Source organism: Argopecten irradians, chromosome 2, assembly GCF_041381155.1.
Source record: "Argopecten irradians isolate NY chromosome 2, Ai_NY, whole genome shotgun sequence".
NCBI classification, from domain to species: Eukaryota; Metazoa; Mollusca; class Bivalvia; order Pectinida; family Pectinidae; genus Argopecten; species Argopecten irradians.
The window spans coordinates 48,790,926-48,935,104 of NC_091135.1; the positions used below are offsets into that span (position 1 = coordinate 48,790,926).

The 144,179-nt window shown below is 35.0% G+C and overlaps 6 protein-coding genes across 13 annotated transcripts; 4 read left to right on the forward strand and 2 right to left on the reverse strand.

Moving 5' to 3' along the window:
* The first annotated feature begins 378 nt into the window (after nucleotides 1-378).
* Nucleotides 379-14,644, forward strand: LOC138315776 (coiled-coil domain-containing protein 102A-like). 2 transcript variants are annotated; one of them, XM_069257032.1, is made up of 9 exons: nucleotides 379-1,341; nucleotides 2,240-2,348; nucleotides 3,444-3,560; nucleotides 4,104-4,313; nucleotides 4,872-5,042; nucleotides 5,692-5,795; nucleotides 6,301-6,348; nucleotides 7,845-11,399; nucleotides 11,735-14,644. In XM_069257032.1, exons 1-8 carry the CDS (start codon nucleotides 608-610, stop codon nucleotides 7,972-7,974), a joined length of 1,623 nt encoding a protein of 540 aa, XP_069113133.1. In that variant the 5' UTR covers nucleotides 379-607; the 3' UTR covers nucleotides 7,975-11,399; nucleotides 11,735-14,644. The 2 variants fall into 2 exon arrangements, with proteins under 2 accessions (XP_069113133.1, XP_069113134.1); XM_069257033.1 differs by lacking the exon at nucleotides 6,301-6,348.
* Nucleotides 14,645-16,122: 1,478 nt separating this feature from the next.
* On the forward strand, nucleotides 16,123-25,673 carry LOC138315777 (docking protein 5-like). 2 transcript variants are annotated; one of them, XM_069257034.1, is made up of 7 exons: nucleotides 16,123-16,258; nucleotides 21,221-21,374; nucleotides 22,953-23,169; nucleotides 23,379-23,456; nucleotides 23,655-23,850; nucleotides 24,465-24,576; nucleotides 24,872-25,673. In XM_069257034.1, the coding sequence occupies exons 2-6, from the start codon at nucleotides 21,279-21,281 to the stop codon at nucleotides 24,568-24,570; spliced, it is 693 nt and encodes a 230-aa protein (XP_069113135.1). In that variant the 5' UTR covers nucleotides 16,123-16,258; nucleotides 21,221-21,278; the 3' UTR covers nucleotides 24,571-24,576; nucleotides 24,872-25,673. The 2 variants fall into 2 exon arrangements, with proteins under 2 accessions (XP_069113135.1, XP_069113136.1); XM_069257035.1 differs by lacking the exon at nucleotides 16,123-16,258 and adding an exon at nucleotides 16,267-16,409.
* A 3,276-nt stretch (nucleotides 25,674-28,949) lies between these two features.
* Nucleotides 28,950-59,984, reverse strand: LOC138315778 (E3 ubiquitin-protein ligase ZNRF2-like). Its single transcript, XM_069257036.1, has 4 exons — nucleotides 59,504-59,984; nucleotides 37,784-37,879; nucleotides 35,352-35,457; nucleotides 28,950-33,768 (listed from the first exon to the last, which is right to left on the reverse strand). Exons 1-4 carry the CDS (start codon nucleotides 59,805-59,807, stop codon nucleotides 33,711-33,713), a joined length of 564 nt encoding a protein of 187 aa, XP_069113137.1. The 5' UTR covers nucleotides 59,808-59,984; the 3' UTR covers nucleotides 28,950-33,710.
* A 1,296-nt stretch (nucleotides 59,985-61,280) lies between these two features.
* On the forward strand, nucleotides 61,281-75,088 carry LOC138315779 (sodium-coupled neutral amino acid transporter 7-like). The gene is made up of 9 exons (XM_069257037.1): nucleotides 61,281-61,534; nucleotides 66,691-66,812; nucleotides 67,040-67,238; nucleotides 68,591-68,732; nucleotides 69,499-69,591; nucleotides 69,901-69,958; nucleotides 70,283-70,542; nucleotides 71,118-71,317; nucleotides 71,880-75,088. Exons 1-9 carry the CDS (start codon nucleotides 61,426-61,428, stop codon nucleotides 72,071-72,073), a joined length of 1,377 nt encoding a protein of 458 aa, XP_069113138.1. The 5' UTR covers nucleotides 61,281-61,425; the 3' UTR covers nucleotides 72,074-75,088.
* Nucleotides 75,089-83,078: 7,990 nt separating this feature from the next.
* On the reverse strand, nucleotides 83,079-93,141 carry LOC138315780 (proline-rich transmembrane protein 1-like). Of its 5 annotated transcripts, none has more exons than XM_069257042.1 (4): nucleotides 93,120-93,141; nucleotides 89,318-89,391; nucleotides 86,954-87,082; nucleotides 83,079-86,279 (listed from the first exon to the last, which is right to left on the reverse strand). In XM_069257042.1, exons 2-4 carry the CDS (start codon nucleotides 89,363-89,365, stop codon nucleotides 86,127-86,129), a joined length of 330 nt encoding a protein of 109 aa, XP_069113143.1. In that variant the 5' UTR covers nucleotides 89,366-89,391; nucleotides 93,120-93,141; the 3' UTR covers nucleotides 83,079-86,126. The 5 variants fall into 5 exon arrangements, with proteins under 5 accessions (XP_069113143.1, XP_069113140.1, XP_069113141.1 ...); XM_069257039.1 differs by lacking the exon at nucleotides 93,120-93,141 and adding an exon at nucleotides 92,474-92,631; XM_069257040.1 differs by lacking the exon at nucleotides 93,120-93,141 and adding an exon at nucleotides 92,463-92,618.
* Nucleotides 93,142-101,671: 8,530 nt separating this feature from the next.
* Nucleotides 101,672-116,473, forward strand: LOC138315781 (apolipoprotein L3-like). 2 transcript variants are annotated; one of them, XM_069257044.1, is made up of 5 exons: nucleotides 101,672-101,869; nucleotides 108,731-109,873; nucleotides 111,242-111,759; nucleotides 114,224-115,009; nucleotides 115,337-116,473. In XM_069257044.1, the coding sequence occupies exons 4-5, from the start codon at nucleotides 114,778-114,780 to the stop codon at nucleotides 116,110-116,112; spliced, it is 1,008 nt and encodes a 335-aa protein (XP_069113145.1). In that variant the 5' UTR covers nucleotides 101,672-101,869; nucleotides 108,731-109,873; nucleotides 111,242-111,759; nucleotides 114,224-114,777; the 3' UTR covers nucleotides 116,113-116,473. Both variants share the same exon structure in this region; 1 of them encodes a protein (XP_069113145.1).
* Nucleotides 116,474-144,179: the final 27,706 nt, after the last annotated feature.

The following is a 144,179-nucleotide window of genomic DNA, read 5'->3' on the forward strand; positions in this document are numbered from 1 at the left end:
TCGGCTAGAACTTCTCTTTAACTTGATTTGTTGAGCTTCTGATTATAGTACCCCATAATCCAGAGATCCAGATCCTGAGTTCGATCCCTGGCAGGGACAGTGTTTATTATGAATCCTGCACTCAATATGTATTGTATATGGGTATAAATCAAGCTGTATTCAAATTATATTTAATTCAACAAGAATACTGTGTAACATGAAATATTCATGGCTACTTATAATTACTTTCATGGTTAAGTTGTTTCCAAGTATTTTGTGTGAAATATTTGTGATAACTATGTGACAATATATTTCCTTCTGCATTTCCTATTTATTGCAGATTGACAAAGTATTTAAATTGAAATAAATTCTTTGAATGTTTATCTAATTTCAGATGTGAATATGAGCAAATATGGAGTGAAAACAATGAGAAAATCAACATCTGTATGGATTATGGAAAGATATGCTTCATTATAACTAAAACACATTATGGTTATGTTGCAAATGTGTCAATTTGATTTTCATAATTGATCTCATAAAATTTCATTGATGTATACATGTATTTGCAAAGAACCTTGATATAAATCCAAGTTTATACATATAAAAGTTTCATAAGACATTTAACACCATGAGCCAAAAGGTAAAGCCAGGTAGCACAAAAGGAGATGTTTCCTATCTCCGAGCTACGGCACCGCCTGCGGGGCCCCCACTTCCCATGTCACCACCACCTATGAGGGATGGAAATGTCACTCCTGTGTCACAAATGTCAAGCATGGAGGAATGGGATGACCGGGATGAATTTCGTATGAGGGAACTTGAAGAAGCGAGAGCTCGAGCATTACAGATGGAAAAGACAATGCGTTGGTGGTCGGACTGTACTGCTAACTGGCGAGAAAAATGGAGCAAGGTTCGTAATGAAAGAAATAAGGCTCGTGAAGAAAACAGACAATTACGTTCAAAATTGGAAGTGTTAGTTAAAGAGTGTACACAGTTAAAACGAGAAAGACAAGAATTTTGTGCAGAATCTATCAAACTGAAAAAGCAACTTGGAATGGAGGTGGATTCATCTGTTTTAGAAAATCCGCGTCCAGAGTTATCTCCTATTAGCGATAAATCTGCACCACTTGCGGACAATTCCAGTGAAGAAGCTAAAGATACACAGGCTCTCTCTCCAACTAGAACTAAATCAAGAGCTGAAGTGAACAATTTAAACATCAATGTTGAACAACAAAAATCGCAATCAAAACCAAAAATGTTTGATGAACTTTCAAATGAATCTGATGGAAGTCTAGCAGAGGAGAAAAAAGCACTTTATGAACTAAAGCTGGACGAGGCACAAAAGACGTTACTTGGTGAACGAGAGTAAGTAAATAATTGACAGTGATAGTACCATACATAGTACTACTTGTATTGATGCAGTGCTGATAACAACATACTGTAAGTGTGACATTGTCACTCTCTATGTCAAAAATACCAGAGTACCAGAGTCCAAGTATACATGTATTATAGCATTTTTAGCACTATATGAATAAGTAAGAATGAATAATATACATAATAATATAATTATAAATGTATGATAAAAAATTCACAAATGTTGTTACGGTATTATGACAATACATAACACAATTTTCTGTGTTGCTGGTCATGCAACTTTAATTCAGTGACAAAAAGGTAAACTTTGCTTTAAGGATAAAGATGCATAGTAAATCCTTATCACATGTACAAAAGCCATGTTGATAACAAAACCTTATAACTTGTTATATACCTTGTTATAAGTATGTTATGTTCATAAGTGTTAACTGTGTAGTATATAGGGCAGGGCTCGAATTTCACTATTTTACTTGCTTTTTGCAAGTAGATATACCAGAATAGCAAGTGAAAAGAATAAACACTTGCAAGTAGTTTTTATCGTGGACAACTGTAATAATAACTTTATGATTGTGAAAAAAAATTTTTAACGGAAAATATGGTGACACAGTTGTTATATTGTTGATATACCTATATACCATTATCATGCAAAAATAAATGATTTTGTATATAACAAAACTGTAATGTGAATACGGATATTTAGTTATAAGTAAAAACATTTTTTAGCAAGTAACAAATTTAAGGCACTTGCTATTTTTAGCAAGTGACAAAAAATGTAAAGAAAAAATATAAAATAGAAGTGAATTTAGTCTTCATTTGTCAGTTTAAATCCTTACTCTATTTTTTCCTTTTTTTCTACATGGTTTATGATATTGTTTTACTTTATTTACAGTGAAAAAACAATGTTGATGAAATCCATTGAAAAACTACAATTAGATCTGAACTCAATGAAATCAAAGTATGAAGATTTGAAGCATTCCAAACAGGACTTACTTGTACAGGTTTGTATATAGCTATGTTAAAGTGATTCTCTTATAATCATTACGAAAAAGTAAAAATGAGACATTAAGGAAATCAAAGACTAATTATATATACCTCTTTTATACTATCATAAAACATAGACAGCAGAAGTTTTCCTCAGCTCAGTCCCAACACTTATTATCTCCCTTGTTTGAAACTTAGAATTTGAGACTTTGTGAAGATAATATTAGACTTAGCTAGCTGCCAAGATTCACTTATGAACCATATCATTTAAACCTCCAGAAAAGACAAGTTGATTTTAATGTAAATAAATATAATAACAAGATAAAAATTAATACAATGTATGGAGACGATATATGATACTCTAAAACAGTAGGGAGTGACACAAACATACACACTATGTCGCCTGTGACTTAAGACAACGGACACTTATATGATATACTAAAATTGTATACACTTGTATATATATATATATATATACCGACTAAGAATGGTGAATACATGTATAACAATGTCCATGTGATGGTTTCCATATACATAAAAAAAACACAACTATAAAACAGTTTTTTCTCCCTAGCGCTTTCTCGGCTCATGCCGGTCTTCAGGGGTTTGAATTCTTTTATTTGTAAAACATGACGTCATAGTACAATGACGTCATAGTAAGATTACGTCATGACATGGTACATAAAGATATTGTGAATGGTTCTGGAAGAAAATAACAAAAACATGAGGACGAAATAAAAACTAATATGAAGTTCCTTTGTCCCGTTCTGAATTTAGCACAGGTTTCCTTATGAATGGTGAATACATGTATAACATACTCATTACGATGGCAGTGTGGTTCAGAACGTGGTGTGGCCATACGTCTTGTGGAAGTATATATGTAGACCACGGTGCATACAAATTACAACATCATGCAATTTCAATGCAAACCTTTCAACATTATATTCTTTTTAGTAAAAATAAACAAATCGTAAATTTATGTGAGGGGTCTTATTTGCATGTAAGGTTGTCATCATTTTCTCTGAATTGGAGGATGTTAGCCCATTCATGTAAAACTTTGGAAGAACTATGAAATACAATTTATATTTATACTGTTATTGATGTTTTAACAGCTGAACAAAATAAAAGATGACCATAAGGAGGAGGTCAGTAGGATCACCATGGAGATGGAGGAGGAGTCCAGTAACCGGTCAACCATGGACAAACGTTTAGGGGAACTACGGAGAGAGGTAGGTACTCAACCCTGATATTCAACCATGGACAAACGTTTAGGGGAACTACGGAGAGAGGTAGGTACTCAACCCTGATATTCAACCATGGACAAACGTTTAGGGGAACTACGGAGAGAGGTAGGTACTCAACCCTGATATTCAACCATGGACAAACGTTTAGGGGAACTACGGAGAGAGGTAGGTACTCAACCCTGATATTCAACCATGGACAAACAGTTATGAGGAGAAGTATGTACTCGACATTGATGGTCTGTCAAAAGCATGTATATTGAATAGTAAATTTTCTATATATTATATGTATTGGATGTCAGCTCGAGGACTTGGATTAACATCTGAATTCCCAATGTAAACTTTTATGTTGATCAATGTAACAGATAAAAATGTGATGAATTGGGTTTCACATTTCTATCAAAGTTTATTTAAATATGAAGATAAAGTTTTCTAGATTTGAAAACAAGATAAGACACTACATTAATTTGCTCTCTGAACATTTTGTACACTAGAACTCTATTAAGATTTAATGCATTGAAAATATTTCAGTTGGAGAGACTCCAGCGAGAGAATGCCGACGAGTGGGGTAAGCGGGAGAGATTAGAGACAGAAAAGTATGGTCTAGAAAGAGAAAACAAAAAGATTCGGATCCAGATAGAAGATCTTGAGGATCAGTTACAGAGGAAGACTCAACAAACTTCGGTCGTGGTGGACTCTGACATGAGAACACTCCAAAATGATCTGTCCGAGAAAAATAAGGTTAGATTTAAAACCAACACAAAGATATTCTTTTGATAAAGGGCCCTTATTCCTTTTTATTGTCCTAAAACTGAACATATTAAATGTCTGCTATAAAATATAGCATCCTTAATACTCCAGGAGTTACTATCACTGTTATATAATGGTAGTGATAGTAACCCCTGGAATATTGAAGACAAAGAACAGGAGCTACAGTGGTAATGCCAAAGAGTATTTGGTAATAGATCTCGGGTATGTATCCAAGTTGCATCAATCAATATTTACTTGGGATAGCATTCTATTCCACTGTGGTTGATTCCTTAGCTAAGATAATTTGCCCTTCAACTAATTTTATATGAAAAGCTTCAATGTTTTTAGTGAAGTTGCCATCAGCAATTACAAAATTATATTTCAAGATAAAAGGACATTGATGTAGCTTTAGTTTTTACTCTTTCCAATATTAAGCTTCCAAAGTTTTGTGTACTCAGACTTATAGAGGGTTTGAATCGGTTAAAACTAACTGGTATACTGTCGGTTACAGATTTTGCAAATGTTGTAAAATTTGATTTATTGCTTTAGGAGTTGAATGATCTGCGTCACATCCATGGGAAGTTGAAGAAGACCTTTCAGGAGAAGCTGACAGAACTAGACCATACAAAGCGACGTGGGGAGCAGTACGAGATAGAAGTCAAGAAACTGAGAGGGAGAATCGAGGAACTAAAGAAGGATCTTGCCAATGCAGAAGATGAGGTATGTAAAGACATAACTTGACAGGTCTCCTATCAAATTCGTTTCATATTTTATGTTTCCTAAATGATTTATATACAATTCTGAAAAAATTATTTCTGAAGAATGCTCAGTTAATAATGACACACAAAATGAAGACTAAAACAAAGTAAAGCAGAGTTGTAACATTATAAATACCTTAAAATAGAAAATTTTAATAGGTTCCATAAAAATAACAAAATTAAATTAAAAGGCATTCTTTTCCCCTAAAACTACATAATTCATAGGAAATGCAGTTTGTGAAACCTGTGTGTGTGTTTATACAAGTGAAATAAAATTTTACTTGTGTATATGGTATTTGAAATATTTCTGATATAAGGTGTTCTTAACTAATTTAAAGTATTAGCAGTATCAGACTTGGAATTTTCTGTGGAGATCTTTTGAAAGATATTGGGTAAATATATATGGAGCTGCTAATGGTGTAATTTAATGTGATGTAAATGTGTAGTTGAACCTTTCCATCTCTGATTTGTGTTACTTGCACGGAGACAGGGACATACATAGAGATGTTTCTAGTTGTTAAAAGCTTCAAATGGAGAAGTTTCAGACACAAATAAAATAAAATACTGAATTAAATGGAATATTTCTGATGGTGTTTGATGTGTTGATACAGGTGGATACCCAGGCTAATATGGTCCGTAAACTACAGAGGACAAACGATGAACTACAGGAGGAGATGGAAAATCTACAGGTCCAACTGGATCACACACAAAGCAGGTTAGTCGGGGAACTCGACAATAGAGTTCACACACAACATGTTACAAATATGTTGAGGTAATTGTATTTATTCTCAAGGCTTCAAAGTCATTTTTTCTCTTCATTATGATAATAATTATGTAGATAACTTTGTTTCAGTTTCTTTCCATTGAAAAAGCTATTTGTGTGTAATATGACAGACATTTTCAATAATCTTGGGGCAACCATTTAGGTGAAATAAATCTTGACTTTCCAATTCCAGTCTTTTAAACATTTTTTAAATAGTGTTAATTGATAAATTTTGGGTATTTTCTAAAAATTCAAATTATTCACTAAATATTTCTTCTTTTGTGATCTCATAACCTAAATGGTTCTTTTTAAGTTAATCTGCGAGAGAAGTACCAACATTCTCAATTTTGTTTATATTTAATTATTGAAAAAATTAATGATTATTGTTATGGAGAATTGAGTAAGTTAATAGAATCTGTACATTAGACTAAAACATTTTTTTCGTGGGTATCTGCAGATTGAAACACACCACACAAAACTTGAGTATAGACCAGTCGGTCCTCAGGTAATACCAGTAGTATATTTGTGTGTTTCTGGTGTATTAACTCTCACTCTTTGTTGTTGTAAGTTTGATAACTAGAGCTATGGATGATAATAACATTAACAACACTTACTAATTATATGTTGGTGTTACTGACCTTGAATTCTCTATCTAACCTTCTGCAGGCATGGACTTCAGTGGATAACCTTGGTTTTGGTTATTATTGATGTCTTTTGGGGAAATAATGCTGAAACCCCTGAATATGAAATTTTGTGGAAGTTTTTTGGGGGGAGGGAAAACTAGTATTTATATGTTAAAACTTAACATCATTTTTTTTTAAAGTTTGTTCTGTTGTCTTCAAGTTTCACTTTAGAAGCAGAGTATTCATATCTTACAAACATTTCTAGAAAAAAAAATTAGAATCGCAGTCGCCAAGTGGCTAAGATATTTAGATAACCATTTGTATTACCACAAACCTTTCACCTCTTGGTTGCAAGTTTGAATCCCATGTTGGACTGTTGCCAGGTACTGACTGGTGGTGGGTGGTTTTTCTCCAGGTACCATGGCTTTCTTCCACCTGTAACATCCTTACTGTTACTAGGACATTAAACAAACCAAACCAATCTAGGTGTGATATTGAAATCAAACTTTTAACTTTTTCTCATTTTAGGATTGAAAATTGGATTAAAATTTGAATATTTTTCATTCTATTTTGCTTGGTTACAAGTTATTGAATCTGTTGTTGATTAACATACTTTGGAATGCATTAGAAAATCTTCATGTATAGTTGAAGCCTGATTCCTTATTAGTATTGTTAAAAATTAATGTATTAAGCATTGAATGCAGCAAAACTTTGTGAGACCATTCAGAGATTTTGTCTCTTACCTGCATGCTGGAGATTCCCATTGAATGTCAGAATGTACAATATGTCTATTATCCCTACCTTAAATAATAAATAGAGATAAAGTGTATGAAGTAAAAGATGTATGTTAATTTGCTAAAATTGATAATGGTGTTTTAACACTGGATAACATGAAGTTTCATAAATTAAGAGAAAAAGGAACAAACACACCCATGTTAAATCTCATGAAATAGAAGAAAGTTCTAGATCTCTGATCATGGAATAAATTTTAAATAAATGGCTAAAGCAGACACACAAAAAAGGGGGTGGATATGATTTGTAGAAAGTTAATTTAAGGATAAAAAAACATTGGTTTGGAAAAAATATTAAGATTTTGTATGGTATTAGAATTGGTGACAAAGGTACATGTATTGTGGATAACTTAAATAAATGTTGTGTTATGATTGATGAAGTTTTTATAATGTCATTTTATAATAGGAGAAGGTTTTAAGGAGTACATATATCCTGTTGAATATGTTACATGTTCAATTTAGCACAACTTCACTGTGCTTTTAGCAATATAGAAGTGATGAATTGAAAGTACACATAGAATTCTGAACTTTTATGTTGACACCATGTAACTGTGAACTCATTGTTATGTGCTTTGTGACTGTTGTAGACTTAAAAGGTCCAGTCAGTCAGCCTTATCACAGAGAGCAGCCAGTCTACGCTCATTTGACCCTAATGACCAGGATGACCCCTATGATAGTGACCTTGACCCTGACGATGACCTTGGTGATGAGCCTTAATTTTGTCTGCTGACCTTGTGCCATCTCACCTGGAGGATCCTCATCAATTGTACCTGCAATATTTATTTGTTGAACAATTTTTAAGTGTGATTGAGACAACTTTAGAAGTTGTCCCTGGCTGTATTTATCAAATGATACTTGCATATCTTCAGTGAAACTAGTGGCGTAGCCAAATTTGATTCACAGGGTCTTGACACAGATTCACCACCTCACATGTGCATTGTATTCTGGTCTTACTCTATGATCTGTGTGATGTTATTCATCTGTATTGACATTTTCATTTGCAATACCACACCTTTGCCAAATTTGAATGTACTGTGTAAAGATATTTTCTCTCTATGCTGTATTAAGTTGTATCTTACTGCATATATCATATTTTTAGGTCATCTGACCCGAAGGGTCAGGATGACCTATAGTCATCATGTTTCGTCCGTCGTCGTCCGCCGTGCGCCGTGCGCCGTGCGCCCGCCGTCCGCCGTGCGCCGTGCGTTAACTTTTCACATTTTGAACTTCTTCTCAAGTTCTACCAGTGCGATTAGGCTGAAACTTGCGTGAAATGATCCTGACATGGTCCCGACAAAGTGTTGTTATTTTTCGGGTCGATCCGAAATCCAAGATGGCCGCCACAGCCGCCATCTTGAAAACACATTTTGAACTTCTTCTCAAGTTCTACCGGTGCGATTTGGCTGAAACTTGCATGAAATGATCCTGACATGGTCCCAACAAAGTGTTGTTATTTTTCGGGTCGATCCGAAATCCAAGATGGCCGCCACAGCCGCCATCTTGAAAACACATTTTGAACTTCTTCTCAAGTTCTACCGGTGCGATTTGGCTGAAACTTGCATGAAATGATCCTGACATGGTCCCGACAAAGTGTTGTTATTTTTCGGGTCGATCCGAAATCCAAGATGGCCGCCACAGCCGCCATCTTGAAAACACATTTTGAACTTCTTCTCAAGTTCTACCGGTGCGATTTGGCTGAAACTTGCATGAAATGATCCTGACATGGTCCCGACAAAGTGTTGTTATTTTTCGGGTTGATCCAAAATCCAAGATGGCCGCCACAGCCGCCATCTTGAAAACACATTTTGAACTTCTTCTCAAGTTCTACTGGTGCGATTTGGCTGAAACTTGAGTGAAATGATCCTGACATGGTCCCGACAAAGTGTTGTTATTTTTCGGGTTGATCCAAAATCCAAGATGGCCGCCACAGCCGCCATCTTGAAAACACATTTTGAACTTCTTCTCAAGTTCTGCCGGTGCGATTTGGCTGAAACTTGCATGAAATGATCCTGATATGGTCCAGACAAAGTATTGTTACATCTAGATCTGGTTGATCCCAAATCGAAGATGACTACCATGACACTATATATATCTAATTAATTTCCTATATGTTAAGGCCCTTGGGCCTCTTGTTTGAAATAAAATTTGTTGAAAGAAATTGAAAATGATCCTGACATGGTCCTGACAAAGGGACACCATATATAATTAATTTTACTATGGCCAAGGTAGTCAGATGACCGTTAAGGCCCTTTGGGCCTCTTGTTTTTTAATTCAGTGCACGCCAAAAACCATGATGAGCAATTCAGGTGTCTGTCCAGGTTTATGTTGTTTAAAAGATATCTAATATTTCTGAATTACATAATCATTCATAGTTGTAGCACCATCCCTGATAACCATATATTGAGATCACACACTCACTTTACTGTAATTACAACTGTAGGAGTATCTATCACTAATACACTTAGTCCATGACTGTGAGTTATTATGGCAGTAGATACAGGCTGTAGGTTGGTAGCATGTCTACCCTCCTCCACCCACCCACCATACAAACTTTACTCTAAAGACACCAGGCTGCACTGAGTAACTTAGTATCATATTAGTAATGATAGACTAAGCAATTCCCTGTACTGTATATGGAAAGATCATTTTAATCTGGAGAAGTCAGATATTTTATAGCATATTCCTCAAAATTCTATGTGAGATTAAGGCATTAGTTTAATTTTAATTTAAGCTATTATTGCAGCATTATATTTAGTTGTTTGTTAATGTGTAAGATAAAATTGTTAATTAATATCAACTATGTAGGGTATTCTATATATAGCAAAATGTCAATATTTATGTAAGAAGTTTTATGTTCAGTTATAAGATCTATTTTGATGAAATGTCAATTAATTATCAGGTATGTACAGTCTTTTAAGTGATTTTTATAACAAAATAATTCAGTTATTACAATACATTGTACTTGCAGTTATTTAATATCAAATGTAAGCAAGCTTCCTATAAATAGAGTTGGACTGGATCACCAGGTTGCCCAAGATCAGATGGCTAGTGTCTGGAGGTCTAAGGTTCAAACCCTGGTCTCCTGTCCTATTGCATAGATAAAAAGAAGTGTTTGTATTGACACAGCATGTTCCTTTGTGGAAATATTATAAATATAATGAAACAACATGGTAGGAATAAACACATTACTTTACAGCTTTATGGATTAACTTGATATCTTAGTATCATATAATGGAATTGTAACACTTCTCACAATATATGGTATGAAGACATAGAAAGTGTCTCTATTTCCTGAAAAAAAAACCCAATAAAATGTGCAATAAATCAGAACTTACACTCAGGAAATAATACTATGATATCACTTTAAATTGCTGACCATGCTTATTCATCTAGATTCCTCCTTTCATTACGTTGGAGCCCTACTTTCATCAATATTCTGTTGTAATTTTACATCCATTGGGATGTTGGCATCATGTTATCCTTGGTAAAAGCTGCACATATGATAGACTAAATAACCATTGTACCCCTAATGGAACCCCTGAAGTCGCGGTGTAGTCAGTCAGTTTTCTTGCCTATGGTCTAACACAGATTTAACACAGATTATCTCCGTATAGAGCCAGTCAAATGTATGTAATGTACAAAGAAATGTATTGCAATGCTTAAAATAGTACCAAAACATATATCATTAAAGTTGTCTTGAGAAAATGTTTTAAAATGACAACTGATCATTAGATTCCTGGTAAGTATTGTTGTTTTTGAGAAATCATAAACTATCGAATTGATACACATTCCATGTTTTGAAGTGGTTATTACATTTAAATACCTTGCTTTGCCATTTTGTTTTCATCAATATTCGGTGTTAATGTTTGACCATACTCATTTTTGACAACCATTCATGTCATATGGAGATATACTGAAAACTTCCTCCTAACATTTAACATGCATTCATTATCATAATTCTGGGTTATCTACTCTTGAGATACAGTTATCTGCTCCAGAGATGTGGTGTTGTCTGTTCTTGTTTTGCAGAGTTATTTACTCTTGATTTTAGAGTTATCTGCCATTGTAATGCAGTTATCTGCTCTTGTGGTGCAGGGACCTGGGGGTTATCTGCTAAAAATGCTTCAGCCTTAGATTTATAGGTACAGCAGAAATGTGTAGATGAGTGCACAGGGGGCCAACTCAATGAAAATGGATGTTGTCATACATTTTTTTGTATTTGGAGGATGGACTGATGAGTATATATGACAGTCATGTGATTTTTTTTAAAAAAATACGAGATTTGAAAAAATTATTAAAAATATCGGGATATTTACTATAAAATCTCTGTTTTATAGTAAATATCCAAATGGTTTTAATAATTTTTCAAATCTCGTATTTTTTGAAAAAAAATTACATGACTGTCATATATACTCATCAGTCCATCCTCCAAATACAAAAAAAATGTATGACAACATCCATTTTCATTGATTTATAGGTACAGCAGAAATGTGTAGATGAGTGGATATAAATTACAATTTTATCATATTTTGTATATTCATTTCTCATTTGCTGTAAGTCCTGTGACTATATCTTCATTAGAATGAGCAAATACATAAAGAATAGAGTTCTTGAGATTCTTGTGAAATTTTATAAAGTTAGTAATTAAGCTAATCAGCCTTTGAACAACCAGACCCTGATATAGACCTGGTAATATACAATGTACATTCAATATGTTTAGATTTCCACTGGCATTTGCAGAATTCAGAGTGGAATGAAATGAAGTAAAATTTTAATCAGATGGTATTCACCATACTTTTAGATGTTCATGTTTTAATTGTATAGGACTGACTTGATTTCTAGCCATCCTTTAAATTGTTTCGCTGTCTAATGATAAAAAATAAAACAATGAAAAATGTCTATATTTAAACCAGTCCGTGACACATATGCATATCAAGATTACATTACTGTACGATGATTTAGTTATATGTGTTGAATACTCACCTTTATTACAGGTACATGTTGTGGTTGCTTTGCTGCTGGACAGTAAATTGAATTGGTTGTCAATGGTTTCTTATATTCATACCACTATACCATAACAGAATAAATGTTTATAGATTTTTCAATGAAATTAATTTTAGACATTTATCTAATACATGAATATGACTCCTGTTGTCATTTTGGTACAATTTACATTAGTTGCGACGATGTAGCTCTAGATGACTGACAGAAGATTTGATTCTAACAGATGCTCACTGTCTGGAACAGAATGAAGGCAGGGTAGGATTATTCATTCTTGATTGACTGAAGCCTTTTTTTCCAAAGCTTTTTTCTGGAGCTTAGATAAATGATTCTGCATTGACACTTTTTTCCCATAGAACTGGCTCATTATTCTTTAATATGCATAAAATTTTTGAAATCCTTCTAATCGACTTAAAGTTACCCATGGAGAGTAATACAACAGTGAAAGTTGTGTAGCATTAGAATGTGCATTTATACTGGAAGAACAACTTATTATAGTTAACTTGTGAATCATAATGTTGTACATTGTATAAGGCATATCAAAGCTGTCATTTTAATTTGTGTTTATCCCAGGGAATTGTCTGATTTTGTTTCATGTGAGGCTAGATACATGTAATATTTGTTTTACATTATAGTTGTACATGTTATTAAGAATATTGATATACAAAATTAATGTACTATTAGCCATGTTTAACCTTGTTTTAAGTAATGTATTTTGTAACACATAAACTTTTTAAGATTTCATGTAGTGAATTTGACGTATTTCAAAAATATGTATGTTTATGTTTTGTATTTTTTTTCTTTTTTTTAAAAATAAGGATAGTTGTGATTATGTTTTATCTGTGTCAGTATATGGCAAGGAATTGTTCAGCTTCAGTGACAGTGTATTTTGGCTGTCATGATACCTTGTGACATAAGTTGTGAATGTAGGTAGACATAGGGGGAGGGGCCTGGAGATTACTACTAACTATTTACTTTATATTCACTCGCCATTTCTACTATGTAAACTAACCAAGGCAAACTGGTGTATATTGGGGTATAATTGACACCCAAAACATGACCATTATGACGTCACTAATGTTGAAATGGTAACGTTAACTGATCAACGTCAAAATGGCTGTTCCTACTTGTGTATTAAATCGTTGTTGATTAACGATTTTTAAGCTCTAACTTAAACAATGCTAATGCATAGATCCCCAAAATGATTTACATTATGAGAATTAAACCATCTTCCTCTGGAATCTTTGGTCTATATAGATGCCAGAGCTTTGCAGACAATTGTCTCATAATGTGCTAACACGTATTATGAAGATTGTCTGCAAAACTCTGGCATCTATATAGACCATAGATTCCATAAGACAGTTTAATGCTTAATTAAAATCGGGTATGATATTTCATACAGAAACACCTCAGTCTGTAGTGGGTTTAAACTAATTATCTCAAGTGCCAATGAATTCTGCCTACTGCTTATTAACAACAACGTTTGACCTAGATGTGGTCAGTCACATTGGCCGAGTTGATAATTAAGGTTTATGTTGTGACCACTAACTCTCCACCTCGGGGTCATCAATTTGATACCCCTGTGGGACACTGTAGGTTGGTGTTTGTCCTCGGGATCTTTTGATCTCCTCTGTCTCCTAAACCTGGCATATCTATGACATATAATGGCATTAAGTTTTACATAATATACAGTTGCAGAACAATGACTGGATCATTGTTGATATTTATATACACCATACAGTGTTAAACTGTGTAAAAGTTCTGTAAAAACAAGTTCCGTTTTTGAAGAAAAAAATGGACCGAGGTCTATTGAAATTGGAATAAACTAAGTGCTGATATAATTGTAGAGATTTGACCCTATATATATAACACTTCTAGTTGTCTCCTAAACCTTAATGGGAAATGTTCATTAGATCCAATTTTATGGTTAAGATTGAATCACCATGTATCTTTTTGGAGATTTTTTATTTACAATGTAAGGCAGTGTAATAATAATAGAGCCCTGTATGTTTGTCGGGAATACCCATGGCTCTGTACTGAAGAGTGGAGAAATTACCAGGGTATATGTACTTTCATTTCATTATACATGTATCATGTTTAGCCTACCAGTTGTCTCAATTAGATTCTGGAATATTTTATCACAGGAGCTGTGAAGATTTTCTTTATATTATATATAATTCACTGCTAAATATACCTGATATATTATGTCCATTATATATTGTGACTAGCACCTGTGTAATACACTACAAGTGACAGTATGAGGTGTTCAGCAGGGTTTTTGTTCACACTTTATATCATACTTATACTAGATTTTGTTGCGATATACTTAGCCTGGATCTGACAGTTCAAAACTATTACAATAAAAAAAATCAGAAAGAAAATCATCTATTTTTTGTTTTTGCTTTTCTGTTTCAAATTTTCAATTTCTCACTTATATATGAGATAACTCAATGACTTATAGCTGCACATATGCATTACTGTCAAAACGGTCAAAAAGAATGTAACAGGTCTCTGAAATGATATAGCTTATTTGATCCATAAAACAAAATGACATGTCCTTCACCGGAACAATAGTGGGCCTATGGGTTTCTTTGTTGATGAGCAGTCATTAAGCCAAGTTCATCTATTTGACCTCAATGACCTTTAATAACGATGAAATCATATGACCAATGTTGTAGTTCTCTATCACAGCAAGCCACTGTGCAAGCATAATGATTTTGACTTTCTTGGTTCTATTTGACCCCTATGACCTTGGATGCATGGAAATTGGTATTTTGATTATTGAGAAGAAGCAAACCTATTTAATCCCCTATGACATTGGATGCATGAAAATCAAGGTCAATAATTGGTAATTTGATTATTGAGAAGAAGCAAACCTATTTGACCCCTATGATCTTGAATGCATGAAAATCAAGGTCAATAATAGGTATATTAATTATTGAGAAGCAAACCTATTTGACCCTTATGTCAATGTCAATAACTGTTTTCTTGACCCGTATGAACTTGAATAAAATCAAGGTAAATATATATAATTGTTAGCATGTTTATTTTACGAAAGAGCAAACCTATTTGACCCCACGATCTTGGATGAAGATCAAGGTAAATAATTTCAACAAATTATAAAATGGTTAGTAATCGAATTAGGTTTTGGCAGTGAGCAAAGGTCAAAATATTTCTTTTAATGAAATATTCTATCAATCACAAACGGACCCCATCTCTTGTCGTTTTTAAAAACGCTACGATTGGAGACGAACAAAATTCGTGAGCTCCATGTATAAACTCGCATGAAAAAAACAACAACAAAAAACAAAAACAAATTCGCTATCAGAAAGCTCTACAACAGCTGTATCTGATACAAAGTATCTAGCCATGTATGTAATTCAGAGTTCTGGCCGCATTATCACCGTCTTTACGAATTTATGTTCGAAATATGGTTGGTTTTGCGAAATCTGATAACCCTCTTTGCAAAACATACACGACCAAGTTTTTGTCTTTATAGAATCTCGATAGAATGATATCAAATCCGGCCACCAAAATCTAGTTCTAATGAAAATAAATTATATGGAAATATTTAGATAGGATTGAGATTCGCAAGCTACATTGCTATCTAAGTCCATGAAAAAGCAAACGAACTTTTGTGTATACAGTATTGATGAAACGCGTGCAAATTTTCTTTAGCTTGCCAAATAACGAAAATATCAAAGGAAATTGGTACTAAATCAAAAAACGCATATTCCAGTTATTCGGTACATATTTATTATTTCAAGTGAAGGTCCCAAGTCCCTGTGCTGAGACCCCCGCCCCCCATGACAGTGAGTCGGGCGTTACATATAGGTGTATAAATACAGAATACTGAAACGGACTATAGTTTGTTACCTGTATATTTTGACACAGTAATTACTAACCAGGTGTTACGGGATCCTAAACAGACATGATGGGATATAATACGGGGGATAGCCAGGATTACCTACCGTAAGATCTACATCAAGTTTAATCACAGGTGAGTGTTTATGAATCACTTTGATTGAAGTATTTGCTAGCATTGGACAGGTGTAAAGAAGAGGCGATACATTTGTTTTTATGGCTATATATAGTTTATATTAGCTTAGAAAGCTAACTGAACGCAGTATGACCCTGAGGATATATGCAAGGTAAGTCGTACAGGTAAAAAGGAAACCGGTTAACTTTAATAACATGCAGGATAGATATCGTCCCACTTATCGCCTCTACACGAGGTACGCAGTAATTAATTTAGTAGCATCTCCCACACTGTTTACTTTGTTTCGTTAAATAAGCAGGTACTGATATGCATTTTGGTGCTGAATCATTAAAGGTATCAGTTGAAGTATTGACTTAGTCTTTTAATGACGAGGATATATAGATTACGTAAGGAATGTTGTGTGATCTTGGCCTGTTAAACTTCAGGTGGGCCTTAAGTAGCATGGATCGGATGGAATAGTTCAAGTCATGTAATGTCATCTAATATACATATGTATAATAACGTCGACATGTTTGTGATAAACTAGAAATTCAGCATTTTATGATGTAATCAACAACAACTGTTTGCTCCTATAATTTACGTGTAAACAATCGCCATTATATTCTCTAGGATAAGTGTACATGTATAGTAGGATGAGATAATTATCTCAGATTGGATATAAATGATTGATTGATTGGTGTATATATCTTTGGATTAGATTTGATGATACTGTGCACATTTCTGATCAGATTGTAGATGAAAGTAAATTGAGTCAATTGATTCTATTGGTAACCAATTAAATTATGGATTATTTTGTATTATTAGGTTATCTTATCTACCATTTATTGTGCACCAAGGACATCCTGTGGAACACACCCTATTGGTCAGACTTACCTACTTGTTTAATCTGACAACCTGTGGAACACACCCTATTGGTCAGACTTACCTACTTGTCTTATCTGACACCCTGTGGAACACACCCTATTGGTCAGACTTACCTACTTGTCACATCCTGTGGAACACACCCTATTGGTCAGACTTACCTACTTGTCTAATCTGACATCCTGTGGAACACCACCTATTGGTCTAACTTACCTACTTGTCTAATCTGACACCCTGTGGAACACACCCTATTGGTCAGACTTACCTACTTGTCTAATCTGACATCCTGTGGAACACGCCCTATTGGTCAGACTTACCTACTTGTCACATCCTGTGGAACACCCCCTATTGGTCAGACTTACCTACTTGTCACATCCTGTGGAACACCCCCTATTGGTCAGACTTACCTACTTGTCACATCCTGTGGAACACCCCCTATTGGTCAGACTTACCTACTTGTCACATCCTGTGGAACACCCCCTATTGGTCAGACTTACCTACTTGTCACATCCTGTGGAACACCCCCTATTGGTCAGACTTACCTACTTGTCACATCCTGTGGAACACCCCCTATTGGTCAGACTTACCTACTTGTCACATCCTGTGGAACACCCCCTATTGGTCAGACTTACCTACTTGTCACATCCTGTGGAACACCCCCTATTGGTCAGACTTACCTACTTGTCACATCCTGTGGAACACCCCCTATTGGTCAGACTTACCTACTTGTCACATCCTGTGGAACACCCCCTATTGGTCAGACTTACCTACTTGTCACATCCTGTGGAACACCCCCTATTGGTCAGACTTACCTACTTGTCACACCCTGTGGAACACCACCTATTGGTCAGACTTACCTACTTGTCTAATCTGACAACCTGTGGAACACACCCTATTGGTCAGACTTACCTACTTGTCTTATCTGACACCCTGTGGAACACCACCTATTGGTCTAACTTACCTACTTGTCTTATCTGACACCCTGTGGAACACACCCTATTGGTCAGACTTACCTACTTGTCACATCCTGTGGAACACCCCCTATCGGTCAGACTTCCCTACTTGTCCAATCTGACTCTCCCTATGGAACACCACCTATTGGTCTAACTTACCTACTTGTTTAATCTGACACCCTGTGGAACACACCCTATTGGTCAGACTTACCTACTTGTCTAATCTGACATCCTGTGGAACACCACCTATTGGTCTAACTTACCTACTTGTCTAATCTGACACCCTGTGGAACACCACCTATTGGTCTAACTTACCTACTTGTCTTATCTGACACCCTGTGGAACACACCCTATTGGTCAGACTTACCTACTTGTCACATCCTGTGGAACACCCCCTATCGGTCAGACTTACCTACTTGTCACATCCTGTGGAACACCCCCTATCGGTCAGACTTCCCTACTTGTCCAATCTGACTCTCCCTATGGAACACATCCTTTTGGTCATATTACCTACTTATCTCATCTGATACCCCATGGAACACCCCCTATTGGTCAGACTTACCTACTTGTCTAATCTGACATCCTGTGGAACACGCCCTATTGGTCAAACTTACCTACTTGTCTAATCTGACATCCTGTGGAACACGCCCTATTGGTCAAACTTACCTACTTGTCTAATCTGACACCCTGTGGAACACACCCTATTGGTCAGACTTACCTACATGTCTAATCTGACACCCTATGGAACACTCCCTATTGGTCAAACTTACCTACATGTCTAATCTGACACCGTGGAACACGCCCTATTGGTCAAACTTACCTACTTGTCTAATCTGACAGCCTGTGGAACATGCCCTATTGGTCAGACTTACCTACTTGTCACATCCTGTGGAACACCCCTATTGGTCAGGTTTACTTACATGTCTAATCTGACACCCTGTGGAACATGCCCTATTGGTCAGACTTACCTACTTGTCTAATCTGACACCCTGTAGAACATGCCCTATTGGTCAGACTAAGCTACTTGTCACATCCTGTGGAACACTTACCTAAAACTTACCTACTTGTCTAATCTGACATCCTGTGGAACACGCCCTATTGGTCACACTTACCTACTTGTCTAATCTGACACCCTGTGGAACACACCCTATTGGTCAGATTTACCTACTTGTCTAATCTGACATCCTGTGGAACATGCCCTATTGGTCAGACTTACTTGTAAATGGGATGGAGCATCAACACCAAGGGTTCCGTACAAAGCTTTTGTACGGAACCCTTGGTGTTGATGCTCCATCCCATTTCCAGTTGCTATTCACTATCGTCTATGGGGCGCTGTTGAATACTTTTAGTATCCACCTCCGATTCCTCCACCGAATCTTTGCCGACCAGCACCCTCAGGACGTTGGATACCTCCGCCACCCCCTTTATTTACATTACTTGTCTAATATGACACCCTGTGGAACACGCTCTATTGGTCAGGCTTACCTACTTGTCCTATCTAATTTTGTATTAAAAGAGATAACTCAGTTATCAATTAAAATTGAAAATCAGTCTAATGATATTGATTATAACCTGTCTAATAGACTCTTGGTGAAGAGTTAATTAAAAATTAATTGAATCATTTATCTCCCATTTGATAACTTATTATTTTCTTCAATTGATATAAAATATATAAGGTATTTAGTATGATATTTAATGTAGTAGATTTGTTAGTGATTAGAATTGAAATCAGTCCATTACATGTACACTGTGTCAAATACATGGCATCCAAGTAAAAGTGAATGGATATTTTTTCTGGAGAAAAACGAAAAAAGACAAGTGAAATATCAATTAAGTTTGAATTAAGATTAAATACAGTCACAAAATATAATTGGAACATGATGTTACATCATGTGTTGATGGATGTTCATTGTTGATTACTGACCTGCTTGTCAGAATGTTAATTGAGGTATATAGATTTATGATATGTATGAGGTAATACATTACATACCGGCTTTGGTATTGATAAAAAAAAAACCAGTTATTATAAAACATGATATTGAGGAGCAGGTGTTTTATATGTTAATTTGATCCTTACCTGACGAGTAATTGAGACAAATGACGATGATATGCTATTGACGATAACCATCAAAACAGCTGGTGCTCCAATCACTTGTATTTATATGTAATTAGACACAAAGGAGCATTTCTACCTGAGGATTATAACCTTACAGTTTGTATGCTGTATAAGAAAATCTTACTTTAATTTTGGTTAGCTGTACATTAAAAAATAAAAGAAGAAAAAAAAATAAAACATGCTCATGTGATGATCCCGGAAAAGATCGTACCTTGATGTCTTCATTCACATTTATCTAATTATATATGCAGTCACAATTTAAAGGAGGGTGATGGTATTGGATCTGGTGTATTGGATTGATGCCTGGGGATGATTAAGGATAGAATTAATGTGATGTGACAAAAGTCAGTTAATGTATATATACAATGTGTAAGCCTGTATATGTATTAGAACGGTTTGTGTTCTTTAGCTTCACCTTGATTTATGTCCACTAACAGAAGTTCATGGTATTTGTATATTGTATAAAAGCAAGGAGCATTTTTACTTCAAATGATGCAGTTATAAAACATTCAGTTTTATTATTGCATATCAGATTCTTTTGATTTATATCTGAATTGTTGGTAAGTGATGATTTTTTTTATTAAGATTGAATGTGCAGATGTATGATGTTAAAGCCAATGACATTGCCATGTAGAATCATGACACAGTGAGATTTTGTGTGGAGATCTTGATTACCTCTAGCTTTTATGATCTGATATTGTTCATAAATTTAGTCTTGAAGTAGTTTTTGGCCTTGTTATAAAGCATTAAGATATATCCTGTTATGTCTTTTTTATGATTTATTACCTTAACATCTTTGACATTGGGATATGGATGGTTCTTTCTGCTTGTTCAACATATTTAAAAAAAAAGAAGAAGAACAAATCATTGCCCTTAGTTGAATTATTCCATCGTTTTTAATGATTTTGGATTTTGACCAAACTTTTGAAACTTATCATCTTTGTTTTCATAATACATGAATTTTTATGGTTGAACTCAGCAAATAATTAATATAGTTTAGATTTAAAAGTTAATTTGTGATATTATTTACAGATCATCCAGGGAATAAAGGTCAGATTAAAAGTCAACATTGAGAAGAATCAAAATACACATGGCTGATTCAAACAACACTGCCAGTGAGGGAGCGACCTCCAAAGCTGTAATTAAGCAAGGCTATGTTGATACAAAAAGCACAAAAATGTTTGGGGTAAGAGAATAAGTTGAGAAACACTTTTCATTACAATTCTTCAACTAAGTTGCTTTACCTTCTAGTTATGTATGTCATTTTTTGTTAACCTGTCACCTTGATACCCATCTAATTAAAAGGATGTTTTTTCTTGACACTCATCCTCATATGATCTTGGTTGTTTGTCCTTGACACCCATCAACATATGACCTTGGTTGTATGTCCTAGACCCCCATCCTTATATGTCCTCGGTTGTTTGTCCTTCACACCCATCAACTTATGACCTTGGTTGTTTGTCCTCGACATCCATCAACTTATGACCTTGGTTGTTTGTCCTCGACATCCATCCTCATATGACCTTGGGTGTTTGTCCTTGACACCCATCAACATATGACATTGGTTGTTTGTCCTTGACACCCATCCTCATATGACCTTGGTTGTTTGTCCTTGACACCCATCCTCATATGACCTTGGGTGTTTGTCCTTGACATCCATCAACTTATGACCTTGGTTGTTTGTCCTCGACATCCATCCTCATATGACCTTGGGTGTTTGTCCTTGACACCCATCAACATATGACCTTGGTTGTTTGTCCTTGACACCCATCCTCATATGACCTTGGTTGTTTGTCCTTGACACCCATCCTCATATGACCTTGGTTGTTTGTCCGCGACATCCATCCTTATATGTCCTCGGTTGTTTGTCCTCGACATCCATCAACATATGACCTTGGTTGTTTGTCCTTGACCCCATCCTTATATGTCCTCGGTTGTTTGTCCTTGACACTCATCATCATATGACCCTGGTTGTTTGTCCTTGACACCCATCAAAATATGACCTTGGTTGTTTGTCCTTGACACCCATCAACATATGACCTTGGCTGTTTGTCCTTGACACCCATCCTCATATGACCTTGGTTGTTTGTCCTTGACCACCATCCTCATATGACCTTGGTTGTTTGTCCTTGACCCCCATCCTTATATGTCCTCAGTTGTTTGTCCTTGACACCCATCAACATATGACCTTGGTTGTTTGTCCTTGACCCCATCAACATATGACCTTGGTTGTTTGTCCTTGACCCCATCCTTATATGTCCTCGGTTGTTTGTCCTTGACACTCATCATCATATGACCCTGGTTGTTTGTCCTTGACACCCATCAAAATATGACCTTGGTTGTTTGTCCTTGACACCCATCAACATATGACCTTGGCTGTTTGTCCTTGACACCCATCCTCATATGACCTTGGTTGTTTGTCCTTGACACCCATCAACATATGACCTTGGTTGTTTGTCCTTGACACCCATCCTCATATGACCTTGGTTGTTTGTCCTTGACACCCATCAACATATGACCCTGGTTGTTTGTCCTCGACATCCATCAACATATGACCTTGGTTGTTTGTCCCTGACACCCATCCTCATATGACCTTGGTTGGTTTTTTTTTGACACCCATCCTCATATGACTTTGGTTGTTTGTCCTTGACACCAAACCTCATATGACCTTGGTTGGTTTCCTTGACACTCCTCCTTGTGATCTTGGATGTTTGGGGATTTATGTCTTGTATACATTTCTAGCTAACTCCTTTTTAATTTTCAGTCCAAGAAGAGGCGTTGGATGGCGCTATTCAAGGCCTCTAGTAAGGGTCCCACTCGCCTTATAAAGTATGACAGTGCCTGGAAGGCTAACAACGATGAACCTTTGTCTGTCACTAACCTCAGTGAAATCAACAACATTGTACGAATGGGAGATGGAGCGTTTGGGATAGTGTTACAGATGAATGATCACACATCTAAACAGTTCATATGTGAAACAGGTAAAATAAAGTTTTTGTACCAGTAACTTATAGGTACATGTATTAAACTTTTGATGTAAAAGAATCAATCCAAATTCTTCTTATCTAATTTCTATAAACACTTTTAGACATTTGTCCTCCAAAGAGAGAAAAGAGATGGTTGTAATGCTTTAATTCTATACACATCAATTGATTTCAATTTGATGATGACTTTTATGTTTTGCATACAGATGAGGATGCCAAAGAGTGGCTGCATCTCTTACAAAACCTGCATAGATCTGCACATCGTAGAGATTCAATGCCAGCAGGTAAATCAGACTTTATACACATTTATAATCACTACAGACAATGGATACCATGTCATTCTCAAGTCCACTACGTGTATATTGCTTGATAAACTGCTACAGAAAACATTTCTTTTAAATCTTGCTTGGTTTAATCTGGGGTCCAAGGTTCCAATGTAGATCAGTCTTAAATTGTTCATGTGTTACAATTACTAATTATAGGATTGTTCCGGACCTTTCTGATGCCTAGTTCCTCACTGAACTTTCAAGGTGAATGTATTATGGACATTTCTGCGTCCAGTGTGACTTTGTTTGAAGACGAGAGAAAGTCATCCAAAATAGCTGTGTGGCCAATCAATCACATACGGAGATATGGATACAACAAGAAAAACCAGAGACTCTTTATAGAGGCGGGCAGGTAAGACCATAACGATTTATAACTTGTTATGAAGTTTTGGTTTAAATAATTTTGTTTTATATCAAATGAAAGTTATTTATGGATAACAAGTGTCAGGTTTAGGAAATTATCAGGATAAAAACCAGAGTATTAGAGGAAAAAACTGAACTACTGACAGTCAGTAGGTTTTTAATCACAACCTAGCTAGAGATGGATAGCTAGTATTAATTTATGAGGATAGCACATTTATCTAACCAAAGAATTTGTAAACCTGGTGCCAAATGACTGGATTTGTAAAAGTCACTCATCAATGTCTATTTCTATTATCAAGGTCACTCATCAATGTCTATTTCTATTATCAAGGTCACTCATCAATGTCTATTTCTATTATCAAGTTCACTCATCAATGTCTATTTCTATTATCAAGGTCACTCATCAATGTCTATTTCTATTATCAAGGTCACTCATCAATGTCTATATATTTCTATTATCAAGTAATTTTATCAATAGACCTCTTTTTATATGATGATTTTCAAAGGACAACTCATGATCAGATGCAGTGTTCAAATGGTACACATTTAGTATACATGTTTAAAGACAATGATAAACATAACAGAACATTTTGTATTTTGTAGTCGATGTGAAACAGGGGAGGGAATCTATTTGTTTACGTCAACAGATGGTCAGATGATCCACGACTATCTTCATAAACAAGCCTTAGCCTACGGAGAAAACACATGATGACTAGTAAGCATTATACTATACAGACATGCTCAGTTGTACAATGATGGCTAGTAAGCATTATAATAAAGAGACATGCTCAGTTGTACATTATTTACTGTACAGTGATGAACCAGTTTTAAATAATAAATGACTAATAACTGATTGACATAATAGCCATAAGCACTATTATAAAAGTTAAAATCAATTGTGATCAAGTGAATTTTAAGAAGAGTACATGAAGAATTGTGATAATGTGGAAGACTGTTCATTTTTGAGTTATCCCCCTTGATATTGGTACATTTGTATTTCTCTTTGACAGATTGATGTTTCCAACTTTTTAAGATAAGTGCCATAAAAATTCATCAAGATGAAACTTCATGAACCGCAAACATTATACACTGCTTTAAAGTTTATAAAGTGATGGACTCAATGATGAATTCTATGAAATGCCTCAAATAACCTGGAATTTCCCCTAAGAAAATTGTCCTCATACCAAATGGCAAGCAAGACCTTATGAAGGATGAACATCTGGGCTGTCACCTGTTTGCTTGGTGTCATTAAGGTCCAGAAGAAAATCTGACTTCCAGTATAGGTAGAAACAAAATTTGCCTTAAAACAATTATCATTTGGAATCGAATATGAATTGTTTTTTATCAATTTAATTGTGTGAATGAACATTATCACGTATTAGGTGATGCCCTGATGTGATTACATATCCTACGTCTGAGGCTTCAGGGCATGTTTAGCCAGAGAAATCATTCCCTTTCTTATCAAAAGTCCCTTTTAGTCTTAAAATCACTGGGAGTTTTGGAACAATATAGATCATGGATCTATTGCTAATTGATAATTTTATTATAAACCAGGGCACTGTCATGGTCACTAATGCTTCAGTTTCTTAATTTGAAAATACTAAAGATATATCACTTGAAATGGCTTTCTGCTACCTGGTGATTACTAAAAGTATATAGTATAAAAGTTTTATATGTATATGGTGTCTGTGTGATTGTCAGTGCTAATGTCATATTACCTACAAAGAGAATGTACTGTAGTGGATTAAGAGAAATGATCCTTGGAGAATTGAAATGAGATTTAAGTCAGGCAGTTACCTCTCCTGGTTCTATCCGCAATACTTTTACCGTGATTTTTACTTCCTGTTGACAAGGTAACAAAACTTTCTTTTGTATGCGTTTTTACTTTCCTGGTTCTATAAATAAGTAGAATTGCAGAAGTTTATCTGTATGAATTAATTTCTGAATTATTTTCATTGAGAGAAATTTCCATTCATGAATGTTTGAACTTGTTTTGATTACACTAACAGATATTGTGAAAGTTAATAGCTGCAAAAGGAAGTTGTTGTTTTTAGTGCTCACACAGCCCATTAAAGTGTTCTACTAATTTACAATTTCACAAATCAATTACTATTTTCTTTACTAAGTGCAATTTATCCATGTATAGATCTATTTTAATTAGAGCGATGTTTATAAGTAGTCAAAATAAAGTAAATTTATACTCATAAGGATCAAGGTAAAAGTGTTCTTAATTATATTCCTTGTTTTCAAATATTACCCATACATGTAATATTGCAATTGAGTATAAAGTTTGGTCTGGACCAGCAAAACACTTTGAATTAAACAGGGTCATTACAATGGTATGGATTAACAGTAACGAGATTCAAACATACAATGTATATTTACAGTGTTCAAAATATTCTGTGTTCACTTTATCTTCAAGCTGGTGATGACTGACAACATGATACAAGTACAATACTAGTATTTTTGTATTTATATTCTGATGAGATTATGTTTTCCATTAAGTAGTAAATTTATTTTAGAATGAAATATTGTATGACATTTAATTACTAAAACAATGTGAGAAGAGTCTTAATAATCTTGATGCCTCTTGATCAGTTTGTACATTTTTAAGACAAATTTTACTTAAATATCTTTATCAATACTCAAATATTTTAATTTGCAAATGTACTCAGTTAATATGTAAACTCTTTAAAATAAACCATTTTTGATGATTGTACTTTCAATTGCATCATGGTTATATCGTCACTTATAACTTTTAGAATAGCATCATATTTATTATACTGGTGGTAAAGCATGATAATTTGAATTTCATTTAATTAATGCAAATACATATTAACACAAAAATTATTTACTATCAAAATTTATTTTGAAATACTTTACATTTACACCGTGTAGATTTGTGGAGTCCTACATATTGTGAGATGGTTCTTAATTTTACAAGAATGATAGATTACTAGACTAAGGAAAGGTATAGGAATTTACATGTAATATATCATGAGGGGTGGGGTGGGAGTGTAGTGATGCACTGTACGTCCTGTCCCATCCTATTTCGTCCCATATGGAAATAGGTGTATCTTAGTGACATTTTCTACTTTATTTTGTACATACTGTATAATCAAGAGAATTTGATGGATTCCCCTTAGAATAACGAACAAAACAAATTCTCTGTGAAATACCGTATTCAACCCAAAAAGCGCCCATGTCCCTATAAGCGATCCTCCCCCTTTTTTTTGAGGCCTCAATTTCAATTGCCAATTCAAAAATAAGGACCAAAATTGTATAAAACGGTATAGATTTGCAATAATGTCGACTTATTAGCACCTTTTCATTTTTATCAATTTCTTTTTTCTTCCAGCCAGGGGTTATGATTTTATTCTGCAATATGTAAATACTATTGAAATAATCCAACCAGTATAATATATACACATATCTGTATGAGATTTTACTGCAATATTTGTATGTTTTACTTGAAATGTAAAGTTTTAGCATGTATCCCGACACAATATGCAATCTTGATAATGCTTTATAGCACATGAAATAGCTAGATGTTATGATCAAAGGTGCACCATAGAGACAGTATAAATGATCAGTATATACATGTATAAACATGTAAAATATGTATTACAACTTTTTATTCAGAGAGACCAGCTTTTCTTTTTTACATACCGTATTCATCCCATCAAACATCCCTGTCCTTCAAAACAAACCTCTGCCTTGTGTTCTGATTTCCAACATAACACACTGACACACATTCTTGTTCCTCTCTTAGGATGCATATTTTTTAATTTAAACTTTTTATCATAAAGCAATTTTCTTAAAAAAATTAAAACAAAGTTGTATGTGTTCTCTCTTTTAAGTCTTCGTTTTTAGCTTGGTCTCAAGTATTGAAAAGAATTTTTAATGCAATGCATGTACATTTTTTCGTGTATACAAAGAAACTACTGTATTCAATGTTAGCAATAGTGTTCTGTTTTATAGAACAATGGACCAATAAAAGTTTCAGTAAAAGGCATTGCTAGGTCAAATCTCTGGTCACCCGACATCTTGTTTATTACAAGTTCTGGTTGACTTTTTTAGCATAATGAACTCCTGTGATACTTATGTGTAATTCATTTAAACAAATATTTTAGCCCATCACTTGAGTTAGTATAAACAGTATTTCGATTCGCCTTAAACACTTCAGTAATGCTATTTTTAATAAATCTGTTAATAACATTGCTTGTGTCTTATTTTGTTTCTGTTGATGCAAATGTAATATTGGTTATATTTATAGCAGATTACAAAAATATATAAATTATGGGTATATACATACATATATTAATTCATCACAAAATCCGTGTGATATCTAGTGATTTTGCCCGTGTAACATTTTTGTGTATGTCACTAGTGTAATATAACCTGGAGCGATCTTCATTGGTGGAAATTCATTGTGACATCAGACAGAAACAATGAAATGACATCAGGAACAATGATGTGACATCAGGATTATGAGGACGATGGGATAAAATGGCAGTCTCCGCTGAATTTCCAGAGTACATTTTGACATAAAATCCTTTGCAATATAGGTATTTGTATTTATGTGATAAAAAGTATCTTAAATTTGTATTCATTTTATATAAGATTTTATGAAACACATCTCGCCAAGGCTCGCAAATATAAAAACTTCTTAGACTCGTTATATAAAATCTCATATGAAATGAACACTCATGTAAGATCCTATATATCCATTATAACTATTACCAAATGGGCAATACAGTAGAATGTCTTGTCCTTAAGTATGGTCATGACAACACCACATTATCCAGAACACTAATATCAAAACCAACCAATGCCATGATGGATAAAATAACACTTACTAGATGTCAAACCTTGTTAACTCAGGATGACTATGGAAACAGTTTACAGTTATCCATAGATTTGAGCTACATTTTTTTTTTTTTTGATTTGGTACTTGAACACTATGTGATTGAGGTCAAATGCTACAAATCAAACAGAGCTAGTATTTGAATTATACAAGTTTGGGTTAACAAGATTCAACTGTATTTCAATCATTATAACCATAGGGGAAAAAGTCAAATACTCAGCTTTGATAAATTTTACTCTTCACAATTTTATTACGCAATATTTTTACATTGTACAGTTTCGTCTATTGCTTGTTTTTACATCTGAAAACTATACATGTACATGTTGGTACAGCTGATAGCTAGACTAGTTAAGTTTAGGAAGCATGTACTGTAGGGCAGTACACTATGACAATTATTATTGGAAACAAGCAACAACAAAAAAAAGATAAGCAACCAGTACTAAGCGCCTTAACAGTTTTATAAAAGCCTAGCCTATTTAGGTATGCTTATTTGGTTATCTTCTACAGCAATATCTGGTAATAATTACTTCCTTCTTATCATATTCCATTGGCTATTCTGAATTTGCACATTAAAGAGTTATCTGCCTTTGTGTGTAGGTATTAATTGTGATGTCATTTATTTGCAAGCATAATACCATATTTTTGAGAAAAAACTAATAACATGTGGTTCGTTCACACAACAATGACATCACAATCAAAACCTTTCCGCAAGGGAGATAACTCTGTAATGTCTAGACGGAACATTAACATTGGAGAACACTTCACTGCGTAAGTTTTGAATATACAACAGGAGAATGTGATATATAGGACCTGTATCAACCAGAATACATGGATAAAAGATATTGTTCTTTCATGATTTTAATGCAAATCTGCTTTCAGAAATTTCAAGTCCTGAAAGAACAATATTGCCAACATATAAGCCACTTAATTTTGTGCTGGAATAAATGTTCGTGATGTATTGTAATTCACATTATAAAATGACTTCTTGCTAAAATATAGGAGAAAGGAGTGATTTATAATAAAGTATAGAATGAGATGTACACAATTTCATGATACACATGGGTCTGCATTCTAGAGGAAGCATAAATGTATAAAATATGATGCTATAAAAGTGTATTTCACAAATAAGAAATACTGGAATTATTGTATGGATATCTCTACAATATCGGAACACACATAATCAACAAGGTTATGTATTGTTAAACAGGCACGATGTTGTACATCTAAAACTTACAGTAACAGGCCAAATTTATCTTAAAGAAACGATATTTATAATTATCAAAATACGGAAAGAAGACAATCAAGCCTTATGTTATATTAACAAATGGTTTTTTAAAATATATTAAGGATTCCTTTTTTTTTCACTCTTGCCTTCTTTATTTCAGGTTTGTTTTCTAATTATGAAAATGTTATTCCGATATTACAAAGATACACAAATATGTTAAGCTTGTTCCCAACATAGGGCTACTATTGTCTGGAATGCTAATATTAAAGCAAGTTTAATAAAAGAGATCGGAACCTCACGAAAGAAGAGTGTTAAGAAATGTGTAACAATTCTAACAAAAATACAATGCAGAGATAATCCAAGCACTTTCTCTTTAAATTTCAGAAGTCTTAAGAAAACAATATTTCTTTTTTTTTTCTGCCAAAAAATTAAAATCTGTTAATAGTGACTTTCAGTAATCATGAAATTCTACAAAGCAATAGTTTCAGAAAAAAAACCCCACTCCTTAACATGTATTTATATATAAATTAAAAAGATATATTATCTAGGTATTGTACACAACACATGTAATAGTTTTGATTGTATATATTAAAACAAACACAAAGTCACTGTACCTGATAATCTGTTTTTACGCTTTTGCAAAAATATACATGATGAAGTTATGACGAGAAACAATATGATATTATAAGGTTACTCAGACCTCTGTAATATCTGAAGCTTTGTCTAACAAAACAACAAGGTGAACAATTTACAGTAAAACATGATCAATCTTACAACAAGTGGATTCTGATTTTTATAACTAGTGGATTCTGATTTCACATAATCACCTTAGAACAAGTCCTTTCAAACAGCCAATTTCGTCTGCAGCAGATTTGTTAAATCTTTTAACAATGTAAATCGGCAATATAAAATTAAACTAATGATAGTTGGAAATGCTGTAAATACTGAATCATGATTCAGATCTCCATACTGAACATCACTTAAAAAAAAACATGGCTGCAGAAGAACGTACCATATTTATTTCTATATTAGATTCCAAGGATATGATCAGTCAGAGTTCATGGTATGGTTTAAAATATCGTTGGGTCAGGTGCACTGACTTGTGTAACTAGGCAACCAGACTGTTTATAGCAGTCGCTAGTGAGACTACCCTGTCCATATATATAGCACTGTTTTGGATTAGGCCATGAGTTATTTCCTTTCTTTACTACATTGGTCAACAACTGGTGCAGCGTTAACAACAGTTAAACTACCTATGGTAGTCAATCAATGGGAGATATTAGCAAACTTTTATGTTCTAATGAAAAAATAAAAATTATTATAAATACATTCATGGAGTAGACGACAAACCAACATCTGATGTGTTTTGTACACGACTTACAAAACAAAAAGACACACAGATGGAATTTGTGTAAAAAGCACTTTGAATAAATTCACCATTATTGGCACAAGGTGTGATAACAGAGGCGTCTTGATTTTTCATCAAATGAGTACGAAGTTTTACAACACATAAATAAACCTAGATTTCGTTTTATAATTTTCCAGGCACAGTAATACTCATATTTGAAATATGTTTATTTTATATATGAAATGATAGGTATAAAGTATGAACTCCATGGTATTTATCAAAATAAACATGGAAATTCTGTCATTCAAGTTAACTTACTGATACATGACTTTTTCTCAGAATTGCAATAATTTCTTGAAAATTTGCTACAATCAATATGAATAATATGGACTTTTACCAAAGCTCCACTTCACAGACAGTGTCTGACAGGAAAGACGCTACAGTAAATTTCTTACAGCCATGGTAAAAAATATAATGAGAGACATAAATGTATGTGCAACATCGTCAATCATTCTAAAATTTATTGTTGCCATAGTTACACTATACACATTTATAATCTGTCTTTTGTTTTAGAATTGCACTCCCGACTTGTTAAAGATTCAAACAATAATCTCTCAAGCAATTATGATTAATTCAGCATCTTAAATTAAGGTATAATGATGTAATATTAGCTCTAACGATTTGCAGACACGCGTTGTTTTAATAATCCTATGTGATAACCCTACCAGACGATATTGTAGAGACATACACAACTGACAATTTAAATCAACGCTATTCATTAATTTCCATCTATAACAATCTTCCTTAATATCTATTGTAATTTCATGTTGACATAAGGACACAGCCCTCTTACCAAGTTGCTGTACCTTTAGATTTCATAATTTTTATGGGTTTTTTAGAAAATGACCTAGAGTTGTATCCTTTTTTGTCGTATCCAAATTGAATTTCAAAAAATTTTTCAGGCACAGAGGCATACTTTTGTAGTTTTGTGGATATAATTCATCAATAAGATAAATAAATCCTATGGAATTAAATATAGAATAACAACTAATAAGTGAACTAACTAGAGTCAGTTTTGAATGCTGCATGAAATATGATGATGTGATTAATATTTCTGAAAATTTACCAATTTTGAAAGCTTAATTGTCTGATAACATCTTTCTGTTTCTCTTGTATAATTCCTCTTCACTATAGATGTAAATGTACAAGGACACAATGTCAAGTAAAGAAAACCTTTCTCGTTTTCAGATATAAACTTAACATTCTGATTAAAAGTATAAAAAATGTCAGATTTCATGCAGATTTCCTTTTGATAAAAAAAAGGTAAAATGTACACTTTACACATCAAACTTTATAAAATCAATAAAACTTTAAAATCAACACCAAGAGAAATCTTATTTTACATGTTCAGAACTACACCGTAGTCATCCACAGCTTGAGTTATCTCCCTTTAGTCTTCCTCCATAGAAATGTGATGGCCAACTTCTGGCTTATCCGCAGACTGACTCACTTCATCAACTGACTAGAAAGGCCACCTTATCAACAAAAAGCCTAAATGTTTTCAATTTAAGTTTTCTTGTCAGAATCTGCAAAATACAGACAGAAAAGCTTCAAGTTATATTCCTGTTGAAATTTCTATTTAAATGTAGTCTTTGTCTATGTGAATAATTAAATATACATTGTAATAAGACTCTGAGAAGCTGAGAGAACGGTCACAGCCATGATTATATTTTGTGAACAAAATGTCTGTCATTTTCCTGATGTTCACATATTTTTTTGGTGCAGATATGGTGTTGGTGGGAATCAACACACAGCACTGGCATCAAGGAGCGCTAAGTTAGGAGTCCTGTGACACGAAACACTGTAATGAAGAATGGTTGAGCAGTGATCTTTTTGCTGGAAACTTAACACTCAAGAAATCTCTGGTCACAACCATTTCCCTTTCCATGTGAGAATCCAAAGTTTCACAGAGTAATCTCCCTTACATGTTCTGGGCACAGCTCCATAACCAAAATTCCCAGTATTATGATTTTCTGTTTTTACCAAAAAATAAAAACAGTGCAAATGAAAAGTGCTTGTAATTGATCCTGAGAAGAAAGTCAAATTGGATGAGCTCACCACAACAATGAAGCGTTCAGTACATGAAGTTTAATATATGACTATGACGATACATATTGGAGATGCTATGCACTACTTGGACATGGTCAACATTTTTTATCCTCAGTCAACAAGAACAGGTTCAATTTTCTACCTCACAGTAAAATGCACCGCAACTTTGTGCATCAGTTCAGACTAAAAAAAAATATACAAAAACATAAATTATGTGTTTCTATAGTCCATTGAAAGCCCAATAAAATAACCATATGATGAAAGTATGATATATATGTACTATCCCCCCACCCCCCCAAGTTACTCGGCTGGGTGCTCTGGACAAGATCTGTTCTTCTCAAACCATTTATCGATGCATCTGGAAAACAAGGATAAAAAATGTTGAAATATGATAAAATCTTAATGATATGAATAATATGAGTAATATGAAGGCAATGGGCTGATGAAACAATCTACCTGGTAGTCTCACGAAAATGAAGAGCTCTCTGAATTTAATTGTTTGTTTTATTCAGTCTGATTATCTTTCATTTCCTTATTCTATGTTATTCTGTATTTGCATATTACGGAGTAATCTATCCTTGCGGGTAGGTATTGATTGTGACCTCATGTGTTTACGTGCGTAACATCGTAATTTTCAGAAAAACGGTGTCAAATGCGCTCACAAAATGATGACGTAACCAACGATACCTACCCGCAAGGGGGCTAACTTTGTAATATACAAAGACGGAATACCATTTTCCAAATCTTTTTTGTTTTGTTCTGGGTACTTTTGAAGCCAATATTCAAAGTAATGTTGCTTCTTTGGTAAATCTGCTTCAAAAATGTCTTCACAACATACAGACACCTTCATAATTGGTGTTATGCAAAATACTATTTTTAAAGTGTTGATTTAATTTGTCAATCAGAAAATTAACCTCAACATGATCATGACCCTCTATATGATAAAATAAAATCCTTAAAGATGCTCCACCACCGACAGAGCATAAACGATATTCATTATTTGAACAATAATTGTTGTTTGATTGTGTATATATATGCCTAATTAACAAAAAAATAACATAAAATAATTTATTTCACCTTTGTTGCATGCGCAATCAGTACTAAGAAATAGTGCCACAGAATTTTTTCGGGATGCAATTAATTATTTTTCATATTATATGTATATACTAAATTGTCTGCTCCTGTTTTTGATAGTGAAAAAATACCATTTGTCAGCGGTGGAGCATCTTTAACTACAGGAAGATATCATATGGACTTGAATATGGTGTTTTAATGAAAATTCATTATACATGTGTAGATTCCTGATGTAACTTGATTGGAAACAGAACTCATTTTTTCTGTCCATCTTTCTGATATTCTGATACAAGGTTATGGAGTGCTAAATTATGCATTGACGATGAATTCTCTGTCTGCTGATTGTGATATTGTGCTAGCTATTAGGAGTAGGGTGACATGGCCTGTGTTTGACATTAATATCAGCTTATTGATGATTGGAAGCCTGGTAACTTCCAGCTCCAGGACAATTCTAGACTCCAATTTCCCCTTGGCAAATAAAGAGTGGCATGACTTTTAAATGACATCTCTGGTTGGCTATTAAGTAAAAGATATCATAATGTTGGTTTAAACTAGATTGTTTCATGATCATGGAGCCAGGTACACCTTTCAGTAATATCATCTGTTGATCAGAGTAAACTTTACAAATTCAACATTATGTTATAGTAATCATCTATTCTTCATAAATGACAATAGGGCCTTCAATGCTTGATTTGTTTGTTTGTTAATAAATTAATGTCCTATTAACAGCTAGGGTCATGTAAGGACGACCTCTCATGTATGTGGTGTGTTGCGTGTATGAAGTGTGTGGTGCATGTTTTTCCCCTCCCCCCTTCTTGGTGAATATGATATGTACTAGTACATTGGTAGTACATGTATTATACTAACCCTTTATGGTATATACATAGACATGGTAGCCGAGCAATAGTGTCCCCCTGCTCCAGATCGTCCAGACATATCACACATTCACCTTTATCTTCTGTCAACACATCCTCTGAAAATAAGAATATCGCCTATCATAGACAAGATCAATACAAAGTCATTCATATTGATGTAAATTCATACTATATAATCATGTATGAAAACATAAATGACCCCAATTCACAGCAATCAATAGTGTTTTTAGATCAATAACATAATAGTAACAGCTAGTGTATTGTGATCATAAATAATTTGTCTCCCTCTGATCATCAAAGTAAAATATATGCATGCCTGGGTTGTATAGAGCAAATTACACACTTATCGATGAATAATGTTTATTTCTAATATGAACAAGTATTTTAAAAGTAAAAGCACACAAAGAACCAAATTCTTTTCTGGAAATCTTTTTTAAACATTTAATGATATTGAAAATATTGACACATGTTCCCTGATATCTGATTTCAGGTAAGGTTGAATACATTGACTGCTTTTAAATTCAAATAGTTTTTTTTGTACCTGAAGATATGATATGTAGATACGTAAGCATATATAAACATGAAACACTCTCAGTACTATATATAGCAAATCAAGTTAATGTCAAAAACCAGAAATTTACATAAGGCAAACTCGTCACCTGCCTCTCAAATGTTGATATTAAAACTAGGGGGAGATAATCATGTCTTAGAAATCTAACAAGGTGTCTAGATCTGTATATGTACAGATCTACTTAAAACGACACATAAGTATGTACCTGTCTTATTTTAATTGTTTCCAAAAGCTATTGGAACCCCATTGCAATGACATGTACCTATGATACAGATAAATATGAATATAATAGCTAACTGGTCTGCCTTTATTCTAGGCTATGTAGTAGAAGGCTATGACATGTCAACGCCAGTTAACAGACCACAGAGAAAAGCATCCCATCTGATTATGCGTGACTAATTTGAGTAACTGTTAATGACTGTACAATGTCTGTACAGCAGCTCCAGGCAGCCCACACCCACCCACATCCTGTGTACAGATATAAGCAGCCAGAGCAGGTGTGATGTCAGCAGGTGTGACTTCCCAGCCACCGTACCAGACAGGTAGACCTGACCTAGATTCTCCTCACACAGGTAGTGATGCTGTGCCTTCATCAGTATACAAACAGTTAACAGAGCTAATTCCTTTAGGACTTAATTTTGGTTTTGGGTAACTATTCTATAATTGAATGAGTACCGGGGTTAAATATTTTTACTTCACAACATGCTCAGTAAATATATATATATATATAGTCTTACACAAACACAAAATTATAGGGGATTGGGTAATACACTTTCTGCATAAGTGGAGGAGCAATTGTTCTTTTTTTTTCAATTCACAATGGCACTTGATTATGGTCTTATAACAGGGAACGTTTTGGCGAGACCAACAGTAACATTAAAGATGCTCCACAGCCGACAAATAGTATTTTTTCACTATCAAAAACAGGGGCAGACGATTAAGTATTTTTCTTCAGTTACAAAAACTACTTACTTTACACCATTACTATTATTGAATAGTTTGAGCTTCTAATTCTACGTCAAGTTAAAAATATGAAAAAGAATCAATTGCATTCCGAAAAAATTCCGACGCACTATATTCTATATGGAATGAAGTACTGACTGTGCATGCACAAAAGGCAAAACAAAAATATATCATTTTTTGTGTTAATTAGACATACATACACACGATTGATCACCAATTATTGTTCAAATAATGAATATCATTTATGCTCTGTCGGCGGTGGAGCATCTTTAAATAGGTTCTTAATAAATCAATTTACCTTATAAGTACTTTTTCCTTTATTTTTTCTTTTGATGAATTTTCCTAATCAATTTTCATGACAAACCTTTACAGGTTAACCTGTATAACAGTATGTATTATTGATACTAATCCTAGCTAGACTTAGCTAGGAAGTGCACTGAATCAATCACTATTACCACTATAGAAGTAGTTCTGTCTAGTTAGCCCTATCAAAGTATACACACCATACATATTTTATTGTTCTATCACTGAGTGGGACATGGCAGACAAAGGCACAAACAATCACCTCTAGGTGCGTCTTAGTTAGCATGCTGACTACATATTGATCAAGCTAGTATAAACAACAATTTTCGTACAATTCATTGACATGTATTCATGTAAACAGATATTCTTTTTTTAAATAGCCAACTTTATACCAGGAATAATAAATTATAATATGGCTAAATATTAACCTGGATTTCAATCAGGAATACAAACTTTTGTATGCTATACGATATATATATATATACTGCAGTCAAATGAAAATAGACCAATTCCAAACACGAAAATAAAGATTTCTGAGAACTCTGAAGAAATTACTATAGGTATAATTACTGCTAATGTATACAAACCATTGTAACTAATGCGAGGCTTCGTGAGGCAAAGGACAAGGTGACATTCTATGTCGTCAGGTGGTATAAACTTGGAACATACTGGGCATTTGATTCCTGGAAATAAACAACAGAACTGTTATGATCTATAATCAGTAGGTACAAACTTGGAACATGACGAGTATATTTGTACATGCATACTAGATTATGTAAATTCCTGATTTATAAAACTTTATGTAATTAATACAACCCTCATCGAAGATTACTAACAACCATTAATAACAAGCCATATACCGTATATACCTTGAGTATTCAGATAATCGAACTGCGTCATTTATTTACTATATCATGTGTTGTACTTTTATAAATAATGACTTCTGACATTTTTACCATAAAACGTTATTTACATAGTTTATATGCATGTACATTGTACCTTCTACGCACGTTTTCCTTTCATGTATTGGTAAATTATACAGACTTTATATCTATCCTCCACTCCTTTTTTTTTGTGTACTCAAACTTCTAAGGAATACTATTGGCCATGGTAATTATGGGGAGATAACTGGATCAAGGGGAGATAACTGGATCTGACAGGGCAGAAGCTGTGATCATGTGAGTATGTAATGTTCTTACTGCTAGGGGATCAACAAATTACTTTTCTTACAGTACCATACATAAAACTCCCCTTTAATCAGACAGCTGATCCAATCTAGTCAAACAAAGCTTGGATGCAGTAGAAGTATTCTGTAATAAGATGCTTCACAGTAAATCATTATGTAAATGTTGCTGATTCAAAGACAGCCGTTAAGTATGGTACAAGAAAAGTGGCTGTATTGTTTACAATCTAATCACCAAGAGCAGTGATCATTACAGGTTTCCTTACCATTATCAACCTGGGCTATAAATATGTAGGCTATATTTAAACTCATTGTTAATGAACTTACAGGCCTTCAAATAGCTTTCTCAGGCATCAGATAGGCTGAATGAAACAACAGACTTTATGTTGGAGTCTGATGATACCTGAAGCAAACACTTTTTTTCTGTGTGGCCTAGAGAACTTTGTATTGATTTTAACATGTGCTGACTCACACACTTTCTGTGTAGGTACTAGAATTAACATTTCGTACATGTGCTGACTCACACACTTTCTGTGTTGGTACTAGAATTAACATTTCGTACATGTGCTGACTCACACACTTTCTGTGTTGGTACTAGAATTAACATTTCATACATGTTCTGACTCACACACTTTCTGTGTAGGTACTAGAATTAACATTTCGTACATGTGCTGACTCACACACTTTCTGTGTTGGTACTAGAATTAACATTTTGTACATGTGCTGACTCACACACTTTCTGTGTAGGTACTAGAATTAACATTTCGTACATGTGCTGACTCACACACTTTCTGTGTAGGTACTAGAATTAACATTTCGTACATGTGCTGACTCACACACTTTCTGTGTTGGTACTAGAATTAACATTTTGTACAAGTGCTGACTCACACACTTTCTGTGTAGGTACTAGAATTAACATTTCGTACATGTGCTGACTCACACACTTTCTGTGTAGGTACTAGAATTAACATTTAGTACAAGTGCTGACTCACACACTTTCTGTGTTGGTACTAGAATTAACATTTCGTACATGTGCTGACTCACACACTTTCTGTGTTGGTACTAGAATTAACATTTTGTACAAGTGCTGACTCACACACTTTCTGTGTAGGTACTAGAATTAACATTTCGTACAAGTGCTGACTCACACACTTTCTGTGTAGGTACTAGAATTAACATTTCGTACATGTGCTGACTCACACACTTTCTGTGTTGGTACTAGAATTAACATTTCGTACATGTGCTGACTCACACACTTTCTGTGTTGGTACTAGAATTATCATTTTGTACAAGTGCTGACTCACACACTTTCTGTGTAGGTACTAGAATGAACATTTCGTACAAGTGCTGACTCACACACTTTCTGTGTTGGTACTAGAATTAACATTTCGTACATGTGCTGACTCACACACTTTCTGTGTTGGTACTAGAATTAACATTTCGTACATGTGCTGACTCACACACTTTCTGTGTAGGTACTAGAATTAACATTTCGTACATGTGCTGACTCACACACTTTCTGTGTAGGTACTAGAATTAACATTTAGTACAAGTGCTGACTCACACACTTTCTGTGTTGGTACTAGAATTAACATTTCGTACATGTGCTGACTCACACACTTTCTGTGTAGGTACTAGAATTAACATTTCGTACATGTGCTGACTCACACACTTTTCTGTGTAGGTACTAGAATTAACATTTCGTACAAGTGCTGACTCACACACTTTCTGTGTAGGTACTTTTTTAAAATAAATTTACATTTTTAATTTCAGGCAAAATTTAATAGAACCAATGGTCTGCTTTGGCTTGATGTTTTTCTGCATCCTTTCAACTTTTCCATACATATTTGGATATTCTCATGGTGGAATAGTCAGAGTTTCAGTGGAAAAACTGCCAACCTATGTATACACCCATGGGCACTATCTCTCAGCTCTGCAGGCAAACAAAATTGTCCAAGGCCATATGTCATCTAAAGGTTTCATTTTGGCCTGAATTCCACTACCCAGGGGTACCACCTGTGGGGCTCTGGTATTATTAACCATCAGTTTCTACTTTGGCCACAAAGCCCTTTAAAGATTTTATGATTTGGTTTGTTTAGTTTTACGTCCTATTAACAGCCAGGGTCATGTAAGGACGTGCCAGGTTTGTTGGTGGAGGAAAGCCGGAGTACCCGGAGAAAAACCACCGGCCAGCGGTCAGTACCTGGCAACTGCCCCACATGGGATTCGAACCCGCATCCCAAAGGTGGAGGGCTTGTGGAAATATGTCGGGACATCTTAACCACTCGGCCACCGCGGCCCCATTTAAAGATTTTATGAACCAACACAGCAAAATACCAAGGTTACATTTCTGATTTTCAACATGGCTAATATTGTATGTAAAGGTGAGACAGTACATTAGATGGGTAAAAATGGAATCCAAGTCAGGGGTCAAAATGTAGGTCACTTGGCTGCTTATAAAACACTGACAACAAAGGAGTAGATATGATAGGACCAGTATTTGGCCTTAATTTTTCAGGCTGAAAGAAATAACTCTGATCCCCATCAATTTCATATCAATAAATACTCTCATACTTGCCATTCATCAAAACACAATTTTCTATAACCATGTACACGATGTGTCCCACCTATGATGTCATCAAATTGATGATTTTCCTCTTCTCGCCAGATTTTGATAGAAATTCATCATCTTTAGGTTAGAAAAGGCTTGAAATGGATTTGGCCGCCACCTTGGAGCAACTTTACATTTTGCATGGATATGCGTAAATACACGATACACAACGTGTGAAAATCTCTTTCTGCTCCATGAAGGCGGCCACATTCATTTTTAGAGAAAACCACTCAAAAAGTATGATTTTTCAAGGATTTTTGTGAAAAATGGCGGGAAACTGCATGTTGATGACGTCATAGTGAACAGCTGTTATATGGCAAAATATGTTGTTCTTTACTGGAGAATTAATTTTGAGGCCATATTCGAGTCATAACGTACCTTCTCCTTTCTTTATCATTGAATAATTTCATAAAAGATGTAGATCTCGGAGTTAATGGCACATGTATTTCCCCAATGTACCAGGTATTTTAATTGGTCAAAATAATCCACCAAAAACCAACCAGCAAAACTGAAAGACGATATATATTCCAAGATACTCTTCATGTAACATATCAAATAGCATATTTTCGTAACAAAAGAACAATCGATTTTTAATCAGAAGCTTTAAATACATGTACATACTAAAATGCACTCCTATTTATGACTAGCTGCCAAATGCCAATCAATTATAACTGACTTCTTCGTTCCCTCGATGATACTGTACTTGAATAACCTTTTATTGGCGCCTCCTTTGTGTAAAAATTGTCACAAAAGCTGGCTTAGTCTGATGTTTCGGTTTAGGCCTTCTGGCCATATAGCTAGTGGGCAAAGTTTGTGATTACTTGAACAGATTAGAAAATCCGATAGTGCATGATTATGTAACTTGTGCATCAATTGAAAAAGTTAAAAAAAATTATAATTTTTTTTATAACAGTCTGTCATTTATTGCTACTGAAGAAGTGGAATTTTCCGGTATTCCTTTGTAATTCAGCTAGTGAAAAATGATAAAATTGACTACTCGAATAGCTGCTCATTTTCACAAGTAAATAAACTATTTGATGTGGACAATTTGGGATACATGCGAGTTAATTTTAAAGCTGAGCTTTAAGTGTAACACCTCCAAGGTATATACAAATTTGTACAATTTTACAGTATGTATAATGTACTCACTCCATAATCATTTGTTCAAGTAATTTTGAAATTTGGATGATGATATTTTCTTAGCAGAATGAATGTTTAAATCAACTTACATTACAAGAGGCCCAGAGGGCCTGTATCGCTCACCTGGTTTTTTTTTAGTAATTATCACAAAGACTGACAATCATTAGAAAAATTAGCAAAATTGACTCCCAAAGTTTAATTTTGAATCACAACCTTAAAATGATGCTATTGATACCATACAAATATGCTATCCAATACATAGGTTCAGAGACAAAGTAATATATATGAAAATAGTAGCCTAATTGACCTTTTGACCCCGCATCTACTGCCGTCTAAGGCCCCGGGGATCAGCCCTATCATTTGTACAATTTCATATTCCAACCCTGTAAGGATGCTACCATTGCATTATGAGTTCTCTTCCATGCTTAGGTGCAGAGAAGAAGTCGTTTATATGGAAATAGCTAAATTGACCCCTTTTGACCCCACCCTTCAGGCCCCCGGGGGGTCAGCCCCTTCATTTGCAAAATTTTGAATCCAAACCCTTTAAGGATGTAACCATTGCATTATGAGCGTAATCCCATGTTAAGTTGCAGAGAAGAAGTCATTAATATGGAAATTGACCACTTTTGACCACGCCCCTCAGGCCCCCCGGGGGGTCAGTCCTATCATTTGCACAATTTGGAATACCCACCCTATAAGGATGCTACCATTGCATTATGGGTGCTATCCCATGCTTAGTTGCAGACAAGAAGTCATTTATATGGAAAAAGCCAAATTGACCCTTTTGACCCCGCCCCTCAGGCCCCCCGGGGGTCAGCCCCATCATTTGTACAATTTTGAATCCCCACCCTATAACGATACTACCATTGCATTATGAGTGCTATCTCATGCTTGGTTTCAGAGAAGAAGTCGTTTATATGGAAATAGCCAAATTGACCCCTTTTGACCCCGCCCCTCAGGCCCCCCGGGGGTCAGCCCTATCATTTGTACAATTTTTAATCCCCACCCTATAACGATACTACCATTGCATTATGAGTGCTATCTCATGCTTGGTTTCAGAGAAGAAGTCGTTTATATGGAAATAGCCAAATTGACCCCTTTTGACCCCGCCCCTCAGGCCCCCGGGGGGTCAGCCCCATCATTTGTACAATTTTGAATCCCCACCCTATAAGGATGCTACCATTGCATTATGGGTGCTATCCCATGTTTGGTTTCAGAGAAGAAGTCGTTTATATGGAAATAGCCAAATTGACCCCTTTTGACCCCGCCCCTCAGGCCCCCGGGGGGTCAGCCCCTTTTTTTTTACAATTTTGAATCCCCACCCTATAAGGATGCTACCATTGCATTATGGGTGCTATCCCATGCTTGGTTTCAGAGAAGAAGTCGTTTATATGGAAATAGCCAAATTGACCCCTTTTGACCCCGCCCCTCAGGCCCCCGGGGGGTCAGCCCCATCATTTGTACAATTTTGAATCCCCACCCTATAAGGATGCTACCATTGCATTATGGGTGCTATCCCATGCTTGGTTTCAGAGAAGAAGTTGTTTATATGGAAATAGCCAAATTGACCCCTTTTGGCCCCGCCCCTCAGGCCCCTGGGGGGTCTGCCCCATCATTTGTACAATTTTGAATCCCCACCCTATAAGGATGCTACCATTGCATTATGGGTGCTATCCCATGCTTGGTTTCAGAGAAGAAGTTGTTTATATGGAAATAGTCAAATTGACCCCTTTTGGCCCCGCCCCTCAGCCCCCTGGGGGGTCAGCCCCATCATTTGTACAATTTTGAATCCCCACCCTATAAAGATGCTACCATTGCATTATGGGTGCTATCCCATGCTTGGTTTCAGAGAAGAAGTCGTTTATATGGAAATAGTCAAATTGACCCTTTTTGGCCCCGCCCCTCAGCCCCCTGGGGGGTCAGCCTCATCATTTGTACAATTTTTAGTTAGTAGCCCATAAGGATGCTACCAGTCAAATTTTGTTGAAATCCGACCAGCGGTTATGGAGAAGAAGTCGATTGTTGACGGACGACGGACGACGGACGACGGACGCCGGACGCCGGACGCCGGACGACGGACGACGGACGCCGGACGCTGCGGTATCCCATAAGCTCACCTCGGTCCTTCGGACCAGGTGAGCTAATAATGTATGCCTAGTCACAGATTTTTTCAGACAAAACTCCTGAAGTGCTTTGAAATACAAACAAAGGACATTGTGCCTGATAATCTTGAACGTCTACATAGACTATTGCACGTTAGCTGAGATCAGGTCCCGTATTCATGAAACTCTAGAAGTAGCTGATCATTTAGTACCAGTTTATCAACTCGAACTTAATGTATGATTCATGACTGTAATGCATGATGACACTACAGATTTAGGTACACCATTAGACATCATGAACTGCAAATCATTCATGAGAGACAGCACCCTTCGATATTGCTGCATATTTTTTTCTTTTTTTTTTTACGTAGGACGGCTAGAATCCCCTGCATATGTGACATGGGATTCTGTATGTGATATTGTTAGACTGTAGTAATTTTGAAATTACATGGTCTGAAGATGACAGCTAGAATCCTGCTGATGCCAACTTCAAACATTCTTATAAACTCTGGTCATTCAGAAAGACATAAGAATTTAATATTATGAGTGTATGACTACATTAATATGTTAAAAAATAATTAAATTATTAAAAACATTACTTATTTTCACATTTATTCTAAAACAAGTTATACAATGTATACATATGATTTGAATGACCTAATGTACCAATCACAAGTAGTGCTTGTTCCTCAAATGTAGGAGAAGACCAGAAAAAATTACTGTGAATTGGCATGTGACAAAACTCCAAGATTAAACACTTAAACCTCCCCCCTCCCTCATATGCTGATTTGAAAAACAAAAATACTTGGAAGAAATAACAACTTTAAAGCAATGAAGAGGAAACTGTTTGTTGTTTACCTGTATTTCTTTTCCACATTCTGAATTTGAAGATAACAGCTTCATTTGAACATCAACAAAACTTTCGTCATTTTTATTTTGGAATTTTTATGAACTTAGATGGGCTTTAAAATGATGTTAATTGCAAACATCTACTATATATATATTGCTAGACATTAAATATTTTAAAGGCGATCCACTGTTTAATGGTGAATTAAAATTGCTATCATAAGTCTTAGTGCAATTAGTTACATGTATAGGCCAGATGAAGATCATATCCAATATGCATCTCAACAAATATCTGTAACAACTGACAGTAATTACAGCAAACATCTATAGAACTACGAAGTGATTGCTGTAGAAGACCATGTCATTTTTTAAACAAGAGGCCCAGAGGGCCTGTATCGCTCACCTGGTTTGTAATGCCAAATAATGTTCTGAATACAGGTTCATTGTTTCTTTTCTGAAGGAATTTGAATATTTACCTCTAAATTCCTATTGGGCCCCCCCCTCCTGCCCCGGGGGGGGCAAGAGCCAAAGTTCTGTTCCCCTTTCCTCAAGGATGTTTGTGGCCAAATTTGGTTACAATCCATACAGAACTCTAGGACAAGTAGTAATTTATAGGATTAACCTCTATTTCCCCTATTGGGCCCCGCCCCTCCTGCCCCCAGGGGGTCAGAGCCAAAATTTATACAAGTTCTGTTCCCCTTCCCCCCAAAGATATTTGTGGCCAAATTTGGTTACATTCCATGCAGAACGCTAGGACAAGTAGCAATTTATAGGATTTACCTCTATTTCCTCTATTGGGCCCCGCCCCTCCTGCCCCGGGTAGTCAGAGCCAAAATGTATACAAGTTCTGTTCCCCTTTCCCAAAGAATGTTTGTGGCCAAATTTGGTTACAATCCATGCAGAACTCTATGACAAGTAGCGGTTTAAAAGATTTACCTCTATTTCCCCTATTGGGCCCCGCCTCTCCTGCCCTCGGGGGGTCAGAGCCAAAATTTATACAAGTTCTGTTCCCCTTCCCTCAAGGATGTTTATGGCTAAATTTGGTTACATTCCATGCAGAACTCTAAGACAAGTAGCGATTTATAGGATTTACCTCTATTTCCCCTATTGGGCCCCACCCCTCCTGCCCCCGGGTAGTCAGAGCCAAAATTTATACAAGTTCTGTTCCCCTTTCCCCAAGAATGTTTGTGGCCAAATTTGGTTACAATCCATGCAGAACTCTATGACTAGTAGCGATTTAAAGAAAATGTTGACAGACAGATGGCCGGACGGACGACGGACGCCGCGCCATGACATAAGCTCACCAGCTCTTTGGGCCAGGTGAGCTAAAAATGTAATTTCTACAAATCTACCTATAATGTGAATCAGGGCTGATATTTCTCAAAGAGAGCGTTATTGTATGCGTTTCTCCAAACTGTACACAGAACAAAACAATAACAGTGTCTAACTGATACTAATGGCAGCACGCCACCTGCAACATTTTTTTTTTCTCTTCTTTTTTTAAATCTACAATTAAGTCATATGTCAAAATAAAGGTCACAGTGACCTAATTATGGAACCTGACATATTCTTTTGATTCACACTGTCAGATAATCCTTGACTCACAAACAAGAACACCATGTGATCATGAATGTTAAGACATATAGTCATTTTAATTAGGAGATGGGATAATTATGTGACTTTACAATCTAGCAGTCATATTACTCAGTGACAAACACATCTAATTAAATTAAGTGGTATTATGAATGAAATAATTTGCTTTGTATTTTCACACCCATAAGTTATCAACTGCAAATGTGATTATTAAGGTCTACCTAATTTTGGTACTGAAAGCAGCAGTTCCCTGAGAAAACAATTGACCTATATTTAGCCATTATCTAGCTGCCCAATTATATAATATATATGGCTATACTAGTGTTATATAGTCACACATTCACCACTTCACCAAGTCTTTTGTGAAATAAACAAATACTTTCATAGTAAATAGGCTTAGGTTCAAAGTTTCATTTAAAATTTCTGTGTGATTATTTCTTTCTCATATTACATCTTGCGTCATGCAGCTTGCTTACACTTTAAGCTGGAAATCCCTTACTCAGGTACCGCCCAAACTGTAACCTATCGATAGTTAATTTCTATAAGATCTAACCTCTACACACTAAATGTACCAAGTCAAAGTCTTTACCTTGCCACCAGAGTCACATTTCTAGGTAGTTTATACACATAACTAGACTTATATGTCATACATGGGATACCTACAGTATCTATATATATGTCTACTTTTTTCAGCCTTTTAAAAACTTTATCCAATATATATATCTCACAACGCAATGAACAGAATTACAAGCAATATTCTTTACTCTAACAGGCTATTATTGGAAGGAAAAATACTTATCTTCTATAACAAGAGATCCCAGAGGGATCTTGGCGCCCACCAAAGAATGATCTATATCTGACAAAGGAAAGATGGATCTTTTCTCTACTTTTTAAACTTTTTCAAACATGCTACATATAAAATTTGAGACAGATCGCTTCAGTATACCTTTTGAGAAATAGCGGTAACAAACTTCAACTATCAAAATCCAAGATGACTCCTTGGCGGCCATCTTGTTGATCAATCGGTCCCAAATCACTTTATGCACAACTAGGGCCCTAGGGGAACCTACATGTGAAATTTGAGAAAGATCCATTTAATACTTTCTGAGAAATAGCGATAACAAACTTTGAATAACAAAATCCAAGATGGCTGCCTGGCGGCCATCTTGTTAACCGATCGGTCCCAAAATGCAATATGCACAACTAAGTCCCTAGGGGAACCTACATATGAAATTTGAGACAGATACCTTCAGTACTATCTGAGAAATAGCCATAACAAACTTTAACTATCGAAATCCAAGATGGCGGCCTGGCGGCCATCTTGTTCACCGATTGGTCCAAAAATGCAATATGCACAACAAGGGCCCTAGGGGAACCTACATATTAAATTTGAGAAAGATCCCTTCAGCACTTTTTGAGAAATGGGGATATCAAACCTTAACTATCAAAATCCAAGATGGCCGCCTGGCGGCCATCTTATTTTTCCGATCAGCCGCAAAATCTGTATGGCACAACTTGGGACCAAGGGTAACCTCCATGTGAAGTTTGAACAAAATCCCTTCAGTAGTTCTCAAGAAATATTGATAACAAACTTCAACTGCCAAAATCAAAGATGGCTGCCTGGCGGCCATCTTGTTTTTCCGATCAGCCTCAAAATCTGAATGGCACAACTAGGGACCAAGGGTAACCTCCATGTGAAGTTTGAACAAAATTCCTTCAGTAGTTCTCAAGAAATATCGGTAACAAACTTCAACTGCCAAAATCAAAGATGGCTGCCTGGCGGCCATCTTCTTTTTCTGATCAGCCGCAAAATCTATATGGCACAACTTGGGACCAAGGGTAACCTCCATTTGAAGTTTGAACAAAATCCCTTCAGTAGTTCTCAAGAAATATTGATAACAAACTTCAACTGCCAAAATCAAAGATGGCTGCCTGGCGGCCATCTTGTTTTTCTGATCAGCCTCAAAATCTGAATGGCACAACTAGGGACCAAGGGTAACCTCCATGTGAAGTTTGAACAAAATTCCTTCAGTAGTTCTCAAGAAATATCGATAACAAACTTCAACTGCCAAAATCAAAGATGGCTGCCTGGCGGCCATCTTGTTTTTCAGATCAGGCTCAAAATCTATATGGCACAAATATGGACCAAGGGGACCTTCCATGTGAAGTTTGAACAAAATTCCTTCAGTAGTTCTCAAGAAATAGTGATAACAAGCATTGCTTACGGACGGACGACGGACCACGGATGCAGGGCGATTTGAATAGCCCACCATCTGATGATGGTGGACTAAAAAGTGGCTACCTTACCTGAAGTCTTTGGTAAAAATTATCTCCCCTTAGAAAGTATGAAACTGGTATATTATGTAATAAAATATGTCAATTTGATTTCATGATTAATTATCGATAGACTAACAGTCTGAAACTGAGACTACAAAATGACTTCTCCTTTGGGATGCAGTTGCTATAAGTGTGTCTGATATTCTACTTTCCATGTCGACCAATCAACTGATCTTGACACAACACACGCACAGTGCTTGCTAAAGATTTGGTGCCTCTCTACGTTTTATTTCAGGAACTCTGGATACCTGGCATCTTTTACTTCAATCCTCAACAATAATTCTTCAAAATTTTAGAAAAATTTTGCACAATATTGAATAATGATAATTTAGGTTTTTGACAAATTCTTGAACATATCATTTCTGTGAAATAAATGCTTACTTGCCCATGGACAGTAACAAAAGAAGTGCAGGATGAACAAGAATAAATCAGAAGAAATACATCTTTCGGTTACAATGTTTTTTTTTATGTATATGGTCTCATAAAATAACTCTTCAAAAATGGTTAATACAGTATCTGTAATAAACTGGGGACAGGAAATATATTGAAGATTTTCATAAACATTCCTTGTGCACACAGGTTTGTTTATGAAGTTAGCTGAAGCCCTAAGGACATCTATCAGATACTAATTCAAACACTTTGGCCATGGAAGAAGCTTCTTCGGCAGCATTGCTGATATACAGTATAGACTGCCACATGAATTTCTGGCATGTCCATCAAACTGTATACAGCTTTTAAAGTCGGTCACCATGCCATTACTTAGACTGTAAGTAGGAGTAAAGGAATCTCCTCTCTACTACAGGCCAGCAACAGCTTGCTGAATGATAACCAGGGCCTTGGTAGAGACAATTAAACCCCATTTCACTGGAGATGCTGCAGTATCCAGGGTATTTTAGTACATGTCAGGACTGCAATAAATTGAATGAAGCTGTGATAACTAGATCAATGGACCGGTAGATTGATTTTATAGGTTAATACTCAGGTTAGGAGTGTATCAGATTGTCTGCAACAATGACAACAGTCGTTTGTTGGGTTGTACCACTAGTACTGTATACTAGTTCTATTAGAACTAGTTCTGTTGTCATCTTGTAAACAGAAATGGTCAATTTGAGGCTGAGACAGTGTCTCCTTTTGCCTATGAGCTTAAGCTAGAGGGTTTCATCGTATCTGTATGGTAATGTGTAGAAGCTGGTGGCTACCTCTCTACACAAACAAACAAAGCATCATGTGATCTAGCTGTTGCACTCTCCTCCAAATATCCTTGTACATGCTCACACTTATGTAAGTGCAGATCCATAAAAGGACATATTTTTAGCATAGACTCTAGCTGTAAGCAATGTTATTCTTACGAAAAATTTCAACTGCTTTGGAAAATATGGGACTAAGGCTCATGTCCTTTCTCAATAACCATGCTAACTTTTGTTTGCAATCATAGACCTGATCATTATTGTTTTCTGTTGCCAACACCACCAAAACTCTATTTACATTGACAGTAAAAATTTAGATGTACTTCTAAGGAAGTCTCTAAGGAAATGAGTGTATTTTCAGTAAGCTGAGGAAATAAGATAAGTCTGTGGTGACAGCAGATTACAGTAATACAGCGTTAACATTCCGGGGAAACTCTTCACATATGTAACACAGGAAACACCAAAGTTTTTTTCTTCTTCTTTATAAATGTAGATATGGCCTTGGTTAGGTTATTATTACCTAGGTAACAGTGAAAAATAATTTCTTTAAATGGTAACCTAACACAACTACATTCTACCCAACATATACCTAGTATTATGGTATTGTTTTGTTTGGACAGCTCATTTCAAGTGACAGCTAGCTGCCATGGACATTAGTACATTTTAAGCTAGTATTATACCTAAATACTCTCAACACTTCCGTCCTATATCTGGGTCAATTTGATATAGCAATCTGTGACCTCCTATTTCGTACCACATTTCGAGACCAAAACATACACATATATATATACATACCCAGTACAGATTTAGAAAGAAATGTTCAAAAGGGCAACATGATGTAACATTAAATATCTTCCATCATAAAAAACTACCATTTCATCAAGAAATTCATTGACATGTCATACATAAAAGCATTTAGAACACAATTAAAGGTCTGTTAATTATAACATGTGGTATAATTTGGTTTTATTTCAATGGCTTTTTACAAACCATTATAAATTAACCATTCTAGGTAAGTTACCTCCCTTTGTAGTTTGTATTTTTGTTTTTGCTTTGTTCCAGCAACGGTACAACATTTAAATATGGTAAAACAGTTGAGTTATTAATATAACTTAATTTTTATCACTTCAAATATTTGGATAAGCACTGATGTTTTACACGGTCCCATATTGGTTTTTAGATACAAATGTGAACAGGGTTACTGTACCGGTATGTATATTTGGAACCATCGATTCACATTAAAGATTTCTCACAAGAATGCAGAAGTGTTGCATTAAATCCTGCTTAGTGATGTAGAATGGTCATGAATAATTCATTAATCAATAACAAATTAATTAGTAGCTGTGCAGTTAAATTAATGTTGAGGCAGGGAGAAAGATACAAATTCTGTAGCTACCTATTATAAACACACAAGTCAGTCACACATTCTGTACCACAGTGATGCTTTGCTATATAAGTGAACATACAATATGTATAGACTAAGCTTATTTTAGCACCAAATGGATTATTTTAAGAGCATGTCTCCTCCCTATCTGATGGTTATTACAGTTATATTTAGTCCTATACAGACGGGGGTCTTCAGACATTCCTCAGTTTAGCACTTTAGTGCATTTCTTCTTTACATATAGTTTGAAGTGTTCCCATCATCTGCTCATAAAACATGGGTTTTTTTCTTGTGTAAGTTGATCAACAAACTCCGCTATTATGGGAAGCAGAGTAATGAATGTACCTATATACATCTAATTCTGGAGTGGGAATTCGAATAGCAGTGGGACTTGGACAGGCAGTGAATTGTAAAGCACCAATGACAGCTGAGCTTTAAACCTTCAGCAGGGGGAATAAGAACAGGAAAGTGAACTGCTGTAATTTCCACCCAATTAAAGTACCCAAGGGACTCCAGCTTTAAAACACGGAAAATGGGAGGAGCCTCTTTTAATACACTAGCTATAGTATTAGCATTATCATTCATACTTACTGTATTCAAATTTCAGTTTACATTATTCCAAATAGAAGAAGCACTGTTAAACTAGTCAATTTCTGTGTATTAGACCTCTTTAAAAATGAACTAAAATGAAATATCATTTCAAATATATGAATTTATGTATATATATAAAAAAAATCAAAAACATAAATTTCGACACACTGACACATATTTGACGTCACATGTGGCATGATTTCCAGTCACCGCTCATATTGTAGCGTTCTGCCGAACATCATGGTTACATTTTGGTAGATCCGGCCTTTGGTTCCCACTTGCCGAAGGGTTAATTGCACTCCATTGTGGTGCTAAATATTTGTCTACTTTTATTGTCCCGTATTACTATTTGTATCATATGTGATCGTGTTCGTTTTGTGTGCCTTTCATTGATAAATGAGCAGATCGCCTCGAAAATTTGACAATTTTTTGTGTACACACGGTTGGAATTACTTCTTTGTCCCATAAAAAAGAATTCATGAAAGACTTGCATTGACTTGCTTCTATTTCCAATATATATACATGTACAGAAATCAAGGAGAAAAAGGAGTAGTAATGTTTAGAGGATCCTGCAGGAAGATGGAAATGTCAAATGATGCAATTACTATATGTCTGTATGTTAACGATATATGTTACATATGTTTTTCTCCCATTTTTCCTTATCAATTAAATCTATAAATACTTGATAATGGACCAATATTTTGGAGGGTGTAATATTGATACGGAGAGGTTTAACAAAAGGGCCAAAGAAAATAAAGATACACATGTAATATTATAAGAAGATGTTTAAGACTTTGCATATAGCAGCAGAGAAATACAGACCTGACTTGTCATTCGCCCAACACAAGCATTTTATCCTTATTGCAGTTTACGCTACAACTTTTAAAAATCAATACTAGAAAACGTAAGGCTGTTATTTTCTGAAAATAAGTGATACAAAAGTGAATCACGGTGTGTAAAATATGGTCCCTGTCAATTCATTAGTCAATGATCTACCACACTGATAGGGTCTCTACACCCGTCTAATGGTACAAAATCATTTATCTCAATTATTACTAATTCAATTCGCTACGTGTTAAAAAGAATGAAATCCTACAGGCTAGTATCACTTATAACAACTACAGATCCTAATTAGGATTAAAATAAGAAAACACACAATTTAGTATTGATTGAGACATCAGAGATTCATGTACAATATATGTGTATTTTAAAGTAGAACATGCACATGTTCTCACTTTATTTTCACAGATTTTGGACAGAATGTTTGATTTATCATGGCTTTTCAATGTTTTAAAAAAGATTATTGTGATACATTTTTTACCTGACACATGCGTACAAATATGATACTTACTACTTTAGTGATAAGTCCATACACAAATGGTAAATAAAAGCTTATATGAAGTATATGATCTGCATTTGATCAAATCCACAGCAATTTACATGTAAAAGTTTAGTGATTCTAACAGCACACTTTTCTAGCCACTAGGTAACTGTCACTAGATCAAAATCTATTTCTACACAGGAAATCCCCGAATACAACACTCAGACAGATATCAAAGGAACAACTACCATTCTCTATAAATTCCATTGTAACTGTCATTTAAACAAGTGATGTGACAAACTATGTAGATGACTATATGTTACAACAACTGACCAACTGATTGAAAAACTAATGAGTTATTGGCCATTTTAAAACCCTGTGTAAAGTGAGCTGGTTACCATGGTAATAAAAATTTGCCAAAAGAAACCTTCAGCCATGTACACTGCACATTCTGTACACATGCCTCAATTTTAGCATTGCTGTTAAGTTTCATCGACATTTACCCAATAGTTTAGGAAGATGTCTGGACAATTCTGTGTATTTACCTGGTTACCACATGTACTGCATGCACATCTACATGTGGTCAATAACAATGCTGTGAAGTTCCATTGAAATTGACCCGAGTTCTGAAATTTGTTTTTCAAAAGATTAAATGTAAGAAAGCTATCCAAAATAGTGAGATATATTCATTGAAGACATTTAATATTCATGCAAGAAGTATATTCATACTTGTGTACTAGCTCTGGATATTTGCTAAGTTTATATTGAAAATACTAATTTACCATAATTCTTATCAGAATTATTATTTATTCAGTATTTGCATATTACAGAGTTATCTGCCCGTTCAGGTAGGTATTGATAATGTTAAGTCCCATGTTGTAACTTTATGAGTGCATGCATACATGTATTGTGTAATGACATATTTTTGCTTTCAAAGTAATAGAACTGTATGTACCAGCTGTATGATGTGGGTTGATCACAGTTTGATTCTGATTTTTTTCTGACGACTTATAATGATATTGATTAATTTTGTCAGTTTGAAAAAAAACAATCTGTTTGGGTGTCATTAAATATTATCAATGTCCTATACCTACAGATAAAGGTCATTTAAATTTGATATTTAATTATTTTCAAAAGTACAGTTATATATACGTGAACTTATAACAGAAGATGGATTAAGATATTAACTAATTCATTTTGTTAAATGCTGATTCCATTTCGTAAGTTTTCAGCAGATTTTAATATGTACACTAGTAGCAGTAATGGTTACAACATATAGTAAAGAATTATAAGAGAATCTGAAATACTATAAAGACAACGGTATACGTAGCATACAAAAAACTATCATACATGAAATATTGAGGCATGTATTTCTGTGTCATATTAAGTCACACATGCTATCTCCATACCAACAAAACCTGATGATAAACAGAGTTGTCTTAATACAAGAGGCCCAAGGGCTTTAACGGTCATCTGACTATCTTGGCAATAGCTGTATAGGAAAATAATTAGATATGGTGTCATGGTAGCCATCTTCAATCTGGGATCAACCAGAGATATAACAACACTTTGACAAGATCATATCAGCCGCATTTCATGTTTCAAGTTTCAGTTAAATTGCACTGGTAGAACTTGAGAAGAAGTTCAAAATGTGTTTTCAAGATGGCATCTGTGGCAGCCATCTTGGATTTTGGATCGACATAAAATATAACAACACTTGGTCGGGACCATGTCAGGATCATTTCATGCAGGTTTCAGCTTAATCACACTGGTAGAACTTGAGAAGTTCAAAATTCAAGATTTTGGAATATTTGACTCTCGTGACCTTGAAAGTAGGTCAAGGTCATTCATTTCCACAACTTTGATAGCCCTTTATCTCAGCATGCTACTGACTAAATATGAATACCCTGGACCTTTCGGCTAATTAAAAGGTGTAGTTAAAAGATTTTAGCTTCATTGACCCCTGTGACCTTGAAAGAAGTTCAAGGTCATTCATTTTTATAATTATGGTAACCCTATGGCATGCCACCAGCAAAATATGAGTATCCTGGACTTTTGGGTTAGTTAACAAAAATCGTTCAAAGAATTTAGCCTATTTGACCCCTGTGACCTTGAAAGAACGTCAAGGTCATTAATTTTCACAACTTTTGTAGCCCTTCATCCCAGCATGCTACAGGCCAAATATGAGTACCCTCAACCTTTTGGTTAGTTAGAAGAAGTCGTTCAAAGATTTTAGCCTATTTGACCCCTATGACCTTGAAAGGAGGTCAAGGTCATTCATTTTCACAACTTTTGTAGCCCTTCATCCCAGCATGCTATAGGCCAAATATGAGTACCCTCAACCTTTTGGTTAGTTAGAAGAAGTCGTTCAAAGATTTTAGCCTATTTGACCCCCGGTGACCTTGACAATACGTCAAGGTCATTAAGTTTCACAACTTTTGTAGCCCTTCATCCAAGCATGCTACAGGCCAAATATGAGTACCCTGGACCTTTTGGTTAGTTAGAAGAAGTCGTTCAAAGATTTTAGCCTATTTGACCCCTGTGACCTTGAAAGTAGGTCAAGGTCATTTATTTTCACAACTTTGGTAGCCCTTCATCCCAGCATGCTACAGGCCAAATATGAGTACCCTGGACCTTTCGGTTAGTTAGAAGAAGTCGTTCAAAGATTTTAGCCTATTTGACCCCCGGTGACCTTGACAGTAGGTCAAGGTCATTAATTTTCACAACTTTTGTAGCCCTTCATCCCAGCATGCTACAGGCCAAATATGAGTACCCTGGACCTTTTGGTTAGTTAGAAGAAGTCGTTCAAAGATTTTAGCCTATTTGACCCCTGTGACCTTGAAAGTAGGTCAAGGTCATTTATTTTCACAACTTTGGTAGCCCTTCATCCCAGTATGCTACAGGCCAAATATGAGTACTTTGGGCCTTACGGTTATTGAGAAGAAGTTGTTTGAATGAAAAGTTTACGCACGGCGCACGGCGGACGGCGGACGGCGGACGACGACGGACGGTGCATGATGACTATAGGTCATCCTGACCCTTTGGGTCAGATGACCTAAAAATGTCAGATGGGGAATGGATTTTATCTGATAAATGGATTTCCTGGAAAAAAACAACATTTCCTTGTTTAAGTTTCTCTTTCTACACATTATTCAATTTATTGAATTACATATCATTGGTATATGAATAATCTACTGAACAATATTCTCTGCACACTATCTGAAATGTTAGCATGTCAAAACCAAAGGAAGATAAACCAAAACAAAATATATGCTATACTAAAGCTATTTTTTTTTAATTTGAAGTACACACACTCAGATAAAAATGATCAGCAATATGCTAATGGTTATAGCTATATATATTGTTCTGATACCTTTAAAACCAGTATTAAAAACTAATATTTTTATTTTTGCATACCGTATATGACTACAGGACAACATTTTGCACTCCCACATATGTGTATAAGTTTGTAGACTCTGATATTGTATACAAGTATAAAAAGGTCAAAATCAATAACAAAGCAACATGCACATGTACATATAATGAGGTCAAGTAAAATTTATGAAAGTTAAAAACTAATCTGTCCATGTGTATAGTGATGGGTGAATGGTTTGATTCTCCCTCACTATAATATACTTCTCATTTGGTATGGAACTGTGGTGGCCAAGTGGTTCAATAGTTAAGATGTCACAACATATTATCACAAGCCCTCAAGCCACCTCTAAGTTGGGAGTTAGAATTCCGTGTGACACATCATTTACCAGCCACTTAAGGCTGGTCTACAGTTTATCACCACATACTCTGGCTTTCCCCCTATAAACTTGCCAGGTCCTGATCAAATGATTTCGACTATTAACAGAACATTTTACACTAATCTAACCAAACCCAAGCATTTGAGAAACGGAATGGTCTGAGCTATTGCTTTGGTCAAAATTTTATGAAATGCTTCCAAATCAACAAAAATGTTTATAGTTATAAATTTCATGAAATGATGGCCAAGTATAAGTAATCCTACCAGTTAAGGAATAACCATCAAGTCACAAAATGTGTATACAATCTACATGGATCAGACAGTTATCAGTACTAAGAGAAACAAATGATTATCACAAAATCTCCAAAAACAATTAAACAGGTCAGCAGATAAGGGTTTTCATCAATCAAAATAAGTTGAATATTGATCACAATATTAATTCCACCGTCTTCAAATCTACAGGATGAACCCGCCCACCCAGAGATACACAGGTCGTTATCCTGGTGCCGGACCAGGACATCCACTGATCAATGAATTGGACACGGCCTTCCACTCATCATTGGGATGGTCCATTTAGGTTAATGGGGATGTCAGTATTAATTGAGTCTGCACATGTCAATCAATTGTAATGAACTCAATTATCTCGCTCATAATTTGTTTGTCTATTTATCAAGTTCCAACGACAATGCACAGAGAATGACCCCAAGAGTTTGACTTTTTCATTTATCGCATCATCTGATATAATCATTATCTCTTCATTGTGTTCATATTGTTCATGCCAATTAATTCAGGATATTGTATATTCAACCAAAGTTAAAGCTACAGTAGGGCTGAATCAGTATGCCGTTATATACCAGTACAAACCGGTTTCAGCAGTGTACCAATTCTTTAAAATATGTAAACATGCTGTTTATAGTTGTCTAAACGACTCAATTAACCTGTCATAATATAAATTCTAGTCAAAATATTTTATAATATTATGAAATATCATTCAAGAAAAAACAGTTCATCTGAATTGAAAGGAAGTGTCAAACATCTGTGTCACCTAGATGTAACGGAAATGTGTTTTCATAACAAAGATTTACAAACTGACAATGTGGTAATGTGACAAATTGACAATAACATCAACAGGAAAAACCAAAAGCTTAAGGTTTTAATTGCAAGTTATAAGATTTTTCATAAAAAACTCTAATTTTCAATGTTCAAAATATATCAATGGTCAATTAAATTTTCAAAAACAGCTCCAGCTGTCATCTGTGTATTTGTCAACATGTATAATATATTTATGTATTGTTTCAGCTCTTTCAATACATATGTACCTATAAGGCCTAATCTGTAACAGTGATTACCTATGTTGACAGATAACTTGACACCATTCCTGGTAAATGATAAAGCATTTGTGGGATAAGGAATTTTCTGAGGATTCAATATCAGATCCTGATCATCCAGATACAGGAAAATGTCTGTGGACCACTGTAAAGCACTGAACTGCAGTCAGTTTATAATCATGGGAGGGTGAATGCCAACTGGACAACGGCAAATTTAATACCAGACCTCAGGATGATATCTGAACACATGCAAGCTTCTGGGGCCTCTATATGCAGCTCATTTTGTGTTCTAATCTTTCCCGGTGGGGGGAACAATAGTCAAATTAGTATATTTTCAGGGTTTTTTCAGTGTTTGTCAAGATAGGCGAATGAATTATATAAATTAAGAAACGTACTTTTTCAAAATTATATAAATACAGATCTTTTAGTTTAAGTATCAACCAATATGACTATTAATTAGTTTACAATCACGATAAATATTATCTATGTGTTTCGCAATAAACATTTAATGAAACCATACTGCTTCATCTGTTCAGTCATACATTGTTCTTATATAAACGCATTATACAGTGAAAGCAAGGATTGTATGTTAAATATTTATTATGCTCCCATGCAATGATTTCTAGCTTTATACCAATAATATACACACGGTAGGGAGAATACCGACTTGTGAACATCCAAAGACTCGGGTATTAAATATGTATAGTATAGCGTTCCATCAGTTGATCGGGTCAGGTGAAAAAGTATATCATGTGTTGTGTTAGGCCAAGTGTATGTACACAAACACAACACGTGACAGGAAACACCACTGTATATTGTATAAACACGTTCGTATGGAAACGTACGATTGTGTAATGACACCAGAGTCATTCATTCGATTCGTCACCGTGTATATAAATGTTTACATTGTCTATGTTTTCATTAACGACTTACCGTGAAGTGCAAATAAATGAAGGGGTAATGAATGAGGGACGGTTCGCCCCGCAAACGTAGGACCTTCTTCTGGTGAGCTAGAATCGGAATCGGGAGAGCCAGCTCCCCGTGTGTTACCGTTAGAACTAGGAATTGTCATTGTCCCTGGGCCCGGCCCGAAACTCCCTAGACTCCGGGCCCTCAAACGTGCACTTGCAGAAGAGGTTGCACCTAATGTCATTTCTGCACCTGTACCACTCGTGCCTGGTGCACTTCCCGAGAATGTCCGCACGCGAGGCGCACTCGTGCTCTGTTTTCCGCCCATTGTCACAACTAAGGATACTTTAAATGCTTATCCTTGAGTTTCAGTATGGATCGAGTTCGGTTCTCCATGTATTTATCAAGAAACCACCTTTGTTTGAAGGGTTAGCCATTGTGAACATTGCCCTCCGCCATGTTAGTCTTCCTTGTTTTGCGTCATGGCACCAACACAAATCGTGACGTATTCATCATGTGATTAACACAATAACATTAACAGGCCAAACTAAACGATAAATGATTATGGGTCACGTATAAGAAATAAGTTTGAATGATAAAAAAATCAATACCAGATATTCTGTCTTAACAAAAACCCCAATATTTTTACGTAGTCCTACATTTTTTTTTCAAACACTACTGTAGATCTAGACCGAAGCTTAATTAATAATTAAGTGGTCAAATCCGCTCAGTTACATTTTTAGTTTGTGTTCGGGGAGCTCTTCGGGTTTTACTGAAACAAGTCCTGATTTGTTCCTTCATTGTTATACCTAAAGTTGTATTTTTACAAGGACGTATATGAAAATGATAAGTCACACTGTGTTTTGGGGAAGTACAATGCAGGAGTTCTTGTGTTTGTGTACTGACCGTGACGTTGGGCGACGATTTTCCTTTGATATCCGCCGGCGCAGCCTTTGATGTAGCTTGCGGGTGCGAGGGTTACCGTCTTACTTTCTGAGGGGGACCGTAATTTCATTAGCTGTCGTGTTTTTTAACGAAAATTTATTTATAAGACATAACTGCTCTAAATATCAAACGTTGTGAAATTTAATAAACTTTATATTGGTGTTTCGTTTGACTCGATAAGACAAATATTGTTGAGAAAAATGGTTTTTATTCCCGGTTCATATGTGTCTCGCGTGGTGTTTAGTAATATAAAGAGACAGTCACGAATCCTTCTCACTTTTGGGGCCGCGGTGGCCGAGTGGTTAAGATGTCTCGACATATTACCACAAGCCCTCCACCTCTGGGATGCGGGTTCGAATCCCATGTGGGGCAGTTGCCAGGTACTGACCGCTGGTCGGTGGTTTTTCTCCGGGTACTCCGGCTTTCCTCCACCAACAAACCTGGCACGTCCTTACATGACCCTGGGTGTTAATAGGACGTAAAAATAAACAAACCAAAACCTTCTCACTTATAAATCCTTGATTTTTACAACAAAACATCGTCTTTTTTAGTTTTGGAAGGCTTATTATTTTCATTTCACGAGTAAGTTGTTGATTTTTTTTTTCTTTTAATACAGACAGCTCCGATCATTCTTTATTATACATAAAGTTTTTACACAAAATCTGGTCTTTTCTTGATTTGGAAGGTATTTTGGCGTCTCATCACTTTATATGTTTCTGGTTTTATTAGGAATCGACGCAAAAGAAATGGTGTAAGGGAGGGTACTCTAGCAATCTTCATTTTTTATGACAAGAGTTGTCGTTCGTTTAAGTAACTAGTTTTATGGATTGTTTTGGACTTCTTTTAATCACGTGATCTAAAAATGTCGGATTCTGTTTACAACTTGACGCACAGCTGATCGCAAAGGATACAACTGTTTATGCATATCATGAGCCGTTGTCTGGCACAATTGCATACTGTAAAGTGATCTTAAAATTTGATCACGACATTTAAAAGTCAAAATGATGAGATCAGTTCAAAATCCGGACTATATTAGAAGTGACGAATATGAAGGGGAGGATGTCGGATTGTTATCTGGAGAACAGAAAGGCACAAAAAGGATGCCTTCGGGTATGTGCATCGATATATAGTGCTACATGGGAATAGGCTTACATAAACACGTGGTTGTTGGTCGACAAAACATGGACACATTGAGTCAATCCATGTGGTCAATCAGAGATCTATCCAAATCTGGTTCGATACATTACAATACAGTGTGCTAAGCTTATACGTGCGTGTAGTATATATGGTTTTTTTTAAGTGGATTAGTTTGCGTTGCTATTGTTTTTGATACATTTTTACTCTTCCCTCATAAGAAAAGTAAGGACTCAATTCTTGTGTAAAATAAATGAAAGCACAAGCTATGTACGGTTTATAAGCTTTTGGCCCCCAAATCCATAAAAAAATAAACCTGTTATTTATATATAATTAGTGACTAAATTGATGAATATATTATCAGATATCGAGTTCATCTTTGATAGAAAGTTATAATAGTTATGTATCAATGTAGTTGTAGTTGCTATGGTAACCATCCTAAATATGCAAAAATTATGAAAATGTAGAAATTGAGTCAAATTTAGCAGTTTTTAGCTATATTTTTCATCTAGAAATCATATAGCGTATCATAAAAGAAATTTTATATTTCTCCTAAAGAAGTATCTGAGGTGCCTACATATTCTGATGAAATATTAAGTTTGTTAAAGATTGCGCTCTAATTTGTTTCAAATTAGACAAAAACTATTAAAAAATAGGCAATAAAAGGGGACACTTATTAATGAACCAAAATGCAAGTTGTAGATGAAAAATATCAGCAATATCTCTCTTTCTGTACTCATGACACATTAATCTGTTACAGTAAACATACATGCCTTCAGAGATTTAAATATCATTGGGATAAGTAACTAGGGATGTTCTCGCGATATCACGTACCCACCTATTGTTATCGTAAACGGATGAACAGTTACCGCGAGACCAAGCCGTGCGTCTGCGCACTAATAGCTAGAGGCGAGTTATCATAGTGTTAGCCCATGAAGCTGTGTACGGCATTTTACTACTATATATGACTATACGACTATATACAAACCACTAAACATCGAAAAGTATCTCATAGCTTTTTTTACTGTTGCATTAGAGACGCTAATCTCATGCATGTATATTTAACCATTTATGTAAATATTACCATATATCTATATAAGCCAAAAATGGCTTTCCAATGATGTTGGACTGATGAGATACTGATGAGATATTTCTGTGTTGTTTTTTATGAAAAATTGTAAAATTAAAACCTATGCATTGAAAATTCTGTAAGCAATGATCAAAATGTTGGTAAATTTTGGTGAATAATGACATATTATAAAAGCTTTTCTTGATTCGTTAGAATGAAAAGTACGACACATATAAATTTAATGAGTTTAACCCTGGAAATTCAATTTTGCTTTAGTAAAAAAAATTGCTTGGTAAAGCAAGATATTTAAATGAATTATATTCAAATTTCTGGTAAAGCGGAATATTTACATTTCACTTAGATTTCACTTTTATTTCAACATGGTTCTATGCATTATAAATAAAACTGTTTGGGAAAATTAAGATTAGAAAAATATTATCTAATTTACAAACTTACTGCATAGCCTTCGAGACTCAAACACAGGTAAATAGACCCCCGTCGAGTTAAGTGAGGCGATGACCTGGGGCGGTGGCCAGGTGTTCTGACCGACGGTTCACCTGATGACAGTAAGACACCTGTGATTATAGCAGTTGCAAATCACTTTCCTAATTAGATATCAAATTATGCTATCTATCACAGCTCGATCGGCACTGTATCTCTTCGCCATGATATATTGGGTACCTTCGATAATTTGTTAACACTTGTACTTGAGCTTTAAAAGTTTCCATATGTACAAACTCAATCAATAGAAAATTATATTTGAAAACTAAATAAATGGAAATCAGTCAATTATTGAAATCAGAGTATGTGGGTTTAATTGTGCTATCTTTCACGACCCTATCTGAACAGTATCGTCGCCATTATAAATTTAGGGTAACTTCGATGATTTGTGTACAGATTTACCACCAAAAATTCAAAAGGTTCAATATGTTCAAATTTAATCAATTTAATATTTTATCATGTAAAATTTACCAAGCAACAAATATTTGAAATTTTAATGGAAATCAGTCAATTATTGAATTCAGAGTATGTGGGTTTAATTGTGCTATCTTTCACGACCCTATCGGAACGGTATCGTCGCCAATATAAATTTAGGGTAGCTTCGATGATTTGTGTACAGTTTTACCTCCGAAAATTCAAAAGGTTCAATATGTTCAAATTATATCAATTTAATATATTAACATTTAAAATTTACCAAGCAACAAATATTGGAAAACTAAATGGAAATCGGTCAATTATTGAAATCAGAGTATGTGGGTTTTATTATATTAATATTTCACGGGGCGATCCATTGTATCGATCGAGGAAGTAATCATGCCGGGATGAGGACATTCACAGTTAGCATTACGTTTATTTAGTGTAACACCTCTACAATTATGAAAAATGTGATGGATTGTTCAAATAAATTACATTTTCAATAAAGAGCAAACTTTATGCTATTTGGTTTATTTTATGTTCATCACCTGAATTATAGCCTAGATCGCTTCATCGGACGAAGCGTAGTTTCAATATGGCGTCGTTAGACTGTACTCTACTGTAGACACGCGATGCACTCTGGGATAGCTTCCGCTGCGGGCGTCGTTAAGTAAGGCTATGAGGTACCTTCTTTTCCCTACTATTTAAATCTCTGATGCCTTTTAACCTATGAGACTGCATTATTATGTCATGATTTATATGTAAAAGACTCAAGTTCATTTAATAAAGGATACATTGCTAATGTTAGAGGCATCACATGTTGTAAAACATAATTAAATCCATGGGTTGGGGGTGTTTATATAACTTCAATTCCTTCTGCAGAAAAGGGATCGAGGGATGCTTAATTATACAGGGAAGGGCACTAATTTCGACAAATATGGTAGGTCATCAATGGCCACCTTTAATTGGTGTGGTTGTTTTTAATATAAACTTTGGGTGATGATTGATTACGGTATAGGCATCATCATCTGACATTATCATCATCATCTGTGTTGAAACAAAAAAAAGATTACCTGGGTATTGATTTTTAAGTCTATATTTTAAGTATGTAATATCAGCCATACATGCATGCATATAATATACATACAATATGGAAATGCATACAGAGCCAACATTTTCTCCTCTTCATATATTTATGTATATAGATTACCAAAATACACTTGAGTGTAGCTAGCTAACTAATAAATAAGTAACATTTACACCCTAGTTTAGCTATGAGTGCACTATATATTCAAACTTGTAGTACGTAATGTCTAATCTATACTACAGGTAAACAAGTGGTGCACTATATACATCCATGCAGTCAGGTATATAACCACTACAACCCCTACACAGGTGTAGTGGACAGTATATGTTCAACTGGACACCTGTGTTAGATATGTATATACCTGTAATTTTTACCTATTATTAGACATACCTTGTCTTACTTATAATAACAGTTGCTTTTCAGTCTTACAAATACAATGTAGCAAAATTGTCTGACTTTATTGGGAGATATGATATAATGTAATCTACACATTCTAGCCTGTATCCACTAATCTGCATATCTTATATATGTATCACATATTGTATAACTTTAGGCACACAGGTCTGTTGTCATAGCCACTAGCTATAGGCTAATTTCTACCTCAAACCCCACCCCCACCATAGGTAACACCTTACCTGAGATGATCAGGCAGGTGTCACAACACTAAACAAGGTGTATACTGGTTACCTATATCTTCCTCACTAACCACAGGGGTCCATTTATAGCATCCAATTCAGTTGATTTCATGCTGTGACAGCCTTGATCTGTACCAGTATAACCCAATAGTGTAGTCTATCATAGAAAAAGAAAGAAGAATTGTTGAATTTGTCAGAGAATGATCAGGGTAAAATATACCAGGGTAAAATTGAATTACTATAGAAGAAAATGACTATTGTCCCTGGAGTGTAGCTTGATCTGAAAGCTTCACCTCTCTATGTAACTGAGTTTGGTGCCATGTAGGTATATATAGATAGGTATGTACAGATATATCACAGGATTCACAACGCAAAAAATAAGTTGTACTAGTCTAATGTACATTTATAATATTGTTTTCTTTAAATTGTGGACCAGTTATCCATGTCATGACATACCATTCTGACCTTAAAGGCCCACTACCTTTCTGAAATGGCTTTTAATTTTTAAAATGGGAATGTAAAACGAGATAGATTATTTTGTAGAGTTGCAGAAGTTGTTAACTTACTGTTAATACTACACATATCATCACCTTCTGAACAATTTTATTAAAATAAATAAAATGTTAATTTTCATAATACGGGTCATCTTATGATTCCCACTGTCGTCCTAAATACCGCGCAGTAGTTGGACTATCACTGCACCAGAAGGCAAAACAGCGAATTGATTCGATCTCCACTGTTATCATATGTATTATGCAGGAAATCTTGCATATGTTTGGTGTTGTAACCGCATCTTACAATGTAGACCAATGGTATATATTTTCTAATGTTATTTACATGTTTAAGCAACCTTTATGTTTTGCCCCGGAAAGGTAGTGAGCCTTAAATTTACCGTATTTAAAGTAACCATCCATCAGATAATTATACATATAAAGATAATCAATTGATAGGTAATGTTGAGTACGGTTTGTAATGACAATCAATGTTTATATAGTAGTTGATATATATATATCTGTCCTGTAAATTGACCTACAGTATAGATACTGATACATTGACTTTTTGTACACAGATAATAATGATTTATATAATTCATTTCATGATGATCAAACTTCATAGGAATACAATTTTCACACCTTAGTCAGTGGCCTGAATAACCTACGTACCAGTCATTCCACTTCCAATATAAATTTTAAAAAATATCATTATAAGTAGATTGTGTCATTAAGGTTCTTTTATACATTGTATGTTGTCATTACAAGAACCAAATTAAAACATCCAAGGGAGACAACTTGTTCAATTGTGGGTTTTTTTGTGTACCGGTAGATGTTTTGTCCCCAAAAAGTAATATAAATTGTGCTGTTGATTTTAAATTATTGGGCAGTTATAATTAGTTATAGCATTAAGTATAATTTGTTTATTTGTACAGGTTCAACATGGTACGCGTCAGTGTTTTTGGTGGTCAATGCAGCCCTGGGCGCTGGTTTACTCAATTTCCCCGACGCCTATCACAAAGCTGGTGGTGTAATGGTGGCGGTAATCATACAGGCCGTAAGTCTGTCTTACCATATATAGTAGATGGCACTATATAATAATTAATGTGATGGAATATGAAATGCTGCTTATAAATACCATGATTTGGGCTATATGCTCATGATCAATCTATAAATAAAATTACCTTACTGAAGGAGTTTGGTGGTTAAACATACATATATAGTATAAAATCTTTGGTGTTTGTGGTAGTATAGCACTTCTGATGATCTTTGATTGTGTTACAGATATTTTTGGTGTTTGTGGTGGTAGCGCTGATGATCCTGGCCTATTGTTCAGACATCAACATGACGTGTAACTATCAAGACGTGGTACTATCCGTGTGTGGTAAAAATGCCCAGCGTTTCTGTGCCTTTACCATAATGACGTATTGTTTTGGAACCTGTATCACATTCCTCATTATAATAGGCGACCAATGGGAAGAAGGTAAAGTAACTATATATAATGTTCACCACAAACTATTTAATGATGATGGTCCGCCATCATTACATTAAACATTCATGTGTCATTATACGCCTGTTAATTTTCACTTAAATATTCAATTAAATATAACCAAAACATAAAAATGAGACTTAAGTGGATAGAAAACTTACATTCTGGCTACAGATCGAGGTACATCTATATTTCACAAATTAAATTTTCATGACCATAATATTATGACCTGGGAAATTGTAGAAATATGATTCCTACGAAAAGTAACTGTCAGTATGGTATTTATCTTAAAATAAGTCATAGCATCCGATGTCTCATTGGAAATGGCATGACTTATTGTAGTGTTTGGGTTTTTTTTTGGCATTTTTTATGGATGATTTGTTAAGAATTGACTCATTTTAGAATCTTGTTTACTTGAAGTCACATAATGATTTGAAGTATTTGTCCTTATACTGAATATTCAATGGCCAATTGAGTACTGAGATACTTCAAAAACTTTAACAATACTGCATAAATATTATCCCTTCACTGATACTGGAAATACTGCAGTTGTACAAACCTCAAACACAGGTTACATAATCAAAATCAGTAGGCTTGTTTTTGCTTGTAGTTATCCAGTTTTATCAAAAGGACGTTAGAATACCTGGGTATCTGTGATGTTTGTTTAACACTTTGATATTTACCTGGTAGAATACCTGGGTATCTGTGATGTATGTTTTAACACTTTGATATTTACCTGGTAGAATACCTGGGTATCTGTGATGTATGTTTTAACACTTTGATATTTACCTGGTAGAATACCTGGGTATCTGTGATGTTTGTTTTAACACTTTGATATTTACCTGGTAGAATACCTGGGTATCTGTGATGTATGTTTTAACACTTTGATATTTACCTGGTAGAATACCTGGGTATCTGTGATGTATGTTTTAACACTTTGATATTTACCTGGTAGAATACCTGGGTATCTGTGATGTATGTTTTAACACTTTGATATTTACCTGGTAGAATACCTGGGTATCTGTGATGTTTGTTTTAACACTTTGATATTTACCTGGTAGAATACCTGGGTATCTGTGATGTATGTTTTAACACTTTGATATTTACCTGGTAGAATACTGGGTATCTGTGATGTTTGTTTTAACACTTTGATATTTACCTGGTAGAATTCTTGGTATCTGTGATTTTAAAACTAGAATACCTGGGTATCTGTGATTTTAACACTTTGATGTTTACCTGGTAGAATACCTGGGTATCTGTGATGTTTGTTTTAACACTTTGATATTTACCTGGTAGAATACCTGGGTATCTGTGATGTATGTTTTAACACTTTGATGTTTACCTAGTGTTCCTGTTCACGGTGAGACACATATACTGTGATGACCATCCCTGGTATATGAACAGGATCTCTACCATCTGTTTATCCTCGCTGATACTCATCCTTCCTCTCTGTTTTCCTCGGCGAATAGACTTCCTGAAATACCCAAGGTAAGTACTTGTATAAGGCTGGAAATCAGCCTATAAAATACTGCAACTATATCAGGAAATTGGCTGCAATGTGAATGATACAGTATAAGGGGAGGTAATCCAATTGAAATTCAGATGAGAATTTCTGTAAATACCCAAATTGGAATCTTAGCTAACTAATAATGGATGGATATAAACTTAGCTCTGGTAAGTATCTACATTTGCTAAATATCAATGAGTAAGATACAATATATAACTTTGAAATGTGTTTCTGATTTACTTTGAAAGCTTAAGTATGATATTGTAAATGCAAAACATTCTTAAGAAGAGAAAATGATTAAAGACTATAAACAAATCATATGGGTTGGTAAGGAGTATACATGTTTTGATGGTGGGAGAAAGCTGCATTTTAAAGCCAAAAAAAGTTACTTTTATTATGACATATAAGACCAATAATATAAAGAGAATCTAGGGCATGGCTAGAGCAGGAACTGCTGGTGCTATGGCTTTCCTCATCAACAAATCACATGGTAAAATAAATCAGCTTACTTATAATTAGTGGACACACAAGTAAAAGATATATGCAGAAATATCAAAGGAAAGAATCTTTTGAAGTTGCTACAAAAATTGTCTTAAAATTAAATTGCTGCTTTCGATGTTGATGATCACAAGGATTAAATTACGTGTGTGTATAATGTGCCTGCAAAAGACACCAGTATTCCACTTTAGTTTGTCTTAATATTGAATTTGAGCAGTGACAGTGAAATATGCCACTTTAATTTTCCAGTGCCCTCGGTGTAGTTGGAATTCTCTATGTAGTTGGGTTGGTGACAGCCAAATATGTCACTCCTCATCAAGCTCCTGATCATATCACCACAGAGTAAGTATTATACCTGTTAATATCATATCTCTTTATATCATAATCTGGTTAATAACATGTTTGTCTAAAATGTCACATTTCATTCTCAACACTTCAATTCATGTGTGTGTGTTTTAATATTTTAGAGGTATAAATTAATGATTTCATGTAAAGAAAAAGTCTGGTAAATATTGAAATAATAACATGATGAATATTCATTGTAAATACAATTGAGAATACAACAGAATGAAATTTACATCAGTTACTCTTGTCAGGGATATTTTGAATAATACGTGTCTTGATCTGTCATTATCTGTCTTGTTTTGACAGGCCACGGCAGTGGATGGACCTGTTCTTAGTTGTACCAACAATTTGTTTTGCGTATCAGGTAATATTTGCTTCAATTTCAGCTATTTCCAAATATCTTATTGACAATTTCTGCTGTTAATTAGGAAAAGCAATAACTGTCATTTGGCAAAAGAAGATATACCAACTTATATTTATCACATTTGTTGCCCTGGATGGAAGGGTTTATGAGGGGGGGCCTTATGATATTACAATGGTAAGTACTGTACCGAAATGGCTAGCCCAGAAGTACACTCCCTTGAGATTGGAAAAATGATGTGTTGAGGAAAGCTCAATACTAGTGGTTAATTGTTTGTGAATGATTATATCATTATTATTTTATGTCATACTTCTTTTCCCCTTTCAGTGCCATGTAAGTGTTATCCCTATCTACTCGTGTATGGAGAAGAGAGGGATGAAGGAGTTTGGTAAGACTATTGGTTGTGCCATAGCTCTGTGTGTCCTTACCTACACAGTCGTGGCTGCCTTTGGGTACCTGACATTTGGGGACGCTATCACTACCGATATATTACTGTCTTATGACCCCGACCCATCGGTACTTGTCGCAGTCATCCTTATCGCTGTCAAAACCTACACCACATATCCCATACTGCTCTTCTGTGGCAGGTGAGTTTTGTATCAGAGTGAATCAGGGGTGGAAATATAATAACAATGGTCTTGTTATTGATACCATCAGTGAACAGACTATTGTTATAATAATTGTTTTATTGAAACAATTTTCCAAAGGTAAGAAATTAATTAATGAAGTCATGTCTTTCTCTAAACATAATCATAAGTTTATTTTTATATCACCTTATATATAAGTAAATCACTTGCCTCATTGGAGAAATATTATCAATTTTTGAGAAAGTAATGAACCATTTTTTTGAACATGGCGATGATATAGACCAATCAATACCTGCTCCTGGGGGTACTCTAGGTAAACACACTTCCAAAGTACAGGGGTTTTGAGATCATAAAACGACGTGGGTAAAGTACAATTTACCGTCGATTAGTCCCACTATCCAGTGATTATGACGTCATCATTTTATATGATTTTGTGACGTCATGATCTCCGAAGGTGGGATTAATCGACAGTAAATCGTACTTTACCCATGTCTTTTTGGGATCTCGAAACCCCCATATTGATTTACCATTGCTATAATTGTGTTGATGGTAAATGTGTGTCTGTTTGTGAACAGGGCAGCCTTAGATTGTCTGTGGGTGGATATTCGTCGTATGACACCTGAACGAATCGAGGAGACAGAGCGACCACGAAGGATCTTTGTCACCCTGATATGGTTCTTAGCTACGCTAGCCATGGCTATATTTATACCTAACATCGGAGTAGTCATTCAGATCCTCGGTGCTTTTGCTGCTATATTTATCTTTGTTTTCCCAGGTAAGATTTCCCTCCCCTTAATTTCAAATGTTACTGTTTTTACAGAAATGAATATAGAATGAACATGAAATTTTAATGGGAATTACGTAAATACAGAAACTAACACATGGCGAAAATTTTTGTTCATTTGACAAAGGACATTTCAACACGAAAATTTCCACTGCACGTTAAGTTTTGTGAATGTATAAACTATATAATATTACCTAAAGAAACAAAGATCACTGAATGTTTGGTACACCTTTAGCAAACTTCATAAGGTTTGTGATCAGAGAATTCTTGATTTTGTTCAGATCAAATTACCGTTTATAAAAATTGTAATACTGTATTGTCTGCATCTTAACTTTAAATTTTACTGATGAGTATAAATAGAGTATAAGTACATTGTATGTGACAATTTTATACTAAAATAATAAATGATACAAATTACCATTAAAATACTATACATGTATAACTCTACTTAATATGCATATTAACCGTAAATTTTACCACGTACATGTAGTATAAATAAGAATATATTTTTCATATAACAGTTACATTGTAGTTGTTTTATTATATCCTACAGGTATGTGTATGGTAAAAGCTGTACAGATGAAGGCAGATGGTGTCTGGACTAGAAAACTACAGGCTATGATGCTGTTTGCCTGTGTGTTTATCGTGATTGGAGCGTTTATATTTGGTTTAACTCTAACACAGTCTATACTGAGTGATTCGGGTGGCGTTAAGGCTGACAAGTCTAAGTACACGTGCAAACACTAACCACGATATTAATACACCACTGTAATATAGCATTGTTATGTATGTATAAGTAAGAGAAGGCGATGTTAAGGTTATATTTGTAAAGAATAATTTAAATTCAACTTCAGAAGTAAAGTTGTAGTCTCCTTCTAATGTTGATTTTGGCCCTATGTAGAAAATCTGTCAATTTGAATCATCTTCTGAAGTATTGACTGTATGATTCTGTGAGTGTTCAGGCTGGGCTCATATTAGGATTGTGTGTTTGTCTTGGAGTTTTCGCAAACATTTCCAGGTAAAAGTCGTTACAAAATTTGTTAAAATGAGTCCCAATTCATACAGCAATCAATTGCAATGTAACAACAATACTCAGGTTTAGATGCATTGTTTTATTATCCTATCAATGGGATATTATGTGAGAGAGAATGGATTTTATGACTCAGTTGTTTATGTCATAGATTATTTTTATGAATATTTTTACAAACCAAAATGACGATGCATTAATATTGTATATTATCATCAAGTTTTCAGAAATACTGTTAAAGTTATGTATCACTCTATTGCACAATATCATTGTCAATTAGCTCCCTTGCTTCCACAAATCTTCTTTTAGATTTTTTTTTTAAAAAGTATATCAAATTTATTTTAAACAACTTTGTTTTCTTGTAAATGTTCAAAGGTGAAGCACAAACTGACCTTCTAACCTCTATATGATTTTGTTATTATAAGAATTCTGTTTACTTGATGGTGCAGTTTTTTGACAGTTCAGCATTGTATCAAATACATGTTAGCAGTCAGTGTTGTGATACATTGTTATATTAAGTGTATTATTTGATATATTTTTAAAAAGTTGATTATTGTTTTTTTGGTCAGTTTCTGGAATAATTCCCATATCTTTTAACCTGAATTGTGTGTACTGAGTATATTACACTGTCTTTTTGCTTTAAACAGATTTTATTTTATTTTTTCATTTGAAAAATTATAATAAATGTAGTTTTACAAAACAACAAATTTATGTTGCTATTTGGGATTGGTAAACTATTTTATGATAAAAAAAATTATGATTTTAATTTGAACAGCCTGTTTAATTTGCTTTTAATAACCATTAATTAAGAAATTAAATGACTATTTTAAACTGTAAGCCCTTTTCAGTAGTGTTAAATTCACTTCTGTCTACTGGGTTATAATTGGTTTTATTACATTCCAGATTTTATTTGAAACTTTGTTTGTTGCTTTTATGCTGACCACATTTATGTTCATTTTCATGTAAATCTTTTTGTTTGTGTGTATTTCTGTATTTTGTTTAATGATTATTATTGATATTATACCTTTTACTTTCAAAAGGATTCCATTGGGGCACTCTGTTCTACTGTAACTTAACTTTCAATACACAATAGTGTATAATAATTCATCTGATTAAAATGCAAAATTAATTGTCACTGTGTCAATATACCGTACATGTCTACATTATATATAATTATGTACATTATATTTTTAATTGACCTTTGCAAGTACAGAAGTTATATATGATTGTAGGTATGCAGTTTTACCATATTGATATTTACATGTATGTAAATGTAAAAAAAGGATAATTGATTTATTTTCACTTTTGATGGAATAGGGCATTGTCTTATCAAATTTTAGTTAATAACATACATATTAATACAGAATCATCTACCGTTAATTACACTTTTTTGTGTATTAATTAAATAATTGTGATAGCAGCATTAACACCTGTTTATAGACACAACCAGCACCATGAGATTAATCCTTGCCATAAACATGTATGGACAATACCAAATTTTACATAAAACTGTCTTTGTAACTGGTTGTGTTTTATATGTGCTTACAGAAGTGACACTATAAACTTCTGCTTTACCGACATACTATAAACTTCTGCTTTACCATGAATTTACTTTTTATTATAAGGACATTTGAGTGCTTAGTGATACTAAATGCTAAAAGTGTTGTTTTGTTGAGGGATTTAATCTGAAACTCCAAATAAGGAAAAAATAGAATCACAAAACTATCAAAAGCTCATAAATAAATGATTTGGACATTTTCAATAAAAACTAAAAATGAAGTCTAAATGTCGTTGATCAAATATTAAAATTAGAAAGTATTGAACCTGAATTTTGATAAATAGTTGGACTATTGAGTGGCTACTAAGTTACAAGATGGCATGTTTGTTCTCATCAATAATTCTATGAATTATGTATCGTTAATATTTAAAAAAAAATTGTGCAATATTCTTTTTCAACTAGTTAATATTCATGTTTGTCAAAATTGAAATATGTCTGAGTTTGCCATTATAGCAAACACTGCAAATTTATTTTGAAATTCATATTCATCATTATTTGTTATAGTCATTGATTCATTTAATTAGCTCACCTGGCCCGAAGGGCCGGTGAGCTTATGTCATGGCGCGGCGTCCGTCGTCCGTCGTCCGTCCGTCCGTCTGTCCGTCAACATTTCCTTTAAATCGCTACTAGTCATAGAGTTCTGCATGGATATTAACCAAATTTTGCCACAAACATCCTTGGGAGAAGGGGAACAGAACTTGTATAAATTTTGGCTCTGACCCCCCCGGGGGTAGGAGGGGCGGGGCCCAATAGGGGAAATAGAGGTAAATCCTTTAAATCGCTACTTGTCATAGAGTTCGGAATGGATTGTAACTAAATTTTGCCACAAACATCCTTGGGGGAAGGGGAACAGAACTTGTATAAATTTTGGCTCTGACCCCCCGGGGGCAGGAGGGGCGGGGCCCAAGAGGGGAAATAGAGGTAAATCCTTTAAATCGCTACTTATCATAGAGTTCTACATGGATTGTAACCAAATTTGGCCACAAACATCCTTGGGGGAAGGGGAACAGAACTTGTATAAATTTTGGCTCTGACCCCCCCCGGGGGCAGGAGGGGTGGGGCCCAATAGGGGAAATAGAGGTAAATCCTTTAAATCGCTACTTGTCATAGAGTTCTACATGGATTGTAACCAAATTTGGCCAGAAACATCCTTGGGGGAAGGGGAACAGAACCTGTATAAATTTTGGCTCTGGCCCCCGGGGGCTGGAGGGTGGGGCCCAATAGGGGAAATAGAGGTAAATCCTTTAATTCGCTACTAGTCATAGAGTTCTGCATGGAATGTAACCAAATTTGGCCAGAAATATCCTTGGGAGAATAAGAACTGAGTTTTGTATAAATTTTGGCTCTGGTCCCCGGGGCAGGAGGGGCGGGGCCCAATAGGGGAATTATAGGTAAATTCTATAAATTGCTACTTAATTGTCCTAGAGTTTTGTATGGATTGTAACTAAATTTGGCCACAAACATCCTTCGGGGTAGGAGAACAGAACTTGTATAAATTTTGGCTCTGACCCTCAGGGGGCAGGAGGGGCGGGGCCCAATAGGGGAAATAGAGGTAAATTCTATCAATCGCTACTTCTCATAGAGTTCTGCATGGATTGTAACCAAATTTGGCCACAAACATCCTTTGTGGAAGGGGAACAGAACTTGTATAAAATTTGGCTCTGACCCCCAGGGGGCAGGAGGGGTGGGGCCCAATAGGGGATTTAGAGGTTAATATTAAAATTCCTTCAGAAAAGAAACAATGAACCTGTATTCAGAAAATTATTTGGCATTACAAACCAGGTGAGCGATACAGGCCCTCTGGGCCTCTTGTTATTTACAAGTATTTTGTTCATCTTAAAAGCTTCTGTCTTTATTTTAGTGTTTTAGGGATATTTCCTTGACTGTATGCATCTATTGTGAAAAATGTCCTCTTGCAGCAGTAATTAAAGCAACAAAATATGTCCTTGTAAAGAAGAATTTCTTCTATGATAGCTACATATTCGAGTTGACCATTAGAGACCCTAGGTTTTGTCCCTTGTATAAAGACAGTGATCAGTGAAGCATGTGCTCTGTCACTATGTAATTAATGATTCCAAAACAAACTCTTTTTAGTGGATCTTTTCACTAAAACAGCATTGTTTAGAATGGTACAGGGGTGTATGTTACTAGGTTTATTTTGAGAAAATTACAGCATTTACCTAGATATTATTTTATCATTATAATGTCTTAATCTTGGAATTAAATACACATATGATGTATTAACTTTTAAAATTTGGTGTAAATGGATTCTGAATTCATTCTATATAGTGCATACTTGAATGAGATTATTTATTTTCTTTTTGTCATGTAACTTTTGTGTTCATGGTCATTGCAATGTTTGAAGATGTGCTTATAACGTGTATTACCTTGAACAGGGTTTTTACCATTATAGTGTATTCTGGCTACCATGATTTAGATTTCTCTGTCTCTTGTTTGTTTTAGTTTTACAGCCCATCAACAGCTTGTTTAGGGCCAAATTATTAACTTTATATTAAAGTAATGTTTAAGATAATATTGAAACCATTGAAATAAAAATAGGTGGTGTCCAAGGACATTTGAAACATTGTAAGTGACAAACAATATTCTTCAGTTAAAGTTCAGAATTTTCAGCCAAATTTAAAGAACATGAAAAAATATATCAGAATAAAATTTTGTATATGTAAAAAAAACTTTATAGATATTTCTATAACATTCTAATTAGGAATGACTTTATAATCAATCCACCATGTCAGTCAATTAGTAGGTACAAGTGATGTGCAAAATAAATTGGAATTGTGGTATTTGGATCAAGTCTATGTAATAGTGTATATTATGTATATGAGTAAAAGATTATTTGTTGACACTTCCTAATCAATTCCTTTAGTGGTGTGACCATAGGCCAGTGTTATGACAGTATGCTTGTCTGTGTCCTCTGAATTCATGCGAGTAATAATGACACACACATACTAGGTTTTGTTTGACATAACCACCTGGAATGTCTGAAAATAGCTGACTTCATGAATTCTTTATTGTTGTAGTCCTTTTATTAAGGATTGAAATGAGTCTACAGTTAGCTTGTTACAGTTTGTTTTGTTTTGTTTGATGTAGGAGTCTTGTAGTTGTGTTTGCTTGCTGTCTTGTTAATGATAATGTGGGGAAGGGGACGGTCTAGAGTCAGCCCCTTTGTTAATGCCATGAGTGAGATTTTATTATTTGCTTGTTGTCATTTGCTATCAGGAAGGAAAAAATGCTTATTTATATTTATGTTTGATAGATGTCTGATTAAAATTCAGGCATTATTTAATATTGAGCATTAATTAATGATAAATTGTTATTTATGTTAGAACTATATGGAAATTATAGTCATTATCTATGCAATGGTTTTATTAGAACCTCTTATTATAACTACTTGTATGTATATTTATTGTGTTCATAATCATTTACTCGTATATACATTCAATTGTCAGTGATATTAACTCATTGAAATCCCACCTTATGGAATTTATCCTGTGACATGACAATTAAAACTTGCAGAACAAAAGGTGGACATTATCTGTCATACAGATAAACTTACAAAATAAAGTTCTCCTCTCCCCAAGAATTTAGGTATTTCACACTGTCAGACTGCTGTTTTAAGTAAACATGCTTTGGTTTCTATTTTGTAGTGACAGTGTCCTGCTGATTAAGTTTGGATTCCCCCCTTAATCCATGTCTACGTAAATATTATGTTATGGTACGTAGAAGTCATAGTGTATTGAATTATAAGGTAGATACCACTGTGGCCAAGTTAAGTTGTGTAATAGTCTGTCACTGGCCCTAGAGCCCTTATACATGCCTTTGGGGCCAGACTAGGATTTATGCCAAGTAGATTAGCTATGGGTTGGTGGGTGTTCTTTAACACTAGCTTTCCTCCAACAAAACCTGGATCGTCCAAAATCACACCAAATATTTTGTCTTTATGGATTCGAAGTATTTTTATTTTTTCACTAAACATTTATTTGAATCATAAGTGATTGCAGAAATTTAATATTTGGAAATATTATTCTATAAATGCAAAAATGATATGTAAAACCTTCTTTTATTATCGTATTCAACCCAATAAGCGCCCAGGGCATTAAAAAAAATGAAAAATTATTGCAAATCCATACATTTTGTGTAGTTTTGGTCTTTATTCATGTCTGGGCAATTAAAATCGAGGCCTCAAAAATGGGGAGGGGTGCTTATAGGGACATGGGTGTCTATTGGGTCGAATCCGGTAATAAGATTTTAAATGAACTGTACTATTAATTAAACTCAATTCATTAATCAAACCTCCTGCCTACACATTTAGTATTAATGTCAAATACAGATGAACTCTCTCAAACACACTGTACGTCATTGTCTCATTCACCAAACATTTGTGATATATGGTGGTATTAAGAAATGCCACATGAGAGAGACAAATGATAGTTTCCCAGAAATAAACATATTTTTTCATTATCTTAGTGGTTTTGTTTTGACTTAAATGTTTCATGATTAAGACAATCCACGCTTTATAAGTAAACTTAGACGAAGGCTTCATTATAGGAATTAATACATGTTTTGGTACTAATAGGAAATTACTTTTTTGGGGTAGAAGAACATCTATATAGTCGATACTATGTGCCTGACAATAGTCCCACATACCATGTAGATACTGTATCTATAATGTGAATAGTCCCACGTACCATGTAGATACTGTATCTACAATGTGAACAGCCCCACGTACAATATAGATACTGTATCTACAATGTGGACAGTCCCATGCACAATATAGATACGGTATCTACAATGTGAACAGTCCCACGTACAATATAGATACTGTATCTACAACGTGGACAGTCCCACGTACCATGTAGAAACTGTATCTACAATGTGAACAGTCCCACGTACAATATAGATACTGTATCTACATTCAGTCCCACGTACAATATAGATACTGTATCTACAATGTGGACAGTCCCACGCACAATATAGATACGGTATCTACAAGTGAACAGTCCCACGCACAATATAGATACTGTATCTACAATGTGAACAGTCCCACGTACAATATAGATGCTGTATCTACAATAGTCCCACGTACAATATAGATACTGTATCTAAAATGTAAACAGTCCCACGTACAATGTAGACACTGTATCTACAATGTGAACAGCCCCACGTACCATGTAGATACTGTATCTACAATATGGACAGTCCCACATACAATGTAGAAACTGTATCTTAAATGTGAACAGTCCCGATACTGTATCTACAATGTTAAGAGTCCCACGTAAAATATAGATACTGTATCTACAATGTGAACAGTCCCACGTACAATAGTCACTGTATCTACAATGTGAACAGTCCCGCGTACAATATAGACACTGTTTCTACAATGTGAACAGCCCCACGTACCATGTAGATACTGTATCTACAATGTGAACAGTCCCACGTACAATGTAGTCACTGTATCTACAATGTGAACAGCCCCACGTACCATGTAGATACTGTATCTACAATGTGAACAGTCCCACGTACAATGTAGTCACTGTTTCTACAATGTGAACAGCCCCACGTACAATATAGATACTGTATCTACAATGTAAACAGTCCCACGTACAATGTAGACACTGTATCTACAATGTGAACAGCCCCACGTACAATGTAGACACTGTATCTACAATATGGACAGTCCCACATACAATGTAGACACTGTATCTAAAATGTGAACAGTCCCGATACTGTATCTACAATGTGAACAGTCCCACGTAAAATATAGATACTGTATCTACAATGTGAACAGTCCCACGTACAATAGTCACTGTATCTACAATGTGAACAGTCCCGCGTACAATATAGACACTGTTTCTACAATGTGAACAGTCCCGCGTACAATATAGACACTGTATCTACAATGTGAACAGTCCAACGTAAAATATAGATACTGTATCTACAATGTGAACAGTCCCACGTACAATAGTCACTGTATCTACAATGTGAACAGTCCCGCGTACAATATAGACACTGTTTCTACAATGTGAACAGTCCCGCGTACAATATAGACACTGTTTCTACAATGTGAACAGCCCCACGTACCATGTAGATACTGTATCTACAATGTGAACAGTCCCACGTACAATGTAGTCACTGTATCTACAATGTGAACAGCCCCACGTACCATGTAGATACTGTATCTACAATGTGAACAGTCCCACGTACAATGTAGTCACTGTATCTACAATGTGAACAGCCCCACGTACCATGTAGATACTGTATCTACAGTGTGAACAGTCCCACGTACAATGTAGTCACTGTTTCTACAATGTGAACAGTCCCGCGTACAATATAGACACTGTTTCTACAATGTGAACAGCCCCACGTTCCATGTAGATACTGTATCTACAATGTGAAAAGTCCCACGTACAATGTAGTCACTGTATCTACAATATGGACAGTCCCACGTACAATGTAGATACTGTACCTACAATGTGGACAGTCCCACGTACAATATAGATACTGTATCTACAATGTGAACAGTCCCACATACAATGTAGACACTGTATCTAAAATGTGAACAGTCCCACGTACAATGTAGACACTGTTTCTACAATGTGAACAGTCCCACGTACAATGTAGATTCTGTAACTACAATGTGAACAGTCAAAAAGCCTTTTGAAGTAACATCAATGGAGCAAACTGCTCATCAGTTGGCACACACAGAGCCATCGATTTGGTTGTGATATATTCCTTGGGTGGATATAACGACAGTGATAGTAACTCCTGTAATATCGAGGATGAGCAGTACAAAGACCTTAGAAAGTGAAATTACAAAGCAATTTGGAAAAAAAATCATCATTTTTTCTCTCTAAGAAAAGTGGATAACATTTGAAAAGGTTTTATACACAGGAAATACCAATACTTTATTGTGGTACTTAAACACTGTCGTTTTTACACGAATATACTACAGTTTAACGTTTAAACACGGAACACATTGCATGCATGGCTTTTGCTGTTTTAAAATAGGACGTTTAGCCCAACTAATTAACTAACCAACCGTTTTATTGTTCTTGTTCAATTACCTTCAAATAGAGCTTTTGTGATCGTAAAAAGTGTCTGAATTCGCACCCCCGATATCCCAGGGGTTACTAACACTGTCGTAATATCCGCCCCGGGAATATATGTCGTGACAAAAATGAAATCTCTGTGCAGATGAGACAGATAGATTAGTCTTTTGAAGTACACCAAAAGAATCTGAGAACGGACATTGGTTGACTGTATGGCTTTGAAGTTTGATGTCGTTCTCTCTACATCATCATCAAAGGGAGACTCTATAGGTCTGTGATTGGTCAGTTTTTGTCTCCTTAACTGCATTCAGCTTTGCTATAACATATTCCAGGGACGGATATTACAACAGTTAACCCCGGAATATCGATGATGCTGAATGTGTGATATTATCTTCCTTCATAGCTTTCTACTTCCTAATCTTCCTGACGTAAGCTTGACACCCCTTCACTTATGGCTCCGAGATGTAAGGAAGGCTTCGGGCTCTGTCCACTGGCCAGGACACTCCAGTCATAGAGTTATAGAGCTGGACTACTGATTTGCCGTTGTGAGTAGACGATATCGTCGCTGGTTGTGTTATTCGGTATCTTTGGCAGCATACTTTAAAGCTTCTGTGAAATTGTAATATAAAATAAACAAGTATAACACTATTATTAAAAGAAGACTAACTTCACACTCACACCCAACACACAACGCATACAAGGTAAGGGAGACCCTTCCTAAACGAGTGTAGCTGTTAAAAGGACAATTGACAAAGAGACCAATTGCCAATTAAAAAAAACCATAACAACTAATTGTTTTATTCACTCTTTATTATTCGATATTAGTCTTGTCTTCTTATGTAACATTCTCATGTAAGTAAGAAAATATGGAAATAATTATTTTAGTTTCTAAAAAAATCAAACTTTAATTGTAAGCAGCTAAAGTACATGATATGATTTTTTTTCAAGGCAGACATTTATGCGAGATACCAACACTTATTCCAGCAGTATCATTTTTGGTAAATTAAAAAAAAAAGAACACAACTGCAGTTAAATTTACAAATATATGTCGACAAATGTTTGGTTGAACATCAGTCGTTCATCAAAGTCTACTTCTTATCATCGTTACACCTTAATAGAGTGGTATTCAAACATGATGAACAAAGTAGGTTTTATCCACAGAGGCATGTAACAACGTCAAGAAAAGGGAATTGTATATACACGTTATAGCCTTGTTATTGTATCTTTAAACAGTGTGTATTTATTATGATATAGCAACCATCCTCAAAACTATGTTGCATGTCCCTGCGGGAAAGCACCAAATAAATAAATAAATATATAAAGTATACGGTAATTCAAAACATTCACTATGCCTATCCACCACCACGGTGCTATGAAAACAATGAAATATTAAATGATCATAATGAAGGCTGAAATTACGTTATGATTCAAATTGATAATCTCTGTGCAGATGAGACAGATAGATTAGTCTTTTGAAGTACACCAAAAGAATCTGAGAACGGACATTGGTTGACTGTATGGCTTTGAAGTTTGATGTCGTTCTCTCTCTACATCATCATCAAAGGGAGACTCTATAGGTCTGTGATTGGTCAGTTTTTGTCTCCTTAACTGCATTCAAGCTTTGCTATAACATATTCCAGGGACGGATATTACAACAGTTAACCCCGGAATATCGATGATGCTGAATGTGTGATATTATCTTCCTTCATAGCTTTCTACTTCCTAATCTTCCTGACGTAAGCTTGACACCCCTTCACTTATGGCTCCGAGATGTAAGGAAGGCTTCGGGCTCTGTCCACTGGCCAGGACACTCCAGTCATAGAGTTATAGAGCTGGACTACTGATTTGCCGTTGTGAGTAGACGATATCGTCGCTGGTTGTGTTATTCGGTATCTTTGGCAGCATACTTTAAAGCTTCTGTGAAATTGTAATATAAAATAAACAAGTATAACACTATTATTAAAAGAAGACTAACTTCACACTCACACCCAACACACAACGCATACAAGGTAAGGGAGACCCTTCCTAAACGAGTGTAGCTGTTAAAAGGACAATTGACAAAGAGACCAATTGCCAATTAAAAAAAACCATAACAACTAATTGTTTTATTCACTCTTTATTATTCGATATTAGTCTTGTCTTCTTATGTAACATTCTCATGTAAGTAAGAAAATATGGAAATAATTATTTTAGTTTCTAAAAAAATCAAACTTTAATTGTAAGCAGCTAAAGTACATGATATGATTTTTTTCAAGGCAGACATTTATGCGAGATACCAACACTTATTCCAGCAGTATCATTTTTGGTAAATTAAAAAAAAAGAACACAACTGCAGTTAAATTTACAAATATATGTCGACAAATGTTTGGTTGAACATCAGTCGTTCATCAAAGTCTACTTCTTATCATCGTTACACCTTAATAGAGTGGTATTCAAACATGATGAACAAAGTAGGTTTTATCCACAGAGGCATGCAACAACGTCAAGAAAAGGGAATTGTATATACACGTTATAGCCTTGTTATTGTATCTTTAAACAGTGTGTATTTATTATGATATAGCAACCATCCTCAAAACTATGTTGCATGTCCCTGCGGGAAAGCACCAAATAAATAAATAAATATATAAAGTATACGGTAATTCAAAACATTCACTATGCCTATCCACCACCACGGTGCTATGAAAACAATGAATATTAAATGATCATAATGAAGGCTGAATTACGTTATGATTCAAATTGGAGCCCAATTGGTCGAAATACAAAACTCATTCCCACTACTGAAACTTCCTTACGATAAAGCAAAACAATAGCTACAGAGAAAACATTTATCAATAAAAACAGTCATCACAACATTTCAAACCGATAGCACATATAATCATTCGTGGTCATAGAGATCATGACATCCTTTCATACAATATACCATAATTACATTAGACCACACAATGGGACTGTTTTAAATACAAGACTAGCATCGAGTTGTGTGGGTAAATATTGGTATTATACGTAGAAAACTTGTTGTAGGTTGTTCGTTAGGAACAAGGAAAGAAAACAATATTTATGTTAATATTTTTTTTCATTAGGTAAAACGTTCTCGGTACTCCATATCACGGTTATATGCACGTAGAATATGGCTGTGATCGCGAAAATATGATTTGCAAAATATTTAGAAATGGTCGAATGATATGAGCCATGAAATTCATATCGCGAAAATTGAATTGTCTCGTTTTAGCTAAAACCGCGAAGAGTTTGACCAGTGTAAATAACCGCCTATTCGCAATCTATTTATGTATTTTTGACCCCGTAAATAACAGGCGATTCGCTATCTAGTTATGTATTTTTGACCCCGTAAATAACAGGCCGCTATCTACTTATGCATTTTTGACCCCGTAAATAACAGGCTATTCGCTATCTATTTATGTATTTTTGCTTGGGACATATATAAGGTAAACAGCGTGTTGTTATGTTGTATTGATATCAGGAGGAACGAAGTGTACGAATGATCCAAGTCATTTGACGATGATAAAGACCATGGAAAAGACACAATAACGACACAACTTCGAGATTCATTAACTATAGTATTTCAGCAGATCAGGTTAGTAGTTTTCTTATCAGCACATCTTGTTAAGCCATTGACTGACTAGCATAAAGACAACATGTATGATTTTATGGATTTTATTAATACAATGGGCTTAAACGGAATGAAGCAAAGAAAAAAAAACCTTTTCAATCAGATCATATCGGGTTCCTTTCATGCTTTCAACTGAAGTTCAAAATGTGTTTTCAAGATGGCGGATGTGGTGCCATCTTAGAATACGGATCAACAAAAAAATAACAACACTTTCTCGGGACCATGTCAGTATCATTTCATGCAAGTTTGAGCTAAATCGCACTGGTAGAACTTAAGAATAAGTTCAAAATGTGTTTTTAAAATGACGGATGTGGCGGCCATCTTGGATTTCGGATCAACCCGAGAAATAACAACATTTTGTCGGGACCATGTTAGGATCATTTCATGCAAGTTTCAGCTTAATCGCATTGGTAGAACGTGAGAAGAAGTTAAAAATGTGAAAAGCAAAATCACGGCGCATTGCGGATGACGACTGTCGAAACATGCTATGACTATAGTCATCATGACCCTTCAAGTCAGATGACATTAAACTGCACTGAACATATGTGGGACTAAATTACAATAGTTCTGCTCTCAACATTACGATCAATGAGGTATTAATGGCTAAGATCAACATAACCTTCTCTTAGTAAAGCCAAATGGCTGGTAATTATAAGTGAATATGGAAAACAGATTGTCTAGCAGGAAGACATGGAAATCGCCTGACAAAAACAGCTAACAACAAAAAAACACTGCTGCAACATATAAATTAACGACATGTAAAATTGTGTTTCAGCAGTATTATACTCTCAGTTTGGAAAAAAGTACATATTATACATAACATGTCAGATTCACACAGTTCATAGCAATCACTTTGGCAAAGGATTTAATGGCATCACAACATACGCTTTTTGGATAAAAATAATTTATATGCTTGTTATAACTTAATAACATAAGCGGTATACTGGTGGTTTGATGTCACCACTGGAAACATGTGATCTTTTACATAAAAGCCGATATCATATGAACAATATGGAAATCTCTCAGGTTCAGGATTCGGAAACGTTTTGGTGTGCAAGACTTTGTAGATGTCATCTGCATATGTCTTGTTATTGCTGAATTCCAGGTAAAATACGTCATTGTTTATGACATTTGCCAGTTTCATCAACGTTCATTTACCCAGGAAATTTCTTGAATTAAACCCTCCTTAAGAAGAATTTAATGAAACGGAACCCGCCTTAATGTTGCAAAGGTATCCTATGGACACCTTTAAGTTAAATTATTTCCTTAAGGTAAGGCAAGCTGATGAAAATGGCCCCTGATGAAGATAACTTAAATGACACCATTTGACTTCAATAACAACTTCCAAAAAAGCAAAGCATCATCGTTAATGCGTTACGTCATGTGTCCGATTAGACGGTATTCCAGAAAATGTCGACGTCGTTGCTCTGTGGCGTTGTAACCGGGTATAAACACGATCTGGCGATATCACTTCAGATTGTCACCATAGTCGAGATTCCATAATAAGCAGCTGACATTCGCTAACTGTTTTTAGTTGACATGTAAATAATCCCAAGTAGTCCACCGAACCAAAGTAGACCTCCAATTATGACTGTGATCTGTATGAGAAGTCTCGTCCTGTCAGACGCCGCTATGGCCGTCACGTGGTCACCGATTGCCACGGACCTCGTCACCTGGGGACACAATGATCACTCACTGATAACTGCATTGGAAATCAGTGATATCATTAACAAGGGTACCATTATTCAAGAACTTGACTTTATTTTGCTTAAGGCTAGAAATGGCTTTATTTGTGTTTACACATTATCATTAATGTAAATATTTTTAGTTTGTGATATTTAATGAGCTGTTAACGTAGTTTTTTTAAATTGTTACTATATAATACAGTATACTAGATATTTTCCTAACACTATCATTTATACACAGTGAACGTATATTTCCCATCACTTTTATACAGTTTTTGAGTTCTTCTTTACATCAAGCAAGATTGTTAAAATTACACTATTTCTTCATTACTGCACATACTTTGAACATGGTATGTAATTTTCAATTATTAGTAACGAGATAAAATGGTGACGTGAGAAGCACTTAAAATACAGTTGATATCTATTATATATTAAGTAAATAATGAAATGTTATTACATTCTTTAATGAAAGTTTATTAAGCCGATCAGTATTACCAATAGAGGTGAGTGGTCTTACATATCCTATAGTATCAAGTTATACTCATATCATCATCACTTCTGCAATGTATCGCTTTATAAATAAATTGTAAAACTATTCAATTGTTCAGTACGTATCAAACGGTAACGCTAAATGATAACATCTTGTTATTTACTTTCACTACCTTTCGTGAAGACTGTATGCTCAATATTCCAATGGGGAAGAAACAGAGGATGGTGGCGAGTATAGCCCCGACCCGGTAATGTCGAGGCGGCTGTCGAAGGTAGGCAACATTTGGAGCCAAAGCTGGAGTCTGTAAGCACAAACAAATGATGAAGCATGTGGTCAACTCTGGAGGAAATATAAACATTCTAAACATGGACTGAATAACCATTGGAAGAATCACTTCAGGAATCAGGAAATTACTACAATCTACCTAACCCAGGACAACTACATAATGTATCAATATATATCCTATACTCCTTAAAAGTCCTATAAACCAGTATTTTTTATATGCAATCACACGTTATTATCTTTTAATCCTAATATTACTACACATCTTAACAAAGTGATAGGCTTACTATTGATGTTGGACTGGTGAGATAATTTGTAAATATGATTTACTTTTTATCAATGGTTCTAAATTAGTATTCCATATGTTCAGTTAATAAATTCGATAAAATGAACATTATTAATAGACTACAAACATGCGCTACCTATTGTCATATACAATGTTGGCGTATGCTTTGAAAGGGTTATAAAAAGTAGTGTTTATTTCTTAATAATAATGAAATACTTTTGCAACGATTTGATAAATTCATGTGAAGAGTAAAATATTTCCAAAGCTTGAAAAAATATATCTAAACACAGAAATAGCAATGTCATTTTGAAAATTTGAATATCAAAATTAAAAGAACGCCGAATACTTGTATTTCAACAATTATTTGGATGAATTGTTGAGTTTTCGAAAAGGCTATCAAACGGTAAATAAGAACAAAATGTCTTGTGCTGCTTGGAAAAAAAAGCGTTAAAGATGCTAATCATTTATATATATATTATATGGTAATGAATTAAACCACTTGATAAAAATGTCAATTCCCACCTTACTATCAATAGCTATATATCTGTCCAGCATGTTGTAAAATCAAGTCTGTGATGGTTGCACGCCACGTTATAAAGGAACCATGAGGAGTTCTAAAATTCATCTGAATATCGAGCGACAGAAAACTATTAACTAAAGTTTGTACTAAATTCATTTACAGTTCTTTAATATACCCCATCGATGATACCACACTTATGACGAAGTAAAAGAAAACAAGATAGTATCTACATAGAAAATGGGATTAAGAGCATAATATGATATATATACACAGCGCTGGAAGCCAATGAATGAATCGCCGTTTCTAGGATAAAGCTAAGTTATGCGTGACGCCAGGCATTGTTCAGCATTTTGTCTGTGACTTACACATAACAATTCAGAATAGATAAAAGCAATGGCAATAAATAATAATATAATCTTCAGTGATTCAGATTGGGGCTAAATTTAGTCCATTTTGCCAGTACTCTATCAAAATGTCCTAATATTTTTGAAAATCATTAATATTTCCAATAGAGAATGTCCTAACAACATATTGTAAAAAACCAAAAATGTCCTAAGATTCTTGCTTGTATCAAGCATTTTCATTGACTTAAACATTATGTAATCAGCCATTAGTAAAATTACGTCCCCGTTTATAACGTCGAATTATATTGGTGGATAGGGCAACGTAATAATTTCTAATAGAAAAGAGTCCACCAACAAAAGTCGAATTACAGGCAAAACGATACAACTATCAGGAATTTTACAGAGATATGGAGATGAGTGTACTCTCATTATAAACAGTGTCGAGGTTTATTTATATCTTCATAACAAAAATATATTAACGTTAATTAAACAAAAATGGGACGGTTATAGGTTTTGTGGACAACAAAAAGATATATGGAGATGAGTGTACTCTCATCATAAACAGCGTCGAGGTTTATTTATATCTTCATAACAAAAATATATTAACGTTAATTAAACAAAAATGGGACGGTTATAGGTTTTGTGGACAACAAAAAGATGAATTTAAAATCAAACACTCAACACTTTAATATCAAACATACATACATGTATATACATATTAACAAACAAAGAAATGAAAGAATATAAAGTGTTAAATATTGGCAATGGAACACAATTAAAGAATATCAAAATAATCCTATATTAAAGAAAATTATATTGCATTATAAAATCCAACTTGATATTAACTACAATATTCAGTTATTACTAATTAAGTGAGCATATTTCATAATCTGCGAGTAAATTCCTGTGAAGATGCACAATTTGATTTTTGTATTTCACGTTTCATTTTGATCATTTTGATGTACCAAAAATATACAACATGACTTTATGATATTCCGGCCTATTGAAGAAATATAAAACATCAACAATAACACTACTGCTGTAACCACTGTTTTCATTCAATGCTAATACACTAAAGTATAAATTGAAAACGGAAATACTTACAGTGTACCTGATTGGCCGTCTCTCGTCGTCAGAATCAGAGCCCGCCATTACATATATTCATCTCACAGTATCATCTAAACAAAGAAACAACTGCACTTAAATTACGAAAGTGTCAACAACATTGTATGAAATCATCAGGCTTATACATTAATTGTATGAAGTGAGTGATATATTATTTCATTTCAGAAATATTTTATAAACAATACAAACATACATAAATACAGAGTATATAATTATATACAATATTTTGTCAAAATAATAAGACAAAAGGCATAATGCCTATGCTATTCTTCTTCTAAGTGATATATTATCAAATGTCATACATAGAAGTGTTAAATTAGAATGAAGTAACGTTGTTCATAGCATGTAGGTTGAAAATAAACCCACCTTGAAACAGTACTGGATACGTGTGTATTTATATCAGTATTATCTTTAACGTGACTGATAGTTTGATTCAAGGAAGGTATCCACAGGGCACATGACAAAATATTTATATATATTCTATAGCTATTACGCGATATGCTTTGTGACCAATCAACATTATTTTATACACGATAACAATCATTTTCATGATGTAATTGTTCACAGAGGAAGCAGAAAACTTCAAAGAGAGAATGTCTATAGGATAATCTTGATAGTACCGCCTTATATCTCAATAACATTTCTTGAAATGAAGGGAAACAAAACCCCAGCAAAAATTAACTTAATGTTAAATGTTAAGGTCAATTTATTCCGTGTTATGAGTACGATGCATGTCTACAGATTAATATTGCTATCTTCTAATGTCTTTGACAGAATGTATTGAGTAGAATGACAGAAGCTAGAATACAAATACCATTGTTCGACAGTCTCCTAACACATCTTACAAGGATAGAGCCATTCTTAAATGACATTAAGTGTTGAATGGATTTGAAGAAGACTAAAGCTTTGGTAGGAGATTTTTTGTTATTACTGGGATATTTACTGTTTTAGCATTACTGCAGTGATCACTTTTTAAGTTCATGTCCTTAATTAAGATACCTCTAAGCCTGATGACTTTATTCAATGACTTTGGAGTAATACGTAATCTTCGAAGATGTCATGTGACCAAAATGAAGGATGATTCTGTCTAACGTCCAGTTACACCCTGTCGTAAAACTCAGTAAACACGTAAATATAGACTTAAAGTCTACGTTTACGTCTATGACCTTTAGTAAAACTCGCCCCTGACATCAGCGAAGATTAAGGCATGTGTCAATTCCCGATCGAATACATGTATGATATAAAACATACATATGTTAATTATGATTACCAGTCAAATAATCTATATATTTAATAAAGTGACCTTCAATCACATTACCTATACTATTAAATAGTTCTACATTGCAGCCGAAAGTGTTAAATGTATTTCATAGTTCAATACACGTAAATATCATAGACATAAATTGGGAGGGGGAGTAAATAAAAAAAATAAACCACTTGAGAAATTGAATTTAAAATACATAATTCATTTGATAATAATGATCGATATTGACCAAAATTCACAAAGAATTGGATATCCAAAATCTAGCAACTACCAGAAATATCAAACTTATAACATTGTGCATCATATTTGCATTGTTCTTTCTCGACATGCCATCTATAAATAATTTTGTAGTCTCTGTTATAAAAATACATATACATTTAACTAGAAATATATATACGAGACAAATGTATACATTGGTCATTCTGAAATATACAATTATGTATACATCTAGTGATTTAAACACTTGTTATATGTTATGTTCGAACGGTATATTTTACTGTAAACCAAGTATTTATATGTGTAAACAAATATGACATTATACATCAATTAAATGATGGTCCATCGCTAACTTACCTGTGATCTTACTTTTGACACCTGACGTGAGCTAATCAACGAAGCGTGACAGGTCACTAAACACCTTTCTTACGTAATCTGGTTATTAGCCCCCTCATTAGTCTCGATTGACCACGCGCAGCACGACATTGGCTATTGGCTATTCGGAAGTACAGTTCTGATTTTGTCTGTACTTGATATCTGTAACTTGGATTAGACATAGACATCTTCATTCTTTTTTTTTCGTCTGACTCGTGCATGATTTATTTTTTCAATTAAAGACACTAATAAATGAAATTGAGCGAAATATCAACAAGTCGTCGGATGTACTGTATTATATGAAAAATGGATCGATTTCAGATATAACGCAATTAGTAGATGCATTTACATATATGCAAAAAATTCTGCTTAGAATCATAACTTAATTCGTACGGGTAGGTTATATGAAAAAGTCAGAAATTTGTAAAGCGGGTTTGACCAGTACAACGACCCGAGTCGGGTTTTGGATAACATAGTCAAGAATCCTTTACATAATATTCATGTATATGTGGTTCAAAACACCGTAGATTTACAACGTACGTGGATTATTAATTTATTATACACACTATATTGTGTATAATTGTGCAGAAATCGCGCAGAAATGTTCATTTATCTACGACAGGTACATCAATATATGCATGGTATAAAGCGTATTCCAAACTCATATCTGTGATTGAGGATAATATTAAATAGGTATCGGACATGTACACATGTATTTGTATCTGTAAAGATCGATATTTACAAACAGATAGTTTATATTAGATGGCAGACGCAGAAAATCGCCACTCTATCGTATGCGAGTAGAGTAGGTCCCGTTGTCCTCGTGACGTCACAGGTCAGGGGTCCCGAATCGGGGTCAATGGCTTGGGGCTTCAGGTGTGTTCTAGAGAAAAGCGGCATTATCTCTAATACCGTATTCGCTATGAAACTCGTACTTTCTCCATTCTAAATTTTATAAAATGACACATTTATCAAGCCTTATATACCAAACCATTCCGTGTACACTTTAAGGTGAAGGCACACTATAATCCCAGTGTTACAGGTTATCAAGCGTGACAGGTCAATAACAAGACCACTACCGGGTTAGGCTGTCATTCTCCGTTTAAAAGTAATATATATAACTTACCACATGTATTCTCCGAATATACATCCACTATATATATATAATCTTGTATTTCTTTGTACACAAACCCGCTTATCATCGTTTGGATATATGTTACATACAGATATCATGCATACAGTTGACCTGACCTATTTTCTGCAGTTTACCTGATCCATACCATTATCTAATGAAGTGTCCGATGTTGACGTAATGTGTACAAGAGTTTCAGAGGTGAATCACTGGTTTAATACTGAACTACAGCCTATCACATGTCCTGTATTTCGTTCCTGGTCATAAGACCACTCTCCGTAATCTAGATCGATTTGTAAGTTAAAAATAATCTATAGTCTGTTTCAAATTTCTACGCAACTGATCGATTATGATATTTCTTCTAAATAAAGATGATTTTATTTTCGTTATTCGTTATTTATATATATTTTTTCCAGATATTAATTTGCTAGAAGTTTAAAAGATATTACACGATAAAACTATGAATCAGGAAATAACATAGATAAAATATTATTAGGACGTAATAAACATCATCAGTGACATAGGGATAAAGCATGCGTTTTTTTTTATACAAGCATGTAATTTCATGAAATTTGGCATGCGAGTAGTGTAAACTACCAAAACAATATTTAAACCGGGAGCCATAGCAAAATGCTCCAACTGTCGTTTCTTTCAAAGATGGTCGTCATTTTCGCAGGTAAAACTTAACAAAGTAATGAAATAGCATGCTCAATAAAAACATGAAACTTGGCATGTTAGTAGCCAAGACTACCAAGATGATATCAAAAGCGGGAACCATTAAAAAAATAACCTACTTTCGGTAATTCCAAGATGACCGCCATTTTCGTAGGTAAAACTAAATAAAGTAATGAAATAACATACATGTTCATTTCAATAAAAGCATGAAACTTGGCATGTTTGTAGCTAAGACTACCAAAAAATATAAATAATAAAGCGGGGACTATTGAAAAATGTACATGTATCTACTTCCGGTAATTCAAAGATAGCCGCCGATTGAATGGGCGAAACTATGAGAAGTAATGAAAAATACACTGAACGTTTTCTTTAACGCATTAAACTTGGCATTTTATTAGCCAAGATTACCAAATTAATATTGAAATCGGGAGCCATTGCAAAATGTGCCTACTTCCGATTAGTTCAAGATGACTGCCTTATTAATAGTTGAACAGTACAGTAGTCATTACAAAACGCATATGACTTGTATAAGACGGTATTTTCATAAGAATTATATGTATAGTTTTTATAAGAGGCACGACTACGGCGGCGTATTAGGGCCACTAAATAATTCTATTTATCCGCCGTACACAACGGACAGATTCAAGCCTGTTTCCGTAATTCGTTTTAATATTACTTCAAAGAAAAAGCGATGGTTGTTCAAGCGTTCTTGCTACACGACTATCCTGCAAGATGGCGTAAATTGCTTATGAAACTAAATGCATTTAATGCCACTTTATATTTATTATGATAAATCATTGGAAATTATTAAATAGCTGATAACTTGCTGGAAATCCGCCAAAATATAACAGTCATTCGGTTTTTCAGAATAGATATACCATGAATGCTTGTTATCTACTAAAATCGCGATAGATACAAACCCTGCGTGACCACGATTTATCAGGAAGATGGCGCCGAAATCCCGGACATATTCAGATTTCGGACTGAAGAAGGCCCTATAGTGGCTGAATATATATTCCATAGAAATGATTTTGATTTTACTTTGAATTTATTTTGGCCTTTTATTTCGGATTATTAATATACTAGCTTTATACCGTTTTTCCTCATTATGATATTCAGGTCTGTTTCCGTCATTCGTTTTCATATTACTTTAACAGACAATGCTTGTAACACACCGAACATTCGTCTGATTCAAGCGTTCTTTCGCATGGCTATCCTGCAAGATGGCGTGATTTGCATACGATTCTAACTGCTACGCCTCAAGCGGCGTAGCAATAATATTTGATGAAATATGGCTGAAGGTACCGACGGAGCTCGTCCCAAACGTACGGGAGCGGGAGTAAGACTAAAAGGGTATATCAACGCCCTTCAAATTGAAGAAGAGTCCCGCGAAAGTGACACGGAAGACGTTTTCCACGAATCTTTGACGATGTTAGAGCATGGAGCCATGCCGAGGAGTGATGGCGACCACGTGGACGATCATGAAAAGCTACAACAACTGCAGAGCGAACTGAAAAGGATAAAAATTGACAGAGAAAATAAATAGGATATGAAGACAAATTAATGAGGAAAAGGAAAAAAATACGAACTGAACTTGCAAAAGATTACGTGAAACCAGACAATTCTAGGGATCACGGTCAAGGTCAAGAGAGTGGAGCCGTTTCCAGTGTCGGTGAGTTGATATCGAACAATTTGGACAAATTCAATAACAACGAACAGCGAAAATGTTTAAAAATCGTAGACCATATCTGGCAGGACCCCATTCCCCAATATGATACTGTGGATCCAGGCAAAAATATGGAGGTGAGAATAGGTAAAACTCATACTTTTGAAAAAATGACACTAGAACAATGGGGGATCGCGAACATCCAAATCATGAATGCTTTCACAAAATCAGTCGAGCTTCCCAATTCTGCGCCATATTTAAAGTATACAGCATTTTTCGGCTCGCGTCCAAGTATGTTTGGTTTTCCGTGCTCCTTTACGATAAGGAATATCGAGAACAACACGCCAGGGAGCATTTTGAGTGGGGACATACTGACAAGATCTGCGAGAATTCAACCGAGTTCAAGGGAGCATTTTGAGTGGGGACATACTGACAAGATCTGCGAGAATTCAACCGAGTTCATAAATCCTCCAATGCCACGCCTAGGGCTTTTCAAGGGGCTGGCATTCAAACCCCGTTTCACAACAGTGTACAGGATTGACGAATGAAGGGTTCCTTCCTGCCTACCGGGAAGGAAATCTGTCGTAGCTTCAACAGTAACATGTGTACGCGACCGACATGTAAAATGGAACATAATGGTGCCATTTATCTTTCCAGTGTTCATTCGGCCGTTTTAGGTTGACATGTCGGCCGTTGGAGAGTTCGGAAGGCTATCTCACAAACTGCCACGATTGTTATAGAAAGATCATTTAATGCTTACTTAATATTCACAGAACATGATATCCAGACTGTTTGTCACGTAATATAGACAGTGCATTGCATATAAATGGGTATGTTGACAATAGAATAGTTTTACAATAGGCAACATAATACAGGACAATAAATAACAACAAAAAAAAACCCAAGTATTTATGATCATCTTGAAGTACATGCAAGTAAAATAATGAAAATGATATGACTTTTGACCATATGAAGATAAAGAATTTCATTTTATTTATTTTGTATAAAGTATAATATTCTTCCTATGTTCTATTTAAAAATGGTCGTATAAATGAATTATCATACTTATTGAACGGACCTCTTTTAGAGGCTTTTTAACCTACCTGCACATTACTTCCTGTATTTTTCTATCCTGTAGGGATAACGTCATCCTATAGTAATACTAGTATGATAGTGTATCTGTGCCTTATCTGATTCACAGTTGTTATTCTGCAAAATTATAGCAAAATGTGTCATGATCTACACATCCTGTACATCATACAAGAAGGGCTTTTTGGTCTTCACTGGAAGGTTAGTTCTTTTGATCAAATATTTGACAAGCTAGTAAAGTAGATTGGAACCCGAACGCAGATCTAATAGGAATTCACGTTGTTTATTCGTTCTTTTTACAGGCAATGGACATCTGATTACTATTCCGGCACGTGCACGTACATGTATTATATAATGACAGCCGCCTGGCTTTCGACAGAGGACAATGTGTTAACCAGATAATATCATGTGAACTTTATACAACCAGAGATCTTATGATTGGTTAATTATTCCTTAAATGACCAATAGCCGATTACCTGAATCAACTCAATCCTATCTGCGCAATCGGCACAATAGAATAAAAGTATTGACAATTTACTCTTTAACAAAGAACCAATGACAACATTACAAATTTACTGTTAGCTTAACCAATGATTACAATACACATGCCCACATACTCCCTTGCTAAAATGCGATTCGATTCCCACAACGCATACAAAAGACACATACTCCAGTAGAAGTAAAATAATTCATGAAAAACAATCAATAGGAATACAACTATACATAACCAACTTAATGTTACAAATGAAGCAAAAGATGAAATAGATGGAAAAAAAGAAACAATTTTCAAAACTGTAAGATGAGATTTAATATCATAACACAATTGTTTTAAAATTATTTTTCCATAAGATACAACACAATAATCAGTCTCTAAATTGTCCGTATGGCAGTATAGCACAAGAACCTGGCTCCGATTTCTCGAAACAAAAGTACAGACTTAAGTCAAAACTTAAGTTTTTCTCCTTATGTAACTTATGTTGATCAAATTTTGACTTAAGTTTGTTTCGAGAAATCGGGGCCTGCTGACATATCAAGCTACAGCAACATCGCGTTTTCCCGCGTTTGCCTTCCTTGACCGATAGCGAGTCACCGAGTAATCCTCTTCAGCTTCAGAATCTGTGTCATCCAAAGAAGTAATTTCCACGAGCTTAAGCTCAGAGCGATTTACAGTTCTCGCATCCTCACTACCATTGGCATCTCCATCAGGACGGATAGTATATACCCCTAAATCCGGAAACGGACGAGCAATCACTGCATGAATCAAACGACCCTACTTGTCCTGAATTTTGTCCCTGCCTCGAGCACTGCGGTTGCGAACATTGACTTTGCCACCTATGTTCAACACAGAACTTGTTCTGATCTTCTTGCTTCCTCCATCATGAATACGCTACCTGACCTTTTTGAAGATGACGAAGCCGTTCCCCTTCTTTTTTTCAAAGCACTCCACAGCCTGTCATGGGGTTCCAGAACTCAACGATTAACACTGACATACTGATCTAAACTATGTACACCGAACATTGCATCCATTGGAAGATTCAGTTCCCTGCCAAATAGCAAATAGTAACGGGAATAACTCGTTGACGAATGTGGTGTAACGTTATATGCAAAAACTAATTCACGTATATGATCTTGCCGACGCCTCTTCTTTGCATTGGTCATTACCTTCCGGGTGATATGCTTTGGCCTGACTCTTCTTAATCCCATACATTACATACAAATGCTTCCAGATTTCCGACACAAACATTTCCCTTGATCTGAATGGATTTGTTTGCGAACTCCGTATTACTCACTAACGAGTACCTTAGCGATCGTGCTTGCCGTTTTATCCTTTATAGGAATAGCAATCGTCCACTTGGTAAAACATATGTCAATACCAAAACGTTCTCGTAACCTTGTGTGGCTCCGACACAGTGGAGTCAATAGCAATGACCTTCAATGGTTCAGTTGCAGAGAAATGCTCCATAGGAACATGAACCTTTGAAGTTGGTAATTTAGATACAGCATACCTATGACACTTCTTACATTAAGTATTCTTAAACATCTTAGGCCAAAAACATCTATGTCTCACCTGAGTTCTGTCGATACCCTGATGACCACTACTCTCCAGTACCGTATTACACAGACACTCTGGTTACACCGACTGTCTCAGTTCTCCAACTACTGGGTCAACCACAATCCTAAATATCAACCCATATGTGTCCTTGACACGCTTCATCATTGCAACCTTCTTGAATGTAGTGTCACTTTTCTGCAATGCAAATAATTACAATACGCATACCCACACTAGAAACAGTGGATTTGTACGCAAATTCTCAAATCTTGCATCCAGACAATCAGTGAAGTGCTGGACTATTCTCATCCTCTCAGACTGTAGATCAGTTTCATCCTATTGAGCAAAGTGTGATTTTTATACTGATCACTTTCAAGTGCACCAATACATGCCTGTTGGTAAATTACCGGATTACTCTTGAGGTGCTTAAAGGTAATAGCGATGTTCTGTAATTTGGTCACTGCACTTTAGGTATTGATGTCTTTCTTTTGAAAGAGCAGGTCGAGCAACTGTTAAGCAAATCCTTCATGAAGTGGTGGTACCGCATCAGCTTATAATGTCTCAACAAAATGATAATCCTTTTGCCTTGGCCAGATCCTCTCCTTTGTTGTTGGTGTCCTCTGCATAGTTCCCTATGTGGACCATGATGATTCTTTAATCCATGAATAGCTTTGTAATGGCTCGCAGCTTGTGGTCAATCCATTGGGATTCACTCAGTTTGTCTGGCTTCACGGACTGTTCGTCCATGATGTCGGCAAAATAACCCCGCGATCTGTTTTACAAATTCCTTACCCGCCTTGTCATTGATGTGATGTAAGTATCTGCCATTGAAAGGTCTTTCTCGTTTTTGGAGCTGGCGTATTTTAGGAAAACCATTAAATTGTTGCTTGTTTGTGGCCACATAGAATGCAATAAAAACAATTTGTTCATTTTGCCTTATAATTCCGTATTCATATTTAGTGGAATGCCTGCATTGGGTTAGGCATGCCAAACAACGTTTTACTGGCTGCTGATTAACGACTCGGACAAGCTTTGTGAGACGCTGACTCCTTATTGTACTTCACAACTTCCTTCTTTACTACACTTCTTCCAGTCACAAACTGGAGGGGTTGTTAAATCATTAATTACATTAATTAAGTTAAATATGAAGACGCGAAATCGTATGCTAGACTAGTGTAACATAACTTAAGGGTCTGACACCTCTGGAAAATGATACTTCGATAATTACTAATGATACCGAGAAAGCTAATGCTTTTAATGACTTCTTCTGTCTCAACGCTTCGGTTGACGATTCGAATGCTATTCTTCCCCGTCTACCAATAAAGAACATTACTTATTGAGACAGATATAAAAATATTCTAGACTAATCCTGGTCCTAGTGTCCGATCTTTGGTCCTGATCTCATTAATCCAAGACTCATTAAGAAAGCCGCTGACATTCTTAATTATCCTCTGCAGACTATCTTTAACATTTCTCTGAATTGCTCCATTTTCCCTACTGTCTGGAAAGAAGCCAATGTCACACGTGCACCTGTCTTCAAAAAAGGTAATCCTTCCTCTCTTAAAAACTATAGACCAATATCACTAATATCTCTCGTAGGAAAGGTTATGGGAAATGTATATATAAGTATATACAAATACATTGTTGATAACTCTTTCTTATCGCCTTCTCAGTCAGGATTTAGGGCTGGTGACTCAACCACAAACCAACTATCACTCATGATATATGTTCAGCGCTGGATAAAGTTAAGGTAATTAGACTAGTCTTTTGTGATATCAGTAAGTCCTTCGACAGAGTATGACACTCGGGACTAGTTTTTTAATTAAGGCAATTAGGTATTGGGGTAATTTATTATCGTGGTTCAGAAGCTATTTAAGTAATAGGAGGCAGAGAGTTGTCATAAATAGTAAGGCCTCTGATTGGAAGGATATCAAGGCTGGTGTCCCCCAGGGGTCAATATTGGGGGCCCTTGTTGTTTTAATTTATATTAATGATATAGTCAATGGTATTAATGATAAACATTTTGCTGATGATATTCGCTATATGCCATGGTTGATACTCCACATGGCTGTGTAGATTTACTAAATAATAATTTAAAGAATATTTATGTCTGTTAAAAAAAACCATGGCTAGTTAATATTAATCTGAAAAAATATAATCCCTTTTAATTATCCTCCCATATCCATGAACGACGTTCCTATAAATGAAGTTAAATCACACAAACATAGGTATATTCTTCTCTGAGGATTGAACTTGGTCTGCCCAAATTGATTATATGATCAAAAAGTTAAAGTTAAATTCAGCATTGACAGGAAATTGCTCCAAACACTTTTTTCTTTTATAAGACCATTACTTGAGTATGCAGATATTGTCTGGGAAAACTTAACAAATCATCAGTGTCAATTACTAGAAAACATTTAATTGGAAGCTGCTAGAATAATTACCGGGGTACTAAACTTATAATTACTTATCATGAATATCTCTACAGGGAAACTGGGTGGGATAGCTTGAAATTTCGACGCAACATGATACAAATTGTACAGATAATTTTTTACCCATCAGATTAACTTCCTCCGCATAGGAAAGACACACACCAATATAACCTATATGACGTCTTATGTAAAACTACTTTATTTCAAAACTCCTTTCCGCCGTCTTCTATTGCCCTGTGGAATTCTCTCCCATCATTAAGTAATTTGAAAAAACAAATATCTACACAGAAATTCTAGAACAGTCCCTCTCTATTATCATTACGGTAGGCATCCTGATCAGATCCACCATGTTAGGTTTGAAAATTTAATACATTTATTTAACCCTAATCGTGTAGAAAGTCCTCTCTGTTCCTTTGGTCAGGCAAACGAGACCACTGAACACCATGTTCTGCATTGCTCCAATTATAGAGATATCAGACACATCATATTTTCTAATCTGCTTCCTGGATACACCCTTGATATTTTACGGAGATCCTAATTTGTCCATTGCTGACCATATAAACTCATATCCCGTTGTTCATAATTTTAACCAGACAGATGAGTGTCCGACTAACCGATATTTGACAATTTCTCGATGTTTTATTATGATACATTATGAACTATATATACCAAAAATAAATATAGTTTATCTGTCAATCGAGACTAATGACAGCGGTTATTTTACAAACACATTTTCTCCGAAATTGAATCATCAGGCCAATCCAGTTACTTACCTTGATTATATATTGACAGACAAGTTTAATACCTATGGATGTGAATGGACAGTGTGGAGTGTTGTGACGATCATTTTCAGCCTTGGGAAACTACGGTGTTACGATGATCTCATCATTGTCATATAAATATATATATATATATAAATAACATCCACATTTTGTTCACGAGCAGTGCTTTTATCAATTCGTTATGTAATTAAAGTGTTACATTTTGCATCTCATAAGGCACACGCTAAAAAAATTCAAGCCCTGTAACTGAATTACAACGCCCTACCTACCGCTAGCTACATAAATTTACCTCCCTCAGTCCATATGGTTTTAACAAAAAAAATATAGGAGTCGTCAGTACAAGTTATGAGCAACGGTAATCTTATGTTTTATCAAAAGGCTGATAAGACGTTAAATACGTTTACATTTAATCATAAATTCATCCTTCCTAACAAACAATTTAATTGAAACAAACAATGGCCGAATTCGAGAGTCACCTATAATAATCATCATCGACATGTAGATCACCAGTGAATTAATTGGCATCGCTAATTACATGTATGTTGTTCGGCCCTACATACGTGAAAAGTAACATAAAGCATACAATTTAACCATATTTTATTAGGTTGACAAGAGCCACTGGACTTCATATGAGCACACGTGACTATTTAAAAGCATGGCAGCGATTGGTTGTTGCGTAATCGCATATTTAAATTCACCCTCGGTCCCAGGTATACGTTGCACTATATCGCTTACTTACCCCCAGACCATAGGCATATTCATAAATGACACACCACTGAACATCGGTATCAATACCTGTGTGTAAGCAATAGTGCGGCTTACACCTGGGACCGAAGATGTGCTGGTATATGTAAGTATTATAAACAATTACCTGGCACAGAGTTTTGAAAAATTTCTTTTGTGTTATATTTCTTGATTAAGGGAGTTAAAGATTTCTGAAATCTAAAACATCGCATGGAATCTTTTATGCAATTTTAATTTTAACATTTCAACTTTTTATATCGCCAAATAGCTCATTCTTTTACTTCAAAAAGGCTTAATTGTCTTAATATGCCATAACATGAAGTATTTACCAGGTTATTGTGCTCCCATTGTATAACTGTTTTAAATATGGCGTCGGCAGATTTTTACCTATCTTATAGCGGTCCCTATTGAACTTTGAACGGGGTGTTTCACAACAATATGTACATTGAACATACAGCAGATTGACTAATCTCTGGTGCATAGGATGGTATTTAGCGGTATTGAGCCATCATTAAAAATGTGCATGCAGTACTTTATCAATAATATTCTTCCAAACGTGATATCAAAATTCCTCCACAGCAAAGTTTTGTTCACTACATAATATATATCCTTTATACCTTGTCGACATAAGCAAAGATTCCTATTGATACCTAGCTTCTTCGATTTGTAACTACTAGAAATGGGAATAATTTATAACTGCCATTTCCATGTCAGGGTAAAAAGGATTTGATGTGTATGCTACCAAAACAGTCAGGATGACCTATAGTTATCATGTTTCGTCCGTCGTCGTCCGCCGTTCGCCATGCGTAAACTTTTCACATTTTCTCAAGTTCTTCAGGTGCAATATGCAATAATTTCCGGGTCAATCCGCAACATCCGCCATCTTGAAAACACATTTTGAGTTTCTTCTCAAGTTCTACCGGTTTGGCTGAAACTTACCTACATGGTCCCGACAAAGTGTTGTTATTTTTCGGGTCGTGCCGAAATTCAAGATGGCCTCCAGAGCCGCCATCTTGGAAACACATTTTTAACATTTGAGCGATTTGGCTGAAACTTGCATGAAATGATCCTGACATGGCACTGACCAAATGTTGTTATTTTTTCGGGTCGATCCGATATCCAAGATGGCCACCACAGTCGCCTTCACATTTTAACTTCTTCTAAAGTACTATCTGTGCATAGTAGTTCAATACATGCATGAAATGATCATTATATGGTCCCGGCAAAGTGTTGTTATTTTTCTGGTCGATTCGAAATCCAAGATGGTCGCCACAGCAGCAATCTTGAAAACACATTTTTAAGTTCTTCGAGTGCGATTTGGCTGAGACTTGCATGAAATGACCTTGATATGATCTTTTGACAAAGTGTTGTAATATTTCTGGCTGATCCTAAATCGAAGATGGCTACCATGACACCATATCTAATTAATTTCATATAAGACTATTGTACTTTGGGAGTCAAAGCCTCTTTTTCAGATATTGCGAAGGTAGTCAGATGACAGTCAAAGCCCTTGGGCTTCTTGTTTATAACATCGAATCTGGTCAAGCAAACGCTCCTTGTATTTGCTATAGACACTAGTAAACACAACGACTTAGTTATTTGGTGGCAGAAATCTGTTTAGAGCCCTGAGGACTTTGTATATTGAAATGTAGTTATTTGCACATATTTTGCCAAAATTTACAAGCTACACAACCATTCGCGAGTTATTTTCAAGTACATTTGTACACACAAGACGTTATTATCACAAATTGTTCCTTTTTTTTGAAAAGAAAAAAAATAAACTTAAAAATGAAAATGAATTAAAATAAATTTGTTTTTGCTTAATAAACACTTGGAGGATACATTCCTAAACACATACATTTTTTTTCAATTTTATAATATAAATAATGCCGTTATCTGCGCCATCTGTGAGAAAAATATTCCGGCCTTTTACCATATCATAATTCAAATTAATCAACAAAACAAAAATAAAAGTTTGGGTAAGCTATATTTCTGATAAAATAATGGCCCATCAAATACTTCTATAAAACATGCCTCAAAAATGATAAATTCTATCAATTGTATCCTACCATCACATAAAGTATTGGTGGTATTATTTTTTGATATTATGAAATGACGCAACAATTAGAAATAACACTTAAGGGAGGCTCTTATGGACATGTTGATATAGTCTTCAATTGAAAGGGAAATAGTCCACATATGCAATCAGAGTTGTGGCTAAGTTACATTTCAATTGAAAATTTTAATCAAAATCAGCTAAATCATATCAGTACGAGTAGTGATCCACATTATAACAGCCGTACCTGCATAATCTTGTTCCCTGAGGAGTATCATTCTGTGCAAGCCATCTTAAAAACATTTTGAACTTCTCTTTATGTTCTACCAGTAAGATTTGACTGAAACTTGCCCGAAATGATCTTGATTTGGTCCTGTCCAAGTGTTATTATTTTTGGGGTTGTTCCCAAATTCAAGAGATGGCCACCATGATACCATTTCTAATTAGTTTCCTATACGACTATTGCGAATGTTGTCAGATGAACGTTAAGGTCCTTGGGCCTCTCGTTTCAAATATTCACTTCTTTTCTGAGTATCTGCATCCTTTCTTTGGCGGTACCGTGTGGTATTTAGCGGCACTTAATGCAATATCGAATCTGAAATAGAAGAAAACTCCTATGTAAAATTTCAATGTGTTTAAAAAAACTAAACTGAGGAGGAGATCAATGTGCAGAATAAAAAGAGTTTATGCTTAACCATAGAAAGGTTTTACTGAAAAAAAACCCACCGAAATGAATGTCCTTGCTGTTACTTCTTTGTATAGTATTTTGGTCTGTTCTCATAAAACCTGCAAGTAATAATAATTTAAACATTTTGCAAAAACACCTTATCAACTTGTATTTGAATACTAAGTTTTTCATCGAAAAAAAGTATTAAAGAAAACGGGCATCAATGTTCCGTGCTGTTACAAAAAACATATTTCTCCTGTTACCACCAGGCTTGAAATATCAATATATTGCTTATTATCAGCAATCCTCATGAAATAAAGGTACTTTCAACAACACTGACATCAAATTAGAAATTAAAGCCACAAACAAACAAATATGATGTTAGGTAATTTACTGTTTTGTAAATGGAGAGGGGGGGGAGAGTATTATAGTAAAATATTGTAATGTACGAGCATTATTTTCTTTGTAGATCCAGTCTGCAAAGTCGACCATAATTTTTGTGTATGAAAAAATATTGGATCTTCTCTTGGTTTTAAAACTCTCGTGTTACGTCGAGATTGTCGCGACGATGTTCGGAAGAGTTCGGAATGATTCAACAACATTAAACAACATTAAGTTGTGCTTAGCTGCCTTTCATGCATTCTCCATCTTGTCACATAAGCAACAAAATAGATTTGTGTGAAATGGCCAACGGATGGTAACATTTAATATTACATAAAAGATACAATAGGCAAACAAAAAATGATATTTTTTCTCTTTACTAATTGCTTACATTTTCTCGGTACTAGTAGAACTACTAGTAGAATTTCATAAAACAAATTATATATTTATGCCATTGCAATACAGGTTTCATAAGGAAAAAAGAACCTAGAAAGATAAAAATAATCCTTCTTGTTACTGTTCTGTCATGTGAATTTTTTGATAGTTACAGCACAGAAGGTGACAGAAAAGAAGATTTCTTATTTATCTATCTAGGATTAATCCTTTAATCTCTACATGTGATGGAAATTTCATTTGCTATCTCAAAACAATTTTAAAGAACCTTAAAATCAAAACTTGACATTTAAAAAAGAATTTTAATGGATATTGTAAAAAGTAGATAACATCACAGGACTGAAAACTGTACTAAAGAGGTTTCGTTACCTTTGATGTCGTCAGATTTAATTTTCAGATTGAGCTCACCTCACAACTTTTAAATGTGGATAACAGGAAATGATGCTTAATCAAATTATTATGGATAAATTTACTGAACTTGAATCACGGTAACAGCACATAATCAAAAACATAGCTCTGACCCCCGGGAGCAGGAGGGGCGGGGCCTAATAGGGGTAATAGAGGTAAATCCTATAAATCGCTACTTGTCCTAGAGTTCTGCATGGATTGAAACCAAATTTGGCCACAAACATCCTTGCGGGAAGGGAAAAAGAGTTTGTATAAATTTTGGCTCTAACCCCCCCGGGACAGGAGGGGCAGGGCCCAATAGTGGAAATAGAGGTAAATCTTATAAATCGCTACTGGTCCTAGATTTCTGCATGGATTGTAACCAAATTTGGCCAGAAACATTCTTGGGGAAAGGGGAACGGAACTTGTATAAATTTTGGCTCTGACCCCCCGGGGCAGGAGGGATGGGGCCCAATAATGGCAATAGAGGTAAATCCTAAAAATTGCTACTTTTCCTAGAGTTCTGCATGGATTAAAACCAAATTTGGCCACAAACATCCTTGCGGGAAGGGGAAAAGAGTTTGTATAAAATTTGGCTCTGACCCTCCGGGGGCAGGAGGAGCAGGGCCCAATATGGGAAATAGCGGTAAATCCTGTAAATCGTTACTAGTCATAATAGTTCTGCATGGATTGTAACCATATTTAGCCCAGAAACATCCTTAGGGTTAACAGAATTTTCATAAATTTTGGCTTTGATTGACCCCCTGGAGCAGCAAGAGTGGAGCCCAATAGGGGAATCAGAGGTAAATATTCAAATTCCTTTAGAAAAAGAAACAATGGACTTTTCAGAACATAACTTGGCATTAAAAACCAGGTGAGCGATACAGACCCTCTGGGCCTCTTGTTTATAGACGTAAATTTGGTAACTATTCCATCTTCGATTCGGGATCAACTCGAAACGTAACAACAATTTGTCGAAACCATATCAGGATCATTTCAGGCAAGTTTCAGCAAATCGCACTGGTGGAACTTCAGAAAAAGTTCAAAATGTAAATTCAAGATGGGAGCTATGGTGGCCATCTTGGATTTCGGATTTACCCGAAAAAATAAGAAGACTTTGTCAGGACCATGTCAGAAAAATTTCAGGCAGTTCTCAGCGAAATTGCCCAAGTAGAATTGGAGAAGATGTATCAAAATGTATGTTCATGATGGCGGATGTAGCGGCCATCTTAGATTTAGGTTCAACCAAAAAAATAACAACACCTCGTTCGGACCATATCAGGCAAATTTCAGCTAAATTGCATTTGTAGAACTGGAGAAGAAGTTCAAAATGTGAAAAGTTTACGGATGGTGGACGACGGCGAACGAAACATAATGACTACGGCCAGATGAACTAAAACGGTTATTGTGGCAGGTCGAATACTGGTCGCAGTTCCCATTCGTTGAAACGTATCTCATCTCACGAGCTTTGTAGTCCATAGTAATCCTGTCGTCTATGAATTCAGTCGCGTTATATACTTAGTTTAGATAAAATTGTTTGAATATTTCAAGATAAGCATGATAAAGGGTAACTTGTTTTGTTTATATGTTTTTATCAAACATGTATTTAAATCCTATTAATATCCATGGTCATGTCACGGCCTTCCATGTATACGGTGTATTGTGTGTATGAAGTGTGTGTGGTATATTCGTGTTGTGTCTTCTTGTATAGTGGAGCACTTGTCCTTTTTATAGTGTTCTATCACTGAAACATGCCACCGAAGACACCAAGCGAGCCTATCTCACAGGGTCAAGCGCTCACATCGCCAAAAAAGACGTATCGTAGAGTTTTCCTGTCGAATTCTTGATTCCTGGCTGTAGTAAAACTGACCATTCTAAAATGGCCAGAAAACTTTGTTATCTATTTTGATAAAGTGCCTGTTACACTAGAATCTTAATAAACTATGTAGAAATAGATATTTACATCGTTCACTTTACCGAGTATCCTATATCCCTAGACCTTCTTGACGATATGATTACTTGGAGCGCGTGGAAGGTCGCAAAAATTGTTTAAAACTTATATTTGTTTTGTAAAAACAAAATATCGAATTAATAGTGGAGAAATGTGAGAACAGCTAATCAGTCTATAGTGGCACTGTCTACATGGAAGCGAGGAAGGCGTTTTACTTGACTTTGGTGCGGAAAGAAAGACCTTTTGAGAGTGTCAGTTAATATTTACCTAAATTTTGATTGTTTGCTTTGTTTATGCTGCTTTTGATAAGAACGAGTATTGGTGGTAGGGAAAACTACTTGACGGGAGTTTATAGGAGTGATTAGTTGATTGAATTTATAAAACTTTAAAACGATTTTGTCGAAATTGAATGCAGTAAATGACGATTCTAAATTATTGACATGATTAAATATATATATATAAAAAATTAGATATATGACAATTTTAAAATCTTGCCCTTTATCAGCCGGATACCGGGATATCAGTTCACGAGCATAAGGCCAGGTCAATGGCTCTAAATACCACATTGTCATGCGTTGTTCCGGATGGGAACAGCATGTTTGTTTGATAGGAAGGCGTAACGCCATACTGGACGGCCTTTCCTGAATGCAATTTGTTACGTATGTGAATATATGTATGTTTAGGAAGGCTGATTATATTGATGTTGTGTCTTCTTGTGATAGTGGTGCTATTACCCTTTATACAGTGCAACGCTACTCCATTATGCTGAACACCACGCAGAAACTTCCACTTTTATAAACTATGCCGTGTCTTGGCCAGAGGACAGAATCTAGAGACGACTTCCTCCCAGGGGCGAATGCTCACTCAAGGCCAAATGTGAGGCGGTGTCAGGAAATACCTTGTTAGTGAGAAGAGATAGCCAGATGGCACGTTTCAATGTTACAAGAGAAGATATAGCATACTGCAGTCTCCCAGAACATACATAAATCTATATACGCAACTCATTGCATACAAGGAAGTCGTCCGTAAATGACCTTAGTTGTAAGAAGACATTATGCCTAATCAACCAGACTTTACAAATTACCACATCGTAAAATAAAATACCTTTATAGAATCAATTTAATTTTTTTAGGTAAACGCATCCAGATGACAAAACATGGCAACTCAAATTACAACAGAACTAGATTTTGCAGTGAATAACTTAAAGGAACGAGGTTTCAAAGTGAAATATACACCAACGACATGGGATGACAATAGTTTCTATCGTATTGTCAGTTTCATTAAATGGAACAGTTTTGGACATCCAAAGTCCGCAAGAAATGAATTAAAAAAAGTGCAGACGGAAAAAGATCATCTGTTATTCTTCCTTGCCTTTGAACCAGAAAATAGCACATCTGAAACGAAATTAACATTGAAAATAAACTGAAAAGCGAACTTAGTAAAAGTAAGAAAGCTAATGGCATCCCATCCCGCCGTGACATATTCGCGGCAGCAGAATGTCTTCAAAAACCTATACACATGCTTTATTGGCAGAAAAATAGCATTGTAAAGGAAGTTATTGATCCACCGTTTACGTCATACGTAACCGACGAGGCCATCTATATCCTGTCAGTCAGTCACGGTGACAGTGATAGACAGAAAACTGCTTTTCTGTTGCTAATACCAACAGAAGACCAGATTGAAATACATACTGCAAAACATAGTCAGTGTCATGGGCTAGCTTTCCGCAGATCATTTTCACATCAACATTGTGATAGCGAAGAAAACATAGAACTGATCGAAGGGAAATTGAATGAAGACAGCAGTGTGACTAGGCTTCAAAATAATTACCTGTTCTGTTCGCTGAGAAAGGCCATGTATGGATCTCAGGATTACCACTGCTACGTACGCCAACTCATAGTGAAGTGTTTACGTGATGATGCTGTGGCTCAAGTTTTCTTTGATAGCACGGATGAGTGTGCAGATACAGAACGTCATATATCCAATTTGCATTACGCAAACGCTCCTGCTGGAAAAGCAGAACTTTATGCGGCCGCATATATTTACAGGACAAGGATTTTCGTGCAATTGGAAGCCTCGGATAGTTGGTTAGTGTACTTCCCACTAAGCGTCCCAGGCAATATTAATCGGTCTTCATACATTCCCGTGACAAAAGCACACAGACTTCTGGCTACGGATAGGAACAGATGCACCTGTGTATTGAATGAGCCACCCGTTGATTTCATTGAAAGTTTCAGCAGAGATAAATTGATGTCATTGGCTACAAATTTTATTAGTAAGTACACATTGGTATTTTATAACTAAATGGCCATTAGTAAAATCAAACTGTATTGAGTTTAAGATTAATAGTATCTCACATCGGTCTGTCAAGTGGACAGGATATCTTAACCCGAATGAAAGATTTTGACTAATCAATCCGAGACTTGCCAAGGGTTGATAGTTAAAATCTTTCACGAGGGCTGAGATATCCCTGTCCACTTGACAGACCCATGTGAGATTCTATTAATCTTAAACTGGTCGCCGCTGCATGTGCGTAAATGGTCGCCGTTATCTTTTTCCTAGCATTAGCGGGATAGCCCTGTCAAGTATGGGAGAAAATTAATCCAACTGTCTATAAAATCTTATTACATTTTTCGCGGTGAAATATAGTTTTAAGGTGAACATAAAAGCGATATTCTTCACAATTTTCACTCGCTTTTGACCAATAGGAATGTAGCGTTGACAGTGAAAATATAATTTGTTTGTTTCGTTATACTAACAAAAATACTACGTAATAATAGCAAGGACAAATAACTCTGTATAACACAATGGCGGAATAGCCTTTAGCGGAACAAGAAGTGATGGTCTTCTGTAATAGAATATTAATTGTTTCTTGATGAATATCAGTTATTTTTCACGAGTATGAAGAAACAAGGAATATCCTCTATGTACTCATTTCGAATGATAAAAAGGATGCTTTCATAATGTGTTAGCTATGTTTACATCATTGACTTCTCATCTAGTAGAGCATATCTTGTATTTTATAGATAAGCATAATCAATGCATTGCCGTATGGTGCGTTGAAGTATAATGTATTTATAGCATGACGTGTCCTCGCACCTATCATTTTGAACGTGTACAATGTGATAATTACAAAGTTTGGCCACTGCTGAAACTAGTAAGAACAATGTTGTCTTAATGCTGCCTTGACCAAATGTCTCAGTGACAAAAAGACCATCACTTGAAATCTGCTTTAGTATTTCGTATTTCGTTGCTTACATGTCGAACATATTGATAATCGAAACTTTCAAAAAGGAGGTATTTGGCGCAAGTGATGATGCCTATTAGGCCTCTCGTAAGTATAATATAAACAATTACGTAACGTCAAGAGAATATGAACTGACGCAGAAATTGTGAACGGCGCTACAACATTGCTGTCTCTGCTGCGTTTTTCGAAATATGTTGACATCGAAATTCTTGAAATGTAATTATTTATTAAAAGATATCTTTAATTTGTATATTATTTATTTTATGAAACGATATTTACGAAAGTTCAATTTTCGTTCGTCAAGGTTCGCAAAAATAAAAATTTCCAACACTCTTTATATAAAAGTTCATATATCTATTGAATTATTATTTAAAACCCTATATCATATTTTTTCAGTGTTCAGAAGGCCTGTATGTTGTAAGGCAGAGACCAGGCATGGCGGACACCACACACATTTAGACGCATTCTGTAAGGATAAACAGAGGAAGAGAGAATACAAACGTAACGGTCCTGCAGCCCAATCAGTCGTCTTTCGTGTTGATGGAAGGACATTAGACGTGGTAACGGGAGATAGTGCGACATTTCGACAATGTATTCATAAGTTGATTTATGGAACAGATGAAGTTCCTGACGACTTTGAAGTGAGAGAGGAAGCCCCAGACGAAACGTACCTCAAGGAAGTAGCAGATTGGTTACAGAAGAGTATCTACATTTATTCCTCGATGTCCAGTACATGGGAGGTATACACACCTAGCCTCACTCAATCCGTTGCTTGTTCAACATCTCAAAAAAAACCTGTCGGTTTTACGTAACCCTTTTCTACGATCATTCTACTGACAGGTACGACATCATTACTCCAGAAAAGGGTTGCAACTGCACCATGCCACCACCCACGTTTGACACAGGCGTTAGAGGTAAGACCAATTAATCGAAAGGAGTTTGCTGAATTAATGCAGATTACTTTTCTGTTTTGGGGTGAAAGTAATTCATCTACTAAAGCTCAAAGCTGACGATGAAATTCATATTAAAACATTCACATTGGGAAGAAAAGATTTTTTTCTTCCAATGGTTTGCACATGCCCTCTCTTAAATAAGTTTTCGATTCTAAAGAAAAGATGGCTGTCACTTTAAGTGACCTATTCTAATCATCATTCGCCGTCGTATGTAAACAACGGACATGTTCAACCTCTCCAAAACCGGAGCCATTGTGAATTATTGGTTAGGTCATAAGGAGTAAATGAGTTATAAGCCGGAGATAACATTTTAGCATTATATCCGAACTGGTCCTGACTGACTATTTTGGGCCAGAAAGGTAGGGCCAAAAGGGGTAAAATTGCTAAGATTAGAAAAAAACCCTTCTAATTTACTGATTTGATGTTGAAAAAATAAATCGAAAATTAAAGATGCTCCACTGCCGACAGAGCATAAATGATATTCATCAATTTAACTATAATTGGTGTTTAATCGTCTCTATATATGTCTAATTAAAACCAAAAAAATCATATTAAATAATTTATTTTGCTTTTGGTGCATGCGCAGTCAGTACTTTGTTCCGTATAGGACATAGGATAAAGTGAAATTAGAAGCTAAAGCTTTTCATTAGTGATAAGTAAGTAACTTTTGCAACTGAAGAAAATACTCATTCGTCTACTCCTGTTTTTGATAGCGAAAAAGTGGCATTTGCTAGCGTTGGAGCATCTTTAAGATCTTCTACAAATATTTTGAATTTCATGGCCTGGGGTCAAATTTACCTTTTGAGGGGGTATATTTACTATAATTCCTGTAGGAAAAAAACACATTTATAAGCAGTATTTGCTAAATTTTCGTAGGAAATGCGTCAAACTTTAAAATTGTTAGCTTGAGATAGTATTTTAACATTATCCAAATTGGTCCTGGCTGATTTCTAGGAGCCAGAAAGGTTGAGCCGAAAGAAGTGAAATGGCTAAAATTTTCAAACTTTTCTGATGTAATGGAACCATAGATTAATTGGTCAAATGGATAAAATTACTGACTGACTTCAAGTTTGTTGGTAAAAGAAATAAAGCTGGAGTACCCGGAGAAAAGCCATCGACCAGTGTCCATAGTTCTTGTGTAGGTGACCAAACAAAAAATATACGTGTTATTGTTTTCTGCGTATATTTTTTGTTTGAACACCTACACAAGATCTTTGGACGAACACTCCTTAAAATCATTCCCGACTTCAGCAAATGAATGCATATCTTGACATATGACATTTATTTGACTCAACGTTGTTTTCGCAGCCATTTTTGTGTACAGCCCCAAGTTTGAAAAACGAGCGCAAGGCTTTGATGCAACAGCCCACGCTAAAACATTTACCATTGTGTATATGTGTTTTCACACAATGATGCGTCATTGACATGAAGTCAGCTTTATCCTAAAAAATCCTAGATGAACATAAAGCTATTTTGAATGCATGACATACATATGTATACATATGTATACAAAAGGTATATAAATATGTTGATTTCAATTAAGAAGAGTTGTTAGGTTTCTGGCTGGAAGTGATTCGTCGATTCAAGTAAAACCGCCCACATGCGAGTCGGATCGCATGAATTTGTTGTGCAGAGGAAAATATCACAAGTGTGCGAAGCACACGAATATTTTCCATCCGCGGAACAAACGAGTGCGATTCGACTCGTGAGATCAACACAAATGCATGATCACATACCAGGTACCGTTATCATTAGGGATATTTACAATAAGCGGTATACGTATACAGATACATTTCGGAGCGACCATTATTGATAAAACATTTAATATTTTCTATTTTGTGTCTATTTAAGGCATATGTTATATAACACATTATGATTCTCTTCTGTTCTGATCTCATAATATTTATCAATTGTTGTACAATGAACCAACTCGTTACCCAGGTAACACACTAGAACATGTAAAAGGTATGTCGATATTTAGTATATAACTACAGTGGGTAGTACGTGTATTTCGCGTATTGGTTATATTGGATAAATTGACGTACCCCTTGGAAAGCTACATAATAGATGAGAGTTTGTTTGTAATGATCACATGCAAAATGATCATTTGGAACACCTATCGCTTCTTCTTAATAGAAATCGACATCGAAAACACGTAGAATCGATACAATATAAAAATATGTAAAACATTTGAAAATTTTTGTATAAGTATAACTTATTCAAATTCCCTGTAATTTAATGGACAAATATCTTTCAAAACATACAGTTTAGAAATCTGGTTACTACATGAATACGAAAGTATAACAACGTGTTCATATGAACGAGTATGCTATATGAACATGTATTTAAGAAATAAGATGAATGTATGAGGTAAATATTTCAGTTAGTGTCATATATTCATTTTGCAAACATTTTTTTTCCACAGAATTAGATGAAGGGAAACATATTCCAAAACACGAAAGGCACAATGCTCTCGCAGAATTCCTTTTGGATGACAATATTCGTGACAGCTTCAGTGATGAAACGCAAAATATGCTTTCAAAGGAAGGATATCCTCAAATACATGAAGTATTCCGGCGCCCGGATATGCAATATCGGGAAGTAGATCAAGGATACTTGCACACTCTGTATACATGTTTGAGCAAAGAAATTTTCGGAAACGAAGAGGAAGCATCTAGAATAGAACAGTTAGTCGTTAAGGAAATGCTAGATCATGCAGACATATATGTTAGAGTTCTTGACGTAAAGTCTCGTATGAATCTTAAAACACAGAATCTGCAGAAGGAGGTCAACAGAATACTGGTTCCATTTCTTCTTCTCTTTAGGCATGTGCCTTTGCTTGCAGCAGCTACCGTGTTTCAGACCCCAATCTATGTTCTGAAAGTTGAACCTGCAGATCCGAAAACTAACGAAGAAACTGGCTGGTAAAGCAGCTGGTCCTTATTTACCCAGGTCAGAAGAAAGAAAGCCCCGCGAAAAATGCCTTCCATACAAAGTAAATGTCGGCAGAATGGAACATCTGATCAATATTACGTAACACTTCTTCAGGACCCTTACGGAAACTTCTTCCGCGTCGTACCAAGGAAGGAAAATCTATGCAACTGTCAACTAGAAGGACCAGATACTCCTGGAGAGTATGTTTCTGCCACTCCGGTGCATGGAGAAATTGATTCGAGGTCGAACGCTTCACACCGACAAATGGCATGGGAAGGTTGGTAGAGCTACCATACTTGTTGTACATGTATTAAGCTTTCAAATTGCCTATTTGTTGTATTTTTGTTTCCTCATTTTCTTCTTAACGTAACGTAACATCTGACTTTAAGTTATTTTATGTCGTTCATTTCTTTTTGATATGATTTTGTTATTACCGTCAACTTGATATTGGTCTCCTCTGTCACATCTAGAAAATTGCTATAAGCTGGAATGATCATATTTCGAAGTAAAAGTTATATTTGTCTTCATACACTCCTACCCTATATGTAATGCGATCAATTAGCTGGATGTAAATGCAATAAAGGTATTAATTTCTATTATATAGCTGCACAGAAGGAAATAATCCAAACCTTCAGACACCTTGACGATGCCTTCGGTCAAAATTTATGCAATCTACGGCAGATGATGTCGTTGCTTTCCATTCAACTTTTGATGAACGACCTGATTGTCGCATTGTTCGAAAGCAGACGTCGTCATGTAAACATTACCTCAATAGTGGGTAGTTCTACTTCATCTGTTGGTGCTATTTTACTCATCACAGGCCTCGTATTTGCACCTTTGAGTGCAGGCACATCCTTAGGTTTGTCCGTGGCTGGTGGTGTAGTGGCCGGAGCTGGAAGTGTAGGTGTGATAGGTGCAAAGATAACCGAGGGCGTTCTCACCAAACATCAGTTACAAGCTTTGATAATAATACAGGAACTTTTAGATGTCTTGTCAAAAGACGCGGATCGGTCAAATAAGAATTTTCTGGAATTAGCACAAAGAATCGCAGATTATTCCGACTATGATACGTCCGGTCTTGGTAAGAATAACGCTAAAATTGATTCGCTAGCGTCAATAACGGTGGGGAGATTACTGGGTAGCTTTCACATTGTTCCAGTTATAGTGGCCCGGGCCACTGCGCGAGTAACTTCCTACATTGTAGGAGGTTTCGTTTGGGGTCTGTCGTTTGTTGTAGATACAGCTGTTATTGCATATGCGGTTTACAATCTGAACAAAGGAAACAAAACTTCAACATCGGAAGTGATTCGACAAAACGCAACTTTACTACGGGCAACCAAGGTAAAACTTGAATCGTACATGCATGGACATGTAAAGTAACTATACCTTCGACAAAAGGAAAAATACTATATACTGTACCATGCGTGGCTGAAATAACAAAAAGGTTTTATATAGACTGAAAAAAAGAAGTAAGGAACAAGGAAATAACGAGATGACTTATTCTAATTGTCTTTTATTTGTCGTTGTACATCGTCCGTCGTGAGGCTTTAAATGATTTACTCCAAACCAACTGAACCAGATTCACTTAACTTTAACACAAACGTCTTATGACATAGGGTCAATCAAAATATTTCATAAATCGTCTTTCCGCCTCACAAGAAACAAACATTCATCTTAAACCACTTTACCAAAATGACCTTTGTACGGTGGCTGATTTATGCCATTGCGAAAAGACGAAAATCAAATATCTTAATTCTCGTCTTTTCGTCTTTTCGCCCCGAAAAGACGAAAATTAACAAATTTAAATTTCGTCTTTTCGCGGCGAAAAGACGAAAAGACGAAAAGTCAAACACGAAAAGACGAAAGTGAAGCACGCTAATTAGCGCCTTTAATTTTCGTCTTTTCGCCTTCAAAAATCTCGTCTTTTCGTCTTTTCGTCTTTTCGCCCCGAAAAGACGAAAATTACAAACCTTAAATTTCGTCTTTTCGTCTTTTCGCCCCGAAAAGACGAAAATTAACAAACCTTAATTTTCGTCTTTTCGTCTTTTCGCCCCGAAAAGACGAAAATTAACAAACCTTAAATTTCGTCTTTTCGCCCCGAAAAGACGAAAATTAACAAACCTAAAATTTCGTCTTTTCGGGGCGAAAAGACGAAAATTAACAAACCTTAATTTTCGTCTTTTCGTCTTTTCGCCTTTTCGCCCCGAAAAAATACAAATTACAGATATACTTTGTCATCTATCATATACGACGGAGATTATAATGTAATTTCTAATGTACAATTATGATGAAGACCATGTCATGTATGTAGTCAAAATGTCTTTTCAAATAATACACAGTACATTGTACCTACTGATTGACTGTTATAATTAACTGTATTTGAGCAATTTCTTGGTACAAGTCCTTCCTTTAAACTCAAAGTCTTCACGAGTTGTCTTTCATAAATTATTTTGTTAACAAGTTTATCCGTGGTTCAAACGCTTTCAAATAATACCCGCCGACAACTTTTTTTTTCCAAGTTGTGTAGGGGAGGCAACTCCTGTAAGTGTTATGTTTAGCATCTTAAGTTCATTATGGTCCTTACATATACACGGCAATGTTTTGATAAGCGTACTTGCTAAAGAGGGCGATTAGAACACAAAAAATAAGATATTAATGAATTTTAAAAAAATGTATCAATCACGCTAAAGGATTTGCGGAATGATGAATCTGTTAGTGGCACGTGGCATATGCCACGTGTGAGAAATCTACGTAACTGCTGTAAACAAACATGTTGACTTCTGTTTTAAAACTTCTAATCTTAGTTATTGATGAAGATACTTGTAATACTATCAATTTAATAAATCGATTGTTATCATAAACTACTTTGATGCTTCTATATTGAACAATTAAGTCAATATTAAGATAAAAAGATTTCAAAATGACTTCCACACCAGACCGGAAGGCGAAAAGACGAAAAGACGAAAATTAAGGTTTGTTAATTTTCGTCTTTTCGGGGCGAAAAGACGAAAAGACGAAAATTAAGGTTTGTTAAATTTCGTCTTTTCGGGGCGAAAAGACGAAAAGACGAAAAGACGAGAATTTTGAAGGCGAAAAGACGAGAATCAAAGTCGCTAATTAGCGTGTATCACTTTCGTCTTTTCGTGTTTGACTTTTCGTCTTTTCGTCTTTTCGCGGCGAAAAGACGAAATTTAAAGTTGTTAAATTTCGTCTTTTCGGGGCGAAAAGACGAAAAGACGAAAATTAAGGTTTCTTAATTCTCGTCTTTTCGGGGCGAAAAGACGAAAAGACGAAAAGACGAAATGGCACAAATCAGCCACCGTACAAAATGAATAAGGAAATCTTTGGAAAGCTGCTCAATAAACTTCGAGATGAAGGTATGTTCTTGTTTATCGATTATCTTGATTCAAAGTTCTGGATTGTATGTATGATGACCCTTTCTGGTCCCCAAATCCATAAATCAAAAAAAAAAATTCGTATTTGATCACAGAAAGGAGTTACCGTTAATCCAATTTCTCGTATTTGACCACAGAAAGAAGCCCCCCCATCCCCCCCCATCCCATTGCAACTTCTCATATTTGATCACAGAAAGGAGTTTCCGTCAATGTAATTTCACGTATTTGATCACAATGGAGTTTCCCTCAATGCAATTTCTCGTATTTGATCACAGAAAGGAGTCCCCCAATATAAACTTCTCGTATTTAATCAGAGAAAGGAGTTTCTGTCGATGTAATTTCGCGTATTTGGTCATAATGGAGTTTCCCTCAATGTAATTTCACGAAATTGATCACAGAATGGAGTCTCCCCCAATGCAAATTCTCATATTTGATCACAGAAAGGAGTTTACCTCAATGTACCTCAATGTGATTTCCCGTATATGATCACAGAAAGGAGCTTCCCTCAATGTGATTTCACGTAATTGATGTTAGATAGGAGTTTCCTCTCAAAGTAATTTCGCGTATTTGATCACAGAAAGAAGTTTCCCTCGATGTGATTTCGCGTATTTTATCACAGAAAGGAGTTTCCCTCAATGTGATTTCACGTATTTGATCACAGAAAGTAGTTTCTCTTCAAAGTAATTTCACGTATTTGATCACAGAAGTAGTTTCCCTTACTGCAACTTCTCGTATTTGATCACAGAAAGGAGTTTCCTTCAATTTGATTTTACGTTTTTGATCACAGAAAGGAGTTTCACTCAATGTGATTTCGCGGATATGATTACAGAAAGGAGTTTCCTCAAAGTGATTTTACATATTTGATCACAGAAAGGAGTTTCCCTCAATGCAACTTCACGTATTTGATCACAGAAAGGATTTTCACTCAATGCAAGTCGTATATGATCACAGAAATGAGTTTCCCTCAATGTTATTTCACGTATTTGATCACAGAAAGGAGTTTCACTCAATATGATTTCACGTATTTGATCACAGAAAGGAGTTTCCTCTCAAAATAATTTCGCGTATTTGATCACAGAAAGGAGTTTCCCTCAATTTAATTTCACGTATTTGATCACAGAAAGGAGTTTCTCCGCAAAGTTATTTCACGTATTTGATCACAGAAAGGAGGTTCATTCAATGTGATTTCACGTATTTGATCACAGAAAGGAAATGTGATTCGCGGATATGATCACAGAAAGGAGTTTCCCCTCATTGTAATTTCACTATTTGATCACAGAAAGAGATCTCTCATGTGATTTCACGTATTTGATCACAGAAAGGAGTTTCACTCAATGCAACTTCTCGTATATGATCACAGAAAGGAGTTTCCCTCAATGTGATTTCAGGTATTTGATCACAGAAAGGAGTTTCCCTCAATGTTATTTCACGTATTTGATCACAAAACGAGGTTCCCTTAATGTGATTTCACGTATTTGATAACAAAAAGTTATTTCTATATTGGCAATATATATGAGGTTTCATATTACAAAGCATCTGTAATTGACAAACACATTGAATGAGGTGATCAACTCTTGACATTTGGTAGCTGTCGCCACACATGTTTTGTTGATATTAGCCTCCTAATCTCCCACGTCCCTAAGCAGGTGCGAGACATGTTAATAAATGTATGTACTTTTAAAATATGATGTTACCAGTAATCAAATCTTCGGAATTGAATACGATACTGCTGTAATTTCTTGCATTTTAAAGCATTGAAAAATCCCTATCTGACGAAAGCGAATGTCCTTCCTCACATATCTTTTGTAATAGTTTAATATTGTAGCTCTTCTTAATAGCTTGGATGATATATATACTGCCATGCAGTAACTCAGTTTTCAATTACAAAGAAAAATCTGATGTGAATCACTCAGATCTTGCTTGACTGGTCTTACAAGACAGTATTACCGGCATAGGATTACCTAGACATTATGATCATGATTAAGTTCAATGACTTGAAAACACAGCTAATGTTTCACGAGACTTCATGTCTGCTTATCATATCAGTCGGGTGTGGTCCAAGAGATCTTGTCATTAGTATAACATATGCAAGTGTATATCATTATGGTACTTGTATGGTATCGTGGTATCGTGTTTAGATCATCTGACTTAATGTCCTTGCAAAAACGTTGCCGTGGCAACCATGTAATAACATAACTGTTATCTAAGATTTTCTTGTAAACTCTTCGAGCTTATTCCTTAGTTACCTGAATTGAGTTGATCTTAAATGATACCGATGTGGGGGTTTTCCTCTGAAATAAAACGCAATCACTATGACCACCATCTTTAAATACTCTATTCAGTTTTACCGAAGTGATTCAGATACTGGGTTATTGTGGTTGATATTGATCAAAGTGTCCTTCATGGAGGCATTTCTTACAGTAGGCTTCAATGTATGTATTACCTTGTTTGTTACAGAGTAAAGATATGCTCAAGATAGTCAGATGACTGTTAAGGCTGTCTTTAGGTCTCTTGATAATACATTAAGTGTTTTTGTACAACCGTCTGAGATAACACTTTGTAGAAAAAGTCACTTATAAGACATAATATGACCTTTAAATGTTACCAATGACATGTTTACATCATGTTTGTTTTGCCATATGACGATACATAAGACAGGTGAGATGACATTGTTTCGGATGGTGGCCGTGACGTCAGCAATGTCTACCACGTTCAAATTCATTGAAATGAATCTTTGTCAAGTACTGTACAGCATGAAAATTCTGTTGTTTAGTTTTGTGTGTTCGATCAAATCTAAGTTGAGACTTTTATATTGTTTAAATCTGAAAGTAAATCCTTAAAATTGGTCATCTAACTGAGACTGGCTAAGTCTCTCTGATAGCATCAAGTAAAGCAAACATAAATGCTACTGAAAACATGTTACAAGTTTCTACTGTTTGAGGGTTTACAATAATTACACAATTTTTGTTTACAAGGCATCTGATCATGAACCAAATGGTCAGTATGACCTAGAAGTATTGTGCTTTTTCCGTTTTACTGTGCTGTGCGGAAAACTATTTCATTTAAAATGCTTCCCCTCCTTAACCTTAATTTAGACGTCTTCCAAATTTAGTGTTAAGCATCACTGAAGGAGAGCAATTATCATATTTTACATAAAAAGGCTTTTTAACCGATGTAGACGGCGAAGAAATATTTATGAATCCCAATGCCTATTAATTACCTTTTATACGGAAATAAAGTCTGATATTCTGTACTCCCTTTTTTATATTATTATCTGAACTTTAACGTAGCAGATGGAAGACGATGTTTTAGATGTTTTGATTACGATTTTCAGTTTTCTCGGTAACGTACTTATTGTTTTATTATATGCCTTACTGTGTGTACAGGAAAGTCACACGTGGAAAAACCTGTTTCAACCGAGAGAAAATAACTTTTGTGAAAATTTCTGATTATTTCCCAATACACATGTAATATATTTATGGTATACCCAAATGTTCTGTGATTACCTTTTTCTTTACCTTTGTATTTTCAGTTGAAAATCTTTTGAAATGTATCACTCGATTCTTGCTTGACTGATTTTACTAGATAATATTACCTAGATGTTATTTTTTACATGATACATTTTAAAACCAGCAAATGCTACACATGAGCTTATAATTGGGGGCTGGTACGCGAGTTCTTGTTATCCTGAGGGTATAAAGAATATCCCTATCATTCCTATCCGCATTTTTTATTTCTTCTCATACCTCGACAGTATTACATCCTGCCAATTGGTTTTTTACGATTATATGAATACGACTGCAAATCAATTCCACAAACATTAACGTTGTTCGAAATTTTTAACGTAAATCCCAGTGTTTCCGCCTAGTACAATAATACCAGCTTGATATTTGAAATTGGCGGTAAATTTCACAGAGAAATCAGCCATTTTGATGATGTCGTGACAGCACGAGGTTGTATTCCATGGGTAGCCATATAATACAGCCTCTGACGACATGAGTGTACTGTAAACCAACTTTCTTTCGCGTGCGATTTATTTTTGCGATCCAGGTAGATTCGCGACAGTTTATCTGCGCGAAATACCAGTATGTGATATTTATTGATAGGGATTTCCAGTTGATTTTTCATTCCGCAAATTTTAATCTTCACGAGCTTGTTTTAAAATGGGAACCGCGAAATTCAATAGCCGCAAAAGAAAGTTGGTTTACAGTATTACATGGATATCCAGTATTACACTCATAGATGGGAAAGAAAATTGACGTTAAATGAAATGATACTGGTATTTTAATCAATTTGTATTTCAATGGAGCTAACAGCAAAGGGAATTTTCAATCACCCAGTCAAAAAACCTGTATCTGTTTTGATTTAAGTTGACCCAAATTATTTTTATATTTTATCAATCACTTACATACCCATGTGTGTGGTTGCTCTTGAATTCTTCAACATTACAAATATTCTGTTCTTTCTTCGTTTTGATTTTCACGGATATTTTGGAAAGCTATCTGTAATGTTTAAGAGTTGTTCTGCGACAAGTTTAAGTGACACCATGTCGTCCGATTCAGTGCGACGAAATTGACGATGTATAAACTGATAAAGACCTTCCTTGCATAAACAGTTATTACCATTTTTGACAGCACAAATCCTTTAATATCATTTTTATTCATATGTATTCAACATCAATTTTGGATTTCATGCAATGTCTTCGGCAGTCCTAATCTGCAGATTACTTGAAATACAGGAAAATCCTTTATATATCATACATGTACGTATGTTGATAACTTTTATCGATGCAGAGAGAAAAACTACATGCGAGTGCTTACTAGCCCACTACCTTTCCCAAACAGCATTTGATTTTTAAAGTGGGCTTTAAAAAACGAGATTGATAAATTTGTAAGAAATTAGTTTACTGTTAATACTCACATTTTGAACAATTTAATTTAAAATTTTAAAATAAATCATGTGTTAATTTTCATAACGCGGGTCATTTTTTTGCTCCCACCTTCGTTCTAATTACAGCGCGTGAGATTACAGCGCGTGAGTTAACTAACTGCGCCAGACGGCTAGACAATGAATTGAATCTTCATTGTTTATATAAGATATGCAAGAAATCTTGCATTTTGTATTATTGTTGTTTTTAAGAACCTTTTAATTTTTGTTTCGGAAAGGTAGTGGACCTTCAACAAAAAAAATGAATTCTGTATATAATTATGATATTTTCCAGGTATATTTATTTTGTGAATTTGAATTTTGAATACATATAAATTATAATATTTCGTCAAACTAAATCGATTTTCATTAATTGAGATTCAGCTGCTAATGATATATCGCCAAACCCTCCTGATGTCTATCTGACTTGCTTCCCTACGTTACACGGCCTTTGTAGGAATGAGGGGAGGTACTGTATATCTGGTTATTTTCGCCGAGCAAAACTTTCGCGATTTGATCTAAAAACGTGAAAATCCAATTTTAGCGGGTTTAAATTTTAACGGTCTGGTTTTTAAGGTATATATGGTTCAACCATTTCTTATGACATTTCTTATCGCATTTTCGCGATCATAGCAGTGTCCCACGAAATCGCTGAAATATCATCCCCGCGAAAATAACCGCCTATGAGGTAACTCTGATGAATCAGAGAGAGATACATAGATGCTTTTGGAGAGAAAGAAAGTGAGAGAGGACGCATGTTTGGATCTGTAATAGATAGTCTGTTGGTGATTAACGTATATCAAAGTCCGCTTGTGTCACTGCTGGATATCTGTTTATGTATTGAAATGTACGAGATAGGAATATAAACGCTGTTTGCTAAAGATTATTAGAGTCATGATTGTCGAATGAAAGCCCTCCTACGAGCGGATAACTCATTTCAACTCTAAATATAAATGAGTTATTGAATAAAATTGTTGTTTTTGAAACCTCCAAATATTATTTGAATGAGTACGTATCAATTTTGGAAAGCTACACGTACATAGGTTTAAGAAAGTAGGACTAATCTGCAGATTATTTAAAAGACATCGTTTGCATCGGCAGCATACTTCAGTGATATACATGTAGCACTATAAAAAGGGCAACAGTCCACAATACAAGAAGACACAACATGAATATACCGCAGTCTCCCAAAACACGCTCCTCGCACAACATACACGCAACACACCGCATACATTGGAGGCCGTCCATACATGACCATAGCTGTTAATAGGACGTTAATTAATCAAACAAACAAACAACAAAGATTACATTTAATATCAACTTAAATTACATTTAATATCAACTTAAATTTAAAATTACATTTGATATCAACTTAAATTACATTTAATATCATGTCAACAGACTTTGTATCAACATCAGAAGGACACGTTGCCGTACCATGTGGTAAGTTGTGAAAAGTGTAAGCTCAGAAACGATGCAAAAAGGCTGATGAACATCTGCTCTCGCTCACTGACTCTAATTTTCACACTACTGACAAACAAATATAATGTTTAATGTTTTAGGTCATCATTATTATTGAATGAGAAGTTGTTTTGTTCTTTGTAGTGGTCATTTTATTTGAACTTTTATGAAACGATTATAAGGATTGTTTTATGATTTTTGCCCGCTTTGACGAGCAGAAATGAAAAAAAATCTAGACAAGATTCATAAAGTTACATTAAATTATGAAATGAACACACTTATCTTTCACACAACTACAGTAACCACGTATGAAAGTTCTCTTACATTAGATTTGTGATGAAAATGAACATGCAGCCGCGAGCGGTTAACTCATTTCAACTCTAAATTTAAATGAGTTATTGAATAAAACTGTTGTTTTTGAGACCTCCAAATATTATTTGAATTAGTGCGTATCAATTTTGGAAGGCTACACGTATATAGGTTTAAGAAAGTATGACTAATCTGCAGATTATTTAAAAGACGTCGATTACATCGGCAGCATGCTTCAGTGATATAGCACTATAAAAAGGGCAACAGTTCCACAATACAAGAAGACACAACATGAATATAGCACAGTCTCCAAAAACACGCTCCTCGCACAACATACACGCATCACACCGCTTACATGGGAGGCCGTCCATAAATGACCATAGCTGTTAATAGGACGTTAATTAATCAAACAAACAAACAAACAAAGATTACATTTCATATCAACTTAAATGACATTTAATATCAACTTAAATTACATTTAATATCAACTTAAATTACATTTAATATCAAGCTAAATAACATTTGATATCAACTTAAATTACATTTAATATCAAATTACATTTATTATCATGTCAACAGGCTTTGTATCTGTGTGTATCAACATCAGAAAATCACGTTGCCGTACCAAGTGGTAAGTTGTGAAAAATGTAAGCTCAGAAACGATGTAAAAAGGCCGATGAACATCTGCTCTCGCTCACTGACTCTAATTTTCACACTACTGACAAACAAATATAATGTTTAATGTTTTAGGTCATCATTATTATTGAATGAGAAGTTGTTTTGTTCTTTGTAGTGGTCATTTTATTTGAACTTTTATGAAACGATTATAAGGATTGTTTTATGATTTTTGCCCGCTTTGACGAGCAGAAATAAAAAAAAAATCTAGACGAGATTCATAAAGTTACATGAAATTATGAAATGAACACACTTTTCTTCCACACAACTACAGTAACACAAAAAAAGTAACAGATAAACGTCAGTAACAGATAAACGTCATAATACGCACTATTGAATCGTATTTAAAATTGAGGTTAGGTGCCGGAGCATTTAGCCCATTTGCTCATCTCATTCCTTGATTGATCTTTTTTAAACAAATACTTATTTTTTATAATACACATATCCATTTAGAATTTCACAATGTACATTTAATACAGTTTGATTGTGAGATATTTTAGTTAATGTCCATGGGTTAGGTAGTATGTTTGGGAAAATTTTGTCCTAGACAAAATCGTCGTATGACTGGATACAAGAGATGATATAAGCGTTATTTAAAGTAGCATATATTTTATATATAGTAAATAGCGAGGTACATAGCACAATATCCGAGACAAAACATGTTTAAAAGCAAATAAAATATGGCAATAAAGCAACAAGATACATATTAGGGGGCAATACATATATCGCAGACACACTTAGCACAGTTGTAAGCAAGAAAATCTAAACCATGAGCAAAATTGTAGAAACTAGACAGCAGGTAGTAATCTAGAGGACTAGTACGTAAAAAGCCCTATGGATATATTTATACGATGTACACAAGGATGAGTATATAAGATGTTATAAGAAGGCATAACAGTATTTCCGCCTAATAGCTTAAGTTCTTCCGCCGCTGTAATGGTTTTCTATACATTGCATTATTTTGCAATATGGCTATTAATCCTAAATCGAGAATAACATCCTTCACGATCGCCCTATAATCATAACTACAATGTGCAACCAAGCATAAGGAAAATCACTGATGAAACATTGCTTTGCAAGTTCGTGTGACTGTTGTGATAAAAAGGGTCTCTTGTTAGAATAAATATTTTGGTTATATCATTTCATGTCAGATTTCTTTGTGTAATCCGAGTTAACTCATTCATACCATGGAAATACACCAAGCCTCCTCTTTTCTTCCCTTTGTTTGGAATTTTCTACACAAATTTTTCAATATGTCATCTTTCCAATATACTTCCTGGTTGCTAGCCGCTTTGGGTAAAACCCCAGTTTTTACAGGTATTCGATGAATATGATATTACTATGCTTGACGAAGCAGGCAAAATAAATCAACGTTACATGATATGAAACACAAAAGGCGAAGTTGCAGTGGTGAATTGATGGAAACAGTGAAGACGAATAGGATTCTTTGTGACATCATACTTATTTATAACAGTATTATGCAATGTTAACTGCGCACATATCTAAAATTTTTGTATGAAATGAGAATCTTCCCAGTTCTCTTGGTCTATCTCAGCGTTCGATGTTCTGTGATGTATGTATCAATACAGATTTCAGAGTCGTCGATAAAAATTAATTCAAAAACATCTTTTGGCACACTTAAGTGTAGGCAATTCCATCAAAATTTTATGTGATGTAAGTTTCATACTTGCTTATCAAGATGAGCGTTTATAGATGCTCCACCGCCGACAGAGCATAAATGATATTCATCATTCGAACAATAATTTGTGTTTAATCGTGTATACATATGCCTAATTAACACAAAAAATAATATAAAATAATTTATTTCGCCTTTGGTGCATGCGCATTTAGTACTTCATTTCATATAGAAAATAGTGCCACGGAATTTTTTCGGAATGCAATTAATTATTTTTCATATTTTTAACTTGAAGTAAAATTAGAAGCTCAAACTTTTCAATGGTGGTAATGGTGAGTAACTTTTGGAACAGAAGAAAAATACTAAATCGTCTGCTCCTGTTTTTGATAGTGAAAAAATACCATTTGTCAGCGATGGAGCATCTTTAATATTTTATTCGTCACTATAAGAATTACAAATAATAGTACTGCAGACAGGAGGCCAAAATTTTCGGTAATCCCTACCCATCTTAGAACAAAGTATAACCTACTTTTTATTAAAGGTACATATGTAAGAAATCCGAAATGCATTGTTAAGAGCTCAAAGTGATGTAATGATAAGAGCTGAAAGCAGTATTACCAAACTCATTATCTTTACATCTACAGTGCAATAAAAATACTTCACACAAACCAACCATGAAACAAATTTGTGGTCTACAATTTTATTTCACATTTTAACATTATTATATACCATATGTAAACATCAGGGTGCAGTGTTTCATCAATACTTGTTTTACTGGTTGCCTTTTCGCCTGCATTACCTTGATAAACGGAAATTAGTTTTCTGCATTTAAAGATGCTCCACCGCCGATATAGCATAAATGATATTCATGATTTGAACAATAATTGGTGTTTAATTGTATAACTATATGCCTAATTAACACAAAAAATAACATAAACTAATTTATTTCGCCTTTGGTGTATGCGCAAACATTACTTCGTTGAAGTTCATTCTAAATCAGATATAGTGCCACGGAATTTTTTCGGGATGCAATTAATTATTTTTCATATTTTTAACTTTAAGTAAAATAAGAAGCACAATTTTTTCAGTGGTGGTAATGGTGTAAAGTAAGTAACTTTTGTAACTGAAGAAAAATTCTAAATCGTCTGCTCCTGTTTTTGATAGTGAAAAAAAACTATTTGTCAGTGGTGGAGCATCTTTAATAATCAATTATACCATGACGTATTATTACTTTAATGTTTTTGTGGTTTTCGTTTTACACCTATCCAATTCAGAGAAATATATTAGTTATGTATATATATACTGGTGTGAAGAAATAAGAACCTCTTTCGTCAGGCATAGTGGTATCATATTTCCAAATACCTGTAAAATGTGGGGATTTACCCAACTAGGACAAAAACCAGGACGACTTGGGAAGAATGACAATGTACAAATGATTGAAGGGAAAATTCCAAATGCGATTGCTATCTTTCTTCATGGTCGTTTGCATTTTAGCAATGACCTAAATGGTTTGGGGTTTTTTTTTTAATTATTTTATTTTTGAAGCAAATCATTTATTCATAAATACAATCAAATCACACAAGCTCTTACATTCACTGACACATACATCATACAATTGTTTTTCTCATATATCCATCTTTTAATTATATCACACACATACCCCTTAACAAACCCTGTTATTACACATTTACATGTACAATAAGACGACAAACAACACCGTTTGCATAATCTCTTAACTCATAAAGTTTAAATTTCATCGTCTAAACCATATATATACCGTCAATCTTACAATACGCATGCACTCACTTACACACACAAGGACATAAAAAGAGATGATTTAGAAAAAGCATGAACTTAAGAGCATTTTAAACAGTTTAATATAAAGAATATATGAAATATGAAAAAAGGAGTATAAGAAAGAAAGAAATAAGGAAGATGGCAAACCTCTAAATATTTTTTTATGTTAACACGTTAGCAAGGGGGTTGGGGGTCGGGTTGAAAATGTAAATGTAAAGATGCAAAGGTTAAAAGGACTAAATGGAATATGAATATACATATGATGGAGGAAAAATATATTTGCAATTTGAACTGAAATTACAATAAGTAAACATGTCTTAACCAAATAATTGTATTAGCTTTTCCCACTCGTTTAAAAACATATGTTTTATAAACTGGCCTTTCTCATTGGTTACAATTTTTGTACTTTATAGTGATCTACAGTAGAGTATAGAAAAGATTGCATATTTAAAGATTTATGTAAACATCTGCACCTATAAATGTACTGCTTTAAAAGTAAAATAATTTGGTTGTTAGCTTTAAAGGATGGACTGTTGGTATTATCTAGCTTGCCAAATAACAAAGTATGTTTATTTATTGTAAAAGGAATATAAAGTGTAACCATCAGCTCATCTAAAGTTTCGAGAAAATTTTGTAATTCGTCACACATCAGAATTGCAAAAAATACAAAAAGGGTGATTTAATAATTTTGATTTGAAAAGTAAGGAATCGGTTGTTAAAATGTATTGAGAAATTCTGAATTGTAGCCACTGAAGTTTATGACCTAGTAAATGTGTTAAATAATACGATGTGACTACTTACAATAAGAGCAGGACAAACGCAGGAGATAAAACGGATATTTATCAGATAGAAGAAAAAAGTGTCTTTGAGATACTCTCCAAATAGATTTTCTTTTACCAAAATCTTGGATTTGGGAACTTGTGTGTTAAATAGCGGATTGCGTTTTGTTAGACGCTTATCTGTCCATTTATACTAATATGCTGTAAAATAATTTTTATGTCACTTGAGACGAAGAATATGATTGCGAAACTATTGAAGATGCTCCACCGCCGACTGAGCATAAACGATACTCGACGACATTTGAACAAAAAAGCTGGTGGATATAACGACAGTAATGGTAAACCATGGAATATGGAGGATGATATATACCATAATGTTTTTACATCCGTACTATTTTAATTAAACTATCAGATTAATTATGCATAAAAGCTTTTACCTCAGAACTATTTTATTTACATTATCAGATTAGTTATACACGAAAGCTTATGAAGATTAAAGGTCTGGCGGTTTTCCCCCTAAATTTAGGATGATAGCTAAACCAGGAAATGATATTTATTTACAATGAGGAACTAAACGGCTCGTGTAACATCAGTTGATTACGTGAATTAAGTTGTTTCCGTGAAAAAGTAGATTGCAGACGTTTCATGTCCGGTTGACCTAATAATTTCCTTCTGGGATTTGTTTTTTGATATCTCAACTTATATTTGCCTGCGGTTTCGTGTATTAAGCATCGTCGTAAAAGGTTGATAATCTTGGAAACGCGAACTAAGTTTATTTAAAGTAATCTAAAATAGTCTAATGTATATTTACACTTAAAAGTGTGTATGCGTTACTTATAGGGCTTGCCGGTTCTTCAAATGATTACTAGTTTAATCACTTGATAAATCAATTTTTAGCTCACCTGGCCCGAAGGGCTGGTGAGCTTATGTCATGGCGCGGCGTCCGTCGTCCGTCCGTCCGTCTGTCCGTCAACATTTCCTTTAAATCGCTACTAGTCATAGAGTTCTGCATGGATTGTAACCAAATTTGGCCACAAACATCCTTGGGGGAGGGGGAACAGAACTTGTATAAATTTTGCCTCTGACCCCCCGGGAGCAGGAGGGGCGGGGCCCAATAGGGGAAATAGAGGTAAATCCTATAAATCGCTACTTCTCTTAGAGTTTTGCATGGATCGTAACCAAATTTGGCCAAAAACATCCTTGTGGGAAGGGGAAGAGAATTTGTATAAATTTTGGCTCTGGCCCCCCGGGGGCAGGAGGGGTGGAGCCCAATAGGGGAAATAGAGGTAAATCCTTTAAATCGCTACTAGTCACAGAGTTCTGAATGGAATGTGACCAAATTTGGCCAGAAACATCCTTGGGGAAACGGGAACAGAACTTGTATAGATTTTGGCTCTGGTCCCCGTGGGCAGGAGGGGCGGGGCCCAATAGGGGAAATAGAGGTAAATCTTATAAATCGCTGCTTGTCCTAGAGTTCTTCATGTATTGTAACCAAATTTGGCCACAAACATCCTTGGGAGAAGGGGAACAGAACTTGTATAAATTTTGGCTCTGACCCCCCGTGGGCAGGAGGGGTGGGGCCCAATAGGGAAATTAGAGGTAAATATTTAAATTCCTTCAGAAAAGAAACAATGAACCAGTATTCACAACAGTACTTGGCATTACAAACCAGGTGAGCGATACTGGCCCTCTGGGCCTCTTGTTCATTTCTTATTTGCTGAAAAAAGCGTGATCGTATTTTTTTTCCAAAATGGCAGGAAGGTAAAGGATGTAGTACATACAATTTAAAACTTAACAGAAAAATTGTAAAGTTTATTTTACAATTAATTTTATGGTGATTTTAAAATTGTTGTTTAGCCTTATCTTTTTAACGACTAAGCTCTGTTGATATTAAGAAAGTGTCAAGTTCACTCAGATCAATATAAACGGATAAAGTAAGTTTTATGACGTTTGATAATCGGGAGAAAGATGAGGCATTGAACGAACTGTCCTGGTACCAGACAAAAGAAGCTAACTATTGGTGATGTAACTATGCTTATTGTAACTGACAGTTTTGTATCAACGAAACACGGGATTTTACTATAACGTCCTTTTAGTAGGTAATGTATGTATGATACTGATTTAAAAGATAGTGTAACATTATGATATATATTTATATATCACCCAAATATAAACAACCATAGTTTAGTTGCAATCATAGTTATATGCTTTTTTAGTTATTTCTGCGCATTATTTGTCAGAGGAAATATGATGAATACGTGAATTTACTGTTGTTTAACTGCTGCTTTCGGTTTGGTTTCATTTATAATGTTTAATATCCTATAAGGAGTCAGGCTCATATAAGGATAGGTCCCATGTGTTGCGTTGTGTGAATGTCTGTGTGATTCGGGAGGCTACGGTATATCCGTGTTGTGTCTCCTTGTAATGCTTGATCTCTTGGCAATTTTAAGGCGTTATAATGTACCTGTTGTCTCTATTGCATGATCGAAAAACACGACTAAATTTAGGGTATTATTTTTCTCTTCTCCTTCCAATCTGAATTTCTTCTTCTTAATGTCTCCATTGACACCGGCTCACTTGGCCATTTTATCTCACTGAAACAGCGAACAAACACACTCCATTCGGTCACATTAAACGGAAAACGGGCAATCCAGTCGTCCTACTCCCTTTATGCAGAGCGGTAAGCATGTGCCGAAATTACCACTTTTATAGACTTCGGTGCGTCTCGGCCAGGGGACAAAACCCATAGCCCTCCTCACATGGGGCGACTGCTTAACTGAAGGCCAACAGTGAGCCGGTGTCAAAGGAGACGTTTAGAAGAAGAAAGTCAGATAGGAAGGAGACGAGAAAAATAACACTCTAAATTTAGTCGCGTTTTACGATAATACAGTAGGGACACCAGGTACATTATCAAGCCTTATCGGTGTTACGATAATAAAGGCTGTAACCGTTTTGATCATGATATCATTATCTATGTGAAACTCATCCGACATTAGCAGGTAACCTGTGTAAAATAATTCTCTCCTTACATCTAAATATATAGATCTACATGTTTTATCATATATTACCCCTCTTTCCCGTACTCGTATAACTCGACAATATCATCGCATAATGAATTCGCTATTATAACGATACCTAGCCGGTACCGATAACAACTGACATTGAGAAATGGATTACATCAATTACTAATAATTTTGATAATTGTTGTTAACTTGAACCTCATTTACACTGGTGTCCCCACGTTGGCTACGATAGGTGTTTAGGCACATGACCCCGTCACAATACGGGGGTCTAATTACTATAATTTCTAAGTAATTATGTGATTAAAATCCACGTGCATGTATTGTGACAGCCCCCTGTGATTATTTATCATTGTGAAAGACATTATTCAAAATCTAGTAGCCCAGCGTAAAAAAATTAGAAACAGACACAAATACAAATAGACGGTTGCTTCGCTGTGTCATTCTAAAGGTTTATATATGAAAATCAAACAATGTTTGTTATTTTTCAAATTTTACATATTCTGTATAACGCGTTTTATTCGTGGAGTCAATATTTCGCGGTTGCTTTATACAGGGTTGGATGTGGATGTTCACCGATTCCTTAATGTTTAATGTTTAAAGAAATGTTTAAACTATTTTCCTTAGGTTTGTATATTTCGCTGGTGTTTAGGATATCAGATTTTCAGTAAAAACGCTAATAATGAAAATAAATTAATCAATGTTATATATGTCCCAAGTACTGCATTTTTATATTTACGTCTTCAGTGCAGTGAAATTAATACATTCTGTCATTTCGTGTATATTGTAGTAATATGTTACAAACATTAAAACTCAAGTAATTGCTTTATTTGAATGTCCTCAAAATCCTAAATATATGTTCATGCGATGTAATGAATCTAAGTGAAATACTTCCTTTATGCTTTCATAGCTTCTTTAATTGTCGTTAATTGCAACAGAACGCATTATTAAATCTTACCGAGTTCTTTGACGAAATAAAAATTACCAGCATGCTATCCTTTTTTTTTATTACTGAAAGAGAGTAGACTTTTTCACAAACGTTTCTATCTTTATCAGTGAGGTAATCCTTCCTTACCTACGTATGTTTCTATACACATGAAACGGAGAACCTCGCAATGCCTGGGAATCCACACTCATGTTAAGCTCCGCCTCTTTGACGTCACCAGAGATCCATGCGCTGACTCGCTGATATATATAGATCCGGGATTTTACCTATCTTGGAAAGTACTGTTAGCTTACTCCGATAGGGAATAAGCATAATGTTATATTAAAATTTAAAGTTATATCATCAATAACACAATATATTATATTGATTCTATTTTTATCTACATTCATTATTATTTTGTTGGTCACGCAAATAACAGATATAGCGTGAAACCATTTCTGAACAAATGTGTTAAGTTATCAATGCTTCAAAGAGTGTTTCCCGTGGAACAGTATACACCGGCTAGGCTATAAAACCCAACCACTGCGTTCTGTCATCATTTGCAGTGGCGTTCAGTAACAAGTACGACGTACGAATTAACGAACGTTTTTCTTACATTATTATCTTCTGATCAGACAACAAGCATCATGTGTTCTCATACAACTCGGTTTCAAAGGCGACAGGGTATGGCGTACATATTCGAAGGAATTGAACAGAATGTTGTGGAAAAACTTATTTCTGTAGAAAACAACAGCGAACAGGAGGGAAACGTCACATCGAGGCTTCCATCACTACAGAGCGTCATCGAAAACCTTACAAACAACGAAATGAACAGAGAGACATCCAAACATATTGATAGAAAATGTCACCGATCGGTCTCTTATATGTCATTATATGAAAACCAGATGGACTCTAACACGACTAAAAGAAGAAATGGAATGCATGACGTGTTTGAAAATATTTCAGTTCCTCAACGGGCTCAGCTTCAAGGTATCCATTCTATGAACGTAACATCGAATCTTCAGTTAGCAGGGTGCTAAAACTATTTTACTTCCACTTGAATGTTATGACAATCACTTGAAAAGACATTGTTGATATCATCCATCATTCCAATGAACTTCCGCAGTTCCAGAAAATCCCTTTCCAGAAACTGAAAAGATAATGTTGGTTAGTGCCAAAGTAATTCAAGTGAATCAACGTTTCGTATCCTTATTTGTATGTGTGCGGTGTTGACTAAAACTGTAATCAGAGAAAGTCTACGAGAATAAATGATGGTTTGAATTAATATCCGGTTCAAATGACTTTTACATTAACGTGACGTGATACGAGACGAATACTCAGGATGTATGTATTTTCTTTTATTGAACACGGACATCAAAGTATATATGAAGAAGTGAAAGAATTTCATCGTATGATAATGTCTACATCCACCTCCCTTTGTTGTTAATGTGTTAGTGACGATGTATTCATCCGCAGAAAACACAATGCAGCAACCATGACCACGAATGAACTTGCATAATTTATTGTTCTTTTAAAAACTTTGTCATTGTGATATTAATTGGACACGTTCGCTATGGATTACATATAGTAAGTTATCCGACTCGAGATTTGTGACAATTGTGATATTTTGTGCCTCTGTGTAAAATTTATGTGCAATATGAATTTATTGATGTTATATTTATGAAATTAATAATGACTTTCGTAAAATAAATCCAAAATTCCATGAGAATGTCACTATTGTTTTATTCAACATCATTGAATCGATCTGCTGTACAGTGATCCAGCTTGAAGGTATTGAAAAGTCTCATTTCATTTAAGATTTTTGAAATACACATGTTTTTTTAATTACCATTGAACACTTTTAGTAGCTTCTCACTGCTTACGCTACGTCTATTCAAAGGAAAGATCATGAAACCGGTAAAGACTTTATGGAGTAAATTCGATTAACAGATTTTACATTATTTTATGGACTAAATTCAGTTGAAAGATTTTGCGTTACTTTATGGACTAAATTCAGTCGACAGATTTTGCGTTATTTTATGAAGTAAATTCAGTTGACAGATTTTGCGTTATTTTATGAAGTAAATTCAGTTGACAGATTTTACGTTATTTTATGAAGTAAATTCAGTCGACAGATTTTACGTTACTTTATGGACTAAATTCAGTCGACAGATTTTACGTTATTTTATGAAGTAAATTCAGTCGACAGATTTTTACGTTACTTTATGCCGTAAATTCAGTTGACAATAATACGAATGTATGGAATTACAGATAAATGTACATATTAATTATATTAGAAAACAAAGTAAAGCTTAAAATGGCAGAAAAAACATAATGAATTTTAGACATTGAAAAAAATAATAAGGCTTCACTATGCTTTGAAAGAATTCTCTCGAAAATCAAGTCGGTCGACTTTAAAGACTTAAAATGTAGGTTATCCTTGCGGCCTCGTGTAGAAATTTGGTTAAGTTTTGTTTGTAGATTAAGACCAAGGTTTACATCGAGTTCACAATACAGCTAATTTGATCCTACTGTGATAATGGGTAGTCATTTCATGGTCGTAAATATGCATCGAGGTCAGTGACGTATGTCCCATTGTCTGCTCATTAAGACTGGTTTAATGTGTCTATTGTAATTTGTATCTTATTATCCATTATAAAAGGAAGTACATGTCGGGAGCAGATATGTCATGACGTCAAAACCATTGTGTGTATATGGTATCTGGTGAGGAATGTCTGAAGACTAAATGCGTAAGGATTAGTTTTCTCAATGGATTAGATACAATATTATAACGCTTGATTAACCGACGGCACTCATAAGCGTGCTGAACATCGAGTGTATACGGCGTATATCTATGACAGATATCTAGATGGAATCTCAAAGGAAGAAATGATACATAGTAAAATAGCTGATTAAATATGCATAGGAGTTTCCTAACAACACAACATAGAGACGGACGTAACGATAAGAATATTTAGGATCGCCCCCTATATAATACATATTAAATTCAATATTAAAATGACCAATTCCAATTAAGTAGAGACGAAAGATTTACGTCAGGTAAGGTAGGAATCGAATGTCTATGTACATTAGTAACCTTTATCTCAGGAGAATTCGAATTAAAAAGTCACATTTCAAGAAAAGTAGTGTTTTTGACGTCACATTTGTAATAGATGGTAATTTTTTCTGGTATTATGACTTGATTTAGATATCACGATATGACATTTCTAAATTATCAACTAATATTTTTAACATAGCTGGTATTTGCTGGTACCTGACAATGGCCAACAATTTCTGAAAGGAGAGACATTCGTACTGTTTAGATTTGATGTATTTTTGATATTTCCATTTAGTATCTATGGGAGAGGGATAATAAAACTTTACCTTTCTGCTTATTGATATTTAACATAATGGCTAACCTGTGCTGAACTTCGACGTATAAACCTGCATTTATTAATCTAAAATTTGGTGTTAAAATTGTTTAACTTTTACTGTTTACGTGTATAATGAACAATGACAAACACCTGTCATAGCATGTAATATGTGTTTATGTTACGATAATGTTGTTCTTGTACATAAGCGGTGAAATTTCCACGTCATACATGTCATATGAATGTGGTTAGATAGCAATCAGAAGACGCCATCCCGGAAAGAAGAGGACAAACACACTTTAGGTTTAGAACAACAACAATAAAATGATTCAACATTTAGCCAAGCATGTATATGCAATCTGACTACCCAAGGATGTAGAGGTATGAACTTCAAAAAGAAAATCTTGTCTCAGCAAAAGAAAGGCTTCAGATTATTAGTTTTACCAAATGATTTAGTAGATTAAGAAAACATTTCCGAATCAGTCTTTTAGTATGACACTTTATGGTTAGTGATAACTTCCATAGATAAACTTAAGTTAATTTGTTTAATGTTGAAACCTGAGTATGATATATGTCATAGTTCACACGGAACTGAAGCCAAAGACTAGCGGTCTCTATCGATATTTTATTCGTCTCCTTGAATCGATATAAAAGTATGAATTATACTTTCTGAAAATAAAGTATTTATAGTTTTATCACAAGAACCACATAGCAATCGCCACGTGACTGTACAATTTGCCGGCACGCGACTGTACAATTTGTGAAATATTAATAAGCCTTGTTTAATGGTCGCATTGATGGTTCTTTGTTTCTGAAGGATATAATATTCATTCCGTAGGATGTGTAGATTCGATAGATAGAAAATCAATAAATGCACAGGATCGCCAATTACAAGACATTGGATACTCCGGACATAGAAATTATGTACATTGATCTTGATATTGTACTGGACAGATGTAATGTTAGGTTATAGTAAAAGCCCTTATTTAAATTGTTATTTGGTGTTTACCATATTTTATGTAAAATAATCGTAGTGGTATACTTTAAAGTGGAAATATTGGTATATTTAGGAAAAAGTCATGGATATGATATGCTTTGGGCAACAGGTGTGACAGGTATGAACACACTACACTCTATTAAGCACCATCTGTAGATCGTGATATTTTATATGTAAATGATTATTAGATTGCCACGTGCCGTATCTTATGATATATTCTATTGTGTATGTATGCATAGTTTTGCTGTTCATACTTACCATTTACAATTGATATTATAAGTATTTAAACAGGAAATACTTAGAAATCAATTATGTGTCAAGTACTTGAGATGAGTGTTACGGAACTAAAACAACCTTCCTTTTTTATCTACATTCGGCAGTGAATGGACATTAGTCTGCATAGATATCCTGTGCCGCATTTACTAAGTGTATCCAAGCTTGAATTTATGTCTTGCATATTATTGCATTTGAAATTGGCAAGAAATAATCCATTAGGCTTATGGGATTGACTTACATATGTAGAGGACATGTGGGTTATCTGATTAGGGAAATCTGAAATTTGTTATAACCGTAAAAGTGTTGGTGTTCAATGACGTAAAGCGATAGAATCACTGCGTACTTTCATACGATACAGTATGACTGTATTAAACCACGGTTTCAAAAAAAAATAGTTGACGTAAGGCATTGCACTACGTTGCTATGGAATCAATTACCATTATTTTTCAAGTTAGCAAACTTATGTAATGGTAGAGATTAATATGTATATCTGAAAAATTCCGTCTGATAGATACCAGCACTACAACGGTGTATTGCATCCGATACTTTCCTATGTTAATGGTATTAACTAATATTTACAAAATTCTAATTAAAGTAATGACAACAATGACGACTACGAATATGTTGATGATAATAATGATTCGATGATTCGTGTGGGGAAGGAAGTTTAATTTGAGTGATAAAATTGAAACCAATAGCTAAATGTCTCGACGGAACAACGTCATATATCCGGTTACACATCTAGACTAAATGAAAAGTGTATACACTTAATAGAAGTATTTTAATGGGCTTTAAAGTGTTATTTCTCAGTAAGTTTACCAATGGAATGAATGGATAAACTTTTGTTGTAAAATTAATGTATAGGTTTCAGAACGAATTAAAGTGGGTCACCGTCCAGAGCCAATAGGTTAGCTCCAATAGGATATGATAAATCTTTTAAAAGAACATCTTATATATATATCTTACAGATTGATAAAATAAAAGTTTCTTAAAGATTAAAAGGTCAAAGTGAATGTAGACTGCCTACAACTATGACTAGCCAATAGAAATTTAGCTTAAATATGATTTGATGAAACTAGAAAAAATATATAAAGTGAAAATATATGATATATATAAATATCATTTACCTATAGTAATATAACAACTCAGAATGCTCTATATATAGTAAGGATCTTATATCTTACGATTTACATTTCTCGTGACATACGAAATTATCTTGCATCGGTTGCATTACTTTTTTTCATCTAAATCACGTGCTTTATATAATACAATCATCATCCACATTCTTACGCACACGTGGAAAGTGTTTCATTTCAATATCCACCATATGCTGCATGTCTATAACGTTATTTTTATACAGTCTCCTCCCCCGCCTATCGGTTTCCTATATACTATTAGTGAAAATCGTCTACCTACATCATTTCACTACTGACCAACCAATCCTTAAAAGATATTTGACCTAATCAGATTCTCTTAACCTAATCATTGATCTCACAGGTTCTATCTGGTATCTGTTAAAACTTATCTACGTGACACATCTAGGGAATGTCTGTGTGGTTTGAATTATGGATTTGTGACGTCACACCTGGCCTTTACTGTTATGTGCGTATGACTAACTACACGGCTACGCTTCTAACTACCTATAGGTGTGAATGTTTCGGTTGTTGTACCTTAGCTACCTAATGGTATGGATATTAATGTACGTAGTGAAGCGAGAGACAAAGAGATCAAATATAAAGAACAATATAATTTGCTATTTTATAAAAAGGCTACACCGGGTATTTTAGAGTAACTTAGAAGTCCTATCGTTTCATAATGGAATTCCCTCAATAATTATAATAATAATATTTTCGTAGTGATGGCATTCGTGTTATTTGGGATTTTTTTTATCTATTTATTCATTGTAAAGCGTCCAACATTCTTACAATAGTTTCTATCACAGAAGGAGTGTTATTCAGAGAAAAAATAACTCAAATTCAAAGTGGAAAAACGAGGAGGAAACACACAAATACTTGGAAATGAAATTAGGACATTTTTTAGACTAACCCATTTCGCATGGAATGAAGTCCGTCATTTCTCCCGCGCTGAATTGTAATATGTTCGACTGGAAACATTTTGATAACTAGATTTTAATGCACGTCTAGATAGTCGGTATCTACTTAGTGGATAAGCGTTATAAGGTGTAGATAGACTAGGTATAATATACCAATGCAAGAGGTGATTCATCATACAGTTGAGATACACTAACTTTGTAAACATTGGTATCTAAGCTTATATTCATCGTTCGTTGTTTGTAATATTACTCAAAACAAACTAGAAAACGCCTGGGGTATAGCGTAAAACATACTATGTGAGTTATATGTACTTCTGACTGTCATTGGGTGACCTACTTGCAGGTAGAATGACCGATATGTAGATGAATGACTATCTACGTCATGTCCGGATAGCCTTGCTAATTGTTATACCCAACAGAAGAAACGGGGCATAGGTCCAATATGTTGGAAGGCATATGTTCAATGCTTTGGAATGTTAATTGCGGTCACGATGTACTTTATCATATTATCACTATGAAAACATTACAAGTTTGTCATTTAGCTGGAAGGCAATGACATATTTTTTCTTGACATTTATATTCAAATGATGATATAATTCGCCTAAGAAAATTTTCGTCTGCTAGGATAGGATAGTGCGATTGACGCATTTTATAAGACATTAAATGGAAGCATTAAATAAAATCTATGTTTATAACATCAAAAATGAGACAAAATAAAAATAAAAAGATAGATTTGCTATGAGAAATTCAAATGAAAAAATAAATTATCTTGATTGGAGTACACGTTTTATCACACGAAACATGCTTTGATAAAACAATGTTTGAAAACTGAAGGTATTAGTGTCACTGCCATATGCAATGTGCAGTTATATAAATTTTCACTCGAAATCGCCTTTGGTACATTTTCCTCGTTCTAATAAACAGGTGCATTGTTTGAGTAAGGATTAGGTAAAAGTAATGAAGATTTATTATTCTCAGTCTTTTTGGTACACTGTGTTTCAGATTGATTTCAAAATCGTTAGAACGTTTCGATTGTTTTTTTTTTTTAGGACATTATCTTTTAGAATGATTAAGGATTTCTTTAAAAAATGGTGACATTCTGACAGAGTACTGGTGAAATGGCATACCTTTAACTCCAATCTGGGTAATTCTGAAAGAGTACTAGCTAAATGGCCTAAATTTAGCTCCAATCTGGGTTATTCTAAAAGAGTACTCGCAAAATGACCTTAAGTTAGCCGTAATCTGAATCAATTCTTGTATTTTAATGATGTTTGTCATGATTTGTATTTCGAAATTTCAATCTAACACTTTGTTATTACAGACAGTATTTAAGATTGAGTACCTATAAACATTGTACAAGGTATATATTGACTCGGTTTCCTGTCAGATTTACCTCATGTGGTAAAGGTAGGAACATATGTTGGAGAGAGATATGTATGGCCCGAGACCGAGATCTGTCTCTCTCCAACATATTGTACAGTGTGTTTTGTTAATGTTAATGAAATACACTTTTATTTATAATATAAGACAGTTTTTTGCCTTTGTCTATGAGCTCAAGTAACTCTATCAATGTGCATTCAACAATGACAAATCCAATATAGACAATGGCAACATAGAATTACATTTGCTTGTGTTATATGTGATGAATAGCATTCATGAACGGAATGCATGAAGTATGCTTTTGGGTTGGACAACTAACTGTAAATTAAATTTCACCATGTCCACCGACAGTGATGGAGGGATATTACTTTCTTAAATTAAGCGATATATAAGGTGACTTCAGTGACTTTTATTACTAAAAGGACATGTCTTTCCAAAGTCTGGTGTGGTAAAGAAATGGCATGAAACTAGACTTGCAATTTAGGCGTTTGTTTGAAAGCGTCTTGTTAAAATGATCGCATAAAACAGTGATTTCCAGGCTATTTCAAAACAGTCGGTGCCCCCAAAACAGTTACATTGAATTCAGAGGATTTAAAATTTCGACCTCTCTAGGGACAATCTTGGATTTATTTATACCATGTGCAATTTCATTCAAGAAGCCAATGGGATTTAGGTTAAATTCTGAAATATTGTTGAAACAATATCAAAATAAGCGTAAACAGTGTAGATGATTTGGAAATTTAAAATCAAAGTGGTGTACAAAAAACAAGATTTTCAGAAAGCGGAAATTGGAGTTAATCCTGTAGATAAGTGTTAAATGGTGAATTCATAATAAGGAGGAAAACTCGATCTGGGATATATACAGAAATTCAGTGGATGTGTTAAATTCTGCATCAATGAAGGATTAAATTCTCTTCATATTCATTGTGTGGGAATTTTTTCGTAATTTGGATTTAAAAAATTATGGAATATTCCGGCAGGTTGTGTGTTGTGTGTTAACATAATTATGGGATTATGCCCGGAGACATATACTCGCCCGTATTGTCTTCCATAAGTTACCTTTTCCTGTCTTATAAGTGACTGTCTTATATTAGAGTAACATATATAGAGAATACACGGGTAGTATATTACAATACAAGGTTTATTTTGTTGCGAGACTTAGGAAAGCCGAGATGACGAGGCTTTGCCGAGTCATCTCGGCTTTCCGTGTCGAGCACCAAAATAAACCTGGTATTGTAAGATACTAACCGTGTATTCTGTTTATCCTGCAACCATTATGGCTTTCAAAACGATAGCAAATTGACAGTTCCTTCAGATATGGAACAAATTCACGTGATCGTATTGACGGATAAAGCATATCGTATTGACGGATAAAGCACAAGTTTATCCGGCAGTAGTTATCGGTCAGTATGTGGGACAGTTGCAGGATAAAAGACAGTAAATGGTAACATATAGGACAGTTACAGGTAGTGGTATCATAATCCTCGAGTTAAAGTACAGAAACAACAATAGATGACATCACAACTATGTTTTAATGAAAGATATACAAACCACTTAATGTTGGTCCGTATCACGTATGACTTTATAAAAACAATTTAGCCTCAAGATCAAGAAACACTTAAGTCTGAAACAGTGTTAATTTTAGACGTGGCTAATCAAAAATGACGTTACAAACATTACATCATTTATGATTGGCTCAGTCAAAACTGAAGTAGAAGATTCTTTCATGATCCTGGAGCCTGGTCACCCAACATTTCTTCCTATTCTTCAATTATATACACAAATTATTTTCTTCATAATGTAACTCCAATCGATTGACATATGTATACATATGTATTTTGATAAATGCCTGATATTTGTCACTAAGTGATATTATAAATGGAACATTTCCTACTTCTGACGTTGTGAGGCGGTCTACGTCAGAAGCAATATCGTGCTGTCTGAATTTAATTTATATAAAAATGGTGACGCCGATAATAAAAAGTCGGTCTTTCGCAATTATTTCTATAATTCCTACCCGTTATTTGAGCTACTTATTAATTCTATTACGTACGTCTGTACGCTTTGTCGGCAAGGATGCTGCACTATAGTTAGATATGCCAATTTGCCTGACGTACAATGATTCATCGATTTTTTTCTGAAAAATACGTTACATAGTAACCTTTGGTCAGGTAAACTAGCTGTCAGTTGTTGTTAAATTATGACTGTTTAGAACATAGGCACTCGTCATGTACTACTGATAATGTTTAGGATAGGATGAGGTTTTGTATCATGGGTTTGTGGGTTTGAAATTATTCTTAAAAAAAAGATATAATTCCTTGAATAACTTAAACGGATAGGTACTTGATAAATTCGGTATTCACGCAAAGCCCATAACTCATGGAAAAAAATATGTTTTTGAAGATTAAAAATTGAGCGTAAATACGCGGGAATAAATCTTTAACTTT

Bases quoted from the DNA above. Each gene is read 5' to 3' on its own strand.
- LOC138315778 (XM_069257036.1), bottom strand. From the start codon at position 59,807: ATGGGCGGAAAACAGAGCACGAGTGCGCCTCGCGTGCGGACATTCTCG. The intron at 37,880-59,503 runs GTAAGTCGTTAA...GTTTATTTCCAG, and splicing joins TCATTTATTTGCACTTCACG to GAATCAAATGCCCAGTATGT. The intron at 35,458-37,783 runs GTTTGTATACAT...TCTTATTTTCAG, and splicing joins GCCTCGCATTAGTTACAATG to AGGATGTGTTGACAGAAGAT.
- LOC138315780 (XM_069257042.1), bottom strand. From the start codon at position 89,365: ATGGCGGGCTCTGATTCTGACGACGAGAGACGGCCAATCAGGTACACT. The intron at 87,083-89,317 runs GTAAGTATTTCC...TTGTGCTTACAG, and splicing joins GACGGCCAATCAGGTACACT to ACTCCAGCTTTGGCTCCAAA. The intron at 86,280-86,953 runs GTAGTGAAAGTA...TTGTGTCCCCAG, and splicing joins GCATACAGTCTTCACGAAAG to GTGACGAGGTCCGTGGCAAT.
- LOC138315777 (XM_069257034.1), top strand. From the start codon at position 21,279: ATGGCTGATTCAAACAACACTGCCAGTGAGGGAGCGACCTCCAAAGCT. The intron at 21,375-22,952 runs GTAAGAGAATAA...TTTAATTTTCAG, and splicing joins AAAGCACAAAAATGTTTGGG to TCCAAGAAGAGGCGTTGGAT. The intron at 23,170-23,378 runs GTAAAATAAAGT...TTTTGCATACAG, and splicing joins ACAGTTCATATGTGAAACAG to ATGAGGATGCCAAAGAGTGG.
- LOC138315776 (XM_069257032.1), top strand. From the start codon at position 608: ATGAGCCAAAAGGTAAAGCCAGGTAGCACAAAAGGAGATGTTTCCTAT. The intron at 2,349-3,443 runs GTTTGTATATAG...ATGTTTTAACAG, and splicing joins AACAGGACTTACTTGTACAG to CTGAACAAAATAAAAGATGA. The intron at 5,043-5,691 runs GTATGTAAAGAC...GTGTTGATACAG, and splicing joins TTGCCAATGCAGAAGATGAG to GTGGATACCCAGGCTAATAT.
- LOC138315779 (XM_069257037.1), top strand. From the start codon at position 61,426: ATGATGAGATCAGTTCAAAATCCGGACTATATTAGAAGTGACGAATAT. The intron at 68,733-69,498 runs GTAAGTACTTGT...TTAATTTTCCAG, and splicing joins GACTTCCTGAAATACCCAAG to TGCCCTCGGTGTAGTTGGAA. The intron at 71,318-71,879 runs GTAAGATTTCCC...TATATCCTACAG, and splicing joins ATTTATCTTTGTTTTCCCAG to GTATGTGTATGGTAAAAGCT.
- LOC138315781 (XM_069257044.1), top strand. From the start codon at position 114,778: ATGCCTTCCATACAAAGTAAATGTCGGCAGAATGGAACATCTGATCAA. The intron at 115,010-115,336 runs GTTGGTAGAGCT...TCTATTATATAG, and splicing joins CCGACAAATGGCATGGGAAG to CTGCACAGAAGGAAATAATC.